Consider the following 125566-nt stretch of genomic DNA (forward strand, 5'->3'; position numbering starts at 1 on the left):
AGTGCTGTCCAGTTGTGGCTGTAAGTGGTCAGTGCTTGCTGTGATGCCCCACATAGAGATGCTCCCAGGGGTTTGTTGTGCGCTTCTTTTTCTCTCACAGAATCACAGAATTGTTTATGTTGGAAAAGCCCTCCAAGATCATCGAGCCCAATCATTAACCCAGCTCTGCCAAGCCCACTACTAAACCATCTTTCCAAGGGCCACATACAGGTATTTTTTTGAACATTTCCAGCCATGGCGACTCCACCGTCTGTTCCAATGCCTGATCACCCTTTCAATGAAGAAATTTTCCCTAATATCCAATCAAACAGCCCCTCTGCCACTTGAGGCCATTTCCTCTTGTTATAGGTAAAAATTGACCCAGCCGAATTAAAAAAGAAAAAAAAATATTATAAAGATCAAATTCTCTCTGAGCCAGACAAAAAGAAAAGGACAGTGCCGAGCCCGGGATCGGCGCTGGGTGAGACACAGGTTTGACCTCTCTAGCAGAGGGTCTCTCCTATGATTCACACCACCCGTTCTGAGCGAGCAGTTCTTATACAGTTTATTTTGCTTGATGTTATGAATAGTTTCCAGGTATTCCCCAGAAACGTGGTCAGGGCTTTCCTAGTTCCCATGGCAACACTAAAAGACCGATATTGAAATGCTAATTAGCTAATTGCTCTGTTTGTTTTCTTTAAACTACCTGGGAACAACCGGCCCCCCACCCCTCCACGCTGCCACTCTGAGACTAACATGCAAATAGAAACCCCTTAGGATCATGGGAGTATTTTTAGGAGATAAAAATGAATATAAATCAAAAACTGAACACAATAGAGGAGTCTAGATAAATGCCCTAGCTGAGGAAGAGGGAAACACATCCCCTGACTGGCTTTTAACCATCGCCATCACCTAAGAGAGAACAGACTATATTAGGCTCTGAGAAGCAAGGAGATAGAGACAGAGAGCCCTGGTGCTGCCACCACGGAAGGAGCGGGGACAGCTGTTGTTCTGCACTTCAGCAACAGACTCTGCACACCACGCCTCCTCATCCTCGGGCCACCGGTGTGCCACGGAAGGAGAAAGGACAGCTGCTGCTGAGGACTCCAGTGACCGACTCTGCACGCCGCCTTCCTTTCGGCTGCCTGGAAAAGCTACGACTGCGGGGGCGAGCTCTGCGTCGAGCCCCCTGCCCAGCTGATCTTTTCAATAAAGAGCTGAACATTAATAAAGGCATTAGCCCTGTTCATTTCAATTTGGGGGCTCGTCCGGGAGAGCCACGCCCGAAGAGGACCCCCGGACAGCTGGACAGCTCAACCATCTGCTTCGAGGGACCCTCGGGAGTTGCTGGCTACCTTCGGACCCTAGGATCCGCGTGAGACGAGCAACGCAGAGGAGCATCGGATGGGTAAGAAAAACCGGGAGACGAGCGAATGAGTGAGTGAGTGAGACGGGGGCCGGCAGCTCGGACCCCCGAAGTGAGAGGGACCCGCTAGTACCGCGTTTCCGGACTCCTGCGAAGGGGCCGGCCGGGAACGGGGGGAAGCGAGTGGAATAGAGGAGCGACTGAGGCGTCTCCTTAGAAGTAAAGCAGGCCCTCCTCCGAGCGTGTGGAGGTGCCCTATGGGCAAAGTAAGTCCCTGGCAATCAGGGCAAGGGGAATATCCCCAGCAGGGCAGGTGGGATGTGGAGGTCCTAGAGGACATGTCCCCGGCGCCGGCAGGATGGGATAGGACGGCAGGTGGGATGTCCCTGGCAGGTAGGGCAGGGTGTCCTAGCAGGCAGGAGTGACATGTACCTGGCAGGTAGAGGGCATGTACCTGGCAGACAGAAAGCATGTCCCCGACAGGCAGAGGGCATGTCCCCGCCAGGCAGGAGAGGATAACAGGGCATGTAGGGCGGGATGTCCTAGCAAGCAGGAGCAGCAAGTCCCGCCAGGCAGAGGGCATGTCCCCAGCAGGCAGGACAGGATAACAGGGCAGGTAGGATGTCCATGGCAGGCAAGGATGGAGGTACCCGTCAGAGCAGATAGGGGAATGGCCCTGGAAGGCAGGGCAGGATGTCCCCGTCAGAGCAGGCAATAACCCAAGTAAGGAGAAAGGCAGGAAGGCAAGGAAGCTAAGTCTAGTAGGAGAGTCAGGCAAGGGGGCTTGGCCGGAGTTCGAGTGTAAGGCTCGGCAGGATGTTCGACCTTACCTCGGCAGGGAGACCAAGCTTCCCAAGCCTAGTAGGGTCAGGCAAGGGAGCTTGGCCGGAGTTCGAGTGTAAGGCTCGGCAGGACGTTCGACCTTACCTCGGCAGGGAGACCAAGCTTCCCAAGCCTAGTAGGGTCAGGCAAGGGGGCTTGGCCGGAGTTCGAGTGTAAGGCTCGGCAGGACATTTGACCTTACCTCGGCAGGGAGACCAAGCTTCCCAAGCCTAGTAGGAGAGTCAGGCAAGGGGGCTTGGCCGGAGTTCGAGTGTAAGGCTCGGCAGGACGTTCGACCTTACCTCGGCAGGGAGACCAAGCTTCCCAAGCCTAGTAGGGTCAGGCAAGGGGGCTTGGCCGGAGTTCGAGTGTAAGGCTCGGCAGGACGTTCGACCTTACCTCGGCAGGGAGACCAAGCTTCCCAAGCCTAGTAGGGTCAGGCAAGGGGGCTTGGCCGGAGTTCGAGTGTAAGGCTCGGCAGGACGTTCGACCTTACCTCGGCAGGGAGACCAAGCTTCCCAAGCCTAGTAGAGTCAGGCAAGGGGGCTTGGCCGGAGTTCGAGTGTAAGGCTCGGCAGGACGTTCGACCTTACCTCGGCAGGGAGACCAAGCTTCCCAAGCCTAGTAGGAGAGTCAGGCAAGGGGGCTTGGCCGGAGTTCGAGTGTAAGGCTCGGCAGGACGTTCGACCTTACCTCGGCAGGGAGACCAAGCTTCCCAAGCCTAGTAGGGTCAGGCAAGGGGGCTTGGCCGGAGTTCGAGTGTAAGGCTCGGCAGGACGTTCGACCTTACCTCGGCAGGGAGACCAAGCTTCCCAAGCCTAGTAGGGTCAGGCAAGGGGGCTTGGCCGGAGTTCGAGTGTAAGGCTCGGCAGGACGTTCGACCTTACCTCGGCAGGGAGACCAAGCTTCCCAAGCCTAGTAGGGTCAGGCAAGGGGGCTTGGCCGGAGTTCGAGTGTAAGGCTCGGCAGGACGTTCGACCTTACCTCGGCAGGGAGACCAAGCTTCCCAAGCCTAGTAGGGTCAGGGAAGGGGGCTTGGCCGGAGTTCGAGTGTAAGGCTCGGCAGGACGTTCGACCTTACCTCGGCAGGGAGACCAAGCTTCCCAAGCCTAGTAGGGTCAGGCAAGGGGGCTTGGCCGGAGTTCGAGTGTAAGGCTCGGCAGGACGTTCGACCTTACCTCGGCAGGGAGACCAAGCTTCCCAAGCCTAGTAGGGTCAGGCAAGGGGGCTTGGCCGGAGTTCGAGTGTAAGGCTCGGCAGGACGTTCGACCTTACCTCGGCAGGGAGACCAAGCTTCCCAAGCCTAGTAGGGTCAGGCAAGGGGGCTTGGCCGGAGTTCGAGTGTAAGGCTCGGCAGGACGTTCGACCTTACCTCGGCAGGGAGACCAAGCTTCCCAAGCCTAGTAGGAGAGTCAGGCAAGGGGGCTTGGCCGGAGTTCGAGTGTAAGGCTCGGCAGGACGTTCGACCTTACCTCGGCAGGGAGACCAAGCTTCCCAAGCCTAGTAGGGTCAGGCAAGGGGGCTTGGCCGGAGTTCGAGTGTAAGGCTCGGCAGGACGTTCGACCTTACCTCGGCAGGGAGACCAAGCTTCCCAAGCCTAGTAGGGTCAGGCAAGGGGGCTTGGCCGGAGTTCGAGTGTAAGGCTCGGCAGGACGTTCGACCTTACCTCGGCAGGGAGACCAAGCTTCCCAAGCCTAGTAGGGTCAGGCAAGGGGGCTTGGCCGGAGTTCGAGTGTAAGGCTCGGCAGGACGTTCGACCTTACCTCGGCAGGGAGACCAAGCTTCCCAAGCCTAGTAGGGTCAGGCAAGGGAGCTTGGCCGGAGTTCGAGTGTAAGGCTCGGCAGGACGTTCGACCTTACCTCGGCAGGGAGACCAAGCTTCCCAAGCCTAGTAGGGTCAGGCAAGGGGGCTTGGCCGGAGTTCGAGTGTAAGGCTCGGCAGGACGTTCGACCTTACCTCGGCAGGGAGACCAAGCTTCCCAAGCCTAGTAGGGTCAGGCAAGGGGGCTTGGCCGGAGTTCGAGTGTAAGGCTCGGCAGGACGTTCGACCTTACCTCGGCAGGGAGACCAAGCTTCCCAAGCCTAGTAGGGTCAGGCAAGGGGGCTTGGCCGGAGTTCGAGTGTAAGGCTCGGCAGGACGTTCGACCTTACCTCGGCAGGGAGACCAAGCTTCCCAAGCCTAGTAGGGTCAGGGAAGGGGGCTTGGCCGGAGTTCGAGTGTAAGGCTCGGCAGGACGTTCGACCTTACCTCGGCAGGGAGACCAAGCTTCCCAAGCCTAGTAGGGTCAGGCAAGGGGGCTTGGCCGGAGTTCGAGTGTAAGGCTCGGCAGGACGTTCGACCTTACCTCGGCAGGGAGACCAAGCTTCCCAAGCCTAGTAGGGTCAGGCAAGGGGGCTTGGCCGGAGTTCGAGTGTAAGGCTCGGCAGGACGTTCGACCTTACCTCGGCAGGGAGACCAAGCTTCCCAAGCCTAGTAGGGTCAGGCAAGGGGGCTTGGCCGGAGTTCGAGTGTAAGGCTCGGCAGGACGTTCGACCTTACCTCGGCAGGGAGACCAAGCTTCCCAAGCCTAGTAGGAGAGTCAGGCAAGGGGGCTTGGCCGGAGTTCGAGTGTAAGGCTCGGCAGGACGTTCGACCTTACCTCGGCAGGGAGACCAAGCTTCCCAAGCCTAGTAGGGTCAGGCAAGGGGGCTTGGCCGGAGTTCGAGTGTAAGGCTCGGCAGGACGTTCGACCTTACCTCGGCAGGGAGACCAAGCTTCCCAAGCCTAGTAGGGTCAGGCAAGGGGGCTTGGCCGGAGTTCGAGTGTAAGGCTCGGCAGGACGTTCGACCTTACCTCGGCAGGGAGACCAAGCTTCCCAAGCCTAGTAGGGTCAGGCAAGGGGGCTTGGCCGGAGTTCGAGTGTAAGGCTCGGCAGGACGTTCGACCTTACCTCGGCAGGGAGACCAAGCTTCCCAAGCCTAGTAGGAGAGTCAGGCAAGGGAGCTTGGCCGGAGTTCGAGTGTAAGGCTCGGCAGGACGTTCGACCTTACCTCGGCAGGGAGACCAAGCTTCCCAAGCCTAGTAGGGTCAGGCAAGGGGGCTTGGCCGGAGTTCGAGTGTAAGGCTCGGCAGGACGTTCGACCTTACCTCGGCAGGGAGACCAAGCTTCCCAAGCCTAGTAGGGTCAGGCAAGGGGGCTTGGCCGGAGTTCGAGTGTAAGGCTCGGCAGGACGTTCGACCTTACCTCGGCAGGGAGACCAAGCTTCCCAAGCCTAGTAGGGTCAGGCAAGGGGGCTTGGCCGGAGTTCGAGTGTAAGGCTCGGCAGGACGTTCGACCTTACCTCGGCAGGGAGACCAAGCTTCCCAAGCCTAGTAGGAGAGTCAGGCAAGGGGGCTTGGCCGGAGTTCGAGTGTAAGGCTCGGCAGGACGTTCGACCTTACCTCGGCAGGGAGACCAAGCTTCCCAAGCCTAGTAGGGTCAGGCAAGGGGGCTTGGCCGGAGTTCGAGTGTAAGGCTCGGCAGGACGTTCGACCTTACCTCGGCAGGGAGACCAAGCTTCCCAAGCCTAGTAGGGTCAGGCAAGGGGGCTTGGCCGGAGTTCGAGTGTAAGGCTCGGCAGGACGTTCGACCTTACCTCGGCAGGGAGACCAAGCTTCCCAAGCCTAGTAGGGTCAGGCAAGGGGGCTTGGCCGGAGTTCGAGTGTAAGGCTCGGCAGGACGTTCGACCTTACCTCGGCAGGGAGACCAAGCTTCCCAAGCCTAGTAGGGTCAGGCAAGGGGGCTTGGCCGGAGTTCGAGTGTAAGGCTCGGCAGGACGTTCGACCTTACCTCGGCAGGGAGACCAAGCTTCCCAAGCCTAGTAGGAGAGTCAGGCAAGGGGGCTTGGCCGGAGTTCGAGTGTAAGGCTCGGCAGGACGTTCGACCTTACCTCGGCAGGGAGACCAAGCTTCCCAAGCCTAGTAGGGTCAGGCAAGGGGGCTTGGCCGGAGTTCGAGTGTAAGGCTCGGCAGGACGTTCGACCTTACCTCGGCAGGGAGACCAAGCTTCCCAAGCCTAGTAGGGTCAGGCAAGGGGGCTTGGCCGGAGTTCGAGTGTAAGGCTCGGCAGGACGTTCGACCTTACCTCGGCAGGGAGACCAAGCTTCCCAAGCCTAGTAGGGTCAGGCAAGGGGGCTTGGCCGGAGTTCGAGTGTAAGGCTCGGCAGGACGTTCGACCTTACCTCGGCAGGGAGACCAAGCTTCCCAAGCCTAGTAGGAGAGTCAGGCAAGGGAGCTTGGCCGGAGTTCGAGTGTAAGGCTCGGCAGGACGTTCGACCTTACCTCGGCAGGGAGACCAAGCTTCCCAAGCCTAGTAGGGTCAGGCAAGGGGGCTTGGCCGGAGTTCGAGTGTAAGGCTCGGCAGGACGTTCGACCTTACCTCGGCAGGGAGACCAAGCTTCCCAAGCCTAGTAGGGTCAGGCAAGGGGGCTTGGCCGGAGTTCGAGTGTAAGGCTCGGCAGGACGTTCGACCTTACCTCGGCAGGGAGACCAAGCTTCCCAAGCCTAGTAGGAGAGTCAGGCAAGGGGGCTTGGCCGGAGTTCGAGTGTAAGGCTCGGCAGGACGTTCGACCTTACCTCGGCAGGGAGACCAAGCTTCCCAAGCCTAGTAGGGTCAGGCAAGGGGGCTTGGCCGGAGTTCGAGTGTAAGGCTCGGCAGGACGTTCGACCTTACCTCGGCAGGGAGACCAAGCTTCCCAAGCCTAGTAGGGTCAGGCAAGGGGGCTTGGCCGGAGTTCGAGTGTAAGGCTCGGCAGGACGTTCGACCTTACCTCGGCAGGGAGACCAAGCTTCCCAAGCCTAGTAGGGTCAGGCAAGGGGGCTTGGCCAGAGTTCGAGTGTAAGGCTCGGCAGGACGTTCGACCTTACCTCGGCAGGGAGACCAAGCTTCCCAAGCCTAGTAGGGTCAGGCAAGGGGGCTTGGCCGGAGTTCGAGTGTAAGGCTCGGCAGGACGTTCGACCTTACCTCGGCAGGGAGACCAAGCTTCCCAAGCCTAGTAGGGTCAGGCAAGGGGGCTTGGCCGGAGTTCGAGTGTAAGGCTCGGCAGGACGTTCGACCTTACCTCGGCAGGGAGACCAAGCTTCCCAAGCCTAGTAGGGTCAGGCAAGGGGGCTTGGCCGGAGTTCGAGTGTAAGGCTCGGCAGGACGTTCGACCTTACCTCGGCAGGGAGACCAAGCTTCCCAAGCCTAGTAGGGTCAGGCAAGGGGGCTTGGCCGGAGTTCGAGTGTAAGGCTCGGCAGGACGTTCGACCTTACCTCGGCAGGGAGACCAAGCTTCCCAAGCCTAGTAGGAGAGTCAGGCAAGGGGGCTTGGCCGGAGTTCGAGTGTAAGGCTCGGCAGGACGTTCGACCTTACCTCGGCAGGGAGACCAAGCTTCCCAAGCCTAGTAGGGTCAGGCAAGGGGGCTTGGCCGGAGTTCGAGTGTAAGGCTCGGCAGGACGTTCGACCTTACCTCGGCAGGGAGACCAAGCTTCCCAAGCCTAGTAGGGTCAGGCAAGGGGGCTTGGCCGGAGTTCGAGTGTAAGGCTCGGCAGGACGTTCGACCTTACCTCGGCAGGGAGACCAAGCTTCCCAAGCCTAGTAGGGTCAGGCAAGGGGGCTTGGCCGGAGTTCGAGTGTAAGGCTCGGCAGGACGTTCGACCTTACCTCGGCAGGGAGACCAAGCTTCCCAAGCCTAGTAGGAGAGTCAGGCAAGGGAGCTTGGCCGGAGTTCGAGTGTAAGGCTCGGCAGGACGTTCGACCTTACCTCGGCAGGGAGACCAAGCTTCCCAAGCCTAGTAGGGTCAGGCAAGGGGGCTTGGCCGGAGTTCGAGTGTAAGGCTCGGCAGGACGTTCGACCTTACCTCGGCAGGGAGACCAAGCTTCCCAAGCCTAGTAGGGTCAGGCAAGGGGGCTTGGCCGGAGTTCGAGTGTAAGGCTCGGCAGGACGTTCGACCTTACCTCGGCAGGGAGACCAAGCTTCCCAAGCCTAGTAGGAGAGTCAGGCAAGGGGGCTTGGCCGGAGTTCGAGTGTAAGGCTCGGCAGGACGTTCGACCTTACCTCGGCAGGGAGACCAAGCTTCCCAAGCCTAGTAGGGTCAGGCAAGGGGGCTTGGCCGGAGTTCGAGTGTAAGGCTCGGCAGGACGTTCGACCTTACCTCGGCAGGGAGACCAAGCTTCCCAAGCCTAGTAGGGTCAGGCAAGGGGGCTTGGCCGGAGTTCGAGTGTAAGGCTCGGCAGGACGTTCGACCTTACCTCGGCAGGGAGACCAAGCTTCCCAAGCCTAGTAGGGTCAGGCAAGGGGGCTTGGCCAGAGTTCGAGTGTAAGGCTCGGCAGGACGTTCGACCTTACCTCGGCAGGGAGACCAAGCTTCCCAAGCCTAGTAGGGTCAGGCAAGGGGGCTTGGCCGGAGTTCGAGTGTAAGGCTCGGCAGGACGTTCGACCTTACCTCGGCAGGGAGACCAAGCTTCCCAAACCTAGTAGGAGAGTCAGGCAAGGGGGCTTGGCCGGAGTTCGAGTGTAAGGCTCGGCAGGACGTTCGACCTTACCTCGGCAGGGAGACCAAGCTTCCCAAGCCTAGTAAGAAGGTTAGGCAAAAGGCCAAGTAAGAGTTTGGGCAGGACTTAGCAGGGGTACAAGGCTAGAAAGTCCATCAAGGAGTTCAAAACTTAGGCCAAAGAGAAAAAGAACAGAAGACAATAGATAAGAGTATGACTAGTGATTGTCCTGGCCAAGAGACAATGTAAAGTGCCACGAGGGGAATTTAGTTAAAAGTGATTTAAGTTTAGTCAAGTGATTCAAAATACGAAGTTGGGAGGGGTCAGATGCGCTTTAGCTGCCTGTCAGTATATTCCATTTTAGATAGAAGCACCATTTAAGGTATATATTTTTTTTTGTTTTTGAGGCCTGAAAATGGGAAGAGGTTATAGTAAAGGAGCAAATCCTTCCAAAGCAAAGAGAATTCCACCTAACAGCCCCTTGGGGCAACTGTTAGACTAATGGGATTCTCAGGAGACTATGAAGGGTTTAGACAAGAGTAAGATGATACATTACAGTATAGGAAGTATGGCCGAAGTTAGAATTACAGGGACAGTGGCTGTGATATGGAACCCAAGATCAGTGGATGTGTAATCAGTTAAACCAACACAAAAAAAAAAAAAAAAAAAAAAAAAAAAAAAAAAAAAACACATCTGAGAGGGCCTTGATATAGAACAACTATCTCATGCAGCTTGCTGGCTGGAGAATTCTATAAATAATGAGACTGTGAGAATATGCAAGTTACAAAGAAATAGAGAGGAAGACAAAAGGGAATAGAGAGGGGGAGACTAGAAAAATAAAGGAATGAGACCCCCTCGATTGCCTGTCCCCGTCTGCTCCTGTTACTTCCCCAACAGTTTCCCCAGTTGGTCCTTCAGCCCCTCCTATTGAGTCCCTGATTCCTTTCCCCCGTTTTCCCACCTCTGTTTCATCGTCCCTTCCCTTAGTTTCCTCAGCCATCTCCCCAACTCCCTCTTCCTCTTCTCCAGATGAAGTTTCCTTGCCTCCTCCCACTTGGGAGCTGAGGCCACCTTTGCCCAGGGTTGGTTCACCACCTGGCATGCCCCCTGGCCTCCAGTGTCTCTCTCCACTACTATTTCCCTGCTTGGTGCCTTAGAAAAAGGGCCGTATTGTAGCACCCGATCCAAAGCACCAAGGGTGGAGGGGCTCTTTCCCCTTAGAGGGGTTCCTATGGGTAGAGCAGCTGGGGGAGTTAGGTTTGTGGATGCACCTTTGGCAGTTTCCAAAGTCCGGGGATTTGGGAAAGAGCTAAGAAATTTAGTGGAAGACCCCGTTGGAATATCTAGCCAGTTGGACCAATTTCTAGGGCTGAGTATTTGTACCTGGGGAGACCTGAGCTATTCTAAGCATTCTGTTCTTTCTGAGAAAGGTCCAGATGATCTGAGCGGCAGGGGTGAAGATATGGGAAAGAGAGGGTGGATTGGGGCCCCCAGGGAACCAGGGGATGCCCTTGGTGGACCCCAACTGGAGTCCCAGCCAACAAGAAGGTAGGCAAAACATAAGAGACTATAGGTCCCTCATGATAAGAGGGATCAAAGAGTATCCCTAGAGGAAGCAACACGAAATTGGCCTTTGATGGTACTGAGGAGAAGGATGAGACCCCGGCAATTTGGCTTAACCAACTAAAACGAAAATTCCAGTTATATTCAAATATAGACCCAGATAGCCCAGAGGGCCAAGTCCTCTTAAAGGTCTAGTTTGTCACCAAATCCTGACCCGATATTAGACAAAAACTAGAAAAGATAGAGGACTGGCAAGAAAAGAGCATGAATGAGTTGCTCAAAGAAGCCCTAAGAATGTATTTAAGTGGGAAAGAAAAAAAAAAAAAGCCAATAGCCTACCTCTCAAAACTACTAGACCCAGTAGCCAGAGGATGGCCAAATTGCCTGCAAGTACAGGCAAGTAATCGCAGCAGCAGCAGCTATCCTGATAAAGGAAGCCCAAAAGTTGATCCTGCATGGGAAAATTAAAGTACAAACATTTACTAGTGATCGTGGATCACCTCACTCACTGGGTGGAGGCTTTCCCAACCAAAAAGGAAACTGCGCAGGAAGTTGCATGAATAATCTTAGAAAACATCATACCATGATATGGGCTAGTCAATAACATTGACTTAGCCCAAGGTACACATTTTGTCACTCAAACTTTACATCAAGTAACAAAAGTCCTGGGGGTAAGGTGGAGATTGCACACCCCATGGCATCCTTAAAGCTCTAGAAGAGTGGAAAGGATGAATAGAACTCTTAAAAATGTGTTAACTAAATTAATTGAAGAAACAAAGATGAATTGGCTCAGGTGTTTACTTCTCGCTCTCTTGTGCAGCAGAACCAGACCTCGGTCTGACATAGGGGTCTCTCCCTATGAAATAATGTTTGGACTCCCTTTTTTTAATCACCCCTTTCAGTACAGCAGATTATCTGGAAGGGGAGGCAGCAACTCAGAAATATTTAGAGGTCATAGGAAAATCCCTAGAAGGCCTCCGAAAGAAGGGGTATCTCTCCCAAACTTCCCCTCTGGACGCCAATGCCCACATCAGTCCTGGGAATTGGGTGTTGATAAAGTCCTGGTACACTACCACTCCATTAACCCCCAAATTCGAAGGACCTTTCCAGGTACTACTCACCACACACACTGCGGTACGGACCCAAGAAAAAGGCTGGACCCACGTCACCAGAGTTAAAGGACCAGTGCCACCCCCAGACGCCAGACCAGACCCAACAGTGTCACCCGCCTCCTCTTGTGCATGGACAATAATTAAGAAACCAGAGGACCTAAAATTAACTTTAAGGAAGACTTGCTAGAGACTGATATACAGTGAGGTGTTAAGAACTGTTTCTGAGTTAAAGTACCATAGAAAAGGTTTAAGTACTTGGTAATTGTTTAATAAGACTAAGTGTCCTTTAGCCAAAGGAGTTACAACTTGGTTCCTAAAGAACAATAGAATTACCCTCAGTCCTGAGTGAAAGTATACAAATGCCAAAAGAAGGTAGCCCTCAAAAGCCAAGGACTGTAAGTTGATGCGGGCTTAAGCCCGATCAAAGAAATAGAGGAGGGATTTGTTATGAATAGTTTCCAGGTATTCCCCAGAAACGTGGTCAGGGCTTTCCTAGTTCCCATGGCAACACTAAAAGACCGATATTGAAATGCTAATTAGCTAATTGCTCTGTTTGTTTTCTTTAAACTACCTGGGAACAACCGGCCCCCCACCCCTCCACGCTGCCACTCTGAGACTAACATGCAAATAGAAACCCCTTAGGATCATGGGAGTATTTTTAGGAGATAAAAATGAATATAAATCAAAAACTGAACACAATAGAGGAGTCTAGATAAATGCCCTAGCTGAGGAAGAGGGAAACACATCCCCTGACTGGCTTTTAACCATCGCCATCACCTAAGAGAGAACAGACTATATTAGGCTCTGAGAAGCAAGGAGATAGAGACAGAGAGCCCTGGTGCTGCCACCACGGAAGGAGCGGGGACAGCTGTTGTTCTGCACTTCAGCAACAGACTCTGCACACCACGCCTCCTCATCCTCGGGCCACCGGTGTGCCACGGAAGGAGAAAGGACAGCTGCTGCTGAGGACTCCAGTGACCGACTCTGCACGCCGCCTTCCTTTCGGCTGCCTGGAAAAGCTACGACTGCGGGGGCGAGCTCTGCGTCGAGCCCCCTGCCCAGCTGATCTTTTCAATAAAGAGCTGAACATTAATAAAGGCATTAGCCCTGTTCATTTCACTTGAGGCCGGGATTTCGGTGATCAGCTTTTCTTTCCATTCAAAGTCCCACATATTCATAAAGTTTCTTTTCTCTGCGCTGGGTTGAACAATCCGAGGTCCGGGAAGCGATGTACATCGATGATGGAGTTATGGGAACCCGGCATTGAGATGCATCCCCCGGAGATTCCAGCGATTCCAATCTCGGGTAGTTACCGGGACGATCATCGCTTGTGGGTTCCTAGAAACGTATCTCCGGAGCGAGCCACTTGGTATTAACTTGTAAATGAAGCCTTGTCTACAATGGTTTCGACATACATGGGACAGCCTCCCCCTTTGCCCTGGCTCGCTTGCTTTGTGTCTGTATTTAATCATATAAAAACTCCTATCAATGTATCACTTTATAGGCGCGAATTATGCCTATTACACATAACACTCTCCTCCTGTCCCTTGTTCCCTGGGAGCAGAGCCTGACCCTCACCTGGCTGCAGCTTCCTGTCACAGAGAGCTCTAGAGAGCAAAAAGGTGTCCCCTGAGTCTCCTTTTTTCCAGGCTGAGCCCCTTTCCCAGCTCCCTCAGCTGCTCCTGGTCACCCCTGTGCTCCAGGAGATCACCCTGTCTGTGTGAGCGTGAGCCCTTCCAGCTGGTCAAGGTTTAAGGGGCTCAGCAGCTTTCCTTAAAAAACTGGAGCACTCCCCAATCCCATCTCTGTTCCTGCAGAGTGGACAGTCTCTGCTCCTCAGCTGAATGAGTGTGAGACAAAGGTGCTGCATCTCATCTCAGCATGGCTTTTGGGACTGTGTGTGACAGCAAATATCCCTGTGGGCAGAGCCCTTATCAGAAATAGATGTATTTTTAATACACGATACCCACCAATTGATGAGGTTGACCCAAATTTCCTCATTGCACCCTTCACCTTCACTTAAACTCTGCCTTCCTAATGGCACTGAGACACAGCCCTGTGTCCCATCCCTCGCTGCCTGGCTGGGCAACCCCACGACCCCAGTGCCAGACGGGCTCTGGGGCCCTTGTGCCAGCTCAGCCCATGCTGTGGATCCCTGGGAACGGCCTGGCATCACAGCTTGGCCCTCCAGCCCTTTCTCCAGTTCTTTGGGGTTTGGTTGCCCTGCACAGGGTGCACAGGGGAGGAGCTCTGCAGCTCCTGCAGCACACAGAGAGTTGAGAAGAGCCTTTGGAGAAGAGCTGATGGAAAGAACAGTGCTGTGTGGGTGTGCTGGCATCAGGCACGGGGGCTCGCACAGCAGGACACTCGGCACGGGGGCTTGTGGCCACTGGCAGCCCCGTGCCATGGCAAAGGAAGCTGTGGCCCCCTGGGTGGCTGTGCCAGGGGGATGCTGTGACTGGGAGCAGGAATCTCAGCTCCTTCCACATCCCCGAGCCAGGTCCTGGGCTGCTCCCAGCACCTGGGAACTGCTCTGTGGGGAAACCACCCTCCCCTCGTGGGGGGCAGTGGCTGTGCTGCCCATGCAGAGATTACCAGGCGTGGGTGACATCCAAGGGAAGGGGGCCATGGCTGTAGGGCATCCAGGGGAAGGGGGCCACAGGCTGCCTGGGCTGATGGCCAGCTCCCAGGGCCCCAGCACTCAGCCTGTTTCCCTGCCTCTCCCCACAGCAGGGCAGGGCCGGGGCTGCCTCGGGGTCCCAGCAGTGGTGGGGGGTGTTTGTGGTGTAAGTGTGAGCATCCACAGAGGGTTTTTCTAGCTGTATCTCAAAGTGTTTGGGGGAAAAACCAGAGCAGGTGGCCAGCACTCTGCACGGGGATGACAGTGGGTGCCGGTGGGATGTCCCCACCCCCGCACACACCCCCTGCCCACAGCTGCCCTCACTTCACCGGTACAGTGGATGCTGAGAGCCAGTTCTGGTTTTTCCCAAGGCAGGCAGATGATGGGAGCAGTTTCACCTGCCAACATCAGCATGACCCTGCTGCTAAATCCACCCTCCCCAGGGGCTGCTGACAGCAGCTGAGTGTTCCCTTCCAGGAGCACTGTCAGCTCTGTTAGGGGACACACAAAACTTGAGGTGTCATGTCGACATTAATTTGTTTCCTCATGTTGAATTCTGAGTAAGGTGGCTTGGGGACTGATTTCTATGGGAAGACACAAGTTAATGCCGTGTTTAAATCCTATTGTGGGAGCCTGGCAGGTGTCACAGTGGGCAGGACAGCCAGCCACAGCACTCCTGGTGTCACCTGATGAGGTGTGACAATCACCATTAGCCCCTCTTCCTCTGGCAGGTGTGGCGAGGCTCATTTAGAGCTCACCAAAGTTGCTTCTTTATTTGCATGAGGACATGGAAGAAATTACCGTAATTATATGCTGACCATAAGCTGTGGCAGCTGATGTGACTGTCACTACTGCCACCACTGCCACTGCTGCCACTGCTGCTGCTGCCAAGCAGCCTCAAGCTCCCTTGTCCCTCTGCCTCAAGCCATCCTCCCATGTGGCCAGGGTCAGACTGGAGGGAATGGCTGCAGCTCTCAGGGGTTTATGTTGGATCTCAAGGAAAGGTTCTTCCCCCAGAAGGTGCTGGGCACTGCCCAGGCTCCCCAGGGAATGGGCATGGCCCTGAGGCTGCCAGAGCTCCAGGAGCACTGGGACAGCACTGCCAGGGATGCCCAGGGTGGGGTTGTTGGGGTGTCTGGGTAGGGCCAGGGGCTGGACTGGATGATCCTGTGGGTCCCTCCAGCTCAGGATATTCCATGGTGTGTGATCTCCTCTCACCACTTCCCCCATGAGCTGCAGCCCCTTTCCCTGGTGTTTCTCCTATTGCAGTGAGACCAAAAGGCCCCTGACATGCTGTGCAGAGAGAAGTGGTTGGTTTGGGAAGAACTGAATGAAAAATGAAGGAATGGCACAGTTGCAGGGAACACAGTGCAGTTCCCCCAGGGCACAGGAGATCCTCCAAGCCACCTCAGGCTGAGACAGCCCAGCTTACACAGGGGGAGTGAATACCTTCCTCCAGGACATTTCTCTGGAACCTGCTTCACTGAAATCAGACTTTATGAATTGTCCATGTCAGTGACTTCTGCTTTTGAGAAAAGTTTTTTTTAAATCCTTCCTTTCAAGGACGTTTTTATTACAAGAGCATACTTTCTATTGTGAATTATACAATGGTGGAGCATTTTAAAGTATCAGAAGAAAATGTACCAACTTTTTTAGGATACACACTTCCAAAATTATTTTTTGGGATGAAAAGATGAATGTGCCCTTTCTTCCTCTTTTACCCATATGCCTTTGGAAGAATTTCAAAATGTCAGAATTTTCTGGAAAATGGTGGTCCTGCTTTCCTCTCTCCTGGGGCTCTGGGTGGGAATGCCTGGGCTTTTCCTTGTGCTGTTTCCAGGGGTGCCTGTGACTGATCCCTGTGCACAGGTTGGATGTTGTGGTGTTTATCCTGCCGGGGTGACAATCCTCTCCTTCGGGCAGTTCCAGAAAGCTCTTGGCAGGTTCTCTGCAGCTCCCGGGTCCCGTGGCAGGTGTCCTCACCTGTCCCGTCTGGTGTCCAAAGGTGGCAGGAGCGGGAACAGGGGTGGGGAGGAGGGCTGGAGGAGCAGCCCTGGGTGCCGGGACAGGTGCCGGGACAGTTCTCTGCCCCTCGGGGGCAATCCATTAATCGGTGCAGCCTCCCCTGTGCTGACCCCCAATCCAGGACGGCGCTGGTGTTCCAGGCCTTCCCGTGCCTGTCCGGTATTGTAAATGCAGGCGAACCCGGTGGGAAGAAATTATGATGTCCAACTCCAGTTCAGAATGATTTCTTTATTATAACTGCTATAATACATTAATATACTATATAAAGGAAGATACTAAAACTACATACCTACTTTTCTAACTACCATACCTAACTCACTCACAACCCTTGACTCTCTCGCAAGAGTTCAGACACAGATGGATTGGATTGGCCATCAGGCTCAAACAATCCTCACCAGAATCAAGCAATCACCCCAGGTAAACAACTCTCCAAACACATTCCACATAGGAAAAACAAGGAGCAGAAATAGAAATTGTTTTTTTTTCTTTCTTTCTCTCTGTGCACGTCTATGAAAAATCCTAAGAGAGAGAGAAATGTGCTTGCCACAGTCCGGCTCTGCCCAGCCCCTCTGCGGTGTTTGCATCGCTGCTAAACCGGGCAACGATCACTTCAAAGGGAGCCCGAGCTTCCCCCGGTGCTGCCTGCGGGCTCTGGAACGAGGTGAGTGACTCCAGCTCCCGGTCCCGCTCCGACACGGCAATTAACGCCTTCATTAGCGCTTCCCTCCTCGGGAACAAAGAGCCTTTCTCCTTTGGTGGGGACAGAGGAACTCGGACAGAGGGACCTAGGTTAGTGTCAAAATCCCGGTTCGGCAAGAGGGAAGGGAAGGGAAGGGAAGGGAAGGGAAGGGAAGGGAAGGGAAGGGAAGGGAAGGGAAGGGAAGGGAAGGGAAGGGAAGGGAAGGGAAGGGAAGGGAAGGGAAGGGAAGGGAAGGGAAGGGAAGGGAAGGGAAGGGAAGGGAAGGGAAGGGAAGGGATCTGTGCAGCTCCTTGGAGAGAGGTTGTCATCCACCTACCAATCTGAAGGGCCATTTGAAACTCTGGGAGCACCTCATCTAAGTCACCAAGTCCTGAGTAACTCACAGGATCATTTTGATTGGAAAAGCCCTCTAAGATCAATGAGTCCAACCATTAACCCAGCACTGCCAAGCTCACCACCAAACCATGTCCCCAAGTGCCACGTCCACACAGCTTTTGAACACTTCTAGGGACTGTGACTGGCCAGTGCCTGACCACCCTTTGCATGAAGAAATTCCTCCTGATATCCAGTCTGAATCTCCCCTGGCACAGCTTGGGGCCATTTCCTCTCCTCCTGTCCCTTGTTCCCTGGGAGCAGAGCCTGACCCTCATCTGGCTGCAGCTTCCTGTCACAGAGAGCTATAGAGAGCAAGAAGGTGCCCCCTGAGCCTCCTTTTCTCCAGGCTGAGCCCCTTTCCCAGCTGCCTCAGTCTCTCCTTGTTCTCCAGACCCTTCCCCAGCTCCATTCCCTTCTCTGGATACACTCCAGCCCCTCAATGTCTTTCTTGTCCTGCAGGGCCCAAATGATGAGGAAGTGTCTCCCACTGAGACATGCTTTTAAAATGACAATTTATTGATTTCTTTCCAGCCTAAACTCTCTCCTCAGCCCTCAGCATTTATTGTGGCCCTCAGAGGGGCTGGTCCCTGCAGGGATGGGCTCTGGATGATGGATTGGAGTGTCTGCAGTCCCTGCTTTGCTTTGGCTAGGTACAATTCCAGCTGGGGTGTGCCAGGTTTTTCTGACACTGATGAAGAGGCAGAGTGGGAGACTGCAGCCAGGTTTAATTTGGGGGCCCAGATGAGGCTCCTTCCCTGTAAAACAGGGACAATGAGTCTTGCCTTTGTTTGCAGCCAAGGGGCTGCAAAGTCAGTGAGAGCAGGGAAATACCTGGAAGCCTCTGGAGGAGCCCAGAGCCTGCCCTGAGTACTCTCAGAGAGCTAGCTGGGGTTTGTATGAGCATTGTCTGCACTGGAAACCTCAGAGCTGCTTGGCGCTGTAGGGACACCAGAAAGGGTGGATGCTGAAGGAAGGGAAAGGAGAAGGGAAAGAACAGGATTAACCTCTGTCACAGAACTCATGAGGCTGCCTTTGCTCCTGGCAGCCTGCAGCACTGAGAACATGCCAAGAGAGCACAAAAGGAGCTCAGAGGCTCTGGGCACTTGGACTGACACTCCTTTCCCAGCAGGTATATGGGTAACTCCACAGCTGGGAGCAAGGACCACTGGCCTTGCTCTGCTGTTGGCAGGATGCCCCAACCTGGGTGTTACCATGTTATCCTGCAGCTGGAGGGGCACAGCCATGGGCAGAGCTGGCATCCACCTCTGCCCCTGCCCCTAGACCCCCCCTCTGTCCCTGCTCATGGTCCCTGGTGTCACCTCCCTCCCACCTGCCCTGGCACAGCCAGAGCTGCTTCTCCCCATCCACCAGCTCCACGCACCAGGGGATGGCCCTGCTCTTCACAGCAGCAGCTGCAAGGTGGAGAAATAGGAAAGGAGCCTTTGGTACCCTATCCTGAAAAATTGAGTTTGCTCAGAACAACTCTGGCAGATGGGTGCTGTGTGTGGGGACGTGGCTCCTGCAGAAGTGTGGCCTCCCAGTCTGGGGCTGGGACAGCACAAGTGAGCTCTGAGACGGGCCGGAGGAAGCAGCATCAGCCCTGCTCCTGCCGGCTCTGTACACTCACACCAATTCTCACTTTCTGCCTGGCTGATCACCCTGATCCCCACAGGAATCCCAGCCCTGCCTGGCACTTGTCCCACCACGGGGAATGTCTGTGGTCCTGTGGGTGGCAGTGCTGCCAGCTGGCACCAGGCACTGCAGGGCTCCTGCCCCTCCTGGAGCTGCTCGGTGTCACAGGGGGAGCAACTTTGAACTCAAAGAGACTCAGCTTGGACACTTCCATGTGAGGGTGGGGAGGCACAGGCCACAGAGTGCCCAGAGAAACTGGGGCTGCCCCATCCCTGGGAGCGTCCAAGGCCAGGCTGGATGGGGCTTGGAGCACCCTGGGTGTGTTGGTTTGAAAAGCCAGGTGTCTGCTGAGGAAGGCAGGAGCCTCCCCTGAAATGGATTTTGCATATTAATAATTTTGCAATTAAGGGGCTCTCAGGCAAAGATATGGGAATAGGAATAACAGTTCTTCACTCGGAAAAAAATTAAAAATACAAATGTAATAGTACAAAAAAATAAACCAAACCACTGCCAGAGTCAGAACAGGCCCTGGCAGGCTGTGGGTCAGGGTAGTGGCAGCAGTCCCATTCCATGGGGGCTCAGCCCTCCTGCAGTGCCAGCTGTGCTTCTGCTGGAGCAGGGATCCTGGACAAGGCTGGAGTTTTCCTCTGAAGCTCCAGGGCTGCTGGAGATGGGCCTGGGCTCCCTCTGGGAATGCAGTGGGGCAGAAAGCTGCTCCTCTGGGAATGCAGTGGGCAAAGGCTGCTGTGGGGTTCCCAAAGTCAGATTGGATCCAGGTAGGAATGCTTGGCTCCTCCCCGGGGCAGAGCATCTCCCAATGGGATGATGGAATTTTCTCAGCCATGCAGGGACACTCAGTGGCCATGGACAGAAGAGATCTCCTGGAGGGAGGATTGGCTGTGGGAGAGATAAAGAAAAACTGCCCAAAGAACAGCAGAGAAAACTTGCTGCCCTGAGCCTCGGTCTGACTGACACCTTTATTCCCAAAGATGTTCCATATGCAATACATTACACAACTTTTTCATGCATATTCCACCCCTGGCCCCGCCTGTCCTCGCCTCTCATGCTAAATAGGTCCACGCCCTTCTGGGCACGCGTGGTTTGCTGTGGTGGTCGTACGGGGGTCTCTCAGTGGTCCTGAGGCTGAAGATCGTGGTCTTCCTCATGACTGAACTTTAGAAATTTTCCTCTCTGTGCGTGCACTTTCGGTCCTTTGGTGCTTATCTGAGTATGTCTGTCAGTCTTAATAGGTTTGGAGACAGAGGAGCTTCTTTATCTGGGTTCTTTGAATCCTCTGGTATTGTTCTTTATGTGAGAAGCTTCAGAAATTTGCATTTTCCTATGCCCTTTGTACCAGGCAGAGGTTTCTTAAGTAAAAGGTTAAAACTCAACACATAATTTTACAAGCTAAAATTTAAATGCTTAATTCATTTTGTTAACTCAAGTGAACTCCAAAAATCTCTATTTCAGTGTGGCCTCTTCCACAGGGGATCCACAGCCCTTTCTTTGTGTGTCTGATATTAAACAGTCACTTGATTGCGTAAAAATCCATGGAACTGCTGAGGTGGGAAGGCAATGCTGGAACTCTTAAGTTTGAAAACTTTCCTCACACAAAGAGGGGTCAGGCATTGGTACAGCTGCCCATGACAGTGGTGGAGTCACCATTCCCAGAGGGATTTATCAACCCTGAGGATGTGGCACCTGGGTATAGGGGTTAGTGGTAACCTTGGTAGTGCTTTGGTATTGGTTGGGCTCAATGACCTTAAAGGGCTTTGCCAACCTTAATGATTCCATGATTCAAACTCCTGCCTAAAGCACAGCCAAGGGGAACAGGTTGGTGTCCTGGGTTGTAAGATGTGGTTTGGGGCTATGTATTCTATTTGCCATCTGTCAGAGGTGGGGCAATTCTCTGCTGTTCTTTGGGCAGTTTTTCTTTATCTCTCCCACAGCCAATCCTCCCTCCAGGAGATCTCTTCTGTCCATGGCCACTGAGTGTCCCTGCATGGCTGAGAAAATTCCATCATCCCATTGGGAGATGCTCTGCCCTGGGGGAGAAGCCAAGCATTCCTACCTGGATCCAATCTGACTTTGGGAACCCCACAGCAGCCTTTGCCCACTGCATTCCCAGAGGAGCAGCTTTCTTCTCCACTGCATTCCCAGAGGGAGCCCAGGCCCATCTCCAGCAGCCCTGGAGCTTCAGAGGAAAACTCCAGCCTTGTCCAGGATCCCTGCTCCAGCAGAAGCACAGCTGGCACTGCAGGAGGGCTGAGCCCCCATGGAATGGGACTGCTGCCACTACCCTGACCCACAGGCTGCCAGGGCCTGTTCTGACTCTGGCAGTGTTGTTTTGTATTACTGCACTTTTAGTTTATTTTTATTTTCTTCCCTAGTGAAGAACTGTTATTCCTATTCCCATATCTTTGCCTGAGAGCCCCTTAATTTCAAAATTATAATAATTCAGAGGGAAGGGGTTTGCATTTTCCATTTCAAGGAGGCTCTTGCCTTCCTTAGCAGACACCTGGCTTTTCAAACCAAAACAGTTGGTCAGGGCCATCTCCAGGTGGACTTTGAGCAGCTCCAGTGATGGAGATTCTGCAGCCCCTCTGAGCAACCCACCATGTTCTGCCACCTCACAGTAAAATGGCTCTTCCTGATGTTTAGGAAGGATTTTCTGTATTTCAGTTTGTGTCTGTTGCCTTTTGTCTTTGTGCTGGGCACCACTGGAAAGAGCCTGGCTCTGTCCCCTTTGCACCCAGCTTCAGTTATTTATATCCATCAGTTATTTATATCCATCAATTTGATCCCTCACAAGCCTGCTCTGCTCCAGACTGAGCAGTCCCAGCTCTCTCAGCTTTCCTCACAGCAGAGCTGCTCCAGTCCCTCCATGTCCTTCACAGCCACTGGTGTAGATGTAGAAGCCTTTCTTGCTGCCTTTCTTGCTGCCTTTCCTGTTTCTTGCCAGACCCAGCTCTAGGTGGACTTTGACTGTCCTGACCCCATCCCAGCAGACCTAGATTTGTATTCACACTGTCCTTGGATTCCTTGTTCAATTCCCTGCTGCCTTTGCTGGATTCCCTGCTTGTCAGGGTGGAGTGGAGGAGCTGATCCTTGAAAATGAATTGTGGTTCCTGGACCCCTTTTCTCTCCAGGACTGCATCCTGTGGGACTGTTCCAAGCAGATCCCTCAAGAGGCTGAGTTCTGCTCTCCTCAGACCAGGTTTGTGATCCTGCTTTTTGCTCTGCTCCTTTCTCTCAGGACTTTCAGCCATGCTCTCTCCAGCCAAGGCTGCCCCTCAGCCTTCACACTTCTCGCCAGTTCTTCCAAGTTTTTAGGTATCAGATCCATCAGAGCGTTCCCCCTCTTTGTCTACTTGACCACCTGGGCTAGGAAATTGTTTCCAGAGTGTTCCAGAAGCTCCCAGGATTGCTGTGCCCTGCTGTGTTGCCCTCCAGCTGGTTCCACAGGGGTTAAAGTCTCCTGGGAAGACCATGGCTGCAAACAGGACCCTTCTTCCAGATGTCTGAAGGAAGTTTCATGTTCTGCTCCCCAACCCAGAGGTCTGTAGGGGATGCACAGGACTCTGTCTCCCACAACACTTTGCCTCCCAACCCAGATTCACTTCCTTGGTTCATGGTCCATCCCAGGGCAGAGCTCCACACATTCCTGCTGCCCTCACACCAAGGACAGCTTCCTCTCCTTGGCTTCTCAGCAAGGGCATCCTCCCCATCCACAGAATGATACAGGGATTCATAGGGAAAAACCCTTACAAATATCACTAAAGATATGGCTGGTGCCAAGGGAACAAAGGGCCTCGCCAGCCTCGGCCTGGCACCTCCTGGCTCCCACCTGGACCTTTCCACCTGCTCCCAGTCTCTGCTTGGCCGTGGCACTGCACTTCCCACAGCACAGAAACCCCTCTGACAGCCAGTCTGGCGCTCAGCCTCTCTCTCCCATCTCCCTCTGTTTTCCCTCTCCCTCTGGACTCCCATTCATGTTTCATATTTAACTCTTCCCTGTTTTCTGACAGCTTTGATAGCTGCTCAGACATGGCCATGCTCCAAACATGTCTGCTCCTGGAATGCCTCTCATTTCCTGCCAGAATTTGCCTTCTCTGAGGAGGCTGCAGCCATTCTGGAGGATGCTGCATGGCTCCATCCCAGTATTCCAGCTGGGAATGTCACCACTGTCCCTGCCACGGCCCCAGGCACGCCCAGCACCTGCTTTGGCATACAGCCCTGGGAAGAGGAGCTTCCCAGTGCTTCTCCCTTTAGGATATGGGCTGTGAACATGCAGGGTTTGCAAGCTTAGTCAGGATTTTAAAGGGAGGCAGAGTTGTGTCTCCTGCTCTCTCTTCCTGGTGGACACCTGTGAAAAATGCATGTTTTATGACTGGCTTTTCACAAATGTTACAATGAACATTGTATGTGTAATGTTGGAAAGTTATGCTATATTAATTCTCTCAAGTAGTGTGTTAAATGAATTTTTAGGTTATAACACAATGTTAAAATAGGAACTATACTATGTAAGATACTTTTTAACCAGATCAAGAAAGAGATGAGGTAATCAAGACATTCTTTGCACAGAGATGGCAGGGACGGGGCCCATCAAGAGTTACGGCCTCCTTATTGGAAAAGACAAACTTTCTTCCACCTTCTCTCTGTCTTTATGGAACCACCAGGATTAAGGAGAAGAAGTTGACAAAAACCAGAAAAGCTCTTAATTTGCAAGGAATTTATGCATCATGTATGGATGTATGAATATGCAACAGGCTATTGCTATTAAGGTTATTCCTTTGTTCACAAGGCATGCTTATCGGGCTTAAGGGCCCGAGAGCATCCGGACGTCCGTAATTCTTTGCTTTTTATTGTCTTGTAATTGTCCTAACTCTGAATTTTTATTACTCTAATTGTATTACTATTTTTATAACCATTTTATTATTATTAAACTTTAAAAATTTTAAAAACCAAGTGATTGGCGTTTTTCACACACCCCAAAGCACAGATGGGGAAGTGAGTTGGGGCCTTAGCCTCAGCTTTACAATCAGTAGATGCTGCAGCACGAATTCTCCTGCTGGAACACAAACCCCTCACACAGCCAGAACCTTTGGAGGGGCTGGGAGCTGAGGACCAACGTCAGAGATGTATCCTGGGCACAGCTGCTGCGAGCTGGGGACCATCCCCTGCCACTCCCCTGTGCAGAGCTCTGCCCCGCTCTCCTGAGGGCTCTGCTTCCCCTCAGATTGTGTGAGCTGCTGTATTCCCTCTGCCATCTGCACTCCCTCTTCCCCTGCTCTCTGAGTGGCACCGGCTGATGGATGAGGGATGGCTGGGCAGGTTCCGGGAAGCTCCTGGCCCTGGGAAAAAAAGGGAAAGTGCCACCAAGATCCTCCAGGGGCAGCCCTGCTGTGGAGACAGGCTGGGGGAGCAGGGTGTGTTCCCAGGACATTGATACACCTTAATGAGCGTTAATGACGTGGCTGCGTGGCACCTGCTCTGCATGCGGGGCTGCAGAGTCAGACTGGTCACCACCAGACCTCTGAGACTTGGGGTGCTCCCAGCCTGCAGCTGCCACTGCACACTGCAGGGGGCAGGGGACCTCCTCAGTCCTTCCCTCCCCTAACCTTGGTGGAGTGTAAAACTCCGGGCTGTCCACGGGCTCTGCGGTTTTCCTCAGCCCCACGGAGGTGTCCTGCTGTCTTTGTCCTGGCTCAGCCTGGTGCTGAGGGTGGAAGGTGCACCAAAGTGCAGCAAAGCAACTTTTCCTGCTCTTCCTTTCAGGTCAGGGTGTCTCGAAGAAGCATGGCAGAGCAACCACACCCTGTAGAGCCTGCCTGACTCCTCAGATCAGGAGGGATTTATCCCAGCTTCTGCTGGACTTCACAAAGGCTCCTGCATTTTTCTGCCATCACATGCTGTGACCTCAGTGACTGGGGAAAGCTTTGACTCCCTAAAAGTTGGCTCCACCACTGATGCACCACGGGGCTCCCAAAACAGATGATGCAGGGACCAGGGTACAGAGAGAAGGTGAAGGTGAGGAGGAGGAGGTGGTTCCTCCACCTAGAGAGGATCCAGTGCTTGGCTGTGGGAAGGGACCTGAGGGAGGGAATGGGACACACGGAGAGGAACAGAGGGCCCTGAGGATGCTGGGATTTCTGGATAGCTGCAGCTTCCAACCACGGTGGTCCACTAATGCGTCCTGGGGCTTGAGGGTCCATCCGACCCCTGTCTGCTGCTGCCGTGGGTGGCCAGGGTAGCACTGGGCTGATGGGCTCAGCCTGTCTGGGCCCTCGGGCTAGCTCCCAGCCACAGGCAAACTTAGTGAGCAACTCTGGAGTGATTTCAGCTCTTGTGAATTCAGCTCACAAGTGATTTCAGCTCTGTGCTCGCAAGGCCTCAGCAGACACAGGGATAGAGAGAGAGGAGAAGGCTGTATGTGGTTCCACAGCAGTGTCCTTTAATTTCAGCTCCTGTGAAGGGGTGCAGGGACAGCTCTTCTGCCGAACTGGGCAGAGATGGGGTTTATGTAGGATACTGGGATGTTGGAAATTGTCCAATGGCCAGGGTTGAGGAGAATACGATCTATAGCCTTACAGAGAGATAACAAGGGTCTGAGGGCAGAAGAGGGGCTGCTTTGGTCCAGTCATCGTGACTCTGCATTTCTTATCTTAAGCGAGTGACCGCCAGGGAGGCCTTGCAGGGCCTCTGCCTGCTACAGCCCAGGAAGGGCTGGTGGCTGCTGGGTCTCATACGGGGTTTGCTGGCAGCAGCAGTGGGAAGGAGCCAGGGGGACCTCACTGGCTGTGTCTCGGGAGGGACACCAGGAACAGCATTTCTTGGAGATATTGCAGTGAGAAGGGAGGATCCAGACTTCCAAGGAAACTGCCTTTGTTTGCCCTCGGAGCTTTAGGAAACTCCTCTTTGATTCAAGAACAAGGCTGATATTTACCTTTTCTTCTCTGTCCTCAGCTGTCACCTTAGGCCTAACTGGGGACAGGAAAAGCAGAAAACCAGGGAGGGAAGGGATGGGAACAGGAGAAGAGGCAGTGAGGAGGTAAATGCTGGAGGATGGTAAGGAAGGAAAGCAGAAGAGGATCTGAGTACGGAGGCCTCCAGCCAAGCCACCAGCACTTCTCTCAGCCTGTCTTTCATGTCTCGTAGTGTTTGGGTTCCTCTAAACTTAGAAAATCCCACATAAAGATATTTTTATCTTATCACCAAGACTGCTAAGTGCAACCCAAACTAAGAGACACCACACAGAACAAATGCTTAAACATTAAACCCACAGAAATCACAAGCAAATGGTGCGTTTGTTATTTCTATGTTAACCCCAGGAGCCCCGGGGAGGATTGGAGGAGCAGTGAGAGAGGAAGCAGCAGGAATCAAGGGGAACCTGGTAAAGATGGGAGAGGCACAGGAAGGAGAGCATTGTGTGGGTGCAGGAGTCTAGAGAAAAGCAGGTTCAGGTTTCTGGAAGCAGAGTTCTACATCCCCAGAGATGTGTGGAGGTGCCAGCACTCACACAACCTCAATTCTGACTCTGCATGCCATTTACAGACTTCAGTTGGATCTGGGAATCACTTTCTGCTTCTTTCAGGGTGAAAAGTTCAAAGTTTTGTCATTTGCTGGGTGCTAAGGGGAACCCCCAGTATTTGCTGCTTCACTCCACCCAAGCTCTGCATTTCCTCATGAGATGAGGAGCAGCACGCCCAGGCACAGGGTGGGATTGTTGGGATGCCCTGGGCAGGACCAGGAGCTGGATTCAATGATCCCTGCGGGTCTGTTCCAACTCAGGACACCCTTTGATTCTATGATTTTAGCCTGAGCTTTTGAACTGTGCAGCAGACAAGCTTTGGGCCAGATTCTGCTTTACCCACTCTCATAACCCAGATCTTTACCCGTTTTTATAACCCTGCTCAGCCCAGCAGCTGGCACAGCTCCTTGGCAAGGCTCTACTGGGGCACATCTCCCGTTCCAGGTCCTGCTGAGGCAGATGTGATGTGCAGCAGATGTTGTGCCACTATCCTGACCAGGCTGTCACATCCTCACAGGAGCTCTCATGTGGGGAGTGGCTGCAGTGTCAATGTGGGGACCCAGCCCGTGCATCCCGGCAGAGTGGGTCAGTGTAGGATGAGGGATGACAGCACAGGGATGAGCTGGGGAGGGCTGACAAGCCTCTTGTCATCCTGCCCATGCTCACAGTGTCACCTCCCTCCAGATGTCTCAGCTGCTCTGAGCGTGTCCCTACTCCCGGGATGTCACCGCTGCCTGGGATGGCTCTGGGGAGGAGCTTGCAGGAGCAATGACCCATCTGACAGCCCAGCTCCTGACTCATTCACCTGTAAGGAGTCTGGAGCTGCACCCCCGGCCTTGAGTATCTCCAAAACTCCAAGACCTGAATGTGCAGCCCAGGCTGGAGCAGGGAGCAGCTCTCTGGCATCACCTGGCACCACCTGAAGGAGCAGCACCCTTCCCCTGCCTTGCTCCCAGGGGAGACCTTCCCTCTGCCCCTCTGCCGGTGGCTCCATCAGCATCCATGGGACATGGCAAAGCTGAGCCCTCGGGGAATCAGCCAGGGATGGGACCTGCATTCGCAGCCTGCAGGAGCCTGGCTGAGCAGTGATGCAGCGGGAGTGGGTTTGCTACTGCCCCATATCCTCAATCGTTTACTGGGGAGCAGAAAACACATCCCACTCTGTTTGGGCAGCTTCCCATGCCGTGCCCAGGTGCCAGAGGTTCTGGCCACGGGAGACCAGTCCTCAGAGCTGCATCCCTGAGCTGTGCCACAAGCAGACTTTGCTTACAGCCCCTTTTCCCCAGCTGCTGGACCTCAGTGTGCAGTGGGGTGCCATCAAGATGCCTTGATGGAACAGGGAACATCCTGGTGTCCTGAGAGGAATTTTAATAGCACTGGGGAAACCTCTGTGCTGGGTTACTCCAGCCCAATCAGGCACATGGACTGCAGCACACACCCAGAGCCAGCCCAGCATGTGGACATGGCAGAGCTGAGCAGAACCAGGACTGGGGCAGCAAGGAAAGAGAGGGACCAGAAAGTGTTGGGGCAACAATAGGGTCATTCTCTGGGTGTCAAGGACAAAAGAGCCTGTGGAAACCTGTCTCTTGTGCTGGGAGCAGGGAGCCCACGTGGCCCAGCAAGGGCAGGGCTGGGCTGGCAAACAGAGTGCGGCAATTCCAGGGATTCCTCCCGAGCATCGTGCCCAGATCCGTGCAGCCTAAATCCATCTGCAGTGAGGGGGTGGAGAGCCATCAGCACAAGCAGGAAGCACTGTCAAAAAAAGCCTCGTCAGTGTTGTTACGCCGGTGCAATCATGTCAGAAGCACAAAAAGACATCGCCACCTGCAAAAGAGCAGTCGCTGCCTCTGCCAGCCCCACCCACGGCTCCAGCCCTCCGAGAGACGGGCACACAGCTCCTGCCGTGGCTCGGGTGCTCGGCACAGCCAGGCTGAGTCCTGGGGCCGCTGGGACCCCGCAGTTGACAGGGCACGGTTCCCTCAGCCACACCTGAGCCCTGCAGGGCTCCCAGCACAGCCCAGAGCTCCCGGCAGCCCATCAGCCCAGCACAGCCAGGGAGAACAGGGGGCTCCTTCCCCTTCAGCTGTGCCTCCGTGGGACCAGGCACTGCCCCGGGGTCCAGTCCTGTCCCCTGAGCCCTCGCTGTGGTTCCAAACCAGTGGGGGACCTGGGCTGCAGCCCAGGGGCAGCATTCTGTGAGTGCCAGCTGTGTCTGGAGAGCATCAATCACTGCTGGCTGCTGCCTGCCTCCCCTGCCTGCCTCTCCCTGCCAGCTCCTGCTGAAGGACGTCACTGAGCAGTCCCATCCCTGTGCCAAGGGGCATTACCTGATGGCCCAGGGGATGCAGACTTGCTCCCTGCTGCTGCCTTTTCCCCAGCTCTGATAGTGAGCCAAGCAGGCTGTAGGCAGCACGTTGGCATGTGGGGCTCCAGGATGGATCAGTTCCTTGAACCATCATCAGTGCTCCTTCCTCATGCTGCACTGCCCACCAGTCTGGGCCACTGCTCAGACACTCCCCAGGGTCCCTTCCAGGTGGGCAGGGTTGCCAGCAGCAGATGCCAGCAGCCAGGGGCTCCTGGGGCACCCGAGGAGCACACCATGACACTTCCCTTCCCCTGTGCCAGACAGATTTCAAACCTCCTGTACAACATCACTTCAAACCTGGCCTGGCAGCACAGGAGCAATATGTGCTCATGTACAAATCCAAAGGGATAACAATCCCTGAGCAGGAGTGGCAGTTGGCATGTCCCGAGGAGCAGTTCCTGCCAAATTGCTTATCTCCCCAGAAAAGATTTGCCCCAATGCTTCCCGGCATCCCTGACCTTGCTGTTACCTGCCAGGGGCTGCTGAGCTCCTGCAGGGCTTGGGAGCTCCTCCCTCTACTCTGCCACAGCCCAGCTCCCACATTCCTGATGGGCACAGCTCAGCCTGGCACCCCTGACACTCCCCTTGGCACATCCGCAGGCCCAGGAGGTGCCTTCAGGAGGGAGCTGAGGATTCCTGGCACTGCTGAAACACCAGAGCACAGGAGAGTCACTTTGAACTGACCCATATTAAATGTTTGGGATCTGCTTGTCAAGCTACAGCAGTTCTTCCCATCCTGGCAAAATGTGCTGTCTGCAGATCAAAACCCCCCACCTGCTCTCCTTCTCCAGAAGGGACACTTCTGGTTTGTTCCTTGCAGTGTTCCACTTCATGAGAAGATCTGGTGTTTCCCTTTTTGGAAGGTGGATGAATTGTGTGCAGGAAGTTCTGTGTGGGAAGGAGAAGGTGCCTCTGCTCAGCTCGAGGCTTCACTGCTCCTGGACATCCCCAGCTGCCCACCCCACCCCGCCCCATGCCCTGGTGGGGATTCTGTGCTCCAAAAGGCTTTGTGCACCTGTGTGTGGCCATTCCCTGAGCTCTAGGCACATCCCTGCTGGGGTAAATGAAAGGCTGGCAGAGCTGGGGGTGTTCAGCCTGGAGAAGAGGAGACTCCAGGAGAGCTCAGAGCCCCTGCCAGGGCCTAAAGGGACTCCAGGAGAGCTGGAGAGAGACTGGGGACAAGGGTCTGGAGGGACAGGACACAAGGAATGGCCTTCCACAGCCAGAGGGCAGGGTCAGATGGGATATTGGGCAGAATTGTTCCCTGTGAGGGTGGGCAGGCCCTGGCACAGGGTGCCCAGAGCAGCTGTGTCTGTCCCTGGATCCCTGGCAGTGCCCAAGGCCAGGCTGGACAGAGCTTGGAGCAGCCTGGGACAGTGGAAGGTGTCCCTGGCATGGTCCCTTCCAGCCCAAGCCAGTCTGGGATTCTATAAATTCATCCAGGAGTGGAAGAGATGCAAGAGGGAGGCTCAGGCTCAGTTCCCTCCCCAGCACACCTGGGCAGAACAGGATGGCTTGATGAAGAATGGAAGTGCACCCAAGGACCCTGGTGTCCCTGCCCAGTGAGGAGAAGTTTGTGTCGTGTTTGAAAGGACTGATGGCCTAAAACCAAGAGGGAGAAATAAGAAAGTTTGACAAAAGCCTTCGGGAAGAATGGGAGGGTGCAATGGAGCCCGAACAGGGCTGAAGGAGGGAGCGTGGTGAAGACTCCTGACACCTGAGCAGGGCACAGACAAACACCAGCAGCAATGGGGACAACAGAGAAGAGCTGAGAATGTCCCCTGGGAGCAGAACATCACAGGGGCTCACTGAGACAGCTCAGGCCAGGTATGCCATGAAAAAAGGGAGAGCCTGGAAAAAGGGAATAGTGCAGAATTTCTGTACATCAAGGATGGATGTGTAAAGATGAACGTAGAGCAAAGCACACATCCAGAGATGAAAATCAAGCAGACCAAGGAAGAAATGAGTTCTGCCTAGATGGATAAGCCTACGAAAATATAAATCTGTCTGTCCAGGAAAGTCTTGATCAAGGCAGTGGGACAGAGAAGGGAATGCCAGGTGACACATGAGATGGCTGAACCTTTGTGCTTTACATGTGTACAGAATTGTTCCCTCTAACCAGATTACAGTTGGCAACAAGAGGCTCAGAGCAAGAACAGAATAATGGAGAAAAATAGAGCATGGGAATATTGAAATTGTCAAAATCTAATAAAGTTTACCTTGGCATACGTGAGAAACCAGCCACAGTCATCTCTGACCTCAGAAAACACAGGTACAGGTGAGGGCCTCGTGGAGTGGAGCAGGGGGAAGCAGAACCTGTGGCATTAAAAAGGAGTAGGGAAATCCACTGGGCAGCCTGACTTTGATCCTGAAGAGATACAGAAGGAATTATTACACAGCATATGCTAAACCTCTCAAGGATAATACATGATAAGGAACAGGCAACAGGGATTTGCCAGTCACAAAAAATACTGAACCAGTGCAGTGTCCATCACTGATGGGGGTTCAGCCCAGCTGGAAACAGGAGCAGTGGATATGGTATGTCTTGGCTTCCATGGCATTTTGGAATGTGCTATGGGAATGCTCCTCAGGAAACACAGGTGATGGGGCACAATCCCAGCTGGTTAAAGCACTGAGGAGGGGCTGCTCAGCCTGGGCACCTGTGGTCAGTGAGGTCCTGTCAGGTCTGTCCTGGGCAGGTCCTGGTCAATACTTTCATTAACCACAAGGCTGATGGAACAGTGATCATGCTTATAAAATGCTGAATTAAAAACAGATCACAAAGGGCTGCAACTGCTTCAAAGGACATGAGCAGAATGTAAAATAAAACTCAACTACTGAGAAATGACTGGGAATTGGTAACAGTAGTTCAACAAAGACAAATGCAAAGCAGGCGACCTGCAATGCACCACCCTCACACAGAGATTTTGGCTGGGCACCAGAGCCCCTGCTGGGCACTCTGGAGATGCCTGCTCTGCCTGGGCACCTTCTGCTGCCAGGGCAGGGTCAGCACAGGTTGGGCATGGCCAGCGAGGTGACCCCTGTAAGGCAGGGATAGAACAATGGGATGGTTTGGCTTGGGAGGAACCATAAAGCTCATCTTGTCCCATCCCCTGCCATGGCAGGGACACCTTCCACCATCCCAGGCTGCTCCAAGCCCTGTCCAGCCTGGCCTTGGGCACTTCCAGGGATCCAGGGACAGCCACAACAAAGGACAGCCCCAGTGGTACTCTTCTTGGCCTGGGGGGGAGGGGAGGGGTGGAATTTCAGCCATGCTGGTTTTTTTTTTTTTTTTTAGTTTTTACAGAGATGCAAAACAAAAAACTTACAAAACAAAAACAAAAACAAACAAACAAAAAAGCTTACAAAACTACGAAAGCTTTCTATCAAATTTTAAAAATTCTCTACAGATCCACCTCTTACATAGACAGAGATTTTTGCTGATCATCTCAAGGAGCAGGAAGCAAACAGGTGAAAGTCCAGAAGAGATGGAGATGCTGACAAGCTTAGTTAGAAGTCGGAAAAACGTGAGCTGCTAGAAGGGGAAGAACAAATCAAATCTGGGTCTGGCAGGGTGAAGCCTGGGCAGGGATATGAAAACAGCCTTCTAAAATGCAAAAAAACACTAGAAAAAGATTAATGATCACTTATTCTTAGGTCTACCAAGGGTGGTTTTTTTTCAGTAATTGGCTTAATTTGCATCTAGAGAGATTCAGGGTGGATTTTGATATTGCAAGGAGATTTTCCTTGTGCCACATGATGATGCATCAAAGGCTGGCTGGGATCTAGGTGCTCCAAAGCTCCCTGCAGTTCCAGCTGCTCTGGGCTGCTAGGCACCCTGGAGGGACCCCCCTGTGCTGGGGTTCCTGGGGAGACATCCCTGGTGAGCCAGGGCTAAGCAGGGGAGGGCTGGGCAGAGCCACCCCGGGTGCAGAGGGAGGAGGGGAGGCAGTGGTGGCTCATGTCCCACTCCCCAGGACCTGCTGCCCCCTGCCCTGGGAGATGGAGCTCTTTCCCTGTGCCAGAGGGTGAGGGTGGAAGCCGTTCTGTGAGCTGTGCCACTGAATGGGAGAATCATTTCCATGAGCTCCAGTTGTCCCCTTTGTGTGACATCCCTCTGCCTCTCCAGCCTCTCCTCTCCCGTCTCTCCATTCCTGTTTTGCATCTCCTGCGTCATCCCTTTTCTGCTGCACCCCTCCCGCATCTTTCATCTTCCTCGTCCCTCCAGCTGTGTTCCTCCTCCTTTCGAGTCTCTCCCTCTTCATTCCCGTTCTGTCTCACAGCAGCTCTTTAATTCAGCAGCACGGCATTTCCATTTGAATTGCTTTCCTGCCTCCATCCCGGACAGGAGCGGAGCCAGGGGCTGCATCCTGCCCGAGCCCCACGTCCGGGGCTGTCACGCGGACGATGCTGGCTGTCCCCAGCCCAGTCCCATTCTGTGGCCATGGCAGGTGTCCCCAGGCCCTCTGCCCTGCTGTGACAGTGGCGCTGGCCGTGGACCCCTCCCGGAGAGGCAGTGACAGGGAGCATCCAGTGCTCCCCACGAACATCCCCGTGGGACTAACCACCGTTCCCAGGGTATCTGCCAGGTCTGCAGGGTACCAGGCACACAACTCTGTGCCACCTGTGCCCATCCATCCTCGTGGATTCCCCCAGGCAACCTGGGGATCCCATGGTAAAGGCACAGGATGAGTGTGGTGAGCAGGGAGCTCTGGTGAGGGTGTGTCCCTAAGGGCTGCTGGCTGTGGGAGCAGGCAAAGGGTTTCCAGCAGGCAGTGGATTCTGGGAGCAAAGCTTTGCTCCCATCAGGGGAGCAGAGGGCATCCCTGGGCTCTGAGGCTCTCCCAGTGCAGGGACCTGCCCAGCTCTGCACAGACCCTCAGACCAGCCACAGCATCTGGCAAAGTCTGCTCCTTCCCAAGGACCATCTCCACACCCTCCTGCTCATCTGGGTGCTAAGGTTGGTGTTTTGGGGCTAATTGCCTGTTTCCCGCAGTTTCACAGGCCCTGTGAGCACCATGCCCTGGTCTGTGCAAAGCATCTGAATCTCTGCTGACCTGTCCAGGCTGAAGCAGAGGTTGTGTGTGCTCCCCAAGGGCACCTCACCATGTCCTGCTCTCCCAGAGCCATGCTCTGCCCTCCAGGCACCATCACAGCCACTGGTTTTCCACCAGAGGCACCAGCTGGGCACCAAGGCTTTGGTGGAACCATCCCTTCTGGAGCACTGAGCCCTTGGCCATGACCTTTCAGGGAGTTTTACCCTGTTTCAACCTGAATTTTTGAACTTTGCAGTAGACAATCTTCTGGCCAGATTCTGCCATCTTTACACATGTTCATAACACACAGGCTGTGTTGGGGTTGGGGTTGCTCTTCCTCTCCACCAGTGTGCTCAGTCTCACCAGGACCCTACCCAAGCAGAGGCCAGCCATGCCCGGGCCCTGGCCCCAGCCCTCCCAGATCCAGGCTCTGAAACCTGAGAGCTTGTGTGTACCCCCAAATGCCCTCTCCCACATCCCTGAATTCCCTTCTCACACAACAGCACATGTGAACATCCATCAGAGACCACTGAGCTGGCCTGGGACCTGCTGGGACAGCTCCACTCCTGCCCTGGCCCTTCTGAGGCTGCAGTTGGGGTTCCCCAGCTGCATCCCCTGGAGAATGGAGAGCCAGGAAATCCCATCCTGTGATATCCATGGATATGGGAGGCCCCGTAGTGAAAGTCCCCAAGACCAGAACCATTCCCTGGTGCATGTTCCCCGGGGTGCCCTGGGAGGCAGGGCTGGGGCAGGGAGCTGTGGCTGAGCCCCATCCCCACCTCCTCCTGCCTGCTCTGGAGGCTCCCTCGTGTGCTCAGCTTCACCAGATCTGCCTATCTCCCTTGCAGTGCTGCAGCCTGACCAGGCTAAATGGGATTTTCACACAGGCCAAGAGCTTCCAGCCTCCCAGGCTGCTCCTCTCCTCCTCTACCAGGTGCCAGTTAATGGTTAACTTCCTCCTGGCAAACAGGGAGCCCTTCAACATTCTCTTTCCCCTCCTGGTTAAAGAAAAACCAAGAGGGCCAGTTGGGATCTGGGAACTTCTCTCTGTACCAGGTGGAAGCAATGCCCCTGGTGGAAGCAGATGCCCAGCCAGTGCAGGAGCAGCTCCAATCACAGCTGTGGCACAGGGCAGAAGAGGGGCCAGGTTCATTTAGAGGACAGAATCATGGAGTAACAGAATGATTTGGGTTGGAAAGGACCTAAAAGACCATCTCATTCCACCCCTGCCATGGGCCAGGACACCTTTCTGCAGCCCAGGTTACCCATCCCTCACACAGCATCTCAAACCCACAAATGAGTTTTCAGTAAGATCCAATCAAACAGAATATCCATGACTCCCTTGGAAAGTGTTTCTTTTAGGATCTATGGGAGTGCATTTCCAAAACACTGGACTTTAAATGAAGCCTCTCAAGCTCCAGCAGCCAAGGTGGAGAAACTTGGGTTGATGGAGTTGAGGAGTAGCTGAGGATGGGGGTCCTGCAGGGACCTCGCTGCTTGTCCTCAGGAAAAGGACCCCAGTGAGCTGGGAATTAGAATTCCAGCTGTCTCCTTCTCCAGGGGCAGAGGGAGTGGGAACAGGGCTGGCACTCTGATGTACTCAGGGAGCCTCAAACCCTTCTCCATGGATTCAGACTCACTCGCAGTCTGCAGACAGCTGGGCTGGGGGGGCACAGGTCTGCACTTGATGTCTCCATAAGCAGAGCTGCTGCCCAGGAGTTCAGGTGCTTGAAAGAGGGCCAGGTTCTGCTGGAACAGAGCCAAGGGGAAGGACACTCTGTGGCCTTGGGTATGTTTCAGTGGTGGCCCTTGGTGGCCCGTGTCAGGGGGCTGGAACCAGAGGGTCTTTAAGGATCCTTCCCACCCAAACCATTCCATGATTCTGCGCCAAGCCATGGACACATGGTGACCCTGGGACCCACGAGCAGAGGGGCTTGTGCTGTCCTTGGGAACAGCAGCAGGGCCCAGAGCCGTGTCCCTTCAGGCTGAGGTGTAAAAATAGCCACTGTGTCCCATCCTCTCTGCCACGATGGAAAAAGCAAACAGTCAAAGGAGGTTTCACTCGGGTTGTTAAATTTTCATGGCGATTTAGCAGGGCTGGTTGGGAGTCATTTTCCAGCTGATTTCAGTTCCTTTGAGCTGCTTCTGAGCTGCAGGGCCTGGGCTGCAAATGTGACAGCAGGGAGCTGCTGCTTTGCTGCTCAGAGCCTTGCCAAGAAAAAAGGCTGGCCTGGGAAAGGGTGCTAGCAGCATTTGATAAGAGATGATAATGCTAATTTTGGTCCTAAAAACTTGCTGTAATAGAAATGAGGCGCTCATATTGATCCCAGCAACTACAGCCACAAAAAGCTCATGGACTCAGGGAACATCCACTTCTGCAGCTGAGAGACAGCAGGGGTTCCCTGGATCATGGCTGCTAATTCTAACAGAGCTTCATGGACAGCATTCTGCCTTTGGAGGATAAATCAGAAATTTATCACCTGTCAGAAATTGGGCCCTGCTCTCCCATGGAATCACAGAGCCATGGAATGGTTTGGGTGGGAAGGGACCTTAAAGACCATCCATTGCCACCCCTGCCATGGCAGGGACACCTCCCACTATCCCAGGCTGCTCCATCCAGCCCAGACTTGGGCACTGCCAGGGATCCAGGGGCAGCCACAGCTGCTCTGGGCACCCTGTGCCAGGGCCTGCCCACCCTCACAGGGAACAATTCTTCCCAAAATCCCTCCTAACCCTGTCCTATATGCCAGTGGGAAGCCATTCTTCCTTATGCTGTCATTCTAGGCCCTTGTCCCAGGTCCCTCTCGAGCTTTCTTCAGGCACTGGGAGGGACTGAGGAATGCCAGGACAGGCTGTCCCAGCCTGCCTCAAGGCCACGTGTCTTACCAGTGCCTCTGACCCATCTGCCTTTTGTGCCAGCAGGAGCAGCTGGCAGGACCTGGCTTTGCTCCAGTGCCAGCTGGGGCTGGTGGCCAAGGTCTGACATTCCTAGGGGTATTTCTAAGGATGCTTGCAAAGAGCTTTTGCCAGAAAATGTCCCTTCTGGGGTGCCAGGTGCAGGTGGGCCTGGGCATTCCAGGCCAGGCCTGATCCCTGGGTGCTGGTGCAGTGTGAACTGCTGGGGTGTCACAGCTGTCCTGGCGTGTGCTCACTGCTTGCAGACACATTTTCCAGCAGGGAGGAGCATTTTCCAGCAGGAAGGAGCATTTTCCAGCCTGCAGCATGGCAAAGCACAGTCACTGCCTCAGCACAGCTGCTTTCCCCAGCAGCAGCCACTGACCTTTCTGCTCTGCCCAAACCACCCATGTGTCTGCAGGGCCTGCGGAGTGGGAGCAGTGCCAGCCATGGCATGGGGAGAGAGGAGCCAGATGGTGCTGCAGGAGGCCATCAGCCTGGGCTGGTCCCTCCAGGTGATCTGTGAGGGTCAGGGCACCTGTGACTAGTGCCACTGTCACAGCTGCCCACAGGATGCTGGGCCCTGGCAGGTGGCACGGGCTGGAAATGTGCCTTATAGGCAAAGCACCAAAGCTGAGGGGGCAGGATGGATTCCCCAGGGCTCCCACAAGGCAGGCCAAGTGCTTTGGGCCAGGAGGAAACCCTTGGTGGTTCTGTGCTTGGTGGTTCTGTCTGCTCCAGGACTCAGCTGGAGCTGTCCATGTGAGCACCTCCAGCACCAGTGTGGGAAATGGATTTGCAGAGAATTCTCAAAGCCTGACAGAAGGCTCACACAGTGAGCATCTGTATGTAAACTTTGAGATAAGAAATGCTGACTTAGAAATGCCATGGAATAGGACGGACATTGCTGAGAGAGAAATGGAGCTAGAAAAAAGTTTCAAAAGATGGCCTTTCAAATAAGACTAGATACGTTAGAGAAATAGAACTATGAAAGATGCATTGTAGTGGGACCCATGAGGGGTAATTTTAGATGATTGGCTTTAAAGCATCTATAGCATGGTGTGGCTACAGCTGATAGGCCAAGAAACACTTATAGTGTATTGTAATTAGGAAATAGTTGGATTCTGATTGTGATGGGGTGAATTATAACATCTGTATTGTCTCACCCTTCTCATGAGACTGAAAATAGAATAAAAGTTTATAAAACACCTCTCAGCTGCCCCATCTCTGGGTCAGAAAAGGGCATAATCCAACAGCTCTGGCAGTGCTGCCCATTCCTGGTGAGCACTGGCCACCAGCTCCCTGATCTCAGATCTGGAGACTGGCCCTAGCTCCCTCCAGGACAGGTCAAGCACACGTGCTGAGGATGCTGAGGCCCTAAGCCAGGGCCCCTCCAGGCTGAGTTACGCACAGGGGACATCCCAAGGGACAAGGTGGGGATGGACATCCCTCAAACACTGGCTTTTCAGGGGGGGTTATGCACAAAATTGAATGCCCCCCCCTGGACCCAGCTGGCCACTGGCACTGCAGATGTCCAGCTGTGCCACTGCGGAAGACAGGAGCATGTCCCAAAAGCACCCAGCTGCCATCAGCATGGCTGGTGCTCCCTGTGCTCCTGGCTGCAGCAGTGGTCTCAGGGCTCTTCTCCAGGCTCAGCACCTCAGAACTGTCATCAGAGAGGTGTCACTGTCATCAGTGACCCACACTGCAGGGAGTACCCACATTCCTCCCCAAAGTTACTGCCTGCAGTGTCTCTGAGCCCAGGTCTCTGTGGCCACCCCCTCTCGGTACAACCACTAAGAAGCTCTCTTAACTTCGTCACTCATTGACTGCCTTGCATTACCCAGCTCTGCTGCAATTCATATTTCTTTTTGCTTGTTTGAGGCACCTCTCTTGCTTGCTTTAAGGATTGCTATTTTACACTACTGCAATTTTTAATGCTGTAAAAGATCTGGTCTGTTCAAAGGTGTTCTGGTTTGAAAGCGAAACCAGTAAGAGATTGCAAGTCAGAAATACAGTTTATTAGGAAAAGGGAAAAGAAACAAAACCTTGCAATAATCCAAAAGAAAAGCCACGGACAGAGTCAGAATACAACCTGACACCCCTTTGGCCAGCATGTTGGTAGCAGTCCAAACTGGAGTGGCTGCAGCCCTCCTGGAGTGGCAGATGTGGTTCTGTTGGAGCAGTGATCCTGTAGAAGGGTGTAGTCTTCCTCTGAAGGTCTAGTGGAAAACCCCAAGCTGTTCCTCTTGGAAACCTGTGGGAAGGCTGACTGCTCTGTCTCAAACCCCAGAATATATCTAGGTGGGGATGCTTAGCTCCTCCCCCTGGGTGGAACATCTCACATTGGGCTGATGTCATTCTGAGTCATGGGTGGGTCTTTGATCGCCTGTTAAACTCCTGGAGGGAGTTATCTGCGAGTCCTGTGGTGAGACATTGATGGGCCCATTAACAGGAGGTAAGGAAAACTGCCCAGAAGACAACTGCAACACAGATGGTAATAGAAAACATCCTGCTTCTCAGTCTCGGACAAAAGGATAAAAGTCAAATCCGGTAGTACTTATTATTTACTGTTCTAATAAGTCTCCTCTGTTCCAAGGTCTTAATTCAAAGCCTTCCTCCATGTCTATACCTTCATCCACTATCTCTGTAAGATCTTGAGAACTCTCTGTGATTCCATTTCCTACCTCTCTCTCTTGTATGATAAAAACGTCTTTGATAGTTTTGTCCATCACTTGTCGCACACACTGAGGTATGCAAGGTATCACCACTAGCATCACCACCAAAACACCCAACCCATATAAATCTATTTTACAGAGTTCCCTTAGCCAACCTTACCCCCTGGGCTTCCCAGCCCTTCTCCCAGGGTATTGGGGCAGGCCTAGGGCTCAGGAGAGGTTCAGTGCTTTGCCCAGTGCACCCTGTGCCAAGGGCATGTGGCCCCTTGGCTTCTGCCAGCGCTGAAGGCTCTGTGGCTCAGTCCTTCCCCCAGATCCCTGCTGTCCCGTGCTCAGCTGCCATCCCGTGGGGCTGGGGGAGCTTTGGTGAGCCCTGCACTGCCTGCAAGGGGTCAAATGAGACCACGGTGACCACAGGAGCCCTGGCCAGGGAGCAGAGCTGGCACTGCTCCACAGGCCCCTTCCCTCCTCCTCACTTCTGGACTCATCCGCCAGCATCAGCTGAAGCTAGCAGAGCGCTGGAGGTCTCAGTACCACAAATAAACACCCTGAAAAGAGCCCCCCACCATCAAGCCTGGTCCTGTGCTGCTGGGAGAGGCTCCAGCTGGGTGTTGGACATCCCTGGCAGGGGTTGGCTCTGCACAGATCTTTATTTTCCAAATATTATTCATGACCCTGTGTGTGATGAACAGTAACAAGGCTGGGATCTCGCTGAGTGCTGCTGCCAGGGCGCTTGGGCCAGGGAAATTGGCTGTGGAGCATTGGAAGTGCTCTCACAGCATGGGGGGGCTGAGCCTGGCAGCTCCAGAGACGCTGCCCTCAGTGCCCTCGGTGCCCTTGGCCACGGGGTCAGAGCTGGCTCATGCCAGAGGCTGCAGCGGATGTTGCTCGGAGTCCAGGGAAGCAGGAATCTGGGACAAAACAGAGTTTGTTTCCCCAGGCCTGACTTCTCTCCTCAGCTCAGCTCTGGGCTCGTGTTCCTGTGTCTCAGTGGGGTGCAGCCCTGTGCGGATGCTCCTCCAGTCCCAAGACATCTGTGGGGTCCTGTGTCCTCACGGGAACCTCATGAGGACCTGACCTCCCCTTTCGTGTGCTGCTCATGGGACTGGGCCCCACAGGCAGACACAGCATGGGCCAAGAAGGAGAGGAAGGCTCAGCACAGCCCTGGAGCACCAGGAGCACCCTGCCAGGGGCTGGGCTGGCTGGGCTCGGGGAGAGGGGGGAGCAGAGCTTCTCCGGGTTCAGCACACTGAGGGGCCACCTCCAGGCTGGCTCAGGGGTGTCTAGGATGGAGACAGCAGTGGGGAGGCGATGGCACAGCACTCTACCAGCCCCAGCACTGTACCAGTCCCACGTGCAGGGACCCCATGGCCTAGGGAGCCCCTGAAGGTGCAGAGCTCCCTGCTGCCTCCTGCCCATGGAGCCCACTGATCCCATGGTCCTGGTGGTCCAATCCCTGTGCTGCCCTCCTGCCCACGGGCACAGCCAGCAGTGGGGCAGAGCCAGTAACAGGGGCCCACCCGTGAGCCTCTCACTGGGAGTTTGGCTGCAAATCCTCTCTAGAAGAGAGGGCTGTAATTTAGCAATACTGGCTTGGGCTTTCCTGTTAACTTCCCCAGGCTGCCAGGTGCTGATGCCCAGCGTGCCCAGCAGTGAGGGACTGTCCTGCCACACCTTCCCAGGCACTGGGAGCAGCAGGGTAGGGTGAACTGCCTTGCTGGGGGACACAAGTCCCGTGGAGAGGGCAGGACCGAGGCTGTTCCCAGGACTGGGAGGCAGCTGGGAAAGGACTGGCAGGAGGGCAGGGGTGGGAAGTGCTGCCAGGGGCCAGCCAGCCTTCAGCCTGCCTGCCCCGGGTGGAGCAGGGATGGAAGGAACAGGACCTGCTCCTGCTCTGGCACCAACAGGTCCCTGGCAGGGACAGGGACAGCACTGACCCAGCTGGGTTTGGCTCTGGCTGACCCAGGGCTCCCTGGGGTCCCGGTGCTCCCTCCTGCTGGCTGGATGTCAGGGACAGGCTCTGCTGTCCCAGGAGCTGCAGAGCTCCAGTTCCCATCAGAGAGGGGCCGAAGGCTGGCATTCCACACGGCTGGGACACAGCAGGAGGGGCTCAGCATCTGGAGAGTGCCTGGCACTGAGAGGAGAGTGAGGTGGGTGCCCACCTAGGAGTGAGACTGCCTGCCCTGCCCTGCCTTGCCCACCCCACTGATGACAGCAGTGGGGCCGTGACTCTTGACAGCACACGGGAGACCATCTCCAAGACCAGGCTTCTTGCCTTCAGGGAAAGCTGGCCCACCCTGTAGCTCCACTTGGGGCACTGAGATCTGTTTCTGCCCAATCTTTGGGTGAATTTCTGATGTTCTCTGGGATACTTTGTAGGAGATGGTAACCACGTGAATCCTGCATCCAAACCCAGGAGCACCATGGCAACATCCAGACCTCAGTCCAGGGTGTTTATCACCAAATGTGACTTCAGCAGAGGTTTCTGTAAGCTATTCAGCCCTCCCCGTTTGCTGATCCCAGACCAGAGTCTTCTTTCTTGTACCTGGCAAATCCTTGCAGTGCAGCCTCATTCAGCCCTGGTGGTTTTGCTGTTTTACCTGGGGGGAAACTTTCCCTGAATTCCCTTCATTCAGCAGGCATCCCCAGAAGGATTGTAACCACATTGAACCACATTGTAACCACAATAACCACTGGAGCTCCTGCTTGTTGTGATCCACATCCTACAACTTCTCTGCCTCTCTGCATCTGCAGAGAAGGGAGAGGTCCCCACCTCTTCCCAGAATAGGGAACCCAGGTAGGAAGCACAAACTGCTGGGAACCCTTGGGAAAGTATTGTTCTTCCTACAGCAATCCCAAATCCTCCCTGTATAAAACTGAGTCTCAAGTGTGTCTTAAACCCACAGACATTTACAGTCAGCAGGTGTGAAGCTGAGAGAGGTCCTTGAGAGCTGCCAGCCCAGCCTGGGGCACAGGAACCCACCTGGCAGCAGCTGAGTGAACCCTGGGTTTCCCAGAAGAATGCCACAGAGGTGTGGGAGCCACAGGATCCAGCATGGGAAGAGGCTCGTGTGAGCATTCCATAACCTGACATGTGTAGTGAGACCCAGTAATTAGGCTGGTAATTAGAGCTAAATGATGGCTGGGATGCTGCTCCTGGAGTGGAGGTGATTAACTTCCGTAGGCTGTGGCCAGGTGACCATCACTCCTCAGCTGAGTGTCCCCTCACAGCCAGCTCAGCCCCGTGGGACTCTGGGGAACAGTTCTCCAGGCTGGACTGTGCAGGTTGCAGGAGTTCCACATGGCTTGGTGACTTTCCCACCCAAGCATATCCTTAGATCATTCTTGACCCTCTCTTGATTTATCTTCTGCCATTCCAGCTTTTAGCTTTCCAATTTTCCTGCCTTTCATTGAATCACCGAATCACTGAGGTTGGAAAAGACACCAAAATCATCAAGTCCAACCACTGATCAGCACCACTGTGGTCACCACTAAACCACATGCCCAGGTGCCACATTCCCATGCCTTTTGAACCCGTGCAGGGATGGCACCTCTGGTGCTGTGCCCAGCAGCGTTAGAAGCCAAGATTTTCACATGATCACCTGCTCTGTGTGCTGGGACACTGGGGGCTGCTCATCTCAGATATCTCAAATCCACAACAGATGGCTTATTTTTTTTTTTTTTTCTTTTTTTTTTTTTTAAGCATTCCCTTCGTGCCTTTGACTCTTAATAGAAAAATCCATACAGTCTCAGGATGTTTGCAGTGAGAAGGAAGAGCCTGGGCAGCAGAAAAGGTTATGCAGGACAAAGTCATGTTCTTGGGCAGAAATGCCACTTTCAGCTGGTGCAGTCCTCCAGATCAGTGCGGGGCCTGGGGGTCCTGCTGTAACTGGCACTGCAGCCTCCTCTGGGGCTCCCTGAAGCTGAGGGATGCAGGACAGGCAGTGTTAAGGAGTATCCTTCTCACCAGGGCAGGAGGGATGAGATGTCACCCAGAGGGGTGACGTGGGCAGGGTGGGTTCAAGGAGCACATGTCTCCACACCCACTCTTCACACCTTGTTCTCCACCTGTCCCTGCCCCCTCTCTGGGGCTCAGCTGCTCCCAGGGGGACAGGCTGGTGTCCCTCATCTTTGCTCAGACCCTGCCATCTCCAAGCTGGCAGTTAATTAAGCTGTTGGAGCCTTCCCTTGAGTCAGAGCACGGCAGACCTGTGCCAGGGGCTCCCTCAGGAGAACTGCACTTTCCTGGCAGACTTGGGATGGGAAGACACAGGAAATCCCACTGCTCTCTGCCTGGCACAGTCTGGGGCAGAGCCTTGGCATCCCCGCACAGGATGGCAGTGCCACCCTGCAGGGATGGTGCAGGATTCCATCCAGCTGGTCCGTGCAGGGAGCCTGTCTAAGGAGGGAGTGGATCCAGGAGGCTCAGGACCCACACCTGGGGCTGGAGCTGCCGCTGGAGCAGGACCTGCCCAGCCCTTCCTCCTGCCCCTCACACCCCACAGCACAGCAGGAACCCCTTGCCAATATTGTCACTCTCACCAGCTCTGCTGCAGCACCAATGCTCTCTTTGCACCTGCTCACAGCTGTGCTGGGTGGCACCAGGGACCCCACTCCCTGCCCGGGGTCTTAGGGGCAAATATTCCTTCCTCCCAGTGACCCAGGGGTGCTGCAATGCTTACCATTGCAGTCCTTCTACCTGCAAGGCAGCAGGTGGGATGTGTCCTAACTCTGACACAGGTCATTAATCTCTTTGATTAATTAAAAAAATGCATTTCCTGCTCTTTTATTCCTATTTTTCCACCATGTGCATAACTACCTAGAATATCCCAACTGTCTGAAGGCCAGGCACTGACAGCATTTGGGGAGAAGGTCCTTGGGAACCCTTGGGAAGCAAAGGATGAAGGCAGTGGGATGTCTGCTCATCCCCTGAGACTTCAGGGCTCCAGACATGCAGGGATAATAAGGGCTTGATTACCAGATCTGGTGACAGTCCCTGATGACATATGTCCCAGGGACTTCTTTGAGCTTGGGATCCCACTCAAACAGCCTGGAGGAAGATGGCCTCAAGAGCTGGAAATGTTTTCTTTGGCTGGAAGCATTTGCCTGAGCTCCCCAGCATTCCCACCACCCAAAGGTGTGAAGGACAGGAGGTGCCCAGGAGCTGCAGCAGCTGTGGCCTTTCTTCTGTGGGGTGCCAGTCCCTGCCCATGGGCACCCCCAAGCCTCCTGTGGGTGGTTTTGCTGAGGGGGCTGGAGCAGAGGAGCACACAGGAGCGTCTCACTGATCCCAGCTAGCAGCCAGCTCCCCGAGCTGCACAAAGGGCCTTTTCATGCCATGCATAAACAAGCAAGAGGCATGAAAGGTTTTTATCACAGAGCATCAGCACCAGCAGCAGCTCAGGTGGGGATTCCCAAAATAACCTCCTCCCAAAAGTCACAGACACACACACACACCTGCTGCTGGGATTTAGGGGATAAGGGCTTTGGGTGCCCCCAGACCCTCTGCAGAGCCCTGTACCCAAGCTCTGTCCTCCTGTGCCAGGCAGGACCTTTTCAGCTCAACACAGCCCTGCCCCAGTTCCTGCTGCATCTCTGTGTCAGGGTGTCTTGGTTTGAAAAGCCAGGTGTCTGCTGAGGAAGGCAGGAGCCTCCCTTGAAATGGAAAATGCAAACCCCTTCCCTCTGAATTATTATAATTTTGAAATTAAGGGGCTCTCAGGCAAAGATATGGGAGTAGGAATAACAGTTTTTCACTAGGAAAAATTTTAAAAATACAAATGCAATAGTATAAAAAAAAAAAAAAAAAAGAAAGAAATCAAGCCACTGCCAGAGTCAGAACAGGCCCTGGCAGCCTGTGGGTCAGGGTAGTGGCAGCAGTCCCATTCCATGGGGGCTCAGCCCTCCTGCAGTGCCAGCTGTGCTTCTGCTGGAGCAGGATCCTGGACAAGGCTGGAGTTTTCCTCTGAAGCTCCAGGGCTGCTGGAGATGGGCCTGGGCTCCCTCTGGGAATGCAGTGGAGAAGAAAGCTGCTCCTCTGGGAATGCAGTGGGCAAAGGCTGCTGTGGGGTTCCCAAAGTCAGATTGGATCCAGGTAGGAATGCTTGGCTCCTCCCCTGGGCAGAGCATCTCCCCATGGGATGATGGAATTTTCTCAGCCATGCAGGGACACTCAGTGGCCATGGACAGAAGAGATCTCCTGGAGGGAGGATTGGCTGTGGGAGAGATAAAGATAACTGCCCCATGAACAGCAGAGAATTGTCCCACCTCTGACAGATGGCCATAGAATGCACACCCCAGCCACATCTTCTGACCTAAGACACATGGAGCATTCGTGGAGCATCATCAGCAGGGCTAGCTAATGGCTGCAGATGGCCCTTCCCAATACCAGGGCTGTGAGGGCTGACTGAAGGTTTGCTCTGGGCCTGAAAGGTGGAGCTCCAAGAGCTCCAAGATGCTCTTCCTTGCAGGAGATTTGTTTCCACGGCTGCACCCTGGAGCTGGGCCCCAATCTGCACCCCTCTGGTCTATCTCCTTCAAAGAAGAGCAGGTTTCCATGTAGAAGAGGCACTGCTGGAGCATGTGCTGGTCCTCTTTGCTTTCCTTCCCATAAAGCCAGGCCAGAGTCACTGCAGAGGTAAATTGAGAGGGGAAAACTTGCTGGAATGAAAGAGCTTGCAGGCTCTCAAGGAGATAGAGCCATAAACCCAGACTGGTTTGGGTTGGAAGGGCCCTTGAAGACCATACAGTTCCAGCCCCTGCCATGGCACAGACACCTCCCACTATCCCAGGTTGCTCCAAGCCCCATCTAGCCTGGCCTTGGACACTTCCAGGGATCCAGGGGCAGCCACAGCTGATCTGGGCATCCTGTGCCAGGGCCTGCCCACCCTCACAGAGAACATTTTCTTCCTAACAACCAATCTAAATATCTGGTCATTTAGTTTAAAACCATTTCCTCTTGTCATGTCACCATCTGGCTGTGTAAAAAACTGTTCTCCCTCATTGTTATAAGCCTAAAACACTGCAAGGGGTTCTGAGCTCTCCCTGGAGCCTCCTCTTCTCCAGGTGAATGCCTCCAGCTCTCCCAGCCTGTCCCAAAGCAGGGGGGCTCCAGCCCTTGGAGCATCTCTGTGGCCTCTTTGGACTCACTCCAGCAGCTCCCCATCCTTCTGATGTTGGGTCCCCAGGGTTGGAGGCAGCTCTGCAGGTGGGGTTTCTCCTGGGTGGGCAGAAGGGCAGAATCCCCCCCTCCCCTGCTGCCCACTCCCCTTTTGATGCAGTCCAGGATGTCCCCCTGCGTTGCTAAAAATCTGGCAAAAGCCTGATGCCCAAATCTGTCCTAACACTGAACTGTGAAACATCTGCCAGACCTTTGCAATTTATGCCAGTCCTCATTTATTTGTGGTTTTTTGCCTTGTTTCAGGTTGATTCTGCTGGACAATGGGAATCTGGTCAGGACATCCTCACTTGGGTTGCAAAAATTACCTGACTCTCAAAAGAGGGAGATTTTCCCATGGAGCTCCCAGGGCTCACAGGTCCCTCTGTTCACACTGAGGTTGCAGGAAGTTCCAAGGTTTCCCTTGTGCACCCATGGGAAACCAGGGTGGACACTGGACAACGGACAGGCAGAAGGGCAGCTCCACCAGCTGAGTGGTGGCTGCATTTGGGGTTTAAAACAGCTGGGTTTTCTGGAAATGTATTCAATTCATCTGAAAAAAAAAACAAAAAAACAAAAAAACCTGAACAAATGGCAGCTCCCTTAAATGTCTTTAAATTTCTTGAAATATCTTTTAATTTTTAGTTAAGTTGCTGAAAACCTTGCAAAATTTACACTTCCTTAGTGTTTTCTGGGGGAAAAGAGTAGTCTTGCTGTCCCCTGCCTGCCCACCCCATCTGCCATGTGTGGTATTTCCATTTGCTCCCATCACTGCACCAGGAATTGGACAGGGATGCAGGAAAGTTCATTTATGAGTTATTGATTAGCCAGGAGAGTCCAGCACAGCTGGGGCCACTGAGAGCTCCCAGGGGATTATTTTGCCAGGGAGGCTCTTTCCCTCTCCTCAGCAGGCAGAGGTGCATTTTCCATGCCTTCAGGGCCGTTGGAGAGTTTCAGGCTTTAGCTTGGTGGTCAGGGGAAGACAGGCTGGGTTGTTTGCACCAGTGTGAGATGAGTTGTCTGCACCAGTGAAGGATTCACTGGGGAAAACATTCTTCTTCCAGCTCCTTGGCTCCCAAAGGGGATGCTGCATCCCAAGGGTGTTGGGGAAGATGAAATAGCAAAGCCCTATAAATATGATGGCCTGGCAAAAGAGTCAGAAAATACAGATATTGAGATGAAAACAAGGTTTGAAATACCAAACCTTAATCACTGAGCATCTCGAAAACAATAATATAGCCAAGCTGAAAGCAATCCCCCTTTCTGATGATCTAAAAGGTCAAATGGAATGTTCTGTATCACCCCCCAATGTATGGTTCATCCCATACCTGTAACCCTCCCCTGAAGTATCAGGTATCTGTAACCCCATTGGCCCAAGTCCTGTCCCAGCCCACCTTGAAACCCCCTGATAAGGTGTGGCTGAGGGACTGGACGCTCTCTTGGACCTTCCTCCTGGGACGCTCACCTGGGACTCTCTCTCTCTCTCTCTCTCTCTCTCTCTCTCTCTCTCCCCCCACTCTCTGGGCCTGCCACGAGTTGCGGCTGGCAACTCCAAGAAGGCCCTTCACCCTTTACAATAAACCATATGTTCTAAAGACCGGGCTTCAGAGATCCTTCACCACCACCCATCCAAACCGTCCTGGAGCCCAGCCGTCCCCGCACAAGGGGACAGTGACATTAAGGATATCTGTGCTCAGAGTGCTACCAACGCAGTCACTCACTGACTTCTCGGACCCAAATTAACTTTAAAGGGTGAATTAACATTTACATTTCCCAGACTTTCCTTTGGAGTGTGACAAAACCCCCTGAGTAGCCATCACTGTTTTTCCTTTGAAGACCTGGAAGATGAATGCAGACAGTCACAGCAGCTTGCGCACAACTGCAATATATATATATATTTTTTTAATCAACACAGTGCAGCTTTTCTCCTGTATAAATTCCCTACAAATTCACACCAGTTGTGACCCTTGCAGCAAATGCTGTCCCTTGCAGGGCAGCCACCCCAGCAGCAGGCAGAGACCTCTTCAGCACTGTCCCTTAAGGATGTGGAAGGGAAAGCTGTGCCTGCACAGGGGATCTCAGCAGCGAGCTGGAATATTTGTTTGTAAATGAATGCCCTCCCTCAAGCTGGCTCCCATGCAGTGGGGTGTTTCTTTTTTTCCAAGAGGTTCCTGCTATTTACCCAACTTTCCAGCTGGGCTTCTCCACGGCACAAAGCGGCAGGACCTGCCTGAGTTTGTACAGTGAGTCAACAGCTCAGCAGGGGATTAGAGCCCACAATCCTGCTGGCATCGCTGCCTTGGCTCGAACCACTGGACCATGCAGCCTCATTTTGTTCCTGGTACTCTCTGCTGGTATGTGGTTTGTCAGGGAAAAGGCCTCAGTGTGGCTAATAAAGAAGGCACTTTCTAAAGCATTCAAACAAAGCCTGCCTCATCCCAGCACTCCAGCCCAGCTGTGGTGCTGAGGGGTCAGGCTCCCTGTGGGGCTGGGGGAAGGAGCAGCACCCAGAGGCAGCTGGCACAGAGCCCTGGCACCCACAGCTGCCAGACAGGTGATACACTGTGACTGTCTGGCTGCAGGGGACAGGCAGAGGCTCCAAGTTGGAGCTTCACTGCTGGGAAGGGTCCCCCGGCCTCCCTCACACCACTGGAGGTGTTTTCTGTCCCTCACACCAGGAGAGCCACTGAGGGCAGCTGTGCCACCAGGTAAGGGAGCAAAGCCAGGCAGGCCCTGCGGGGCAGTCAGGGCACGAGGTGCTGTTTGGAGTCCTGCTCAGTGCACATCAGCAAGAAGGCACCGGGTGCTGAGCTCGGAGCCATCACAGGCTCTGGGAGCAGGCAACCCAGACCCATGTGCTGGGCTGGCATGTCCCTGCAGCCTTCACTGCTCAGTGTCTGCCAGACAGGGGGGCAGAGAGGGCTGAGTGTGCAGCCTCCCTGCCCCTGTCTGAGAGCTAACCCCATACCCAGGTTTACACCGGGAGCAGAGTGGCCACTGCATCCCTGCTGTGCATCCAGCGAATCCCTCTGCATCCAGTGCATCCCTGCTGTGCACCCACTACATCCCTGTGCCCTCAGTGCATCCCTGCTGTGCACCCACTGCATCCCTGTGCCCCCAGTGCATCCCTGCTGTGTATCCAAGTGTGCCCATGCATCCCATGTGTCCATGCTGTGGGCGCACAAAGATTTTGAAGAGCAACGGCCTCCCCTTCCCATTGCATCTCTTGGGGGGGCTGCTTGCCCTGACACCCCCAAAATGCACAAGTGTGGTCAGGTGCTGATGTGGCGATCTCCCGGGCCGGGCTCATGGGTGTGCCCCCCAAAAGCCGCTGGTGGACAGCCCGGGGTGCTCCATGAAGGGCCGGGCACCCCTGGGAGCTGCAGGACCCTCGGCATGTCCTGCACGGGACGGCAGAGGAGGCTCAGCAGGTCCTGGGGGAGGAGACTGAAAGTACCGGGTGCCTCCACGGGACCCGCCCGTGGCCGGGGGAGCGTCCCGCGGGACGTGCGTGGGGACACCCGGGGGGCCCTCGGTGCCCCGGGGACAGGGGGTGACCCGGCGCACCCCGCAGCCCCCGCAGCCCGGCGGGACCCAGGAGCGGCTCCCGCGGCGGGGGCGGCGCGGGGCCGTGCGGGCGGTGCGGACCCGCCCCTCCGCAGCGCCGCACCGCGCCCGGCCCGCCCCGCGCTGCGCCGCGCCCGCCGCACGGCGGGGCACGAGCGGGCACGGACGGGCAGCGGCGGCGGCCGCGCCCGGCACACAGCGGCGGAACGGAGCCGGGCCAAGCCGAGCGGGCAGAGCCGAGGTGAGCGGCCGGGGGAGTGCGGGGCTGCGGGGCCGGGCAGCTCCAGGTGCTGCGCGGCGCCTGCGAGGAGAGAGGCGGACAGGGCTGCAGCCCCAGCGCCGGGAAAGCTGCTCCGAGCCGGGCCTTCTTCCCTCGGCGGCAGCGGCGCATCCCGCTCCGCGTTCTGCCGGGATGCTGCGGGCGGGGCCAGCCCGGCTTCCGCGGGGATCCGGCGGGCGCTGCCGGTGCCGGGCAGCGCAGCGCGAGCAGGCGGCAGCGCCAGCCGCGTCCTGCGGGCGGGACCGCGCGACCCCCTCTAGTCGTAGCCCCAGGGATCCGTAGCCCCGAGCTGCGGCAGCACATTGAACCTCAGGGCTGCGATCTGAGGGAGACGATTTACATTAGAGGGAGAATGTGGAGAGAGCCAGGAACAACTTGGAATGGGTCCTCGCATATTTCTGTGGTTATTTTTGGAGTACCGTCATATGGCAGGAGGTGGGCTCTGGAGGTATCCTTGAGCTCAGCATTTTCTCCATAGGCTGGTTACCCGGGATATTGTACTAGAGGACCTGCGTGGCCCTTTCCCCATCAGCAGTTTCTGTATTTCCCATCGCTGTTTCTCTGCTGTTTCCCGGGGTATTGTTCCCTCCGGCGTGCCCGGCCCTCAGCCTGTGTCGGTGGGGACCCTTCTGTGGGCAAACAATGGTCTGGGTGTGCGGCTGGGCAGACTCACTGTGCTGCAGGCGATGGCAAAGCTGTGCTTCATTCAGCTGTGGATGGTGTGAGGTGACTCCTGATCAGCCCCTTCTCCATTGCTGTGGATGAGGTGTGGCTTCTCCAGCATCCCCAGCGAGGCCAGCCCATGCATCCGTCTCCTTCCTGCACTCAGCTGGCACCTTCCCTCCAGCTTTCTCCTGCTACACTTGCCCAAAGGGATTTTTGCTCCAGAAAAACTCGGACTGTGGGGAAGCACGTTGTTACTCTGCTCTGTTCCTCGTGGGTCTCCACATCCACGGGAGGGCTCTGGCTGTGTCAGGCCCCTCAGACCACGGCTGGAGAGCAGCTCTGGTGGCCTTCAGCTGCGTGTCCTTGTTGTCATCGGGTGAGTTTGGAACCGAGGGAAGGCTGCCTGGCTTTGGGTGATGGTCCTTGTGAGAAGGGAATTAATTACTCTTTAGTTCTGTTGGTTCAGAGTCTGGCTCAGCAGGCACAGTGCCCATCTGCGGGGCTCCCCGGGCTGCTCGGGGCTGTGCTCTCCGTGAGGACCTGTCTGCTGCCTGCAGGGACACAGGGCATGTTCTGGAAGCTGTGGTAGGTCCAGAGCTCCCTCGAGGCATGGCCTCTGTGTTTGGAGTCAAGGAAGGACCAGGGTGCAGCTGTCTCCTGTGGGCTGTGAGCCCCTCCGGGAGGGGAGGATTCCCATCTCCTCTCCTCTTGCCACCATCCCTGTGCCATGGGGATTGCTCTCCTTGATGCAGCCGTTCCCAGAAGAGCCGTGGGCAGGGCTGTGGGCTGCAGAGCCTGTGTTTGGCTACCTTTGGCAGGGGATGGGTTCTTGCCCTGCTGCTTCGGCTGCTTGTGAATGTTGTGCCTAGGACTGCCTAGGATTTTTGATTTTTACCAATTTTTGAGATATGAGCATTCTCCAGAACTCTTAGGGAAGATGTTTTGGTCAGGAGGAAGCATCTAGAAATGGTTTTTGAAGTCCAGAATGGGATTTCTGAGCTAAAGGTATGAGTATTCCTGGTGTGCAGGAGAAGGTTTTGGTGCCCTCCCTGTGCAGACACAGAGTGTGCTGGGCCCCCTTCCCTGGGCTGCTGCCACCACCACCACCTTCCAGGGTAAGTGTCTCCGGGTATCTCATGTCTTTGTGGCCAGGAGGGATGGCTGGCTCAGCTGAAGAAATCACTGCAGCATAGATTGGGGAAAGTCTTTTTCTTCCCGCAGGCAGCTGAGCTCCCTGTTAAGCTCAGGGTGATGACCTTGGTCCTGGTGAGGAGCTGGATCCCTCACTGGTTTATGGAATTACATTAAGGCTTTCTGCTGGCAGCACTGAGCCCTCGTCCCGTGGGGTTTGAGCGTCACTCCGGGCATCCTGCCTGCCTTCCCTTTGCTCCAGCACTGCTGGGGACTTCTGCTTTCCTACACGAGCCTTCCAGACATACACAGACCACTCAAGTGCCTGACTAATTCTGTCCCTAACAGAAGAAATCTTTCCCTTAACTAATTAGGGTTTCTAAATTAGGAAGCTGCTGAGAATGACCTGTTGGTTAAAGGGCAGGGGGTGGGCTTGGCTCTTCCTTGCTCCGAGCTTCCTGCTCAGACACACAGACATCACTGGAGTGTCCTTTGCCTTAATTCTCTTTGGCTATGCACTTGGGCTATTTCCCTGCTGCCTTGGGCATGGAGCTGTGGCACCGAGTGGCAGCTGGGACACGATGGGGAGTGCGAGGAGATGGGCTCAGCACAGTTCTGCGTCGAGCAGCGTGGGCGGCTGCGAGGCCTGCCTGTAGTAGACTTTCATGCGGTGCCTGTCGCTTGGAGGTCTGAGCTGAGCCTGAAGCTCCCTCTGCCAAAGGAGAAACACAAATCAGTGGCAGTCCCTGGTGCTGGGAGCTCCTGCACAGGGAATCTTGTGCATCCACAAACACCTGACTCGATTGCAGCACCTAAAAATGTGCTGGGGCTGTGGCAGCCATGGCTGCGGGGCTCATCATTCTTGTCAGAGCAGTCAGTGCCTCTGAGTCAGCAGCTTTGGGTTTGTCACAGCCTGTACAGGTCTGTGGTGCTGAGCAGTGGGGCTGCACCTGACCCTGCTGCAGGGGGATGTGGGGTTTGATCTGGACTCAAGGCACTGTGAGCTCGTACTGTCCCTCGAGCCTGGAAGGAGTTGTGTGTGTGCGAGCTAGGGGAAGCTCCAGCCTCCCTCGGGAACCCCTTCCAGCCCCTGCCCTGTGCCATTCAGGGCTGTAAAGCTGAGCATCATTGCTACTGGCCAGACTTCCTAGGCCAGTCCTTCATCATCCTCTTGCCTGGATTACAGGAGGAGGAAAGCATGGTGGGAGGAGACTTTGTCTTTGATGGGGACATGTTGCAAGGCTTTCCTGGGGCTGCAGATCCAGCCTTCCTCTCCTTCCAGCCCTTGAGTGGAAGCTTGTGGGTTGTCCAGGACCTAAGTGTGTCTTCAAGTGAAGAGGAGGAAATCTGGGCAGCCACGTTTTCCAGTGTGGAAGCGGCGGCTGCTTCCTGCAGCAGCTCTCCTGTCCACACAGTGTGTCCCTGGTGCAAAGTGGGGTGCTGGGCCCAGGCCCTGTGGATGTCCCTTGTCTTGGATGGCAGCTGCTCCCTCTGCCCTGCCTTGCTCCAAGGGGATGTGTGGAGCCATAGAATCATGGATTTGGGTTGGAAAGGACCTTAAAGTTCATCTCAATCCAACCCTCCTACCATGGGCAGGGACACCTTCCCAGCTGTCCCGGGTTGCTCCAAGCCCTGTCCAACCTGGCCTTGGACATGTCCTGCCACAGCTTCTCTGGCACCCTGTGCCAGGGCCTCCCCACCCTCACAGGGAAGGATTTCTCCCTGATATCCAATCCTAAGAAGTGCTGTTGGGCTGAAGTTTGGTACAACTGGTACAAGAGTCAAGGTTTGCTCTCCTTGCACTGGGCAGAGAGTAATGGGACAGACATCCCAGAGCCTTGGATGGGTGATTTGATACAAATTCTTGTGTCTGCTTCTCCCAGTAAACAGCTGAGGGGGCTCTGGATGCAGCTCAGAGTTGTCAATGTCCTGACTGGTGTGTGCACACCCCTGAGCCCACTCATGCCCCTTCCCCAGGAATTGAAGCAGCAGACAGAGCCTTAAAATCTGGATGATAAATCTCTGGAAGAGGATTTTCTTTCCATCTCCTGCTGATGGTCTGTGTCTTGCTCTCTGCAGGCTCCCTGGGGCTCAGCAGTGCCTGGGGCCGGGGATCCTCCGGCAGCTGCTGTGGCTGGAGCATCTGCTCAGCACCCCGGGCTGGCGGGATCCCAGCGCCAGGGGGATGCCGGGCTGACCCTATTGTGCTCAGAACACGAGACAGATGAGGCTGAAGCTGCAGATCTGTGCCTGCCAGCAGGTCAGCAGTTTCACTCGGGCACTTGGCCTCTTTGTGGCAGTGAAATGTGGCTGCAGGTCGGGATCTGCTCCATCCCCCTTTCAGTGTCCAGCCCGCTCCCCACCAGCTGTAACTGGACCCTGGGACCACCTGGCTGGGTTGTGCTGTCCCCGAGCCCTCCTGGACCCGTGGCGAGGCGCTGGGGTGGGAAGCAGGAGCAGGTGCTGCGCCAGTGTAAAGCGCATCCTTCATCTGAGGCGATGCTGAATGGGGATTCACAGCCCAGCCCTGCTGCCAGGTTCTTCCCACCGGCTCCTTCCTCCCTCTGCTCCTACTAACCCACTGCCAGGGCCCCTCGCTGCCTGGCAGCAGCGGAGATGTCTGCTGGTATCCTTCCCCGAGCATCAGATGGAGAGGAAAACACAGGGTGGAGTCAGCTCCCGCACAAAGGAAATGTTGAGGTATCGTTTCTGCCTTCGGTGCGTTTTTTAGGTGGCTGGGGAGAGATTAAACAGGATCTTAACACATTCACAGCCCCCTTCCCACCTCATTTTCCTGTGAATCTGTTGCTGTCATGGTATCTTTCGGATATTTTTAGCTTTGCCTTTTCCTTTTTTTCCCCCCTCCTCTCCTCTGTCAGGCTTTAGAAGGGAAACACGTTTCTATGGGAGAACAGAATGAGCCATTTCACGAGACATTTTGTTATGGGCAGAAGGGCCGGGAAATCTTATTGTGTGTTTGAAATGACACATTCCCCTTTGTAATCAGCTAATCGGCCTGGCTGGGGCCAGTGCCAGCAGCAAGGCGTCCTGGCCGGTGGAGGCGGGGATGGCCCAGCCCCTCGCATCCTCCCCCAGCCATATCCGCCAGAGCATCACCATCCCCAGGTGGCCACACGTGAAGGGCTTGGGGGTCCTGCAGGTTTTTGTCTCAGCGGTCCTGTGGGAAGCAGCTGGATGCTGTCATGAGGTGCACTCTGGGTCTGGCAGTGTCTGTGCTGGCAGGAGCGCGGAGGATCGTGGCACCTGACACAACTTTGGGGCTCTGGTGATGCTGAGAGGGATGTGGCAAAGGGCTCCAGGTGGGAGAAGGATGGTTGGACAGTGGGGCTGCTGCTCACTGTGGGAAGGTGTCATTTTTGACAAGGATACAGACTAATGTTATGTGGTGATGGTGAACTTTGGCAGGGGAAAATTCCAGCCCGAATTCTCAGCAGTATTTCCCTTCAGCAGATTTACTCAAGTCCTGATCGATGAAGGTCCTGTGGAGTGAAGTGGCCAGAACAAGAGAAGCCTCTTGGAAGGGCTGATCTGGCTTGGGTCTGCACATCCCTACGCGGGGCAGGGGCTGTTACCTCTGCCAATTCCCTGGGGCTGTTCTTCAGGGAGCCAAGGAATGCTTCCTGCTGGTAGGGCATGGTGGCCATGGTAGCATAACATGTCTGGAAGTGTCCAAGGCCAGCCTAGATGGGACTTGGAGCACCCTGGTCTAGTGGAAAGTGTCCCTGCCCATGGCAGGGGGTGGAATGAGTTGGGCTCTGAGGTCCCTTCCAGCCCCAACCATTCTGGGATTCTATGGGATGAGTAAATTCCTGTTTGTCACCTTGGTCTGATGTAAGACCTGTCTGACTTGGGGTGACCAAGGGAAGGGCCACAGGATGTAGAGAAGGTGCAGCTGCCTGTGCTGTGTTTTGGGGACAGGGGCACTCTCAGCCCTCCTGGGCACCTCCACACTGCTGACAGAGCTTTGGAGCTCAGTCCCACCCTGGGCAGGCCTGGGAAGGCCATGGTGGTGTGGTCCATGGACTGGTCCCTGGTGTGGTCCATGGTCCCTGGTGTGGTCCATAGACTGGTCCCTGCTGTGGTCCATGGTCCCTGGTGTGGTCCATGGACTCCCCTATGTCTCCTGGGCTCCTCTGCAGCTGCACTCCCTGCCCTGCCCTCCCTTGCTATGCTGGAGGGGACACTATGATCCTTGTGCCTCAGTTGGACCCATCATCAGGTTTGCAAGGTTCTGGTTTAAATCTGGGTGAGCCAGAGCAGTGCAGGGCTCCTTCCTAAGCCCAGCCAGTGGTGCCTTCATCCGTGTGCCACCATGTCCCCGTGGCTGTCCCCGGGCAGCGTCACGCCGACCTGTCAGGGCTGGCTGAGGTGGTGACAATGTGGGTCACCATGGGATGTTTGTGAGTCCGGGGCAGTGTCTGTGCCTGTCCACACCAGCCTGATGCTGGCAGGGCTGCCTGGCAGGGGCTTGGGGCACAGGCTGGCATGGATTTCTGCTCTGGGGAGCTGCTGCTTGTGGGCAGAAGTGAGCAGGGTTGGGGGACTCCCACTGCCAGGATTCCCAGAACGCTTCATTAGCCACCAGGTGACCTGACTGGTGGATGCAGGAAAGGCTGTGGATGTTGTCTATTTAGACTTCAGCAAGGCCTTTGGCACTGTCTCCCACAGCACACTCCTGGAAAAGCTGCAACCCACGGCTGGGACAGGAGCACTCTGTGCTGGGTTCAGAACTGGCTGGATGGCCGGCCCAGAGAGTGGTGGTGAGCGGTGCTGCATCCAGCTGGGGACAGTCACCAGTGGTGTCCCTCAGGGCTCTGTACTGGGACGAGTTCTATTTAATATTTTTATAGATGACATGGATGAGGGCATCGAGTCCTTCATTAGTAAATTTGCAGACGACACTAAGCTGGGAGCTTGTGTTGATCTATTGGAAGGAAGGAGGGCTCTGCAGAGAGACTTAGATCGGTTGGATGGATGGGCAGAGTCCAACAGCATGAAGTTTAATAAGTCTAAGTGCCGAGTTCTATATTTTGGCCACAAAAATCCCCTACAACGTTACAAGCTGGGGACAGTGTGGCTGGACAGTGTTCAGGCGGAAAGGGACCTGGGGGTGCTGGTCGACAGCCAGTTGAACATGAGCCAGAAGTGTGCCTTGGTGGCCAAGAAGGACAATGGCTCCTGGCCTGGATCAGGAATTGTGTGACCAGCAGGAGTAGGGAGGTCATTCTTCCCCTGTACTCAGCACTGGTGAGACCGCATCTTGAGTGCTGTGTCCAGTTCTGGGCCCTCAGTTTAGGAAGGACATTGCGATGCTTGAGTGCATCCAGAGGAGGGCAACGAGGCTGGTGAGGGGCTTGGAACACAAACCCTATGAGGAACATTTGAAGGAGCTGGGGTTGTTTAGCCTGGAGAAGAGGAGGCTCAGAGGTGACCTCATTGCTCTCTACAACCTCCTGAAGGGAGGCTGTAGACAGGTGGGGGTCGGTCTCTTTCACCGGGCAGCACTGACAGAACAAGAGGTCACAGTCTCAAGCTACGTCAGGGGAGGTACAGGTTGGATATTAGGAAGAAATTTTTCACCGAAAGAATAATAAAGTACTGGAATTGTCTTCCCAGAGAGGTGGTGGAATCACCATCTCTGGATGTGTTTAAAAAAAGACTGGACATGGCACTTGGTGCTATAGTCTAGTTGAGGTGTTAGGGCATAGGTTGGACTTGATGATCTTGGAGGTCTCTTCCAACCTCATTATTCTGTGATTCTGTGATTAATATGATCCTCATTGATGAAGTGTCTCACACCCCGAAATGGCCATGGCTCAGGGCCGGCATAGAAGCCATGGTAGCCTCTCACAGGGCAGGGGGGATGGGGAGTGCAGGGGCTTTGTTTGGCAGTGTCAGCACAGGCAGGCTGGGGAGTGCTGAGTGCCACTGCCCTTCCCGTGGTGGCTGCATTCTCCATCCTCCCTCGCAGCAAGAGCAGGTGCAGCCCTGGGAGCCCTGGCTGCTGGGGCCACTGGTGCCATACTCCTCCTTGGGGGTCTGTGGAAAGCTGGCTGCTCTTGCACCTGCCTGCCCATCTCTGCCAGGCATCTATTGACCCCCCTTGAGCTGGGATGAGAGAAATCCAAGCACACAAACGTGGCAGCAGCCTGGAGTACCCACAGAAATCACTGGGCTCCAGAGAACGAGCAAGGCTACGGAAGCTGCACTGAAGCAGGGAGAGAATCCCAGAGGTCCCCTGTGTGCCCTGTGTCTGCTGCTGGAGTCCAGCCCATGGATCAGCTCAGCTTGGTGGCACCCATGTCCTGCTGGAGAGACAGAGCCCTTCTCATAGGGCTCTTGGTCTGCTCTGCCTCCTGAGCCTCTGAGCAGGAGTATCCCTGTGAGCAGAGGACGGAGGTGAAGGACAGGGAGGTTTCTCTGGGCTCTGGGATGGAGTGGAGTGGGCATGAGGGTACTGGCACAGGACAGCAGCCCCCACACACAAGTGGCATCCCTGTGTCACAGTGAGACACACACCCAGCTCCAGTGCTCAGGCTCCATGGCAGTGGTGTCTGTGGGTGCCACCAGCGCTGGAGCTGGTCACAGGCTTGCCCTGTGTGGCCACCCAGCCCTGCTGCCCACAGCCCAGGACAGCTGAGCCAGTAAAACCACACGTCTGGGGAAGGATCTGTGCCCGCTGGGCAGGGGTGTACGGAGTGCACCCAGAACCAGCACGTGGTGACATCCTGCCTGTGCTTCCCCAGGGTGACAGGCACAGGACAGGGCCATGCAGGTGGCAGCTGCCACCCCCTCCTCCTCACCTTATCTCTCATGCAGATCACCTGCTCAAAGGTGGGTTTGTGTCCTTGGAGGTGCTGAAGCTCACAGCTTTATTACACCAGGTTTTCTGGCTTGGAGCAGCCTTTGTGCCTCCTGGGAAAGCTGCTTGGGTTGGTGCTGCTCAGGGCTGGCTGTGGGCTGCACACAGCTGATGTTGCTTGTGGAGAGTGAGAGGATTTTGCTGAATCCATGGGAGAGGTGGGAGCTTTGCATAGGCCTGCTTTGCTTCTGCCTGGGGGGAGGCTGGGCCTTGCCTGAACAAGGATGTTTGAAAATTAACCCTTGGAGAAGTGGGAGCTATCCCTGCTGTGCCAGACCATGCTTCCTCTTCCTGTGGCACTCCCTGGTTAGGTGCAGTTGTCATGTAAAAGAGGCTCTGAAAAGGCAGTTGCAGGCTGGGGCTGTCCCTGCTTGCTGCTGGTTCTTCTCCTCCCCTGCTGGAGCTGCCCTGGCTGGGGCGTGGGGCTGGCTCCATTGCACCGCTGTCCCGCAGCCACAGCCCTGCCAACCAGATGCTGCCCTCAAGCCACAGCCATGGGTGACAAAGAAGTGGCACAGATGGCCTGAAAGGAGAGCCTGGGCCATGCCCAGGGGATGTGGTGGCACTCGGAGGTGTGTGGGCTCTTCGGCGCTGCCGTAGTAAATATTTGCTGTTCTCCAGGAAGGAACAGGGCTGGCTGCACATCAGGAGAGCACAACGACATCTGGGGCAATCCACAGCTCCCATTTCCAGCAGGGAGATTTATATGGAATCCAAACACAGTGCTGGAGCTGGGCAGGCACCCTTTGGTGACAACTGTAGCTGTCCTTCTGAGCGCTTGCCATCATCTCTGGGAAGAACTTTTCCCTTCTTTTTAACCAAATCTGATTTCTTCTTTGCAGGTTGTAAATCGTGCCCGAGACAAGTGCTGAGAGCAGCCCCTGGAAGCAGCGTGAGTTTATCCTCAAAGCTTTTGTTCTCCTTTCCACATCTCACATGAGGCTGAGTGGGTTTTACAGCACAGAAAAGGTTGCTCAGCACAGAGAGGTGCTGCAGGGAGAGGCTTGTCTGCCAGAAACCCCTGGGAATCTGGCCTGCTCCCACCAAAACACTAAACTGCTGGGCCTGGGCTGCTTGTGGCTTTCTTTGTGTTGGGATTGTTTTCTGGTTCAGCTGGGACTTGGGCAGCAGCTCCTTTGCCCACAGAAAGGTTCCTCCAGGCTGCCCAAGTCCCTGTCCACTGCCAGAGTGGGTTTGGGGTTTCAGTGTTGGGCTTCCCCACTCTGGGTTTCCGTGGTCTCTTTTGTGGAGGATCTGAGGAAGGCAGTGTGTCTGCAAAGCAGCTGTGGGGTTTTGCTGGCTGTGGATCCCTGCCCAGGGCAAAGGTCCCTGGGCTCATGGGGCTGGCCTCAAGTACATGCTGGGAGAGGGCTGAGCTGCAGAATTCAATTGCTGTGGTGCTTGAAAGAGTCGAGGGCCTGTGGTCCAGCCTCTTCAGGGACACCAGAGTCCCTCCAGCTGTTGGACTCCTCCATTCCAGGGCCCCACTGCCCAGCACAGTGACAGCCATGTGAAACCAGATGTGAGCAGCTTCCAGCACCCAGGAGGGCTGGGGGGACAAGGTCCTGTTTCTGCTTTGTCTCTCTGACCTGCACAGCGAGGTGAGCCTGGGCAGAGCTGCAGCACGACCTTCACCCTGGGCTGAGGTGGGAGGATGATGTCCTTACCTGAAAACTGGGATGAGGAGCTCCACAGCTGCACCCCGCTGTCCTGGCTCTGTCCCAGGTGACAGAAGTGTGTGGCAGTGTGCACCACAGGGCTCAGACCCTGCTGCCCACGAGGTTTGGCTCCTGCCCACACAAGGCAATGGGTGCAGGTTCTTTATCCAAGAGGTTCCATACCCAGAGGGTGCTGGGCACTCCCCAGGGAATAGTCAGAGTTCCAGGAGTGTTTGGAAAACACTCCGAGGCACAGGGTGGGATTGTTGGGGTGTCTGTGCAGGGCTGGGGGCTGGACTGGATGGTCCTTGTAGGTCCCTTCCTGCTCAGGATATTCCATGGTCTGTGGGTGTGGGCAGGGGATCTGGGTCCCTGCTGAGGGCTGTGATGGGCTACTCTGATGGGCTCCTCGGGGCTGGAGCTGGCTCTGGCTCACAGCAGGGCAGGTCTCCGTGTTTTATGAGCAGTTTCTCATAAACTGGAGGAGGAGCCTCTCCTCCTCCAGGCACCTTGCAAGATGCCAACTCCACCTGTGCCCAAGGGTGCAGGTCTGTAGGGAGAGCCAGGAGAATGGCAGGGATTCTTGTCCTGCCTTCATGTGCTCAGGGGTTTGGGAGTGGGGTGAGCAGTCTGGAGTTGGTCGAGGCAGAGCTGCAGGCCCAGCGTCAGTGGTGGATTCCATGTGGGTTTCATGTGCTCCTGCGTGGCCTCAGTGTCCCCTGAGGGTGGGGTCAGGGTGCCCTGGGCTCTGTGCTGGGCTCTTTACCCACTGGGTACCCATGGGGAGTGTCTGCTCCTGGGCAATGCCACCAGGAAGCTCTGCCCCTGGATGGGCTGCAAGTCCCTGTTGGGGTCCCCCATGCTGGGCTGGCATGAGGAGTAGGAAGGAGGACATGTGCCATCCCCATGGTGACTCCTGGTACCAGCCAGCCCCTTGCCCTTGCTGGTGGCTTTGGTGGCCCAGGTGCAGCTGGGGGGCCTGGCCCAGCTCTGGGTGTCTTTGGTTGCCCCTTGTATCTTGTGGGTGCTGCAGCTGTGTGCCCAGGGAGGTATCCACTGCTCTAGGAAGGGCTGCTCTAAGGACTTAGGTCATGGCACAGGGATTGTGCTGGCAATGAGATTCTCCTGTCTCTGGGCTCCAGCAGCTCCCTCACTCTGGTGCTGGATCCCAGCTCCTGGGCAGGGTTCCTGGCTGCTGGGGCTGGCTGGGGACTGATCCTGTGGGAGCTTGATATGCTCATCCATCAGCTGGCCTGATGATCACTGTTGGTCCAACTGAACTACCCCATGCTCCTCAGTGGTGCAGAAGGTGTCACCATTACCTTGGGGAAAATGACACTTTGTTACTACTCTAGACCCTGACAGGGCCTTGTGGGGCTGCAGAGCAGAGGATGATGATGGTGGGGAGAGTGCTTGGCCCTGCCTTTGGGTGGGAGAAGATGGGGAAAGGCAGGGCTGAGCTTGTGCCAGGCATGGGCTCCTTTTGGTGCCTTCCCTTGCTCTGGGTGCAGTTCCCCTCCTCGAGCTCCTCTCCTCCTCCAGCCCACTGCTTCCCAGGGTGTCTGGCCCTGTGTTCTTGCTCAGGGAGCAGGTGATCTGCCCTGGCTGCCACATCCCAGCACAAGGCAGCTGAACCCATGGTCCCTGCCTTCCTCTGCGGGCAGGAGGAAGGATGGGAACAGCTCTCTGCCAGTCCCTGGCAGGGTGAGGGTGTTCCACAAGGGCCGCAGCACACCTGCCTGCTCCTGGAGTGCAGCCCAGGTGCCTTGCTGGTGCTCCACAGAGGGCAGTGGCATCTAAACTGGGTTCCCAGGGCACTGGCTCTGCCATCACAGCCTTTGGCTCAGCTTCCCTGCCCTGCTGCACCAGAACATTCCAGGGCTGCTCTCTGGTGCCATCCCTGTGCGAGGCTTAGAGGAGGAGGGCAGGGATGGCTGCAGGCTGGTGGTCCTGCTCCCTGCCCAGGCTGACTTGGCTGTGGCACCTTTTGGACAGTCACTCCCCATCCCAAAAAGAAGTGGGGGGGGTCAGCAGGGCAGGGCCAGCTTCCGGCACCACCCCCAGGCAGAGCCCCGGGGCTGTAGGGATGTGTCACTGGGGGGGGTTCAGTCCCACAGCTCTGCTCACAGGCAGTTTTTAATGCCTGCAGAGCTCAGGTGAGCACAGAGCACCTGCTGAGGCCCCCTCAACACCCTGGGCAGGAATAGGTCCCTGTAAGGGGGATTGGCCCAGGGCACTGCACAGATCCCCTTTGGCCTGAGAAGAGCTGTTTCACAGAGCAGCTGGGGGGATGAGGCTGCTCTGTGCTCCCTGCCTTCCACCCCTTGCTGCAGCAGGACCCTGGCAAGGCTGGCAGCCCTGGCACAGCCAGTGGGAGCTGGCAGTGCCGCCTGTGGCTACCAGGGCAGTGCTCTGCCTGTTCCTGCCCTGCCCCAGGGTTGCTGCTGCACTTTCCTCTTGATTTGGGGCCCATCCTGGCTGCAAGACATGCCTTGGTCAGTGAGCCTTGCTCTGTGCCATCCCAGCTGCTGAGGCTGAGCAAACAGGTTTGTGGTATGTGGCAATGTGGGCCCTGAAGGCTGGGGGAGCTGCCAGTTCCCTCAAACTCTTGGGAAAGGCTGGCTGCTGGCCAAACCCCTGCTTGCCTTGGCCAAGCCTTTAACCTCTTGTGCATCACAGTACTCCGGAGCTGGGTCACGGTGGGGCAGCCTGGCTCTGACCCCTGGGCCCGGCTGTTGGAGCCTCCTTGGCCAGAGCCACGCTGGAATCCTGCCCCTCCTGTGGCATGCAGGGCTCTGTGCTCAGGCAGCAGGAGCTGGGGCTCTCCTGGGAAGATGCAGCTTTGCTGCTCAGCTGGCCCCGCGCTCACCAAAGCCCTGGCAGGTGATGGAGAGCTCTGGTCCCACCCTCCCCACTCCTCCTGGCCAAGGGTTGGAAGGGCTGGGCTGGGCTGGCTCCTGCTCTGCTGCACTGGGGATCCCTGTGGGGCTGGGGGGAGAGGAAGAGCTGTCTGCTCTCACATCCCTGCGGAGGAGGATTTGCCACCTGGGACCGGTGTTTCAACAGCTTTTCTGGCACAGCAGGGCCCAAGGGATGTGGAGCCGTGGGCAGCATCTGAGCAGGCCCAGTGTGGGCTGGGGATCTGCAGGACTTGTTCCCAGAGGAACAACAGAGGCTGGGCACCTGCCCCAGTGCTGGTGTGCTCTTCCAACAGCACCTCTCTGGCTTCTTCCAGCCCGTTTCCCACAGCCCTTGCTGTTCTTTCCTTTATTATGGGGCCCCCTGTGCAGCAGGCAGGACACAGGTGGGGTATTGCAGGGAGCTCTGCACTGTGGAGAAGCTGTCAGAGCCTCAGGCCACTGGGTTTGCTGGATAGAGTGGGAGGCTGGGGCTCCTCGCCACTGGTGTCACCTGTCCAGCTCCCATGTGCATGCTGTCATTGAAGGCAGCCAGAGCTGAGACAGTGCTGTCACTCCACCTGCTCCAGTCCCACCTTCCTCCAGCCAAAATCCCAGGGATGGCAGCACAGCCCCTGGTGTGGGGGCAGGTGGGCTGGGCAGGAGTGCTGCACCCCCCGTTCCTCACTGCAAGCTGGTGCTTCATGGTGGGTTTTGGGTGGAAAACTGGGGCTGGATGGATTTGGGAGGGTGAGGGAAGGAGAGGGCTGCCCTAATCCCACTCTGGATTTAGCTCGGCTTCTGTGCACAAGGCTGCTCAGCTGCAAGTGAGAAGGTACCTGGGTTGCCGGGGAGACAGAGCCGTGGGATGTGGCGGATGCTGCGGCCAGGGAGATTGTGTCACCCTTGTGCTGCCACCAGAACAGCCCCAGTGACAGTCCCTGACTGGATTGTGTCACCCTTGTGCTGCCACCAGGAACAGCCCCAGTGACAGTCCCTGAGGCTGCTGCAGGGACACAGTGCTGAGCCATGTGGGGCTGTGGTGCTGTGAGCATGCTCCTCTGTGGCTCCTGGTGCCTGTGGCTGCCCTGGGTGGTGCCCTGAGGTCAGGCCAGGCTGGGAGGTCGGGGGGCTGTGAGTGCTCCTGGCAGGAGCAGGGCCCAGAGGCATCTCCAGGTGTGTCCCCTGTGCCAGCCCAAGCAGGGTGATGCTGTCTGGGGGGGCAGGTGGCCTTGCGAGCACTCAGTTCATTCCCCTGCTGACCAAGATGGGCAGCCCCAACTCTTGGAAAGTCTAGGCTTCTTTCCTCTTCTTAGAAGGGTCACTGATCACCTTCAGGTCCCCAAGAGGTGACCAGGGGCTGGTGAGCAGAAGCACACGGTGCTGTGCCAGCCCAAGCTGGCTGGGACAGAGGGCTCAGGCTGGGGTGGACCTGGCTGAGCTGGAGCCACCTCTGACTTTGTGGTCCTGGTCCTGCCTGAAGCTTTCCCAGTTTAGTTGGGAGGGCAGGATCTGTGCCAGCTTCTGCCCAGGGCTGGTGGCATGGTCCAACACCTCCTGGACACAAATTGCTGTGTTGGGATTAGCTGTGGTGGGGCCAGACCAGCTGTGACAGTGGGATCCCTGCTCCCAATGTAGGGCTCAGGGTGCCTGGGTTGGGACCCTCAGAGCAGGAGGCTCTGGTGGTTCTGGTGGTTCTCTCAGGCTCTGCCTCTCTCAGGCTCTGCCCTTGGCTGTGGTGGGGAGGCTTTGGTGGGGAGGTTTGGTTTTTGTTTCCCCTTTATTTATTTATTATTATGTTTTTAAGCTTTTCCTGCAGCCCTTCCTTCTCTTGTCATTTAATTGTCCAAGCTCCCTGAATACTTGTCACCTGCCTGGGGGTAGAATTTCAGACACATCAAAGGTAGCTGAGCTTCTGCAGGTGCTGAGCGAACGTCCTCTTCAAGCTGGGGAGAGATTAAACAGCAAGGGAAAAAAAATCAGCTGCTGTGCTCAGGTTTGGCCAGGAGGTAAAATGGAAGGGCTGGGGGAGAGCAAGGCAAAAGCAGCGATATTGGCTTTCCAGAAAATGTCTGTCCTGTGCCTGGGAGGGGCTGGCATGGGGGTCCCTCCATGTGGTGAGACCTTGGAGGAGCTGGCTGGGGGAGCAGAGGCTGGAGCAGCTCTGCAGCCAGAGCTGAGGGCTCCGAGCATGGATTCCAGAGCCCCTGGCATGGCTTTGGACAGCTGTGGGTCAGGCTGGGGCTGGCCCTGCTGAAGGACTCAGCTCCCTGCTGCTGGCTGGAGTGCAGGAGCAAGGCAGGGACCAGTGCCAGGGCTCCCACGGAGTGGCAGAGCTGGTGGCACACCTGGGGTCCCGTGGATTCCGAGGGGAATCCACAGGAGGGCCTAGCCTGGGAGCAGAGCTGCAGCCTGCACAGGGCTGAGCCAGACTCCAACTGCAGCTCAGCAGGGACAAAAAAGGAGTTTTCAGCTTTGTCCTTGGGAGTGATACAAAGCAAATTGAATAAATCCCAAGCAGTGGCAGTTGGTGGTGTCAGGCCTGGATCGAGGCAGTGCTTGCAGACGTGTCAGCACCTCGGGCTCTAGCAGAAGTCAGTGCCAGCTGCACCTCCTAGGCCTTGGCAGAGCAGCCTTTGGGCTCCTGGGGCTGCCCTGGCCCTAGTGGGGCCTGTGACCAGCCCCCTGAGCCTTGGTGAACCTGCACTCAGGGAAGAATGGATTTTTGGGGGTGTTTCTTTTGGTTTAAAACCCTTATAGCAACAGGTATTTTGTTGCAGAAAATATCTCCTTAACATATCTTAAAAAAACCTCAAAATAACCCACCTAAGATATTCTCCTCCACTTCCCTGAAAAACCTTAGGGATTGATGCTGCTGGTGGGTGAGCCAGTGTGGGATGCTGTGCCCCAGCATATCCATATGGCAGCAGGGATGGATGACCTGGCTGGGGGTGAGGGGAGCTGGGGACTTTGGGGAGCGGCCAACTGCAGCTCTCTCAGGCTCCTTTAGTGCCAAGGGTGCAGTGCCAGGGGGCAATGCCAGGGTGAGGAGCTCATGGAAGCCTCCTTGTGCTGGTGGATGCATTGATTTCCTGCAGCACAGTGATCAGTCAGATTTTCAGGTGCCAAGTCAAAGGGAAAGCTTGGGTTTACTCTCTGACCTGTGAGAGGTCAGAGCTCTGCTAGAAACACCAGTACTGGGGATAGTTTAAGGAAGCCCCCAAAGGTCTATTTTCCAGCTGTGCTTTTCATGGTTAATACAGCAGTTTCCTGCTTCTCTTTCCAGCCAGGTAATCTGTCTTCCCTCGGAAGGGAGACGAACAGCGGCATAAATTGCAGGCAGGGCCCAAAAAGACATTTGCAAGAGCAATTCTCTTCCTTGAGCTCCTGCCTGTTTCACTTACAGACCTGCTGCTCTTCTCCTGTGAACTTGTAGCATTTTCTTCCATGCAAATGAATTTTGAGGTGTTTGGAAGAATGTTGGCCTCTGTTGGCTGAGGGTGTTCAGCCTGGAGAAGAGAAACCTCCAGAGAGGACTTAAAGCCTCTTCCAGAGCCTAAAGGGGCTCCAGGAGAGCTGGAGAGGGACTGGGGACAAGGGTCTGGAGGGACAGGACACAAGGAATGGCCTTCCACAGCCAGAGGGCAGGGTCAGATGGGATATTGGGCAGAATTGTTCCCTGGGAGGGTGAGCAGGCCCTGGCACGGAGTGCCCAGAGCAGCTGTGGCTGCCCCTGGATCCCTGGCAGTGCCCAAGGCCAGGCTGGACAGGGCTTGGAGCAGCCTGGGATAGTGGCAGGTGTCCCTGCCCATGGCAGGGGTGGCACTGGATGGGCTTTAAGATCCCTTCCCACCCAAACCATTCTGAGATCCCAGTCAGCTGGACTGGCTCTTGAGATGGGCTCAGATGTGATGAAGGTGTTTCCATGTGTGCTTTCCCTTCCCTAGGTGGCATTTATCAGTTTCTGGAGGCAGCAGCTGGACCTGGAGCAGGAGGGTCTCATCTGGAAGTGCTGCTCCCTTTCCTGGAGGCCTTTGGGCCGAGGGGGGGCTGAGCTGTGGGGTGCAGCTCAAACTGCAGAGGAGCACATGCCAGTGGAGCCATCCTGCTGCTGCAGCAGCAAGGGGGAGCCTGGCGGGCACCAGGGCTGGTTCCTGGCTGGTCCCAGCCCCCCTCTGCTGCCAGGCTCTGCAGCAGGACCGGTGCTGCTGGCAGGGCTGCGCTGGCTCCTGTGGGATGCTGGTCGCTAAGTAACCAGCAGAGGTGGAGCTTCCCGGGTACCATTCACAGCACAGCCCTGCCTGCATCCCTGCCTGAGCCCTGCCTGCATCCCTGCCTGCATCCCTGCCTGCATCCCTGCCTGAGCTCTGCCTGCATTCCTGCCTGCATCCCTGCCTGAGCCCTGCCTGCTCTGCCATCCCACATCCTCCCAGGCAGCTCGGTGGGAGCTCCAGCTGCCCACACCCCCCTGTCCTGGGCCAGGAGAGCATCACCACACCCTGATTTGGTGTTTCTCTGCCCAAGATCACCCAGACCTTTCCCTGGGGAAGTAAGATGTCTTGAAGCTCTGTTGACCCTTTTGCTTGGGATTCCCACCTCAGCACTACTTCCCTGTCTGGCTCTAGGAAGCAGGGCCAAAAGAGGGGAGTCCCAAGGCTCCTGCACCCTGAGACTCCCTGCAGCCCTCTGGCTGGGCTCGGGGCTGGCTGTGGAATGCTGCAGGAGCAGCTTTCCCCTCTGGTACAGTTGTGCTCAGGGAGCCTGGGTGCCTTGGGTCCTTCTCAGGCTGTGGCTGTTTGTGACAGGGACACCCAGGCTGGCACAGGAGGGCTGGGTGTCCCTCGGGGTGACCCCAGCCCTGCCTGGGCATGTTGTGACCTTGGCTCCTGTTTCTTTGTGCCCTTCCCAAGGCACTGGGAGGGTGTTTGGCTCAGGTGACATCCTGCAGGTGGGAAAGAGCCTTCCCTGTCTGCCTGGAGGATGGGGGGGATGTTCTGGGGGTGGCTTTAGCCCTTCAGTGCCTCCCCAGGGCTGGTGCATCGCTTGCCATGGCACTGGTGGATGTTGTGTGCTGAGTGAGGAGCACCTGCTTTATCCCCAGCCTTCTCCTGTCCAGCAAGCGGTCCTTGCTGGACTTTGCTGGAGGAGCTGAAAGCCCCATCTGTGCCATCAGATCCTGAATTTCCCCTCTCGCCACTCCTGGTGCATTCCCCACTCTACTGACTGTGCAAGCCATGCCTTTTGAAAAGTCAGTGTTTCCCTGGAAGAGGCACATTCCTGGCTTTATGAGGCTGCCTGGAGTGATGGAAGGGACAAGCTGGGCAGCCTTTGTCTGTGCAGGAAGCCCCAGTGGACTGCCCTTGGCCTTTCCCTGGTGATCAGGCAGTGGGGTGGGTTTGCTGTGGATCTTGCCATGAGGACCTGTCCTTGATGAACCTCCTGCTCCCAAGTGCCACACTCATGGGATCCTGTGCTCTGGGCTGAGTTTTGGGGTCCCTGTGAGCCTGCAGGCTGGCGTGGCTGAGCTGGCAGGAAGGTGCTGTGTGACAGCTGTCCCCAGGCAGGGAGGGGACTGCTGAGCAGCAGGGATGGCTCTCAGGGAGCTGAGGCTCTGCCTGGGAGCAGAGGATGGTTTTTCATCACTGGTGACAGAGGAAGAACTTCTGCTTGTGCTGCTGAGTGGCTGTCCCAGGGAGGGAGTGAGGGGATTGGGCTGGAACTGGAGAGCTCTGGAATAGCATAATCTCCGTGTCACCTCCATGGACTATGGGACTGTGGAGCTGCTGGGCAGGTCTAGCCAAGGCCCTGGTGTGGCTGAGGGCATCAGTGGGGCTTGGCTTTTGGAGGTGAGATGGGAGGGGCCTGTGGTGCCAAGGAAAGCAGGAAAGTTCCCAGAGCACTGAGCAGGCAGGACACCCTAGGGAGGTGCTGTGACACCAGGGCTCAGTGGTGGCACATGATGGCTGTGGTGGTGCTGCTGGTCCCATCCTGCCCCGGTGGGAGCAGAGGGAGAAACCAGGGGGGGACTGGGGGCTGTGGGGTCTGCTGGCTTTTCCCTCCCCCTGCTCTGTGCTATCTGGGCTGTGTTTCCCTCTGGAGAGGCACTGGGTGCTCTCAGGGGCTGACGCAGGGCTGTCCCCCCGCCAGCTGGGACATCTTCATTTGGGCGTTAATGAGGTTGTGGAAGGTGTTTCTTGGCTTCTGAGGGAACACAGCAACTCATTCCTGGACTTGTTTACTCAGCTGGGAGGTGTCACTCAAAAGGGTGGGAGTGAAACCTTGCTTCAAGTGACCCCAAATTTCCCATGCCTGGCAAAAGGACCATGTCCTGCCATGTGAGGGGGAGCAGGGAGGACGCTGCCTTTGCATCCTGGCGGGCTCAGAGGAGGAGGAGGAGGAGACGCCTCAGGCCCATCCCCCTGGGATGCAGCAGAGGCCATGCTCCTCTTTCCTGGTTTTTCCTGGTGCCAGAAGGGTTGGGTCCAGAGCAAGCTGGAAGGAGGGTTCTGTCTCTCGGGATGGGCTCTGCCCTGGCTGCTCTCAGCCCTGGCAGCTGTCATGGTGAGCTGCCATGGCTGCCTGACTCCAGCCTGGCTCGGGGGATGACTCCCTGTCAATTTGGTGGCTTCCTTTCCCCCCCCCAACTTTCTCATTATTCATTTTTTACATGTGGCACAATGCTCTGGAGTCGCAGGGATGCTGATCTCCACTTCCAGGGCGTCCTTTTGTGGAATAAGCTCAGGCTGCTCCATTAACCCTGGATCAGGGGCTGGCACTGGGGCAGGAGGGCACTGCCCATCCCCTGCAGGTGATGGTGCCAGGGGAGGATGTGGAGGGAGGCCCTTTGCTGCCTGTCAGCAGGGTCAGATGTCTCCATGCTGCCTGGCTCGGGCATGATGAGCAAGCAGATGTCTGGGCTCCTGGCAACTGCTGACATAATGTAAATCCATAATTGCCCAAACACACATTCAACACGTGTCATTTAAGGCTGGGAGATGCAGGAGAGCAGGGAGATATGAGAGCTCCACGCCACGGGCTCCTTTTGGGTAGTGGATCCCAAAGCTTGTGGAGCTGTCACACAGGATCACTGCCCTCATGTGAGTGTGTTCCTATGAGATCATCCCAGCCTTACTGCCTTTGCTCTCCTGTTTTTCCCCACTTGACCCAGTTGTTCACTTGGCAGCTCCACCCTAGCTGTCACACTCTGTGCGATGACAAGCTGCTGTCTGCTCTGTCTGCTCCAGGGGTGCCTCAGCCAGGCCTTGGCTCCTTCTCCCTGGCTCAGCATCCCTGGTCAGGTCAGTGGAGCTGGGCACACCAGTTCAACAGCTCGAGCCTGCCAGGCTGGCTCAGGGCAGGACAGCACCCACCTGTCTGGACAAAGGTGTCTGAAGTTGTCAGCAAAGCCCTGCAGGGCCTGTCCCCAGGAAGGGACCGGTCCAGCCAGCCTGGAGGAGCCCTTCCCGCCCTCCCTGGTCAGGCAGGCTGGGTTGGACCTGTCATCAGCACCAGAGGGACAGGAGTGGACGTGTCTCAGTGGTTTCCCTGGGAGCAGCCTCCCATGATCAGTCCATGGTGATTTCCTCCCCCAGCAGGTTCAGACCTCTGAGCTCTTCCCTTGCTGAGCTGCAGAACCATTCAGGCTGGAAAAAACCTCCAAGGTCATCGACTCCAACCTGTGACTGATCACCACCTTGTCAACTAAACTGTAGCACTGAGTGCCACATCCAGTCATTTCCTGACCACCTTTAGGGATGGGGACTCCACCACCTGCCTGGGCAGCCTTTCCAATGCCTGGAGCCCTTTCAGTGAAGAAATTTTCAAAATATCCAGTCTAAAACTCTGCTGGTGCAACTTGAGGCCGATCCCTCTCCTCCTGTCCCTGTTCCCTGGGAGCCCCTTCAGGGAGTTGTGCAGAGGCAGAAGGTGCCCCTCGAGTCTCCTCTTCTCCAGGCTGAGCCCCCTAGCTCCCTCAGCTGCTCCTGGTGCTCCAGCCCCTTCCCCAGCCCTGTTCCCTTCCCTGGACACGCTCCAGCCCCTCGAGGTCTCTCTTGTGAGGGGCCCAGAACTGGGCACAGCACTTGAGATGAGGAGCTGGTGCTGCCATGGGGTGGGACAGCCGTGGGGTGGGACAGCTGAGGTCAGGTTGGCAGGACAAGGTGACAGAGCTCACCTGGGCTGGTGTGAACCTGCTCACAGGCTGAGGGGAAGAGGGAATGCTCACTTCCTGCCTTTCATGCTGCCCTTCATGTTCCCAGTGTGATGGTTTTGAGCTCAGTCCCATCCTGCTGGGCAGGAGACCAACGTGCTCTCCTGCTCTGACAGCCTTCCAAATGCTCCTGGCCAAGGGATGGGAGGGAGCAGACTCGGAGGCAGCTGGGGCAGTGTGGCCCTGACCCTGCTCATGCTGTGGGGACAGGGATGGGTGTGTGGGGTGAGGGACAATGCCTGCAGGCACTTGGTGGCTGCAGGGAGGGTGGGGTGAGCTGGGTGATGGTGGCAGGGGACAAGCACAGCCTCTCCCGGTGTCCCTCTGCTCCTGCAAGAGTTGAGGTGCCGGTGGCAGGCAGTGTGAGGCCAGCAGGGACCTGCTTTAGTGTGAATGAAGAACACAAGAGAGGTTGTGACTGTCTGGGAAAAGACTTGGGGGCTAAAATACCCATCTCTGTGACTGCCCTGGGGAGCACTGAGGGAACAGCTGGACCTGAGGAGGGAGCAGGGAGAGGAGGCTTGAGAAGAGTGTGCGGGGATGAGAGGTCAGAGAAAGTTTTGCACCAGAGGCAAATTTCAGTGCTGTGATCACAAAGCTGTGCTGCCCCAGCTAACAGGGACCTGCAGGAGCCAGGCAGAGAGAAGAAGCGAGCCCCAGGGTCCATGCAGCTGCAGGCAGCAGGCTCTGTTCCCTTGGGAGCAGCCAAGCCCTGCAGGCAGGAGGAGCAACTGGATGGGTGGGGCTGGTTCCCAGCAGGTGCCCAGCTGCCTCTGCTGGGTGGTGCAGGGACCTCCCTGGGCAGCTCCACAGGGCTCTGGAGACCTGCTGCTCTCAGAGAGCCTCCGGATCAGCCCTGGGAAGGAGCAAGACTGGAAGTGATGGACCTGAGCAGGCACTGCCCACTTGGGCTGGAGTCAGGTCCTACTGGTTGGGCAGTGGTTGTAGAGGCTTCTGTGACCCCCCAGGGCTGTTGGCTTCTCCAGGACTGAGCTGTCGCTGTCACTGGGTCTCTGCAGGGCTGGGCCATGGGGGTCACGGAGGCCTGGGGACAGTGGGGAGCTTCAGAGCTTCCAAGAGTGGGAAGGCAGAAGGAGCTTTGCCCTGGCTGCTCGAGACAGGGACAACAGCCCAGATCTGGAGGGGGGGAGGGAGGTTTGCTGAGATGGAGAACAACTCTCTAAGCTGAGGAGGATAAAGCCCTGGTGCAGGTGGTGGTGCAGGAGAGGAGTTATGGAATTCCAGACTGGTTTGGGTTGGAAGGGACCCTAAAGCTCATCTTATCCCGCCCCCTGCCATGGGCAGGGACACCTTCCACTAGCCCAGGGTGCTCCAAGCCCCAGTGTCCAACCTGGCCTTGGACAATTCCTGGGATCCAGGGGCAGCCACAGCTTCCCTGGGCACCCTGTGCCAGGGCCTCCCCACCCTCACAGGGAGGAATTTCTTCCCAATATCCCATCTAAGCCTGCCCTTTGGCAGTGGGAAGCCATTCCCTCTTGTCCTCTCACTCCATCCCTTGTGCCCAGTCCCTCTCCAGCTCTCCTGGAGCACTTTCAGGCACTGGAAAGGCTCCACGCTCTGCCCAGAACCTTCTTTTTTCCAGGCTGAAATTCATTCATCTATTCTGAACCAACCCAAGCACATGCATCAAAAGTCTTACCTGGGCATCTTTCCATGTCCTTTCTGGGCTCAGATACTCTCACCTGGAGCCATAAGAACTGCCCACAGGTACAATCTTCTCAGGGCCTTGGCCCATGTTTGGTGCTGCAGCTCAGAGTGGGGTCAGAGGCTGTTCTGCATCCTCAGTGTGTGGTCAGGCCGCTGCTTCCAGCCTCTGCTTTCCTGCTGAAGGACTTCTGCAGAGCAGCTGCCCTGTGCCAAGCTGAATCCTGGTAGTGGTGGGGTTTGGGTTGCATTTTCCAAGTCATTGAGGAGTTCTCAGTCTGGCTGTTTGTGGTGTCTGAGCCCTTGGATGCCAAAGGATTCTCCTCAGCTTTGTGGGGACACAAATGCTGTTGCTGTACATTTGTACAGAAGTGAGACTGGGGAAATGTTTTCTTAGCAGAACAGAGGCAAATCCAGGTAAGAAAGGTTGTTCCAGGCTGGACCTCTTGCCATCCATCTCTGCCAAGGCTGCTGTGGGCCAGCTCAAGGGGGATGTCTGGACACGGTCCTTCCTTGGATGCTATTCCTGGCTCTTGTTCAATCTCCTTTGACACCCTTTTAGTCCTTTTGTGTATCTGTGAGATGCTTCAGAGGATGGAAATTTCCAAGTTCCAGTTTCCCTGCAGCAGCTGGAAGCCAGCTAAGCCACACGTGTGCTGTAGGACTCGGGACAGAGTTTCAAACACTCAGGTTTAGGGGTGGGTGCTGTGGGCAAGTCTGGGGACTTTGGTGCTTTGGGGTTTATGCAGGAGAGGTCACAGAGTGGTGACTGTGTGGTGGTGACGCTGCATTAATGTGGATAAACCACCCATTATAAATACATCCTGAACTGCAAACAGACAGGGAAAGCAGCCTGGGCAGGGCTGGTCGCTGCTTAGAGACAACCAAGAACGTCTGAAGGGTGTTAAAGGGTGCTAAGCAGGAGGGAATGGGTGTAAAGCCGAGGGGGTGTGGGCACTTCTCACCTGCAGCAGCACTGGGGCTGAGGGGTCCCAGCTCCTGGGGAATGGGGGGAGCTGGTGGGGGGCTGGGAGCATGTGGGACTTGTGGAGGTGGGCATGGGGCAGCTCCACTCCTGCTCCTTCAGGCTTGGTGGCATGGCCTGTCCCCTCTCTGTCTCCTCCATGGAGAGTGGGGAGGGCTGGGCACCTCTGCTCTGTGCCCTCGAGGTTTACCCTACACAAGGAGCTGCTTGGGGGAAGGGGATTCTCCCCCAAACAGGGAGCTGCCAGGGTCCTGGATCCAGCACAGCTACTGGGGAGCTTTGCTTTTTTGGTTGCATTTTGCAAGTCATTGAGGAGTTCTCAGTCTGGCTGTTTGTGGTGTCTGAGCCCTTGGATGCCAAAGGATTCTCCTCAGCTTTGTGGGGACACAAATGCTGTTGCTGTACATTTGTACAGAAGTGAGACTGGGGAAATGTTTTCTTAGCAGAACAGAGGCAAATCCAGGTAAGAAAGGTTGTTCCAGGCTGGACCTCTTGCCATCCATCTCTGCCAAGGCTGCTGTGGGCCAGCTTGAGAGGATGTCTGGCCGTGGTCCTCCCCTGGATGCTGGTCCTGTGTCAGCTCCTGAGGAGCTTTGTTTCAGCGAGAGCCCAGGGAGTCGTGGGGACCCCAGGCACTGGAGCAGTGTCCAAGATAAACCGGGAAACACAAGGATGGATATCAGTGAGCCTGGCTGTATGGGAGGCCCTGGAGGCTCCCTGGAGCAGTGGGACACCCCTGTCCCATGGGACCTGGGACATGGCACTGCATGTCCTGCCTCTGGGGCAGGGGGACGTGACAGGACCCCGGTGTGGGCAGCACTGGGGGGGTTGGGTTGGGCTGGGGGGGTTCTCTGCAGTGCAGTTCCGGTCCTGGGGCAGGACTGAGGTACCTTCTCCTCTGCACCTGCGTCCCCTCTGTGTCCCACTGTCCCAGCGTGTCCCCTACAAGGAAGGTCAGAGCTGATGAAGGAGCCCATGTGCTGCTTCCCACCCTGTTGCAGCTCCGAGCTCACTTACTCTCTCTTCTCCCCACTCTGATCCCTCTTGCATCCCTTCCCTTAAAAACTTTTGTCTCTTATCTTTGATAATTGCCTGTGAGGCCTGAGCAAAGACCCCCGAGGCCTCTGAGCTGCCCTTGCCTTGGCAAAAGCTGAAAATCCTCTTCCTTCCCACGCCTGGGCTCCCACAGAGGTCTGTGTCCTTCCCTGCAGCGTCCTGGGGTCCCTGTGCCGTGGGCTCCAGGGCATGTTTCCATGCACAGCAGAGGTTCCTCATCTGCCCTATAGATTCTCCTTGGAGCTGGAGGTCCTGCGCAAGGACAGGCTGCTCCCTGGTGTTCCTGTCCTGATGAACCTCATGAGTCAGTGGCCCTACCCCTGTTCCTCAGTGTGGTGTGGACTCCTGGCATGGACGGGGGGCCTGTGCTGCACATGCTTGTGTTATTTAGTCTCATCTGGGGACTCTCTGGGGTTTTTCAGGGTCCTGGTCCTGGTCCAGTCTGTCAATGGTGGCAATGGGGCTCGTGGCTGAGCAGCCACAGGGTCCCCTCTCCATGACAAACGTGGCTGGGAGAGGGTCAGGTGGGGAGGAACCAGAGGGAAGCCTGCCCTGGTGTCTGTAGATGTTCAGAAAGTGTGAGTCAGGCATCCCAAAAATGGGGAACTGGGCTAAACCCCACAAATATTCAAAGAGCTGCCCCTTCAGTGAGTACTCTGAGGCAGGTGCTGAGGACAGAGCTGAGCAGACATTGACAAGGACAAGTGGTCCAAGTGGGGTATTTTGGGAAAAGACTGGTGTGGGTGTGGATCAGGTGGGCCATGCCACAGCTCCTGGCCTCCCAAATCCTCCCTTCTCCTGCTCACCCTGGGAGGGCAGCAGGGACACGTGTGGGGACAGTGTCTCCCTGTGGCTGGGTGTGACTGGGGTGCCTGAGGGTGCCTCTGGTGGCTGGAGGTTACAGGGAATGATGAGCCCTCACCTGGACTGAAACCCTCAGGTACTGATGAGGCATTTCCCTGTCTGGAGCCTGAGATGGCAGCTGGGTATAGGCAGCTGGGTGAGGGGCGAGGAGGGTGCCTTGCTCTGACTGAGCCCCACGTGCCTCAGTTTCCTGTCAGGACCGGGTGAACTCAGGGAGGGGACACAGGGAGGACAGTCCTTTCCCCCAGCACGAGGTCAGTGCAGCAGCTCTTGGCCAGTCTGGTCCCCCCAGGGAGAGTCATTGTACCCCTGGGCCCAATGGCCAGCCCTGAGCAGGGCTGGTGCAGCCCAGGGCCCAGCCCATGTACCCCCTGCTCCAGGCCCTCCTTCCCCTGGCCCCAAGCTGTGCCAGCCCTTCCTCTGCTGGGAATGCAGGGCAGTGAGGCAGCCCCTTTCAGCAGTGCCCCCAACACTTCCCTCCTTCCCTGTGGGCATGCCAGAGTGTCCAAGGAGGGATGTCCCCAGGGCTAGTTCAGGTGAGGTTTTTCAATGGATTTTTCAGCCTTTCCAGCACAGCTTGGCCTGCCCTCCCCTACCTCCACCCCAGCTTTATTGCTACCAAATTAATGAGGAACATGTTGGTGCTTGAAGTCAGAGGCTCTGTCAGCAGCTCTCTGCCTTCCCCCAGGTTCCCAAATGCCTCCAAAAGGATGGCAGGCAGCTCTGCCAGGGTGAGGGTGCAGGGAGGGGACTGGTGCGTCTCTGCCCCCACAGCATCCTCTGCAGGGATCTAAGGGCTTCCTGGGCCCCTGAACTGAAACCAAAGCCCAGCTCAGCCTTGACCTCTTCCAGGACTTGAGCTTCCAGGACTTCCCATTGTGGTCCGAGGGAGCTGGCTCTGCTTCCCTGCCTGAGTCACCAAATCATGCTCCAGGTGGCAGTGGGGGATGCAGGCAGTGCCCTCCTGTGCCATGTGGGATCACAGGGATGGGAGGAAACGGTGCCGTGCGGTCGGCAGGAGCAAGGGAGGACTCTGCAGCAGCATTGCCTATGCAGGAGCTCAGTTCAGTGCTTGCTTGGGGGGCACTTTTGGGGCAGGGGGAGCACCTGTGGGGCCCTCAAACTGCTCCTTCCCCCAGGAGGCATCTTGGTGTAGTTTCTTGGTGGGTGAGGAGGTGCAGAATCAGGCCCAGGCCCATCTCCATGGGATGACTCAGAAATTAGTCAGGTCCTTGCTGAGCCTGTTGTCACCATGGCAGTTTGGGGGGCTCTTCTGGGGGGTGGCACCGTGGCTGATGGATGGCGCGTCCTTCTGCTGGCCTCATCCCTAATGCATGAAGGTCTCTGGGCTCTGCCTCCCCCTCCAAAGTGCTGCCTGAGTTGGCCTTTGCCAACCCAAGGGGTTCACTTGCCTCTCCTTGGAGTGGAAAGGTGGGAGCTTGTCCATAGGGTGCCAAGAGGATGGGGCCAGCTCTACTCAGTGGTGCCCAGAGACAGCCCCAGGGGCCTTGGGCACCAAGTGACACACAGGAGGGGCCCTCGGAGCTCAGGAGACACTTCTGCACTGGGAGGGTGGCTGAGCACTGGTGCAGGTGCCCAGGGAGGTGGTGGAGTCTCCATCCCTGGAGAGACTCAAAAGCCACCTGGACACATCCTGGGCAGCTGGCTCTGGGTGGCCCTGATAGAGCAGGGGCTGGGCAAGGTGACCTGCAGAGGAGCCTCCAGCCTCCCCAGGCCTGAGATCCAATTCTCGAGCACTGTGGAGGGGCCTCTGGCTGGCAGTGTGCGGGAGTTCAGCAGGGCACAGTGGCACATTAGGTCCTCCCTGGGCATGGTGAAGGTGCTGATGCCACAAGGCTCAAGTGACAGCAGGACTCCCTTTGGAACCTGTAGGTGTTCAGGTCTCCCCAGTCCTTGTGCACCCTGGGGACCTCACCAGTGATGGAACCACTGAGGCTGGAAAGGAATTCTGTGTGTCAAGTCCAACCCTTAACCCTGCTCTGTCAAGGCCACCACTCACACAATGTTCCCAGAGTGCCACATCTGTATGTCCTTTAAATTCCCCCAGGGATGGTGACTCCACCACTGCCCTGGGAAGCCTGTGCCAGTGCCAGACCACCCTTCCCAAGATCTTTGGAGCCAAGAGGAGTTTCCACAGGCCCCTCTGCAGTTAGTGGGTAGTGGACGCAGTGGGTCCCTTCCAGCCAGGCCAGAGCCTGAGCCCCTTTCTCTGGGTCCATCATTGCTTCCTGCCAGGGATGGAGGGAAGGTCCTTCCTGCCCTTCTTTTACCTAGGCTACCTGATGGAGCCAGCAGGGACTCTGTTCAGTTGTGGGTGACACCAGCCCTGACCAGTGCTGAGCAGCCCCCAGCCCCAAACCCCAGTGGCTGCACCCTCCTGGAGAGTTGGGAAAGGGAGAGATTCAGGGCTGGCAGTGCCATCGGGGATGCTGAGGCTGCCTGGGCACAGTGGGTGCTCCCATGGGGGCTGCAGGATGTGGGGGGGCTGCAGGGTGTGGGGGAGCTGCAAGCCCCACTGCAGGCCTGCCTGAATTGTGGGGATTGCACTGCTGAGGTGTCAGATTAGGGTGCAGAGCAGGCAAGGATTCTGGAGGAGTATGAGTTTGATGGGAAGGGTGGGATTCCTGGTTCTCCCTGGCTGCAGGCATCTGTGTTTCAGAATGGGACCCCTGAGCTGTCCCAGTTCAGTGGCTCAGGAGTCCCTGTGAAGGGTGCTCAGCCCCGGGAGGGCTTGGAGGGAGGGCTGTGGAGGCTGGGACCCCTTCCCTGCCCATCTGGTTCCCCCAGGGCTGATGTTCTTGACTGTGGGCCAGTCCATGAGAATCCCAACCCATGGGTACCACTTGGGGAGCTCATACTGGTGAGCAGCTGGGCAGTCTGGGTTTCTCCTTCTGCACCCAGTGTAGTCACCCACACAGTGAGTGCCTGGACCCCGACAGCCAGAGCCTGACGGGGTCTCCCAGCAAGTCCCCAGACTTGTGCTTTGTCCCCTTGGGTTCCTGATGGCTTGACATGCCCAGGACTCCCATCAGCGTGTGCTGGAACTGGTGGGTCCTGCCTGGGCACCGCTGCTCCCAGCAGGCTGCCCACACCTGTTCAGGGTACTCCAGCCCCTGCCTGCCCTCCGGGACCCCGCCTGTGTCCCTGCCTGTGCTCTGGGTGTCCCCGTTGCCAGCAGGAGCTGTCCCTCTGCCCAGCAGGGTCAGTGCTGGGCTACAGGAACCCCCTGTTGCGTTGTGGGGTGCGAGCACCCTGCAGTTTCCCTCCCGTGTTGCTCCATGGGGCTGTCTCTCCCAGGGGATGAGGAGGGGACGCGTGCCCTGGAGACAGGGATGTGCAGGGTGTCCCACTTGGCCCTTCCCCCTGGGCAGGGCCGGTGAAAGAGCCTCTGTTCAGCTGCCGCTGCTGGGACAGCTCAGCCCAGCCTGAGGCGAGTGGGGTGCTGAGTTTGGATGGCAGCACAGTGTTTGCTGCCCCAGGACCATGGCAGGGCTGGGGAACGCAGGACAGTGCCAAGTTACCTTGGCATAGAGATGTGCAGCCGAGCTCTCCTTCCCTGCCGGGTGTGCGCAGGGAAGGATCCCGGCAGGAGTGCCCAGCCTGGGATGAGTCAGGTGCTTGCAGGGACGGGGAGTGATGGGGCTGGCACCGGCATCCTGGGGGACGCGCCCAGCATGCACGGGAGGGCACCCGGCACTGGGCCGGGAAGGCAGCCCCGCTCCTAGCTCCCATCCCATCCCATCCCATCCCATCCCATCCCATCTCATCCCATCCCATCCCATCCCATGCCGGCTGCGGCTGCAGTGCACATCCATCCCTCCATCCGTCACTGCGTGGGGCGTGGGAAGAGGCGGCTCTGCAGAAGGCGCTGCCTCGGATGCAGCGTCAGCCTGGTGGGATGAGCCATACCGGGATGAGCCAAGCTGGGCTGAGCCGTGCCGGGATGAGCCAAGCCAGGCTGAGCCGCGCTGGAGCCATGGGCAGCTGGCACCCAGGTAGGGCCCCCCGCGGGCACTGCACGGTGCTCGGCCCCACTGCTGCTGCTGCTGCTGCTGCTGCTTGCCACTGCTGCCCTACATTCAGCCAGCAGCGGGTGCCTGGGGATGGCTGGGAAGGATGCGGCTCCTGGAGCCTGGGAGCGATGGGGGCGCTTGGACTTGATCTTAGAGGTCTTTCCCAAACTTGATGGTTCTGCATGATTCTATGATGGGGCACTTTTACAGCTTGGGACACTGCAGATCTCTGCCCGTGCCAGTCCCCCATGAGGAGATCAGGGTTCAGTCTCCAGAAGCAGGGGATCCCCTGTGTTTCTGATTTCCCCCGCCCCTTCACCATAAACAGCTCATATGATCCTCTGGCCCTGCTGCAGAGCAGCACAGGAGAACTCTCAGGCTGCACTGCGGAGTGGTTTGGGGATTTGCATGTCCTGTGCCTGGGGGGTGAGGTCCCAGGGGTGGCACTAGGGCTCGGGGGTTGCACTGGGGCTCAGGGTGCTGTGTGCTGTCGGGGCTTTGGGGCTGCTTTCCTTGTTTGCTGTTTCTGTGGAGGATTCCCAGGACTCCCCACCGGGCTCCCCTCAGGTTTCCAGGTTGGCTGCAAGGCACTGCCTGTGCCCCTGTCCCCTGCCAGCTCAGCCCTGCTCGGTTGGGGTGCTGGGTCCCCCAGTGAGCATCTCCGTTCTGCCTGGGGGCTGGCAGGTACCTGCAGCCACTGCCCTGTGCCATGCAGCCACTGCCACCCCCACAGTGTGCCCCCCTGTCCTTGTGTCTCTGTGGCAGCATCTGTACCCAGCATGATCCCACAATGTGATGGGGGCTCTGCTGCCACCATCAGCCTCACGGGCCCTTGGCAAGGGTAGGGGTGGAGGTCACTGGGTTGTCACCCGTCTCTGTGCTCCCCACCTGAGCTGGAGCGGGTGGAGCCCCGTTTGGGCACTCAGCAGGCGGCTGCTGCCTGCCTGGGACCGAGATGCTCTGGAGGTAAAGCCTCGTGGATGGGCAGAGCCTCTGCAGGGAGCGTAAGGGGGAACCCGGGAGAAAAGGGGGATGCTCAGCCTTGGAGACCAGCCCAGCAGCTGGGAGTGACTGGGCAGGGAGGGGGAGAGCAAGCTGTAGGGAGGGGAAGGGAAGGCTCTGCGAGAGGAGTGCTGCAGCGGCTGGAGCTGGGATATGCTGGGAAAGTGCTGGGGCACAGCAGCTGGGAAATCCACACTCAGGCTTGAAGGGGAAGGAGGAGGAAAACACCAAGGGGAGGAGGAGCAGGCAGGGAGATGATGGGAGGAGATTCCAGGCATGACAAGCAGGTCTGCCTCTGATCCTGCTGAGGCTTCCTTTGCAGTCACCGTTCCCACTTGCCTGTTCCGGTAGCCAGGAGCTCCATCCGGTAGCCAGGAGCTCCATCCGGCTCCAGCCCTCTCCCCTGAGGAGAGCATCCCCCTGCTCTGGGCTCCAGCTGCAGCAGGATCGAGCCAGCCGTTGCTGGAGGCTGGGCTTGTGCTGAAAACTAGGCATGGGGCACCAGGGACTGTGGGTGCCAGGAGGAGCCCTTTGGCCACTGCCCTGCACAGGGCAGGCTCTGGGGGTTTGTGCCCACTGCCTCCAACAGCCTCAGTATGGGACTTGCTCTAGTGGGACAGGCATGAGCAAGGCTGGGTGCTGGGAGGGCTGGTGCCCAGAGGGGTAGGGTCCTGCTCCCGTTGTAGGAAATATTTAGAAAGAAATAAATTTAGAACTCCATCAAGTTCAATGCAGTTGTGTAAACCTCTTTTACTGGTTTGTGACAGCAGATATTTCAGTGAAATTGTGCCTTTGGCAGCACTCTTGGACCTGTGTCCTTCCTGAACCTGTGGCCTCTCGGGGTCTCTGCTGGGACAGCAGGAGCTGAGTTTGCACAGGGAAGGTGCTGTGGGATGGGCAGAGCTTCAAGGCTGCTGCTCCCTGGGTGTGCTGTGCTGCCCCCTCCCATCAGGGACAGCTCCTGCCCACGGCACAGAGCTGCTGCCAGGACCACATCTCCTTCTGCAGCTCTTGAGGGCCATGGGAGAGGCCATGGGAAAAAAGAGGGACAAGGGGCTGGACAGGTTTCACCCTGATTGTACTCAAGGTCCCTGTAGAGCCTGCAGGTGCCCCCAGGGTGCTGGTGCTCATGTGGGCCTTAGTGTCCCTCTCCCACAGCCCTGGGTGCAGGTGACCAGGCTGCCACAAAGGGTGACAGCGTCCCACTGCAGGTGCCAGTGTCCCCAGGAGCTTGGTGCTGCCAGGCTGGGGCTGACCATGGGCTGCAGCAGCACTGGGCTGAGTGGCAGTGCTGGAGGAGCCCCAGCCTTCCCAGTCAGCCCCAGGGCAGGCTGGGAACAGCTCCTGAATGTGGCCCTTGTGGCTCTGCCCGGGAGCGTGGCAGTGCCAGCATGGTCCCTCCATCAGGGCTGTGCAGCTGCAGGACTCAGCTGCAGCAGGGCCATGCCTGCAGCCACTGCCCCTGCCAGCCCTGGCTCCCTCAAACAGCTACTGTGCAATGCTCCTGTGCTCCTCCTCCCCAGCAATGACCCTGTGTAGGGACCAGAGCCTCCCCAGCATGACTCGGAGGCCAGAGACTGAGGGATTCCCTGTCCCAGAAGCAGGGAGATGGTCCCTGGGGATTTGCCAGGCTCCCTTAGCAGAGCTCTGCCACCCTGGCACTGCTGTGCCAAGCTCTCACTGGCTTCAGCTGGAAGGCAGTCCTTGGGATCAGGTTCCTGACACACCATTAGAAGGTTGGAATTGGAGCTCAAGATGCAGAAGTAAGGTGGGATGAATTCCCAGCTTACTACACTTAAGAAACCCCCTCATTTCCTCAGGGATCACTGCAGGGAAGAAAGTTTAGAAATGTCAAGTGAAAAACTCAGCATGTTTTTGGCCCAAAGTGATGCACTGTCATTTTAGAGATTTCACGTTGATTAAAAATTCACACACTGAGATCCAAGTGGAAGTGCTTGGGAATGATCCACACAGGGACCAGGGCTTGGAGCGAGCAGCTGCTTGAATTTGCAGTGGAAAAAAGCAGCCCTGTTTCCTCTGTGGATAAAACAAACCACTCGTGACCTTTGAAAGCTCCTGGTGGCCTTGTCTGAGCAGTGGGGTCTGTCAGGAGGAGCTGATGCTGCTCAGGGTGGGTTGTCTGGCCTGTCATGGCCAGGAGAACACGGCCATGGCACAAGGGGCTGACATCCTGGGCCTCTGGGTGTGAACTGAGGCCTCTTGGTGACCACCCAGCCAGTGCAGGCATGGGAGGGGAATGTTCCTGGGATCTCCCAGCTGCGAATCCGGTGGAAGGCGTAGGCTTGACTCCCTGTCTTCTCCGTCACCTCCTCTCCGTTCCCTCCACCCCCAGAGCCAGTTTTAGTCATTTTCTTGGGAAGGTTTCACATCTTCCCACGGCTGAGGACACCTGAAGGGCAGCAGTGGGACAGGAGCTGTGGTGTAGGATGGGTTTCTTTGTGAATCTTGGTGACACTGAGCTGAGCCTGAGCAGTGCAGTGGATCCACAAGGGATGGGGCACCCAGAGGGTCCTGGGCAGGCTGGAGGAACTCACATGAACCTCATGGAGTTCAACCAGGCCAAGTGCAAGGTCCTGCACCTGGGTCAGGACAGCCCCAGCACCAGCACGGGCTGGGGCTGGGTGCGTGGGGAGCAGCCCTGGGAGAAGGACTTGGGGGTGCTGGTGGTGACAAATTGGATGTGACCTGGCCATGGGCACTGGCAGCCCAGAAACCAATCCTGCCCTGGGCTGATCCCACAGCGTGGGCAGAGGTGAGGAGGAGATTCTGCCCCTCTGCCCACCCAGGTGAAACCCCACCTGCAGAGTTGCCTCCAGCTCTGGGGACCCAACATCAGAAGGATGTGGAGCTGCTGTAGTGAGTCCAGAGAGGCCACAAAGATGCTCCAAGGGCTGGAGCCCCTCTGCTTTGGGACAGGCTGGGAGAGCTGGGGGCATTCACCTGGAGAAGAAAAGGCTCCAGGGAGAACTCAGAGCCCCTTCCAGTGCCTAAAGGGGCTCCAAGAGAGCTGGAGAGGGACTTTGGACACGGGATGGAGGGACAGGACAAGGGGGAATGGCATCCCACTGCCAGAGGGCAGGATTAGATGGGATACTGGGGAGAAGTTTTCCCTTGTGAGAGTGCTGAGGCCCTGGCACAGGGTGCCCAGAGAAGCTGTGGCTGCCCCTGGATCCCTGGAAGTGTCCAAGGCCAGGTTGGGCAGGGCTTGGAGCACCCTATGATAATGGAAGGTGTCCCTACCCATGGCAAGGTTTGGAATTAGAGCAGGATCTGCAGGCATTACTCAGGGCTGCTGGTGTGGCTGCTCTGTGGGCAGGCTGGGTGATATGACCACAGGGTCACAGATGCTCCAACCTTGTGCACCTTGTGCAGCCACAGCCCTCGGACTCAGGTAGGGATGATCCCAGCAGGTGCTACACAGCTGGACATGGCCTGGTGGGGAGTTGGCAGGGCCTGAGCAGCCTGAGTGGAGAGTGAGTCATGGTCCAAAGGGTGCTCCATGACCTGTGGAGTGTGGACCCTCCCAGGACACCTTGCTGTGTTGGCATAAAAGGTTTCCAAACCATAAAGGTTCCAAAAACATGCTGCTGAGCATGTCAGAATGGAAAGTGCCTTCCCCTCCCTGTTCCTGACCCTGGGTTTGTTTTTCAGGCAGCTGGGGTTGGAGGCAGGAATCCACAGGGTCCCAGGCTGGCCGTTGGAACCTGGCGTGCTGCTGCTGCTGCTGGGGTGGCCAGAGGGGAGCAAACCAGCCAGCCCGGATGCGAGCTGTGGAGCTGTCCGTGTTTGCCATTTCCTGTGTCACTGCAGCCTTTCCCCTGACTCACAGCCTGCCTTTTCCTCCCACTCTTAGAAAACACCAAGTGAAGGTTCCAGCCAGTGCAGGGGTGTGGGAGCAGGGGGTCAGAGCAACTCCACTGCCTGCTGTGCAGGGATGGGGCATGACCAGGTGGGTCCTTGTCACTGGTGGCCCTCTCCACTGGTGGCTCTTGTCCTCCAGCTCAGAGTATGAAATCTTGGTGCCCTGTGCTGCTGCCACCAGCCCTTTGTAAAGCCAGCTCTTGGCACAGACAGGGAGCCGGGCTCTGGCAGTGGGTCTGTGAGTGGACAGGAATTGGGGTCTGGCAGTGGATCCGTGTGAGACAGAGATGGGCACATCCCAAGCCTGTCCCAGCCTCCCCCGAGCAGCCAGGGCATCCCAGCCGGCTGCCCGGGCAGTATCCCCCAGCCCCGGGTGACACTTGCTGTCTCTCCCCCGGGTGGCGGTAACCAGCGCGGTGACCGGCAGTCATGACAACGGAGACAGGCCCCGGCTCTGAGGTGAAGAACGCGCAGGAGGACACTCCGCAGCAGCAGCTGGAGGCGGCCGCCCAGGGCCCCACGGTCGCGCCCAGCCCCACCGGCCGTGACACCGACCCCAATGAGAAGCTCGGGGCGCAGCCCGACACCCGAAACATGGAGCCGGTGAGTGGGTGTCGGCCGGGGGCCGTGAGAGGGGTCGGACAGGAGCAGCACGGGAGGGGCCGTGCCACCGGTCGCTGCTGGCCGTGGTGCGGGAGGCAGGCCTGGCCCTTGGGCCCAAGGGGCAGCCCCGAGAGGAGCCCCTTAGGCGGGACTGACTGGGCTCTGCCGCTGCCCCCGCTGTCCGCACAGCTCCTGCAGGCAGGACGGGGCGCGGGAGCCGTGTGGGGAGTGCCGGTGTGGTGGGAACGGCCCTGCTGGCCCCACCGTGAGGGAGTAGTGCCGTGTCCCCAGCTGAGCTGCCCCGGGCCCGGCTGCGAGCCCCGGCTGCAGCCAGTGTTGGCTGTGGAGCTGCTGGGGAGATGAGTTGCTGCCCTGGTGGTTGGGCAGGGAGGATTTGGGTGCCAAACTGACCCCAGGTGTCCGTTTTCCAGGGAGCTGGGCTATGCTGGCAGTGTGGGTTGGTGGAACTGGCTTTGGCTGGGCACGGTCCATCCGCAGCTGCCCTGCACTGTTGTGCAGAGCCTTCCACCTCTGCCCATGTGTCCCTCAGGCAGTGGTGCCAGGTAGCCCTCTGTGTGTCCCTGTTCCAGGGCACAGACATGGAGGACAAGTACTACAGTGAGACTGATGGGCTCTCTGACAAAACAACTCCCAGCAAGACCCAGAAGTCACCTCAGAAAACCACCAAGAAAGTGAAGAGTGCCCTGTGCAGAGTGACCCTGCTTGATGCATCCGAGTACGAGTGTGAGGTGGAGGTGAGTCCCAGATTTGGGGGCCTGGTGCTGGCACCAAGGAGGTGACACTCCTGGGACCCTGCCCAGTCCAGAGAGTCCTGAAGGACAGGACTCATCCTAGGACAGCTTTGTAGTACCTCTCTCCTAGAGAAAAACACACACAGAAATAGTAATTTAAGTTGAAATTTCAAAATTAGTTAAAAATCTGGAAAGAAAGACCCTTGCAGGGAATATCAGCCCAGTGAAACCAAATGTGGCAGCTACTCATAAGAGAAAACAGTGTCAGTCAGAAGCTTAGTGGCTGGGGATAGAGCTCTGCCTGGCAGTTCAGGCACCTGGCAGTGGCTGCACCAAGAGTGCTCTCCATCACTCCACATGCTCCTGGCTCCTGGTGGCTCTTGTTATGCTGTGCTGGGGGATCCAGCCACCACTGCCACCAGGAGCCCATCCCTGTAGCCCTGGGACCTGGATGCCCCATCTCTGCAGCCCTGGGACACCCTTTGGCTCTGCTTTAGGGACACACAGGTGATCCTGGGGCTGCAAGGCTGGGATGTGATGAAGCCTGCGCTGGGTGAGAGCATTTTTGGTGGTCACCTGGAGGGTGTCCAGGAGTCCAAGGGACCAGCTGACCATCATCCTGTCCATGTCTCCAACAGAAACACGCCCGAGGGCAGGTGCTCTTTGACATGGTGTGCGAGCACCTCAACCTCCTGGAGAAGGACTACTTCGGCCTCACCTTCTGTGATTCGGACAGCCAGAAGGTGAGCACGGGGGGTCCCTCTGCAGCCACCCCCTCCAAGGTGGGGGCCCCCCTGACCTGCTGTCTCCTCGTTGCAGAACTGGCTGGACCCCTCCAAGGAGATCAAGAAGCAGATCCGCAGTAAGTGCCTAGGCAGGGTCCATCCTACCCAGCCCTGGGGTGTCCCATGCGGCTCCTGGATGGCTCAGTGTGACTGTCCTGTGGCAGGTCAGCTCCCCTCCTGCCCTGGAGGGGACCTTTGGCAGCTGGCCTGGGGACAGGGATGCTGTTGCTCATTCAGCTCTTTGTTACCCACCTCTTCTCTTACTCATGAGAGGCAAGGGGACAAAGGACTCTGTCTGTGCCACTGGAGAGCTGTCTGAGACTTGGTGCTGGTCTGGACACCACCTGCCCCGTGCAGGGAGGACAGGGATGGTAGGGAGACTGGGGGGCCTTGCTGAGAGAGGTCCTGGGGTGCATTTGCCATGGTATTGCCTTGCTGGGATGGCAGAAGAGCTGTTGCCCAAGATGTCACCTTCTGGGACACAGGAGGCTTTTACTGAGCTTGTGGCTCCTGCAGTTATGATGCCTTGCTGTCCCGAGATCTCTGGGGAGAATTCCCCAGAAGTTGTGCTGGAGTCCCAAGTGCTGAGCCCCTGGCAGCCTCTGGAGCTCTCTTGTCCCTGCCCTGTGCAAGGCTTGGAGGGAGCAGCAGGCTTCTCAGTCGACACATGCATGCTCCTGTGTCCTGTGTGCAGCCCCATGGGTGCTGTCCTGAACTGCTCTCTCCCCTCCCTAGGTGGGCCCTGGAACTTTTCCTTCACTGTGAAGTTCTACCCTCCAGACCCTGCCCAGCTCACAGAGGACATCACCAGGTGAGGACCATGGGCCTCCTTCCCAGGGAGTCCCAGCCTGCTCCAGAGGGCATCAGATTCCTTCCCAGGGAGTCCCAGCCTGCTGCGGGGTGCACAAGTCTCCTTCCTGGAGAACCCCAGCCTGCCCTGGGGGGGCACCAGTTTGGTTCCTGGGGAACCCCAGCCTGCTGCCCTGCCCCACTCTGACTGCCTGCCCCTCCGGCAGATACTACCTGTGCCTGCAGCTCCGTGCTGACATCATCACGGGCCGCCTGCCCTGCTCCTTTGTGACCCACGCCCTGCTGGGCTCCTATGCCGTCCAGGCCGAGCTGGGTGACCACGACACCGAGGAGCATGTGGGCAACTACGTGAGCGAGCTGCGCTTTGCCCCCAACCAGACGCGGGAGCTGGAGGAGCGCATCATGGAGCTGCACAAGACCTACCGGTGAGCCCCGGGAGGGGACAGCACGGACAGCTGCCCCACACCCCTGGGGCGCCCAGCCACGTGTCCCCCTCTCTGTCTCCCTGCAGGGGAATGACCCCCGGGGAAGCAGAGATCCACTTCCTGGAGAATGCCAAGAAGCTCTCCATGTACGGGGTGGACCTGCACCACGCCAAGGTACAGGGCTGGGGGCCATCAGAGTGCTGCCCCTTCCCAGCCTGCTCCTGCCCACTTTCCTCCTGTAGGGAAGGTTCCTGGCATGGCTTTGGGTGGCACCAGAGAAGCACCAGAGATCAAGCTCCACCAGCCTGGAATTCAGTGTTCCCTCTGCCAGCCAGCACTCTGCAGGAGGGATGTGGCACCGCTGGCCAGGCTGGCTCTTGCCAAGCTGCTGACCTGTCCCCTCCTGTCCCCTTCAGGACTCAGAGGGCATCGACATCATGCTGGGCGTCTGCGCCAATGGCCTCCTCATCTACAGGGACCGGCTGCGCATCAACCGCTTCGCGTGGCCCAAGATCCTCAAGATTTCCTACAAGAGGAGCAACTTCTACATCAAGATCCGCCCAGGGGAGGTGGGTGCCAGGTGCTGATGCAGCCCCTGGGTACCTGTCCTGAGGCTGATGGTGAGGATTTCCTCACCTGGCTCCGGCCTCTGCTCCAAGGATCCCACATTTATGACCATGCTGGCTGAGAGAGCGCATTTCCTGTGGCATGGATTTTCTTTTTTGTTTTCTCATGACTTCAGCAGCTGAGGGACGCCAGGATCCCATCCCTGACACACACTGTGACCCTGCTGGTATAGGGAGCTTGTGCAGGAATGGGGGTTGAGGGCCAATCTTCACAAGTTTTTTTCATTAATTTTCAGTCTTTATTTTCACTCATTTATGGTAGGAAAATGCATTTCCACTCACATGTTCCAGCAAGCTGAAGGGCAAGGACAGCACACACGGAAGTGATGCCTTCAGACCAAAACAGCTGTAAAAGCTTTTTGTTTCTTGAGGGAATTTGTCTTGCACAGAAAAGCCTTTTACAGCTGAGGAAAGTGCTTAACCAGAAGTGTGGGGTATATCCCATCACTCTGCTGGGCATGGTGCTGGGCATGGACCATCCCACCATGGATTTGAAGAAGATTTTTGAGGGTCTTTTGCATGGTCACAGCTCCTGCCAGGGGAACCTGAGGACCTTGGCAAGGTCCTGGCATGTCCCCCGGGGCAGGATGTGCCTGTAACAGACTGTCTCTGTCTCCCCCAAGTACGAACAGTTTGAGAGCACCATTGGCTTCAAGCTGCCCAACCACCGCTCAGCCAAGAGGCTCTGGAAGGTCTGCATAGAGCATCACACCTTCTTCAGGTGAGGCACCTTCTCTAGACCTTCTCCAGGTCTCCTTTCCTGTAGGCAGACACATTCCTACTTCTGCTGCAGTGGGTGCACGTGGGGAGCAGTGCCAGGGGGCCTGACTGGGGCTTGTTGACACCGTCCCACCTCTGTGATCCCTAGGCTGGTGTCCCCAGAGCCACCCCCCAAGGGCTTCCTGGTGATGGGCTCCAAGTTTCGGTACAGCGGGCGCACGCAGGCACAGACGCGCCAGGCCAGCGCCCTCATTGACCGCCCCGCGCCCTTCTTCGAGCGCTCCTCCAGCAAACGCTACACCATGTCCCGCAGCCTGGACGGAGGTACGGGGGACAGGGGGATGCTGCTGCACTGGCAGGAACAGGGGAAGCTGCCCGGCCTCGCTGGGCAGGGTCACAGCAGCATCAGGCTTCCTTCTGGAGGCTGTCCCCAGCCTCATCCCCGTGGCACAGGGGCTGTCCCCACCCCAAGGGGTAGCACAGACTGTGCATGAACAGGGGGACATGGCAGGGCTGAGGTCAGGAAGCTCAGGGACATATCACCCGCTCCCCTGTACCCTGGGACTCCTAGGACTACCTGCCCTGGGTGTGAGCTGGCAAGGGCAGGGGGGCTGGGGCAGGAGCAGGGTGGCAGGGCTGCAGTGACCCGGCTGTCAGAGCTGGCAGGGGCAGGGTGGCAGGGCTGCAGGGCTGCAGTGACCAGGCTGTCAGAGCTGGCAGGGGGCAGGGGTCTGGGGCAGGAGCAGGGTGGCAGGGCTGCAGTGACCCGGCTGTCCTCCATGGGCAGAGTTCTCACGCCCAGCCTCTGTCAGCGAGAACCACGATGCCAGACCAGAGGGTGAGAAGCAGGATGAGGACGGTGAGTTTGGCAGCAGGAGACGCTCTGAGACAGAGGATGAGGAGGTGACCACCCCGACAAAGATCAAGGAGCTGAAGGTACAGCCGAGGTGGGCAGAATAGGGTGGGGGTGGAGGAGTAGACAGGCAGCAGGGCTGGGCTGCAGGCAGGAAGGGTCACCTCGGGGCAGGGTCCCTGCAGCCATACTGGTGTCAGCTGTGGCCCAGGCTGGTGGGACCCTTGGGATGTGGCTCTTGGCCCCACCGGTGGAAGTGGAGCTGTCACAGGGGTTCATCTTAACTTGGATTCCCCAGAGCCCTCCATGTGGTCTCAAGGCTCATCCCCAGGCAGGGCTGGACCTGGGAGCAGCCTGGTTCTGGGACAGGGATGGGGATGGGGACAGGCTGAGCACATCAGTGCCCATCACTGCCTGGGCAGAGCCCACCCCATCCTGCCCTGGTCCCTGGGCTGTCCCAGCCCATTTCAGCCCCGTGCTGGGAGGGGAGGGGGGTCCCTACAAGCCTATCAGCTTAACTGTGGTGTTTGTGACAAATGCCCTCAACTGACCCTGCTGGTTACTTTTAACTCTCTCTTTGCTGCCAGCCGGAGCATGAAACAACCCCCAGGCACAAGCAGGAGGTATTCTCTCTCTGGAGTATCTTAGTCCTCATTGGTCCATCATATTGTCCATCCTTCCCAAAACAAGTCCGTCTGTCACCCTATTTACTGGAATACAAGATGCACCGGGCCGGGGGTTGGGTGCTGGAGGAGCCCGAGGAACAGACAGCTGGGGATCAGCTGTGGCATCTTCTATCCCACTAAGTAAGGTGGTCCTGATCGTGCCTGTGAGCAAGAGCCCTCCCAAGGGCAGGAGAGCCCCTGGCCCACTGGGATGACTTGGCTTCTGCTCTTGTTCCTGACCCCACCATGTCCTCACCTTGTGTCTCCTCTCCTGTGGAGCTAGTCCCATCCTCCTGCTGGCACCCAACCCACACTCTGCTCCTGCCTGACCCAAACTGCCTCATCCCCCCCTGCCCAGCTCTCCTGCAGCCCCGAAGAGCTGGGCTGGGGCTCCCCAAGCACTGTGGCTGCCATCCTACCCCACAGGGGCCAAGAGGCTCTGAGCTGCCTGGGGGAGCCAGCACTCACACCAGCCCTGTGCCTGCCCACCCCGAGAGGGGCTGAGCAGAAAGGAAGGCTGAACCCTCCCTGCACAAATTGTGTCTGTGGTGGCCCCGTCAGGAACGATTCATCCTGGCCTCAAATCCAGGGCTGCTCCCTGGGTGGTCCCCTTTGTGAGCAGAGATCCCAGATGGAGCTGCCAATGGGAGTGAACACAACCAGGGGCTGGGGCCGGCCATGCCGGCACCGCCCAGGCTCCCTGTGCAGCCCCACCGGGGGTGGGCCCCGGCCCCGACCACACCTGCCTCATTGCTTGCCCACTGCATGTGCATGTGCTGCGCCCAGCCCAGAGGTGGGCACACCTGAGCCCTCCTCACCTCGGACGTGCGGGGCCAGGGCAGGATTTTTCCTGAGCTCTGCTGAGCCTTCTGCGTCTGGAAAATTTGGTGGGGCTTTTCCTGGGACTCTCACGGGTCTCTGCTCTGTTGCCGAGGAGGTATGAGGGAGGTGTTTGGGGGCTTCCTTTTGAACCTCAGGAGAGCTTTGGGTTTAGGTTGGAGGCAGAAGCCAGGTTCCTCCTGGGAGCCGGTTTGCCCACCTCTGTGGCGGGACGAGGAGGCACCCCAGCGCTGTGCCCTCACTGAGCCACGCTCTGACACCTGACCCCTCTCCCCTGAGCGCTCTGAGCTGTCCTCTCTCCACAGCACATCAGACCCACCCACCCTGTGCTGGTCCACAGGGATCCAGTCTTGGATCTGTGCTGGACGTCCCTGCCCAGCCCTGGGCCTCCACCCCTTTGTCAGAGCCTGCTCCAGAGGAGCCCTGCTGGAAATGCCTTTCTGAGACAGACCCTGGGCTCCCTTTGTGCCTGGCACCAGACAACAGCAGAGGCTGCTGGTGTTTCCAGCAGGGCCCCATTCCTTGCTGATCCCAAGGGAAAGCCGGGTGTCCCCTCCAGGAAGCTTTAGCTTGTCGCCAGCCAGGAGGACACAGAGCCCTGGAGATGCCACCAGGCCATGCTGTGCCCTTTACCTGCTACACATGTTCTGCTGCTGCCTGCAGTGAAAGAGCTCCTCCCTCTCCTACAGTGAGACCTGCAGACCATGGTGCTCCATTACGCTCCTCATTTGGCTCCTGAGACCCTGAATTCCAGCCCAGTGTGACACCAACCCTTCCGGTGCCCCTGCTCATCCCTTTGGACTGGGCTGCTGCTTTAACCATCTCTCTCTTCCTCTCTCCTTCCCAAGTTTTTAGACAAGCCAGAGGACGTTTTGCTGAAGCATCAGGCCAGCATCAATGAGCTGAAGCGGACCCTGAAGGAACCCAACAGCAAACTGGTTCACAGGGACCGGGACAGGAGGCTGCCTTCCTCACCAGCCTCTTCCTCACCCAAGCACGAGGATGAAACACCAAAGGGAACCCCTGAAAAGGCCACTGAGGTTTGTTCTGCTGCTGCTCTTCCAGAGAGGGTCAGGATCTGTTGGGGAGGAGTCCTTCAGGTCCCATCCTGCCCTGAGGAAGCTCAGTGGGAGTGATGTGCTGGGGACAGGGGTGTTGTTTCTATGTTTTTGAACCATTTTCACTGCTGGTGGGGGTTCTCCCTGGGCACTGCAGGAGACTGAGCAGCCCTTGCCTGGAGGGGCTTTGGGGGTACCTGAGAGGTGGGCTGTGGCTCTGGTGGCCCATGGGATGGGGTTTTGCTCACTCTTCTCAGGAGCAGCCTGTGGGGTAGGGCCAGTGCAGTTCCTGCCCAGGGGTGTCCCCAGCAGAGCAGGATCAGGCTCCTGTGCAGGGGTGCCCCATGGTGCTCTCAGCAGTGGAACCTGGATGGTGGGAGGAGGTGGAAGGTGAGTGGTGCCATGCTGGCATCCCAAAGCCACATCCTCCCTTCTGGGCATTCTGCACACTGGCTTTGCACTGTGTGGGGGCAACAGGAGAGTGCTGGAATTGGGGTGCCAGGACAGCCCCCAGTGCTGGAGGGTGGCTGAAGGGATGGGATGTGGCACAGCTGGGCTCTGTGGCCTAGGGCCCTGCTGGGCTCAGTGTAGCAGCATGTGACAGGAGTGTCCCCCTGCCAGCCTGGATGCCCTGTCCCTGCCAGGGACCTTCCCTGCCTGCTGTCCCTTGGCAGGGCTCTGAGCCAGTGCTGTGCCCGCAGCAGGGGACGTGGCTCCAGGAGATTGGGTGCCACACGTGGGGCTGCTCTGCCCTGACTGCCCCCTGTCATGCAGAGGGCATGGGCTCTGCGGGAAATTTGGGATGTGCCCGTGTTCTCACTGGGTCCCAGCACTGCCTTGATATTGGAGCTGCAGGGGGGGGCTGTGGCCCCTCAAAAAGCACTCAGCTGGGAAGAAGAAGAGAGGCTTTCCCTCACATTGATTTTACCATGGAATATATCAGATGCAGAGATGTGAATGGAGCATCTAGAGCTGGCACAGCTGTGACCTCTGTCCATCTATCTATCAATCCTTCCATCCATTCATCCATCTGTTCACCCACCTGCCCACCCTTTGTTCCTTCATTCCTTCTCAAATTCTCCCTTTCTCTCTCTCTCTCTCTCTCTCTCTTTGTCTCTCTGTCTCTGTCTCCCTCTCTCTCTCCCCGTGGGTGCTGGGGTTTCCGTGCTGACACAGACGATGGAAGAGGACACCTTAGACGATTTTGCATCTGAGCGTGGAGCTTCCCTAAGCATGGAGTCTTTCACTCAGAAAAGCCTTGTCTCCTCTCCTGAGGTTGTCGCTATTCTCTTTCTCCCCCACCTCTCACTCTCACCATGGGGATCCCCAGCCTGCCAATGGGTCTTGTGCCCTCTGAGCCGGGCTGCCCATGGGTGGGTCCCCTTTCTGGTGATAGGCAGGATCCCTCCCAGGACAGGGCTGTTGGTGAAACCTCTCCCCTGGCTGTTCCTGCTGGACTCTGAGATGTGTTCCTGGAGAGAGCTCCCAGTGCTGGTGCAGGGCCGTGCTGGAGCCCAGTACTGAGGGTCCCAAGGTAGGGGTGACCCGATGGCCTGGACACCTGGGTGGCTGCTCCAGCAGCCTCAGGCTGTCCTGGCTGCAGCTGGAGTTCCCTAGGCCCAGGCATCCTGACAAAGGGCATCCTTAGAGGCATCCTTGGACTCATGCCTGTGCACAGCCAGGTCACGCTCTGTTGGAGTGTGAGGGGTGTGAGCTCTCCGCCACCCCCTGTGTGCGGGTTTAGCTCAAGGGAGGGGACAGCCAAGAGTGGTGCCTTCACTGAGCAGAAGCAGGCTGGGGTTTGCGCCTTGGTTCTGGCAGGATTGCACTTGTCCTGCCTGAGCACCCCAGAGAGAGGCAGAGAGGTGGGGGACAGGCTGGGCACACTCTTGCTCCATGTGGATGTCCCTTAGTCCATGCAGGAGTCACTAGCATGGGCAGAAGCCTGAACCTGGGCTGGCTGAAGCAATCCCCAGGAGGCAGGATGGGGGTCAGGGAGGGCTTGGGCACAGCCTGGGTTTCAGCAAAGATATGGCACCTTCAACGGAGCAACAGCATCTCCTGGTCCATGTTTGCACCCTCCCCATTCCAGTATTTCAGAGCTGGAGGACAGAAACAGCAGGTGTGAAGTGCACACACATCTCCTGAGTCAGTCTTGCCCTCGGTGTGCCCAGCCTGAGCTGGGGTACAGGTGCTAAGGTGGCCACACCTGTGGTTTCTCTCCAGGCATCTGTGACTGAGACTTGGCCCTGGCATGTCCCCACATATCCCCACAGGCCAGAGCCTGTGGTCTCCCTGAGAGATTCATGGCCCCGAGGGGGTGATGGCACAAGGACAGCACATTTGCAGAGCCTGGAGCTCTCATCACTGCATCACTGCCAGAAGGTCCCCTGGTGCCCATGGGCAGCAGGCCCACTGAGGTTGGGTGGTCTGTCACTTGCAGCCCTCTGTCCCCATTCCTGCTGGAAGACAAGAACGCTGGACTGGGCAGTGTCAGGAGCCTCTCCAGCCCCCGGTTTTCTCCCAGCACCTCATTCCCTCTTTATCCTTGCCTGAGGCTGTGCTTTCCTCTCAGGTGAGCTGGGTCTCCTTCAAAGCAGTGAAGAGCAGCAGGGGCACTGAAGGATGCCCAACGGAGAAGCCCCCTATGTGCCTGGGGCTCTCCAAGGTTGTGGCCCCCGTTGGCAGGAGCAGAGGCTGTCTCTGCTCCCTGCTGTCCTCTTTCCTTTCTGTCTTTTGTGCTGCCTAGGCCACAGTGGGAATGGCCTTCCCAGTTGTTCTTGTCCCTAGAGCAGATGCATGGGGAGGGAGGGAGGGCAGGAAGTGTGAAAGTCACTTATCCCTTGGGAGGTCAATGCTGGTCTCTGGACAGAGACTTCCCAGCATCATCCCTTCAGTGCTGTGGCTCCATCCTCCAGCCCACTGACCTCCAAAGCTCATGAGCTCCCTCCTTCCCTGGGGGATGTGCCCCAGTATCCAGAGATTTGATCCAAGCATCCCCCAGCATGATGGCCTGGGTTCCCAGGGGTCCCTTGGGCAGCTGCCGCCGTAGCTGTCCCGGATAGCGCTGTGCTGATGAGGCGCAGCCTGTCTGAGCCCTCGGGCTAGTTCCCAGCTGCAGGCAACTTTAGTGAGCAACTCTGGAGTGATTTCAGCTCTGTGAGTTCAGCTCTTAAGTGATTTTGCTCTGTGCTCGCAAGTGCCTCGGCAGACGCAGGGATGGAGAGAGGAGAAGTCTGTGTGGAGTTCTGCAGCGGTGTCTTTTATTGGCAGGTCCTGCACAGGGTTCCAGTGACAGCTCTTCTGCCAAACTGGGCAGAGATGGGGTTTATGTAGGATACTGGGATGTTGGTAATAGTCCAATGGCCAGGGTTGAGGAGAATACGATCTATAGCCTTACAGAGAGATAACAAGGGTCTGAGGGCAGAAGAGGGGCTGCTTTGGTCCAGTCATCGTGACTCTGCATTTCTTATCTTAGGCGAGTGACCGCCAGGGAGGCCTTGCAGGGCCTCTGCCTGCTACACCCCAGAGCCCTCAGGCTCTGGAGACAAAGGGCTGCTCTGAGCTGTGAGCTGTGGCCAGAGCCCTCCAGAGCAGAGTTCATATCACACCAAGGAGGAGCTGGATGTCCTTTGAGTTGGGCTGTGCTCATCTCAAGAGTCTGAGGAGAAGGAAGAAGCTGATTTGGAAATAAATCTGAAACTCTGGGGTTTTCCTGACTGGGTGAAGAGGTCCTGTCATGGATGAACATGTTCCAGGGGCCAAACTTTTTGATCTACATTTATCTTGGGCCTTAACTCAGAAGAGGAGCCTGAAGAAAATCATCCCCTTTGCCCAGGGAAGATCTCCTCCAAAGGACTCTGGTTTGCAGCCAGAGAAGAGGGATGAGAGGGCTTTGCTGAGGAGATTTGTACATGTGCCCACAAGCTGTCCATCCTTGTTCTGGCTGAGAACAGGTCCGGCAGTGGGACAGCAGGGCAGGAGCAGGAGAGAAGCTGCTGCAACCTCAGGAAAGTGAGCGGTGTCCTGGCTGAGCATGGCTGCTGAACAGCAGGAGGGAGTGCAGAGGGAATGAGTGCCAGAGCAGCGTGGGCTGCCCAGCAGCCCAGAGAGCCTCCCAGCCAGGGGGATGCTGCTGCCATGGGTCAGACCCACCTGGGAATGAGCCCAGGGCAGCCGCTGCTCCTGGCAGGCATTGATGGGCTCTGTTCCCAGTTCTATGGACTGGGAAGGAACAAAAGCTGCACTGGAAGCGGGAGTGGAGGAAGGGAGCTGGACAGCAGCTGGTGCAGGGTAAGGGGCTGTGGGAGAGGCTCGTGCTGGAGGGGGCTGGGGGTCAGGTCTCCTGCAGACCCTGCTGCTCAGTGGGGCTGCCTGGCCAGGGCAGAGTCCCTGCCAAGGGTCCTTCTGGCACAGAGGAGGAGAGACACAGAGGACTCTGGCACAGAGTCCTTGCTGCCCATCCCTGTGGATGTCCTGGCACTGTGAGGAGCTGGTACCTTCCTGCCCTCAGGGGTGGGGTGTTCTCTTGGGGGCCCATGGGCTGTACCCCAGCACAGCCCCCGAGTGCTTCCCTGCAGTCTCCTGGGGATTTTGGGGGCAGATGGAATCTTGGCAGAGCCTGGGGCAGGGGCAGGCAGGGAGCTGCAGTGAGGGCAAGGGCAGGGCTTGCAGCACTGTGTCGAGGGAGCTCTGCTTCCTTTGCCACCTGGCAGAGAAAGCAGCAGCTGGGAATGGCATTTTTCTGCTGGGGGCCTTCAGTGACTTCTCATTTCTTTGGGAGCTCTTCCACTAGTAACTAGTTTTCCTCCTCTCTTTCTCTCCTCTAATATTATCTTCCCTTCTCTCCCTCTGGCTCTGCTCCCCTCTCCCCCTGTTTCCCTTTCTCCAGTATCAGTCACTAGGTTTGCATTTTGGGGGCAACTGCTGCAAACATTCCCCCAGCCCCCTGCATGGGGCGAGGCTCATGTTTCCATGGATTGCTGTTCCTGGCTGGAGAGGGAGCAGACAGGCAGTCCCCTCCCTGGGCCTGGAGTGCATCCTGGTGCCCATCTTTGCCCCTGCTGCAGGCTGTGCCCAGGCAGGCTGTGCCATGGGCAGTGTCAGCCCCATGGGGAGCCCTAGCACTGCCCTCTTCTTGTGCTGCCAGGGGTGGCTGAGCTGCCTCATGGTGCAGATGTTCTCCTGAAACTCTCTTCCTGTGAGTTATTTCCTACCTGCTGTTCCAAAAGTGGCTGGATTTTAGCGGTGCTTTGTTCTTGGCCCTCATGAGGCCTTTAGCTGATGTGCAGGATGAGCATGTGGATGTACAAGGTGTCCCTGGCAGCAGTGACCTGGTGTCCCCTGCCAGCAGCACAGTAACATTCCTGCTGTGGCCATGCTGCAGGATGCTCCATGGCCTTTGCTTGGTCCTGCTGCTGAGCCTGTGGTCTTTTACACTTCACAGGGAGCCTTTCACAGGTGACAGTTTCTGAACACTTGTTTTCAGCGTGGCTGGGTTCTGAGGTGATGTCCCTGGTGAGCTGGAAAGGAGGGATGGCCTTTTGGGGAATCTGAGCTGCAGCATCTGGTAGAAAGGGACAGGGCCTTGCTGATGGCTTGCAGTGGTTTCTTTCCCTGCTCGTGTTCTTGGCATTCTGACAAATACTTAGGCCATGTGGATGGAGCTGAGAGTGAAGCTACCCAAAACCCAGGGCCTTGTTTCCAATGAAATCTCACCCCTGGGAATTGCGAGAGCCAGCTGAAAACAAGGGGACAGCCAGTTGTGTTCCCCTGCCTCCAGAGAGACCCTGGTGGTTGTTAATGTGTCTACTGAGAGCTCCACTCCCACTCTGTGCCACCAGCAGAGCCCCAGGTATTGAAAGTGTGTCAGGGAGCCACCACGCAGAGCAAAGCACTGTCCCCAGAGAGGACACTGGCTCAGTCCCCAGTGTGGCATCAGCCCCTTATTTCCAGTCCCCCTCCCATCAATGAGTTGCTAGGCTCTTTGTACAGAGCCTCAACTCTGGCCTTGATGAGAACAATATTAATAATAATATTAATAATGACAATGATGATGATGATGTCGCCAGCCCTGTGCCAGGCAGACCAGCTGTGCCACTCATGCCAGCAGCACTTGGGGCCGGGGTTTATGATGCATTTAACTCTTCTTGCTCAAATTGCAATACAGGGCTCGGAGCACTGGGTATTTATAGAGAGAGAAGCCCCTAGGCTGGAAGCTGTAGCTCTGAGGAAAACTCTGAGAGCCAAGACGGAAGAAGCACATGCAGGGACCTCGGAGGGGAGCATGAGTGGGAGCCTGACAAAAGTGGTGGTGACGGTAGGGAAAGCCAAGGACATGGCAGGCCAGGAAGAGCCGGCAGCTGCAGCCTTGGAGACGAGGAAGAGAGCCAAAATGATTGCTAGTCCCGAGGATTTTGAGTCTGTGTGGGAGGATGATCTCTATGAGAAGGAAAGCAGGGGTGAGTCCAGCCCAGGGGAGGCACATCCACCCCCTGAGAGCATGGAGAGGGAGCCCCAAGAGCCAGGCAAAGGCATAGCCACCAGGGAGCCAGGGCTGCCCAAGCCCTGTCAGCAGCCTGAAGAGAGGCAAAGGACCAAGATTTTGGAGCCAGAGCCTCCCCAGGGAGAAGGTGAGATGCTCTCCAAGGAACGTGCTTTTGCAGCCTTCAAGAAGCAGGAGGCCAGAGTGCCAGCCACAGCCCCAGAGCTCCTGAAAATTAAAGTGAAGGCTGGTGACGACAGCTCAGAGACTTCTGCAACTCAGAGGATCATCTACTTAGGAGACCCAGATGGGGAGGAGAAGGACAGTAAAAAACACCTGGTCTTGGACACTGGTGGGTGCCTTGGCTTGGAGGAGAGACCAGAAGCCCCAGTAAATACAACCGGGGAGGGATCCAGGCACACCACACCTGTGGCAGAAGGGTTCCAAGCCCTCTCCTCAGCAAGTCACCAGCACAGGACAGTGTCTGAAAAACCCACTGGAACACTGGAGATGCCTGGGATGGGCTGTGATGGGACCAGCCTGGGGGGGCATCCCCTCTCAGGGTGGGAAGAGCCGTCCCTGCAGCCAGAGAAGGCACCTGGTGTTGGGGTGCCTGGAGGAACACCCACGGGAAGTGAAGCCCTGCTGTGTTCCCAGGAGGTGGGACCAGAGGAGCTGCAGAGCTCGGTGGGAGGCTTGAAGCCATGTGGCCTGGCAGGGGATGGCCCCAGGGCTGAGGAGCACAGAGGGAGCCCAGCAGAGTCCCCAGACATCTGCCCAGCACTGGAGGGTTTTTTGGGAAGGGTTGGAGCAGACAGTGACAGGGAGGAAAGTGCCAGAGTGGTTCTTCAGATGGAAGAGATAGAGCCCAAGTCACCTCCATCATCAGCTGGGTCTTGGCAGGGCCACACTCACACCGTGGGGTTGGAGGGGGACAAACCCAGTGCTCCTGTCCCTCCACCCCTTCCCCAGAGACCCAGCACAGTCCCTGCAGAGTCATCTCTGGGTACGGAGCCTCAGGGCACAGACTTATCCCTGGGCACCAGCCCTGCCAGAGAGGTGGCCATGCCCAAGCATGTGAGCCCCTCCATGCAGGTGGCACTACCTGTGGGCACCGATCCTGAAGCTGAAGAACAATCCCAAAATGTGGGATTTGCCTCATGGAAACCCCATCAGGGAACAAGTCCTGTTACAGGAGAACCACCCCAAAACACAGACACTGCAGAAGAGTCAATCCAGGTTAGAGCCCTAGCCACCAAGGAGGTGGCCCAGGACATGGACACAGCACAGAGCAATGTGCCTGCCACTGAAGAGCCACTGCAGGAGGAGAAACCCATGATCAAAGAGCTCTTCCAGGGCTCAGGGTCAGGGAAGCCAACCAGAGATGAAGGCTCTGGGATGGAACAACTGTCCCATGACAAAAGCCTTGGCATGGCTGAGCTGCCTCCCAAGGGAGAAGAAGCAGAACACCAGACTGAGACAATCCTGAGGGACTTGCCCCTCCACACTGCACATCTCAAAGCACAAGAGCCACACCAGGACTCGGAGTTCAGTGTTGGACAAGATCTGCAGGGTGGGAGCCAGACAGTCACAGAAGGCACCAGGGACAGTGACCTGGCTATGGGGCAGCCACTGCAGGATGACTCTCCTTCCAGAGCAGCTGCTGATGTCCCACACTTCCAGTCCCCTACAGCAGGATTGTGCCAAGGAAGCAAGGCATCCCAGCTCCCTGCCCTGGTGAATGAAGGTGGGGCAGGGCAATCAAGTGGTGGGACACATCCAGCAGAGCCTGGGGTGTCGGTGTGCATGTCTGGGCTGGCAGGAGCTGTGACCCAGGAGCACAGGGATGCTACTGTGGCCCCAGGAAACCAGGAGGACAGCAAGAGCTACAGGGAAACTTCCGTGGCTTCCAAGATCAAGATGTTTGAGCAAGGCAAAGTGGAGCGAAGGGCAGCCCAGGAGGGACAGGAGCACGTGCCTGAAGCTGAGACATCGGTGACAGCCACGGGGAAGACAAATCTGGCACAGGATGTGCCTTTGAGCACCAGCCTCACCTCACCCCCTGCAGTGGGACCTGTGTCCAGTGTGGGCTCCTTGGCCCTCGGGCAAGGGGCTGGTTCAGGAGACACCTCCCAGCCACACTCCCTGAAGGAACAAGTCTCTGCTGAGCCCGAGCACGAAGAAGACAGTGCCGACCTGGCCTCGCCCGACTCTGGCTGTGAGCTCACCCTGGCTGAGGCCGTGGTAACTGCACTGAACCATCCAGACGGGACATTCGTGCGCATGTTCTGTGGGTCTGCCCGTGTCCAGTGGCTCCTCACACATCCATTGACTGGCAGCAGGCGCTTTGCATCCCTGTCCTCTCTGTCTGTGTCTGTGGTCAGGCTTCACTGGCTGCATGCGCAGCCGCTGCCCAGTTGGTTCATCAGCTTTTGTTTTGCGCCCCCCCCCCAACATTTTGGCTCCCTGGAGAATGCCGCTCACTGAATCCAGGAGGGGCACCTGAGTTCCGTGGCTGGGAGCAGGAGAGGGCACCATGGGAGTGGCTGGAGGAGCTGGGACTGTCACGGACACAGCCCCAGCAGCAGCGTGCCCATGCTTCCAGCTTCACCCCTGCATTTCCTGCATTGGTTGATTACCCCATCTTGCTTAGCTGCCACCCTGCCCTGCCTTCAGCCAGCTGGTGGCCGGGTGATGGAGTATCTTCCCTCGCTCTCGTGAGCGCTAGAGCAGCTCCTGCAGAGTTCATTTCCTTCCGACTAACCCTTTTCTCTAATACAGAGCAAATCTCAGGAACCAAGTGGGGAAGAAAAGGATTTATGTGACCCATCAATAAAATCCAGCCTGAAAGAAGAGAATGTAAAGGCTGCTGTTCCAGTGGTCTCGCAGGTCTCAGTGCTGTTTTGCTAAGTGCTTCTCCCGGCAGTGTGAGCGCTCGCCCCGTGGCCAGGGCTGTGCTGCCCCTCCGCTCCCCTTGCAGGGCTCTTTGTATGTATTGGTCAGACACACACCCCCACACGTGTCTGCAGGCGTGCTCCCCTGGTGCTGCTGGACACCCTGTGTTTCGCCCATACCTCTCAACCTCCCACAGTGCCGAGGGAGGGGTGTGCCAGCACAGTCTGGCCTATGGGGGATGGCCCTGGCTGCAAACGCTTGGAGCAGAGGCCAGGAGGTGGGGTTTCCTCTGGCATCGGTGGGCTTAGAGCTGTTCCTAAGGGACAACTGGGTGTAGATTTCCCATGGCTTCATGACAAAGTGTGGCAATGGGACACGTCCCCTCCGATGGCAGAGTTGAGAGGTATGTCCGTGTCTGGAGAAGAGTGGATGGAGGGAGGTCATCCCTTGGCTCTGGCCATGCTGTCAATTACACTGACCAGGTCACCCTGTGACTCACCTGAGGCCTCTGGAGGGGCAGGTGATGTCAGTGGGGCAGACTCACCCCAGGGCAGCTGTTGGGCTGGACCTTCCCCCCAGGGTGATGCTTCACAGGATGCTCAGTGGAATTGGCTCACTCCTCCTCAGTGGAATTGGCACCCTCCTTTGCTTCTCCCTCATCGTGCCTGGCTGTTGGGCCCTTTCCTTTCAAACTCTTCTCTCTTTCTTTCCCTTGTTTGTTTTTTTGAGTCACTGACATGTGATAGCCCTTCATCTGAGCTCTTTCTGAATGTCTCCTGTCAGACCCATTGTTTTGCATCCATCTGCTTCCACCAGTGCACTGAAGTGCCTCCAAACTGGCCGAGCTTTTTTTTTTGTCTGACCGAGCCTTTTTGAGATGATTCATTGCCAACAAACTTTTGGCACAATCCAATGGAGTCGTCTTCTCTCCCCCAGCAAAGCCACTGCTGTCAGAAAGGTTTCGGTCTCCATGCTTGAGTTGTGTTTGACTCTACTCTGTGATGTTTGCTGCAGCCTTCCTCCTCCTCCTCCTCCTCCTCCTCCTCCTGCTGCCGTGTCCCCGCCGGTGCTGCCCCGCGGTGCTCACGGCCCCGTCTCTCCACGATTGTGTCTCCTTCAGAGAGCAGGCGTGAGGGATGGCCCTGAGGAGAGGGTGAAACCGCCCCGGCACAGGGCCCCCGAGAGTGACACCGGTGACGAGGAGCCCGACCAGGAGAAGGACTCGGTCTTCCTGAAGGACAACCACCTGGCCATTGAGCGCAAGTGCTCCAGTATCACTGTCAGCTCAACCTCCAGTCTGGAAGCGGAGGTGGACTTCACCGTCATCGGGGACTTCCATGGCACGGCCTTTGAGGACATCTCCCGGAGCCTGCCCGAGCTGGACAAGGACAAGAGTGAAACAGAAGATGAAGGCTTGGTTTCCTTCCAGCACACTGACAAAGTAGTTCCTGGACTGGAAGAGGATCTCAAAGGCAGGGATAAGGTCTCCCAGCCCAGCCCAGATGTCTCCCAGCCAGAGGTACACAGGGACACCATTCACCGGGACCGGTCCGGTGCCATCGTGCCTTCGTGTCCCTTGTGCCCGGCGGGTGTATGCTCCCGGTTTTGGGGAGAATGCTGGCTGCCACCCCCATTCCTGCCCATGCACGCTGTGTCTGTGTTGCATGGCTCTGTCACGTGCTTCGTGCATCTGCTAACCAGGAGAAGTCACTGTCACCTCTGTCCCTGCGTGTGGCTGCCCTACTCTCAGCCCATAGCAGCATGTGCACCGCAGGGAGGGCACGTGGCACTAACCATAGGAGCTGTCCTCGTGTCCTGCATGAATTCAGTGGCCAGTCTGTGTAGTGCAGAGTCATGTGCTGCCCACTAACATCTCTGGTCATGCTGGGTCTGGGAGGGATTGGCCTCGTGGAACCGCCCTGGAGCTCATGGAGGGTCACTCTGTGCTGGGAGGGGTCATAGCAGGGCTAACAAAATTGCATGTGCATGTGTGTGGGGCTGATTGCACTCACGGGGACAGAATAGCAGAACCAGCCCCAGCTCTATGTGGCCTTGTCTCTGTGCTGGGCCAGGGCCATCTCCGGCCCATCCATCTAGGGCAGCCTCCAGCCCTGCAGGTAAGTCCCCAGTGCTGGGCAGAGCTGCCAAGGTTAGTCCAGACCTAAAGCCAGGAAAGAGCTGCAGAATTAGAGGGAGCTGACGCTGAGCCAGCCTGGAAACCCTGGTGTGGAGCTGTGGCCATGGGGGATCCGCTCCAGGGCCAGTGTGGGCAGGGGGCTATTGGCTCGGGAATTCTGAGCACTGGTGAAGCATCCCCCACGCAGGAGCCCTTGGCAGCTCCAGTTTCCTGCAGCAGGGTAGTGCTGGCAGCCTGTGTCCATTCCCCTGAGGCTCTGACACCCTGGGTGTACCCAGACACACCAGGAGCTGGTACAGATCATAAAATGGCTGCAGCACAGGCATGAAACTGGTTTGGTGGGTCTCACTTGGCCTTCGAAGAACAGTTTGTCCTTATCCTTGGTGTCTAAAACTCTATCCAGAAAATCCCAGGGACAGAGCAGCAGGCCTGATTTGGGGTGTGTGGGTCATAGGGCACTGTGGGTGGTGCCTGTCTGCCCAGGGCAGCAGCCCAGCCCTGCTGTTTGCCTGGGTAGGACTCAATGTGACCTTCACAGAACATCGTGTGTGTGGCACCTGCGAAGGAGCGGGACAGGGAAGCTTTGCAGGGGCTGCTGCACAAGGAGCAGAGAATTAGAGTGGCTGGGTTGGAAGGGACCTTAAAGGTCTTTCCAGCACTGTGCCATGGACAGAGCACTCAGGGCTGTTGGCATTGTGCCCCAGGGCCTGGCTCTGCTGACTCTCTGCTGTTCCTCCTGCAGTCTTCAGCCCCAAAAGCAAATGCTGTGACTGTGAAGAAGCCCGAAGCAGAAGGCTCCGCTCCCCATCGGGTCAGCACCACAGACACGGCCCAGGTGACATGGTGGCTCCCCAGAGGCTGAGCCCTGAGGCTCCCCAAAGCCTCAGCCCAGCAAAGCCTGTCCCTGGCAGCAGCGCTGGGGAGGGCGGGGGCTTTGTGGGGTGGTTGGGGGTCTCTGTTTGCCCTTGGCTTGCTGAAGTCCCCAAAAAACACAAACTAAAGCCCAGCCAGAGATATTGTCTGATTGTCCCTGGCCCCACCTGCCATGCCTATAGTGAACATCTATAGTGAGTGACAGCCACCAACAATCTGTAGCTTCATGGCCCTCCCTGGTTTCCTGTGGCAGCAGGATATGGCCACATTGTCCCTGCAAGTGTCACCCACTCCCTGGTGGCACCTCCAGGCTCACCTGGTTTCCTTTGCCCTGGCAGGTGGACAGAGGCACTCCAGGCAGCAGGGACACCACCATCACCACTGCCCAGGCTGGCACCACAGAGACAGCGCTGGTGACCTCAGTAAGTGGGGCTGGCCCTTGAGGGTGGGAGAGCCACTGTCCCCTGTGGTCCCTCTGCTCCTGCAGGAGTGACTGGGGCCAGCTGTGCTGGGGGGACCCTGCCCCACTGGGGGTGTCTTTGGAGGGTGACACCTGCCACATTTGCCCCATGCCAACATGAGCCAACGTGCCTGTCTGCTCTTCTTTCAGGATCACGGCACCAAGGCTGGCAAAGGAGCCGCTCCCACTACAGACCTTCGTTCCCTGTCACCGGTGAGGGGGCACATAGTGCCACCAGCAAGACCAAGTTGGGGAAGGCAACCCTGTAGGGCTGGGAGTGGGTGGGATTGGTCCCACTGGGCCCTGCTGTGTTCCCAGCACTGGCACCTGGCTGTTGTGTTGGTACTGGGAAGGGAAGAAGGATGCTCAGAAGTCTGGGGAGCAAGAAGTCAGTAGACCTCGACCTGTGGGCTTTTTCCTATGCCAGATCCATACCTTGAGCATCTGCCTGAGGAGGATAATTCCCAAAAATCCCAAGGAGGAAAATTCCCAAAAATACCTCAGTCCCTGGTGCAGTGGGCTGAGATGCATTTAGCCCTGGGTGTCCTGCGGGGTCACCCAAGACCACCCACAAAGTCTCCTGATCACAGTGGAGGTGATGGCCACCAACCATCCTGCCCAGCACAGCCCTTCCTCTGGAAAGGAATTTCTTACTCCACCCCTTCATTTTGATGGAGTCCAGCCTGGCCAAACACCAGATGCTGCCCCAGGCTCATCCCTTTGTGCTGCAGGGAGAACAGAGCTGGCACTGGGGCTGGAGTACCAGTGCATCCTTCCCAGCCTTCCCAGCCCTTGGCATGCACAGTGGGATGGACAGAGGCAGAGGCAGCCTGAGAACTCTGTGCTAGAGTAGCCTGAGCGTGTGCAGGGAAGAGCCAAAAGCAGCCATGAGACCCTCTGCCCACTGCAGAGGCCCTCTCCAGCTGCTGTGGTCCTGGGATACCTGTGGAAACCTCTCCCTGTCCCCTCCAAGCCCTTGGTGCAGTTGGAAACACAACTCATTGCCTTTTTCCCTTGCCATCTGTCCCCTCCCATGCTTGGCTGAGAGGGTACATCCCAGGGGGAGGTCCTGGCTGGCTGGGAGCTGGGCTGGGGCTCCCCCAGGATGTCCCTTGAGTGCACTGCTCGTGTCCCGCAGATCTCGGGTGGCTCCACTGGCAAGGAGGTGCTCACCAGCATATTCAGTGCCACTGCGGAAACGCTCTCCACCTCCACCACCACCCACGTTACTAAGGTGAGAGCAGCTTCAGGGTTGCCACTGGAATTAGGGGATGGGTGGATTGATATTGTGCTAGGTACAGCAGAAAGGGCCCCTCTCCTTCCAACAAGCCAAGAGCTGTGTGCTGTCCCATGGGAATGGCGATCCCACAGAGTGCTCTGTGCCCTGGGTGCTGCCTGTCCCATCCAGCCAGGTGTGACCACAGCAGGCAGGCACAGCCAGGGGTGTGCATTCAGTGAAGGGCAGGCCAGGGGTGGGAAGTGAAGGAGATGAGGCTGCAGCAGAGGGTCTTACCCAGGGCCGTTGCATCCCCAGATTAAATACACGCTTTTCTTCCAGGGAAAAAGGGACAGGATGGGAGGAAATGGCCTCAAGTTGCACTAGGGGAAGTTTAGATTGGGTATCAGGGAAAATTTCCTCACAGAAAGGTGGTCAGGCACTGGCACAGGCTGCCCAGGGCAGTGGTGGAGTCTCATCCCTGGAGGGGTTTCAAAGATGTGTAGCTGTGGCAGCTGGGGACATGGTCAGCGGTGGCCTTGGCAGTGCTGGGGGAACAGTTGGGCTTGGTAAATCTCAGAGAGTTTTGCCAGCCTCAGTGATTCCATGATTCTATAAAGATAGCAGCAGCTCTGTGAGGGAGCTGAGCAGCAGGAGGGTGCTTGGCACCTGCCCCAGCCCTTCTCCTTCCCCCCTCCCCCCGGGGGCTGCTGTGTGCCACACTTCTCCCTGAGTCAAGGGCAGTGGGAGCTCTGCTGAATTAAGGGCAGTTCCTGAGGGGATGCTGGTGCTGTTCCTGCTCCCGTGGCAGGGTTCCCCTGCCTGGAGCTGGCTGCTGGGACAGGGGTGAGAGCTCTCCTTCTCCTCACACAGACTGTGAAAGGAGGGTTCTCCGAGACCCGGATAGAGAAGCGCATCATCATCACGGGAGATGAAGATGTGGACCAGGACCAGGTAGGAGCAGGATGCCCTGCCTTTGCCCAGTTCTGGCTGTCCCTGGATGCAGCACTGCATGTTTCTACTTCTAGCTGAACCTGTTTACTGCTTTTGTCCAAAAACTGACCACTGAGGCCCCAGACGTGTCCAGCAGGGCAGGTTTCCATGGGTGCAGTGACCCTCAGGCCATCTCCCACCATGAAACCATGGCAAAGGCCACATCCCAGTGCAGAACAGAGTGATGGCGTCACTTTTTTATGGTCATAAACACATTTCTAGGTGCCCTTTCTCTGTTGAAATACTCCAAAGTGACCCAGGTCACCTCTCTCTTCTAGCACAATCCCACTACAGGTCAAGTCTCTCCAGGTAATGGTGCCTCAGTGTCAGACGACAAAAAGTGACCCACTTTTGTGATGAAATAACAAAGACTGACACAAGTCTTTAGGTCCACAGGGTCATTTTCCTGTGGCCTCAGCCTTTGGGATTTGTTAATTAAGAAAAAAAAAAGAGATAAAATAATTAAAAGGCTCTAAATTAATTTTTAAAATTATGATAATGAATTTGATAATTCCTGTAGATTTTTCTAGTGTTTTCCTCTGCCCAGGTTTCAGTGGCACATCTGTACAGAAAAACAGCAGAGAAAGGCAGCTCGTGAGGGCTCCCAATCATGGATGAATTCCCAATCATGCTGGATTCCCATGCTGGGCTTCAGCCTCTTCTGCCAAGCTGCTGTGGGTTCAGCTCTGAACCCCTGCATTCCTATCCTCCTGGAATCCCACTCTGCTCCCTGGAATCCTACTCAGCTGCTTTCTAGCTGCAGTCAGGGTGCCTGATTGCAGGAGAGGGAGAATAAATGCTCTCTCTCACCCTTCTGCTTTCCAGGCACTGGCTTTAGCAATCAAAGAGGCAAAACTCCAGCACCCCGACATGCTGGTAACCAAAGCTGTGGTGTACAGAGAAACAGAGCCCTCTCCAGAGGAAAGGGACAAGAAACCTCAGGTAGGTGGAGAAGCTGCCAGGTGTGATTTACAGCTGCTGGTAATGGGGGTGTAACAGGTCATGATCTCTGGTCCCCACCAGCCACAGATACTGGCATGGTGGCTCTGGGCATGGCCAGCTGGTTGTGGTCAGGAAGCCACTACCATGCCACTGAAAGCAATGCTGTGGATGTCACCCTGCTGTCCTGCTCAGCACAGGGCTCAGAGGCATTTGATGTAAAAAGGACCTGGAAAGGACCTGCTTGTCCCCCTGGGGTGGGGAGAGGTTTGAAGGGACCTCAGGTTTATGGGTAGGCTGAGGATCTTGTCTACATGTTATGCAAAGCCAAAGTATCAGACCAATACTGGCAAAAATGATAATTTCTTTACAAAAACTCTAAAGATTTTCAGTCCCACTTGGATCCTCAGGTTGGGTTTTTATACACACACAGGTGTAGGCAGCAGCACGCAAGGTTTGCACCTCCCTGCAGACACCCCAAAGCTGTCACAGTCCCAGACACTTCTCTAAGGCTTGGGGAGTCCTGCCCCACCCTAAACCCCCTATTTGACCCCATTCCCCCCTGTCAGCCAGGAGATGCAGCTCCTCTGGGTTGGCACAGCCAGCAGACCCCGTGTGGGAGCAGTGGGGACAGATGTGGAGAGGAGAGGGAACAATTTTGGGGACCCTGGCTGTAGCGAGGGTGCAGGTACATTTGGAGAGGCTCCTCAGAACTGAGATTTTCCATTTCTTTATCATATGAAGGTTCTGATTGGCATCTTTTAAGCCTGGAAAAGCAACCAGCAATGCAGCTGGGAAGGTCATGAGAGGCTGGTGGAGCTGCCTCATCCTGTCCCACAGTACAAACAAGTCCAGACATTCCTGTATCCCATAGGATCCACCCAGTTTTAGTTGAATGGCTTAAAGTGAGGGAACAGCAGCTCCCCTTATGCCCTTCATAAACCAACACCAGCCCAGTGCCTGAATTCCTGCTAATTACCAGGGCTCCTGCTAATTAAATGTAAACTGTGGCCCCAAGCATTTGCAAAGTTTCTATCCAGTGCCTTCATCCAAAGAGGAGCCTCCATGGACTGGCACTGCATGACTTGGTCCTTTCCATCTGCCTTGCACAGGAATCTTGACCAACGTGTTCCTGGAAGCCAACATCTATATTCCAACCTGGAGAACAGGGGAGAAGGAGCCTTCATGCTGGATTTGTCAGCAAGACATAGACATCCTGGCTGCAATGTTCATGGCAAGAGACAAAAATTTTAAAAAAGGAATAGCAAATATATTATATATATATATACATACATATATATATATATATATATATATATATATATATAAACAGGAAACAAAATGCATCCTTGCACTGCTGCTATATGCTGGAAACGAATAGCAAACAATACCACCAACAAACAAAGGCAACCCTCCGCAGATAAATTGAAGAATTTCCTGGATTGGTGATCAAATCAGATTTAAAAAGTCATAATAATAACAATAATCTTGGTAACAATACAATAAACCACCATCTTGCATGTTACATGAAAGGACACACAATCATGAGTTCATTTGTTGTACACTGAATGGAAAGGAAAACTGCTTTGCAACAAAGCAAGTAAGCAAACTGAAGTAAAAAACCACAAGCGGAAGCAAAACCATTCCCCACCTCTGGAAAGAAGAGAGAAAAACATTCAAGTTATGACCTTAGAGTTATTTTCCAATTCACAAGTGTCGTTTCGCCCTTCTCCTCATTCCATGCTGGGTTTTTTGCATTTTTGGGGGGTTCTGTTAACTCTTCCCCTTCCCTTCCTTATCTTCTCTGTGCACTTGTCCAACCTCTTGTTCTCTGAAGGTATTTAGGAATGGGTTTCATTTCAAACAAAAGCAAATGATATGTACATGGTTTCTCATCTCTAACGAGCAGCCTGTGGGGTTTCATATGGATGTGCATTTCAGTACTGTATATTATTCTATATAACGGAGGGGGAGGGAGGGAACAATGCTGAAATAATTCAACAGTGCTGGTACAGATGGTGCCAACATTTTGAAATTGTTAACTCTTGGATTGGCTGTGGTTGGTGTACTTGGAGACTCTTAGATCACACATGGGACTCTGAGTCCCGCAAGAAGGAATGGGAAAGGTTTTGGCTGCTGCTGGTTGGGGGGGAAGGGGAGAGGGTGAGGGACAGGAATGTCCTGCCAGTGATCTGCAGTGTGTGGTGGTGAGGTTTGGAGGGGCAGCGATCACTTGGAGGGGCATGGAAGGCTCCAGCTCCAGCAGCCGTAGGCAGGATGGGCTCCCAAGCCCTGCAGAGCCACGGGGTCAGCTGGGAGCAAGGTGGGAGCTGCAGGGCTCAGGGCTCCCCTGCAGGAGCCCTGCCGGTAGGTGGGGTGGATTTGCTTTGTTTCTGGTTCCCAGTAATGCAGGTACTTGAGTTTTTTAGTAGGGTCAAAGGCAGAGGGGCTGTTTGTGCCCTGCCTCCCCCAGTAGCAGGGGTGTGATGGCAAAAGGCTGGGGACAGCACTGGCAGGGCGATGGCAGTGCTCCGCTGTCTGCCTAGGGATGGGCAGTGCAGGGAGCGTGCTGTGTCCATCCCTGCAGTGTCCCCACTGTTCCAGGCTGCATGTGAGAGCCCAGGATGCGTCAGTGGGGCTGTTCCCAGCTCGGCCTTCAGCTATAGGCTCCCTCCTGGGCTGCCTTTGGAAAGGGATCGTGGGCCAAGCCCAGGGCCCTGTGCACTGTGAACCAGGCAGTTCAGGTAGGCTCCCAACCAAAACCAGAAAGGAAAGGAAAGAAATGGGTTTCCTTCTTGGAATTGTCTCTAGATCCTGCAGAAACAGAAGGACCCATGATTCTGCACCATTTTGCCTTTAGTCTCCCACCCCTCACACAGGCTGTGCCCAGGACCAGGCCTGTTCTGCCAGGCCCTGCCAGGGCTCACAGGATGCTCGAGCAGGAGCTCCTGAGCCATGAGGATGCTGTGGGCAGACCCTGCTCCCACCTGCGCTGCCCCAGGAGGGAGCTGCTCCCTGGCAGCTGCTCACCAGCGAGTCTGTTCTCCTGGCAGAGAGGCTTCTCCTGTAAGGCATGGAAGGCAAGAGCAGAGGGGCTGCTGCCAGTGCCAGTGCCCATCCCCAGCTGCCAGCCACGCGCCTCCAGAGAGCACAGCCCCAACCTAACAGCACTTAGGGCAGTTGCAAAGAGGCTCCTTTTCTCTCGTTTGTTTTCCCAATGCACCCAAGCCAGCTGTGCCCAGCAGTGGCACTGCCAGGGGTGGTGGAGGGCCAGGGTCTGCCCGCCATGCTGGCGTTCACCAGTACATGGCACAATTCAGGGTCGAGGGAGCCCACCTGGCTGGGGCCCCTCCACAGCCCACCCGAGGCCGCTGTGACCTTGCAGAGTTGCTTCTGGCATTGTGCCCAGCCTGGGAAGCGAAGGCTCCCATGGGATTGAGCAACCTTACAGAGTGAGGCTCCCTGTGCGCTTGGGCTGAGTGAATTCTGTTTGCAGTGAGCAGCCCCTGGCTCCCACAGCGTGTTCATCAGTGGCACTGTCCAAACCTTTTTTTTTCTTAATAAAAAGAATAAAAGGAAAGAAAAAACACTCACTGCTTGTTCTCCTGGTGAGTTGCAGCTTTCTGCTGCTCAGCCCCAGCCTGCCCATCACCACTCTCCGTTCTGGATAGCTAGCCACTGCTTTTTTTCTTCCAGGGGCCATTTCTGTGGAAAGGGGTGGGAGACATGAGTGCCTGTTTTTACCCAATCCCACAAATTCATTCTGAACCTGGCCTGCGATTGCATGAGTAATAATAACAGTAACAATAATAATAATATTTATTTTTATTTGAGAAGCACCTTACCAACCAACTGCAACGCTCTGTTGTTCCTTCACTAACTCTCCTTTTCGCTTCCCTTGTTCTCCTTCTCCCCCTTTGGTCATACTCTTTTTCAGTGCTCAGTGGTGTATGCGTGTGTGCTCACTGTTCTTGTATTCAATAAAAGTGAAATAAATGTGTTTGATGCTAAATCAGCCTGGGGCCTCGGTGGACTCTTTCCTACTGAGAGAATGGAGAAGTGAAGAGGGAACCTTGCAACAGGGAGCACTGCACGTGGAAATACCAGGCTTTGTCTGAAGAGAAGATGGTAGAAATCACAGAATCCCAGAATGGTTTGGGCTGGAAGGGAATATAAAGCTCATCCTGTTCCATCCCCTGACACGGACAGGGACACCTTTGACTAGACCAGGGAGCTCCAAACCCCATCCAAGCTAGCCTTCAACAATTCCAGGGATCCAGGGACAGCCACAGCTGCCCTGGCCAACCTGTGCCAGGGCCTCCCCATCCTCACAGGGAACAATTCCCTCCCAATATCCCATCTAACCTTGCCCTCTGGCAGTGGGAAGCCATTCCCTGTGTCCTATCCTTCCATCCCTTGTCCCCATTCCCTCTCCAGCTCCCCTGGTGCCCCTTTAGGCACTGCAAGGGGCTCTGAGCTCTCCCTGGAGCCTTCTCCTCTCCAGGTGAGCACCCCCAGCTCTCCCAGCCTGGCTCCAGAGCAGAGGGCTCCAGCCCTTCGGAGTATCTCCACGGCCACCTCTGGACTCATTCCAGCATCTCCACACCCCTCCAGTGCTGCAGAGCCAGAGCTGGACGCAGTTCTGCAGGTGGGCTCTAGCACATGCCAGGTCGGGAATTGCGGCTGGTGGAGCCGGGAGCGGCTTCGTGTGGCAGGTGCTGAGCCTCGGACACAGCGCGGGGCAGCAAAGCGGCTTGTGAGAATGCTCGGGATGCGGGGAGGTGGCGTGAGCTGCCCGTCTCTAGGGACCCCGACCCTGTCTGTTGGCCTGGAAGGGAGGACGTGGTGCTGGGACAGCGTCTGCCTGTCACAATGGGGGTCTCCGTGTGTCTGTCCCGGGGGGGCCTCTCGGTCCGTCAGTCCCAGGCACGGCTCTTGTCCGTCTGTCCCGCTGCGGGGCTGGGAACACGGGGGGCCCGGGGGAATGGCAGGCTGCTGGAGGGACTGGCGAGCGGTTTTGGGGACAATGGGTCAGCGGGGAGCAGCCGCCAGCCATGGAGAGGTAGAAGGGAGCAGCGCCGGGCCGGGGGCTGGGGATGGGCGGTGGGGACAGGGACCGAAGAGGCACTGAGTCGCGGGCGATCGGGGGCAAGTCCCGCTGTCCACCGGACACGGCTGCAGCGCAGCCCGGCCCCGGCCGAGAGCGGCGTGGCGCCCGGGCCAGGCAGCGCGGACGCTCCTCCCGCCGCCGGCCCCGGAATCGCAGGGCCCGGATATCCGGGCAGGGTCGCTGCTGCTCGGTGCGGCCGGGCCATGGCGGCCCTGCGGGCGGACCCCGACCTGGCCCGGCAACTCTTCTTCGAGGGTGCGGCCGTGGTGGTGCTGGACGTGCCCGAGGGCACTGAGTTCGGCATCGACTACAGCGCGTGGGCCGTGGGGCCGCGGTTCCGCGGCGTGAAGATGGTACCGCCGGGGCTGCACTTCGTGCACTGCAGCGCGGCCGGCGCCGGCGGGCGGAACGCGGGGCCGCGCTCCGGCCGCTTCCTCGGCCTGCGGCGCCGCGAGGTGCGGGTGCTGCGCTGGGACCCCGCGGGCGAGGCCGTGCGGCCCGAGCCGCCCGAGCAGGGCGAGGCGCTGCGGGACAGCCTGCCGGAGCTGGACCCCTTCCTGGGGCCCTACCCCTACGAGACGCTGAAGAAGTGGGTGTCGCTGAGCAACTTCATCAGCGAGGCGGCGGCCGAGGAGCTGCAGCCCGAGAGCGGCCAGATCTGCGCCTTCGCCGAGGTGCTGCCCGAGGCGGCGGGGCGGCACACGCGGGACCGCGCCGGGCAGCGCCGGCCGCCGCTGGGCGCCGAGTGCCGCAGCTACGCCGAGGGCCTGGCCCGGCTGCCCCGCATGCGGCCGCGGCCCGGCACCCAGATCCGCTTCTCCGAGCTGCCCCGGCAGGCCTTCCCCGACGGAGCCACCCCCGAGGAGATCACCCGGCACAGCATGGACCTGAGCTACGCCCTACAGCGGGTGATGGAGCAGCGCTACCCCGGCCGGCCGCTGGGCCTACTCGGTGAGCACCGCCCGGGGAAATGTCATTTCTGTGCTCCAGGGTGGAACCTCTGCCTGTTCCCTGGCGCGCCGAGGGGTCTCTTCAGTGCAGGACAGAAGTTTGTGGAGTTTTTAGCAGCCACAGGGGCTGTTCCCATTGCCTGGAGGAGACTGAGGCCAGAGCTGCAGCTCCTCCCGAGGGCCAGCTGCGATCTCTCTTCTGTGTGACCAGGGAGAGCACCCGAGGGAATGGCTGGAGCTGTCAGGGGAAACTTAACTTGGATATTAGGAAAAAGTTCTTCCCCCAGAGGGTGCTGGGCACTGCCCAGACTCCCCAAGAGATGGGCACGGCCCCGAGGCTGCCAGAACTCCAGGAGCGTTGGGACAGCACTGCCAGGGATGCCCAGGGTGGAGTGTTGGGGTGTCTGGGCAGGGCCAGGGGTTGGACTGGATGATTCTTGTGGGTCCCTCCCTAGTCAGGATATTCTGTAATTCTGTTCTATGACTGATGTGCAAACATGATGCTGCAGCCCAGATTACCCCTGATGAAGTCAAAAGCCGTCGTCACAGGTGGCCCTGGCACCTTACCTGTTCAGGGAACCTTGTGAGGACATATCCTACAGAGTCCTGAGAGCATCGAGTGGGGATGGGCACCCCCAGACGCTTCTTCTGTTAGGCTGGGCAGGGGCTGTGGGCCTGCTGGTTCCTGCTGCAGGGACCGGCCCCTGCTGGCTGCGCTCTGTGTGCTGCTGGTGGCAGTGGCAGTGTCCGGGCTGTGCCAGCCCTGCTGTAGGAGCACCGCACCTCCCGGAGCTCAACCACTCCCCAGCCTATTTTGCAACCTGTGATACAGATAGATGCTGGGTTTGTGGAGGTCCTGGAGCAGGGTTTTGTTTTGTTGCAGGATGGAGGGAGAAGCCCTCCCAGCTGGAACACAGGTTTGGAATAAGCCCTTGTTTGTCCCTTCTTCCATTTTTTTTTGTACATTAACATTATACAATTTATTCTTTTTCAAAATTACCAAAGACAACTGTAGGATGTAGAGAGAACAAATTAGCTTAGGGGATGGTGGCAAAGCAGCTGATCCCAAGCATCCAGTGTGGTGAACCCTGGCTCTTGATTCAACAAGGCAAACACACTCATCGAGGCACTGCTGACCTCTCCCAGAATTGCAGGACAGTGCTGTTTGCAGTCCCATGTGGTGCTGGACACTCAGCACAGGCAGGCTGAACACTCACAGAATAGCAGCAGGGTCTGCCTTGATGTTTGGGGCTGTTTGGTGTTGTTTGCTGTCTGTAGAGTCCCTCTCCACTGCTGATAATCACAGTTACAGGTGACCTGCCCCGTTCTGCTTTGTTTTGCTCCAGCTGAAGAGCAGCACAGGGACAGTGTTTGAGGTATGAATGCACTTTTCAAAAGCCAAACCAGAGTTTAGAAACCATTTGCAGAGCTTTGTGGAGGACACATTCCCAGGATATCTGTTTAGTCTTACATGTTTTGTTTTGTTTCCCTTCTCTGAACCCACACAGCTGAGTTGCAGTTTGCCTTCATCTGCTTTCTGATTGGGAACGTGTATGATGCCTTTGAGCACTGGAAAAGGCTCCTGAACATCCTGTGCCGGTCAGAGGAGGCCATAGGGAAGTACCAAGACCTTTACATCAACCTAATTTCCGTGCTCTATCACCAGCTCAACGAGATCCCAGCAGATTTTTTTGTGGACATTGTCTCCCAGGACAACTTCTTAACTAGCACATTACAGGTGTGTTTGTGGCTGTTCCCTGGGAAGTTGAATGGGAGGGAGGGCATTGTCAAATTTGGGGAGAAGGAATTAAGCTGCCAAAGGAATTAAGCTGTGTGGGAGAGGGGAGCCTGTCTGAGCATACAGGGCTTTACTTTGACATTTTCCCTCTGTTATTCAGCAAGAAATTCAGCTCAACAGCTACAAGAGAGGCTGGGCAAGTGCAATGTAGTGTCTGTTTGTTTGATTTTTCCAGAATGCCATTCATTTTTCAAAAGAAAAAACAACACACAAAACTTTGGCATGAAGGACTGATGATGCTGATTTTTGGAATGGTGTGCTCAGTGTGCAGGGAAGCTGCAGCAAAGCCTTATTGAGCTAAGGGCAGTGATAGTGTTTAAGCAGCTTTTCCATTCCTTAGCACAGCTGAGGATTTCTTGTAGTCAGGTTCTTCTCCAGGGGGAATTTATGGTTATTCCAAAATGCAAAAGATGCTACTTCTGCTGACACAAGTGGGGCAGATCTGTAGCTCAGCCCCAGTGAAAGCAGTTACTCCACTACTGGTGACTGTGCTGGCAGTGCAGCAAACTGGCTTAGTTTACAAAAAAAAAAAAAAAAGCCCAAATCAGACACACTGATAAAGCTGAGCAATGGGAACCAGCCCAGCAGGAAGCTCTGCTGCAGGTGCAGTTCCATCCCTCTCCTTGTTGACCCCAAGTTCTTGCTGTACTTTTGGGGAAGGTAAAGGTGTTTGGGCTTAATTGATGGGTAAAATGTTTTGGGAAGCATTGCTTTAATCAAGTGGCTTTCAGATTTTTCAGTTGTGATTCTTACAAGTCTCGGGAGGGTTTTAATTTATATTTTATATTTGGTACTTTTTTTCCATCCACTAGAGGACTGGACAGCCCAGCTGTGTTTGCAGCATGCTCAGAGCAGTACTGCCAGTTCACAGCAGCACAGAGGTGAATTTGGGAATCCCCTGTTGCTGCTTCTGGCTGCCTGAGCCTTGTCCATCCCTGGGCTCCGTCAGTCTGTATTTCAGTCCCTCAGCAGGAGCTGTGCTGGTGTTAGGATCACCCTTAAGCCCTGGCAGGAGTCACCACATTCCCAGTGACAAAGAAAAGCCTTGCAGACTGAGCCCTTCCTCACTGAGTTCTCCACTGCTCTGCTCCCGTGAGATTTCTCTGAAGTGGAGCCAGGGACGCTCTGGGCTTTGCCTTATCCCCACTTCACACACAGACATCAGAATTTTCTGCCTCAGCTGGCCCTGGGCAGATGCTCAGAGCTGTGGGGGAGGGCATTGTCTGTGCAGTTCCTGCTCAGCTCTGGAAGCAGCAACTTCATTTTTGGAGTTTGGTCCAAGGCAAGAAGAGCACAGCACAGCCACCAGTGACTCTGCAGCCCTACCAGTGCTTAATGAAAAAAAACAACTTTGTGAAATAAATAATTGAATGTGCAGTTTGTTGATAACAAGTGGGAAGTATAATCTTCTAATAATTTTTTTCCCTACCAGCAGTATTGCTGTGTAAGAGTTCTGTTAGAAAGGGGCAGTTTTCCAGTAGAATGAGCAGGAAAAAGGCAAATGTTCATCCACAAAGCAGCAAACTCTGCTGCTCATTGTCAGTGTTCTATCCAGCTTCCAGTAAATAAGAGGCTGCGTTTTCCCCAGAGGAGATTTCTTTTTATGGCAATTAGATCTGTATCACAGGTTCAGGAGGAGCAGAACCAGGCTGGGCTGGGCTCTGGGGCTCAGTGCCCTGTTAATCACACAGATGATTTCCCCCCAAGGTGCCAGCAGAGGCTGTGAATTTGTGACATGTTAGTAGGTTTGTGTTTGGGGATGGAAGGCAGAGGTTCCTCCAGACTTCAGCACCCTGTGCACAAGGGAATAGCTGTGCTGGGGATAACCAAGCTTTTTCCAGACAGCTCCCATTGCTTTCTGACATTCAAGGTGTTTTCATTAAGTTTCCACTGTATCCTGAAGTCTTGGTAATACCATGTTACAAAAATACTTTGGGAGATCTCTACCCATGGAAATGAGGAGTACAATTATTTGCTGGCCTTTTGGACACTTGCTGGAAATCTGCTTACTAGTATTTGAATTTTTTAAAATACCTTCTGTCAAGATGTTTTCCTTAGCTCACACTTTGGCATATTTCAGAATTCCACAGTACAAATTCAGTTACAAACACACTCCTGCTTCAGACAAAGTTCTCACCTGAGTGCAGATGTGTGGATGCTGACTCAGGGGTGTGAAGGCAGGATGGGCTTGGGCTGTGAGGTAAGAGGTGTGCGCTGTGGCTGGGTCCCCCCAAAGCGGCAGTCATCCCAGGGTCCTAACCTGGCTCTCTCCTGGTGCTCCCTGGTGCCTCTGTAGAGAGGAGGTGCCCAGCTGACCTCTGCTCTTTGTTTCAGGTGCTGTTCTCCTGCACGTGCAGCTCTGCTGTGGATGAGGCTCTGAGGAAAAAGGCTGAGAAGTTCAAGGCTCACCTGACAAAGAAATTCAGATGGGACTTTGAGGCAGAGCCTGATGACTGTGCCCCTGTGGTGGTTGAGCTGCCTGAGGGTGTGCAGGTGGACTGATCCAAAGGCCCCCTTAGGGGAAAAAAGCTTCTAAAATGACCTTTTCCTTCTCTTCTCCAGCCTTGCAGCTTCTTAAAGGCTGAGTCTGAACTGGTCCTGTTTCCGCTGGAGAAGCAGATGGGGGAAACCCAGGAGGATGCTGCGCTTTGTGAGGAGCCCAGAGGTGTTGGAGGAGTTTGAGTATTGCTATGTGGCAGCTTTGGACACCTTGGGGTTTTCCCAGCCCTTCTGCAGCATCTCCTCCTGGAACACAAACCACAAAGTCACAGAATCATTAAAGTTCCGAAAGACCTTTTGATATCATGAAGTTCAACCCTAAACCTGACAGTGCCACGATCCTCCTACACTCAGCTGCCCTCTCATCCTTCCCTCCACTGCCTGGGGAGCACTTGTGGTTTAGGGGTGTGTCTTGGTTTGAAAAGCTAGCCATCTGCTAAGGAAGGCAGGAGCCTCCCTTGAAATGGAAAATGCAAACCCCCTGCCTCCAAATTATTATAATTTTGAAATTAAGGGGCTCTCAGGCAAAGATATGGGAGTAGGAATAACAGTTCTTTACTAGGAAAATTAAAAATACAAATGCAATAGTACAAACAAAAACAAACCACTGCCAGAGTCAGAGCAGGCCCTGGCAGCCTGTGGGTCAGGGTGGTGGCAGCAGTCCCATTCCATGGGGGCTCAGCCCTCCTGCAGTGCCAGCTGTGCTTCTGCTGGAGCAGGGATCCTGGACAAGGCTGGAGTTTTCCTCTGAAGCTCCAGGGCTGCTGGAGATGGGCCTGGGCTTCCTCTGGGAATGCAGTGGAGAAGAAAGCTGCTCCTCTGGGAATGCAGTGGGCAAAGGCTGCTGTGGGATTCCCAAAGTCGGATTGGATCCAGGTAGGAATGCTTGGCTCCTCCCCCTGGGCAGAGCATCTCCCAATGGGATGATGGAGTTTTCTCAGCCATGCAGGGACACTCACTGGCCCATGAACAGAAGAGAATTAATAATTAACGTCCCATTAACAGAAGATATTTCCTGGAGGGAGGATTGCTTGTGGAAGAGATAAAGAAAACTGCCCAGTGAACAGCAGAGAACTGCCCCACATCTAACAGATGGCCATAGAATACACACATATCTTACAATCCCGGACAGTATCCAACCCCCAAACTGCTCTTCCTTCCTTTTCCCTGCTCCACAGGCTCGCTGGTGTTGGACAAACCAGAGCTGTCAGTCTCAGGGAGTTTCCTGGTGTGGGGCCTCTGCTGCTGTTTGTATCATCCACACTGCAAATGCAGACATGAGGAATGTGCTGCCCTCCTGTCACAGTGTGGCACAACTCCCTTTTTTATTGGTGTGACATGAGTAATTCCAGGGTTGGCTCTCACAATTGAAAGGCAAATATAATGTATATGTGTTAAGAGAAGTTTTATAGATTAATAGTTGTGTTTTACTCTCCTTGTGCTGTTATCAGGGGTGCCCTGGGTTTGGGACATTTGGGAGGGTCGGCTCATTACTATGGCAACACCTGACCTCCAGTCAAGATTTAAGGAAGTGATCTCCACCACTGGACAGGGAAGGAGGAGTCGATGGACAGAACTTTGGGAGGGGCTAAAGGGTTAAAAGGTGAAACCTCCATTGTGTGGGTGAGCACATGGTGGGAAAATCCTTTGCTCCCTGTGCCCTAATATTTTCTCCATTCAGTCTTGTGTTGTATTTTTGATAAGGTTTTAATTAACCTTTTAAATGTTTTGAAAGTGAGTATGATTTTTCACATTGGGGAGAAATTTAAAAAATTAAGACATAAAAAGCTTTGCTCAACCTCATCTGAGGTGTTGCTTGGGCCACTCCCCTCTTCTGTTGCTCTAGAATGCGTTTCAGAGTGTGGTGTGTCCTTTCAACAATTTCCTGACTTCTGAGGGAATAAGGAATTCCAGAAGTATGGTGAACACCCCAGTCCATCACAAATGTGGCCAATTTTTGAGCTGTGTATGTGGGGCCATTGTTACTCTGATGGTGACTTCCCTGTTACTGCCAGCGCCTCCTGCCCACTGACAAGGCACAGGCAGAGCACTTCTGTCTCTCTTGGGGTGCATTGGTGGCACTGGAATCTCTCATGGTGTGGTTCTGCAGCTCAGGCTGAGTTTGTGCAGTTCCGTGGCAGCCATGCCTGCAGCCCTCAAGCAGCACTGATTTGTGGGGTGTCAGATGTGAGCCAGGGCAGTTCTTCTTTTCTAAAAGCAAACTGAAGGTGAGAGGGAGCAGGTGGGAAGGTACATAAAACTTGGCAGCGCTGTGGTCTTGAATCTGAAGTTAGCTCAGGGTTAAATTTTTTTTGAACCAGCAGTTCTTTCTTGGGGCTTTCTCTTGTCCTGCTTAATAGTAAGTTGAATTTCTGTTCTTTGCCCAGTGTTTTGCTGTGGCAACCCTGCCTGTCTCTGTCCACTGTGGTTCAGTTCCAGTCTTTTTCAGGTTTTATTAGGTTTCCTGGTGTTTGTTATTATTGTACCCTTATTTTTCTCCAGAAACAACACAATAGAAATCCATTTGTGCATCCAACAGCTCCCAGGAGGGAGAGGTTTTCCAGGGTATCTTAGACACACACCACCTTTGTTTGGAGCACTGTTTATATGTGCTGTGCTTTGGCAGCTGGACAGGGCCTGCCCCAGCTGCTGCAGATGGACTGGCTGGCACAGAGCTCCTGGAATATGGAAAAAGATGGAGTGGAGCTCTTTGATTCCTCTCTCTGAGAAGGAAATAATTTTCTCCTGGTACTGCTGGTAACTGTCAGTCTCAGTGGCATGCTGGGCAGCCCTGCTCCTGCAAAAGGGATGTGCTGGCTCTGGCCATTCCTTCCTGTTGTGCTCAGCTCTTCCACAGCCACTCCTGCTCCTCTCCGGAGACCTCCTGTCCTGCTCTGCACTGGGATTTGGGAGCTTCCATGGAGACAAGGGTGGCACAAACTAGGGTGGGGCTGGGGCAGGGATGGGGATGCTCCGGAGAACCTGGGCTGGGCTGGAGCCCAGGAGGTGTTCACTGCGCAGGGACCTCATTAGGACAGCACTAATGAGCCGCAAGGCAGCCTCCATGCAAATAAACCCCATGTGGGTTAATCAATAGGAGGAAAAATCCATGGGGTCGCTACTCTGGGTACTCTGGTCCTGCTGCTGCCCTGCCCGGTGGGGTCCTGAGGGGGGAATGCAGCAGGAATGTTCTGCACCCTGCAGGGCTGGCACCTTCCCCTTCCCACAGAGCTGAGCCCCAGCTGAGCACTGCAGCTCAAGGGAAGCATGGATTGGGTACCAAAACCCTGAGCCAGAGCCCCTGCCAGGCCCTGGCTGGGGCAGGCAGGAAGGGACAGGGCAGGGAACAAGGCTCCCTTCCCTGGGCTCCAGCCCGGGGCTGTGCCCACCTGTGCCCCCTGTCCTGCACGGAGCAAACTGGGAATGGGTAACAGGGCTGCTGGGACACCTCCCAGCTTTCAGAGCCCTAAAGCCATAGCCTGGAATGTTTCCAGCTCTCCCAGGGGCCAGGCAAGGCTGCCCTGGCAGGAAGATGGTGCCAGCAGGTGCCAGTGCCCCTCCAGTACCCCTCTGCAATTTGCTCATGTGTCTGCCTGGACAGATTATGTCTCCTCCTATTGTAAATGCAGGCAAACCCAGTAGGAAGAAATGCTGATGTCTGACTCCAGTTCAGAAGGCTGAATGATTTCTTTATTATAAGTATGCTATAATACATTAATATACTATTTAAAGGAGATACTAAAACTACAAACCTACTTTTCTAACTACCATATCTAACTAACTCACAACTCGTGACCCTCTCTGAGAGTCCAGCCACGGGTGGATTGGATTGGCCACCAGGCTCAAACAATCCTCACCAGAATCCAACCAAGCAATCACCCCAGGTAAACAACTCTCCAAACACATTCCACATAGGAAAAACAAGAAGCAGAAATAGAAATTGTTTTCTCTTTCTTCTCTCTGTGCACCTCTATGAAAAAATCCTGAGAGAGAGAAGAATGTGCCTGCCATATCCTCCCAGCACATCCATGAAATAATTCAGGAAATCAGCTGGTGTTTGTAAAGGAGGGCTGGTGAAGGGTGGGAGGATGAGGGGAAGGAGCCTGGAGCTCCTCAAACCCCCTGGGCTGGAGGTTGGGGTTAGGGTTAGACTTGGGGGGCACTAGTTGCTCCTGGCATGTGTGGGGCTCCCCAGAATGAGATGTAATTCTATCCTATGCTAAAAGATTTTTTAGCATTTTTTATTCCCCACAAGGGCAGGTTTAGCCAAATTTGTTGATTTTTGATATCAGAAGGTGCTTCTCCCCCACAGCTGTGATGGCTGTGCCTGCACACCTTTGTGGGAGGGCAGCATAAAGAGAATTACTGTGATTTTTATTCATTACAGTAAATATAAAAGCAAGTGATAGAATAAATGGAAGTTGTTATTGGTTTTTATTCAAAAATCCCGGATTTCTCCCTCAGCTGAGGAGCCACTGGAAGTGCAAGGAAGAGCCTGGAGCACCCAGGAAAGCTTAACCTACAGGGTGTAGCTGTGGGCACACAGAAGGCTGAAGAGGTTTGGAAAATAGGTATGTCAAGGATATTATTGAAAAAGCTGGGCTTGGAAAAGACATCCTTTCCCAGCAGACGTGGATTTATGGATCTTTCAGATGATGCACAAAACAAGAGCTGTTTCTTTTGACTGGAGAGAACTGGGTATTCTTTTTGCACTTGAGCAAGCAAAAAGGTGGCCATGTCTGCTGGGAAAGGATCTCTGGAGGACAGGAATTTCCTTGAGAATCTGACCTGTTTCATCCTGTGAAGACTTTTTTTTTTCTCTAATTTTTTTAAGTGAAATTATCTTTGCTTAAACAAAAGCATTTAGTGACAGGACAAGGCAGAATGATTTCCCACTGCCAGAGGGCAGGGTCAGATGGGATATTGGGAAGGAATTCTCCCCCATGAGGGTGGGGGGGCCCTGGCACAGGGTGCCCAGAGAAGCTGTGGCTGCCCCTGGATCCCTGGCAGTATCCAAGGCCGGGTTGGACAGGGCTTGGAGCCACTTGGGATAGTGGAAATGGTCCCTGCCCATGGTTTATCTTTAAGGTCCCTTCCAGGCCAAACCATTCTGGGATTCTAAAGAGTGGGAATTCTCAGAGATTGTTTTTCAGGAGTCAGTGTTGGGTGCCCCAGGCCAGCCAGGAAAGGAATTCCTGTGGGACTCTGCTCTTATTGTGCAATTTGCTCATCCCCTCCGTGACCTGGCTAGAAGCTGGTGAGTTGAATGTTCCAGGAGCAGTGCTGTTAGTGGTGGGAGTTCCTATTGCTTCCCCAAAAATCCCTTTCTGTGTGTGCTGGGAGGGAGGAGCTGCCCGTGCTGCCTTTTTGGGGAGGGTTCCCATGAGCAGCATCCTCAGGGGCTTCAAATCCAACTTTGCTGGTAAAATTTGGCTGGCTGGAGCAAATGCTCGCTGCAGAGAGGGAAAGCTGCTGTGTGCAGAGGGGTGTCAGAGCAGGAGAGGGACCTCTGGGTGGCTCCATCCTCACAGGTTTGGCAGTGGATATTGGGATTTCTGCATCTGAGCTACAGGAACATCTCTGTGTTCCTGGTCTGTCCCTGTGAATTCAGCAGGGAATCCTGGTGCCTGCCTAATATAGCTGGCAGGGGACAGCCCCACTGCAGCCCTTCCAAGGAACTGTTATCCCGGAGTTGTCCCAGGAGTGCTGCCCTGTGGCTGAACGCACGTCCTGAGCTGTCCTGGGCATCCCAGCTGGGAGCTGGTGCTTCCCACGTGCCCCAGTTCCTCCTGGGGGAAGTGTGGAATGAACCCTCCAGGATTGCCTGGTCTGTGGGCACCAGGGTGTTGGATCATACCTGAGATCATTCTCAAGACAGCGGCGTCGCTGAAGGTGACAATGCTGGATTGGGAATTTCAACATCAAAACCACAAGAAATCTCACCCT

General features: G+C 56.2%; 2 protein-coding genes across 12 annotated transcripts; both read left to right on the forward strand.

The window, feature by feature from the left end:
- The first annotated feature begins 50077 nt into the window (after positions 1 to 50077).
- EPB41L1 (erythrocyte membrane protein band 4.1 like 1) lies at positions 50078 to 113278 on the forward strand. 11 transcript variants are annotated; one of them, XM_053992586.1, is made up of 26 exons: positions 50078 to 50158; positions 59720 to 59769; positions 85542 to 85732; positions 86323 to 86487; positions 87123 to 87227; positions 87304 to 87346; positions 88005 to 88080; positions 88286 to 88504; positions 88591 to 88678; positions 88921 to 89073; positions 89754 to 89851; positions 89999 to 90174; positions 90638 to 90786; positions 91291 to 91326; positions 93057 to 93248; positions 94443 to 94541; positions 99436 to 101994; positions 102532 to 102639; positions 103766 to 104164; positions 105525 to 105617; positions 105994 to 106077; positions 106266 to 106328; positions 107254 to 107349; positions 108205 to 108285; positions 109150 to 109266; positions 110376 to 113278. In XM_053992586.1, the coding sequence occupies exons 3-26, from the start codon at positions 85559 to 85561 to the stop codon at positions 110382 to 110384; spliced, it is 5382 nt and encodes a 1793-aa protein (XP_053848561.1). In that variant the 5' UTR covers positions 50078 to 50158; positions 59720 to 59769; positions 85542 to 85558; the 3' UTR covers positions 110385 to 113278. The 11 variants fall into 11 exon arrangements, with proteins under 11 accessions (XP_053848561.1, XP_053848563.1, XP_053848565.1 ...); XM_053992588.1 differs by having other exon boundaries at positions 105525 to 105593; XM_053992590.1 differs by lacking the exon at positions 105525 to 105617 and having other exon boundaries at positions 50079 to 50158.
- A 102-nt stretch (positions 113279 to 113380) lies between these two features.
- On the forward strand, positions 113381 to 121423 carry AAR2 (AAR2 splicing factor). The gene is made up of 3 exons (XM_053992598.1): positions 113381 to 115324; positions 116832 to 117061; positions 119456 to 121423. Exons 1-3 carry the CDS (start codon positions 114136 to 114138, stop codon positions 119621 to 119623), a joined length of 1587 nt encoding a protein of 528 aa, XP_053848573.1. The 5' UTR covers positions 113381 to 114135; the 3' UTR covers positions 119624 to 121423.
- Positions 121424 to 125566: the final 4143 nt, after the last annotated feature.

This window comes from Vidua macroura, chromosome 17, assembly GCF_024509145.1.
Source record: "Vidua macroura isolate BioBank_ID:100142 chromosome 17, ASM2450914v1, whole genome shotgun sequence".
NCBI lineage: Eukaryota > Metazoa > Chordata > Aves > Passeriformes > Viduidae > Vidua > Vidua macroura.

What these genes read in the sequence shown, in the direction of transcription:
- AAR2 (XM_053992598.1), top strand. Translation starts at nt 114,136, where the DNA reads ATGGGGGTCTCCGTGTGTCTGTCCCGGGGGGGCCTCTCGGTCCGTCAG. An exon ending in CCGGCCGCTGGGCCTACTCG is followed by an intron (nt 115,325 to 116,831) that starts GTGAGCACCGCC and finishes GAACCCACACAG; the next exon opens with CTGAGTTGCAGTTTGCCTTC. An exon ending in TCTTAACTAGCACATTACAG is followed by an intron (nt 117,062 to 119,455) that starts GTGTGTTTGTGG and finishes TCTTTGTTTCAG; the next exon opens with GTGCTGTTCTCCTGCACGTG.
- EPB41L1 (XM_053992586.1), top strand. Translation starts at nt 85,559, where the DNA reads ATGACAACGGAGACAGGCCCCGGCTCTGAGGTGAAGAACGCGCAGGAG. An exon ending in CCCCCAGGCACAAGCAGGAG is followed by an intron (nt 91,327 to 93,056) that starts GTATTCTCTCTC and finishes CTCCTTCCCAAG; the next exon opens with TTTTTAGACAAGCCAGAGGA. An exon ending in TCACCCTGGCTGAGGCCGTG is followed by an intron (nt 101,995 to 102,531) that starts GTAACTGCACTG and finishes TCTCTAATACAG; the next exon opens with AGCAAATCTCAGGAACCAAG.